Source organism: Struthio camelus, chromosome 2, assembly GCF_040807025.1.
Source record: "Struthio camelus isolate bStrCam1 chromosome 2, bStrCam1.hap1, whole genome shotgun sequence".
Classification (NCBI taxonomy): domain Eukaryota; kingdom Metazoa; phylum Chordata; class Aves; order Struthioniformes; family Struthionidae; genus Struthio; species Struthio camelus.
This window is the reverse complement of record NC_090943.1, coordinates 168,897,197-169,038,893: the sequence shown is the minus strand read 5'-3', so window position 1 is coordinate 169,038,893 and position 141,697 is coordinate 168,897,197. Positions and strand designations below refer to the sequence as shown.

Sequence of the window (141,697 nt, the reverse complement as noted above, 5' to 3'; positions counted from 1 at the left end):
CCCGTGGAGGATAATCGGTTTTTCCAAACGCCCTTTAACTGGTGTGGGTGCTCCTCTGCTATGGACTGGGACAGGGATCTCTTCCAAAATGCAGTCTGGTCTTTTAGATGGTATCCAGTACACAGTGTTAATGACTGAGTTGTGACTCCAAGAGAAGAGTTTTGTGGGGTTGAAATGTTCAAGTTGCCATGGATTTACTGAGGGAAATGCCCCAAGGCTATTTATCTCTGAAGACCAATTGCTTTGTATTCACTGCATATAAGATAATACCAGGAATGCTGTTCTATTACCATGGTCCTAGCCAGTTCAATGTCTTATTAAGCAAAAAAAATCCAAAAACAAACAGAAAGAAAAACTTGTAGAAAATAGAGTATTAAATGAAACCTTCATTTTAATAGTTTTCCTCTTCTCCAGGCTGAACAGCCCCAGCTCTCTCAGTGTCTCCTCGTATGTGTGATGTTCCCATCTGTTAATCCGCCTTGTGGCCCTTCGCTGGACTCGTTCCACTATGACTATATTTAGATAGTTTTGCTATCGCTGAATCCTGATCCCACTTGCCTTTAGACAAGTCTAAGAGCCACTCAGGGAGAAAGAGAGGATAAAAAAGAAAGACAAGTGCAGCTCCAGTCTTTAAGTCTTTCTCTTTCGTAGCCTCACCATTGGGAAATTGCAAGCACAACATACTGTCTTTGAAGATATTAAGAAACCAAACTGTATACCAAAAAAGGCAAGGCACCTTAGCTGGCTAACTCAGACTTATGCTACATAGAGATTGGAAAAAGAGGATTGGGGGCGGGGGGGGAGGAATCCTTGAAGAAGGATAAAATGTTTTGCTGGGACTGGAGGACGAGCTCTCATGCACTGTCTGGTATCCAGCCGAACCTGGTATAGGACAGACTCCAGCTGGTCCTTGTCCTACTTGAAATAGGAGGGGCTTTTTCAAAACTACTCAACAAAAGCCCGTGGATAGCCAAGAGACAGCAGAGATCCTGCTGAGACTGGACGTGAAGCATATTCCTTCCTGTCCACCCTGTCTATTGTGCAGCTGGGCAGAACTACCTCAGCTTCTTAGAGAGTAAAATCACCAGGAGTCACAGAGGCAGTTTCAACTTCTGCATCTTTCAAGAATCTTTCAGCTCAACCACACATCCTCTTGTCCATCTCAAGAAAAGTGACACTCCCTTTTACCGTTTCCTTTAATGTACATAGTCCAGTTACCGCTGGTAGCTTCTGTGACTGATAACCTTAGGTGTCTACAGGAAGCATCTACATATGAGTAAGTTTTGCAGGATCCTATTGATCAGGGGAGAGTTGGCCAATAGGGTCAGCGGACTCCTGGAAAAATTTTGTGGCATAGCAAGTTAAGGTTCAGGGAGATGGAGGTGAGTAGATGTGGAAAGCACAGGTAAAGCAACGCTGGTGGTCAGTATGACCGTAAAATAAACTGTAAAGAGGATGTAATGGGACTTAGGCATTAAGGATTTCTTTCATGAGTAAAGACAGTGACTGAGTTTGCTACTGTGGCTTTACAGGACGAAAGCTTGTTTCTCCTGAATGTCTGCTTTGGTCACAAAACCAGCCACGCTTATCACTCGACCTGGCAGTCTTTCCTTCAGAACTGGGAAAAAATAGTCCACAGTCAATGAAGATCTGGCATCCCCTCTGGAAAGCATGAAGATAAATTTACAGAATGACATGATGGAAGCTTATACTCTTGAAATATAAACCCCATCTCCTGGACTGTCAGATTAAATGCTGTGATAGCATTCAACTGGCTGAATGTTTCCTTCCCCCCCTCCCCCTTTTTTTAATAAATATCCACATTTCCCCTAAACTATCAGATTATCTTCACGTAGGTGCACATCATTGATCTGAATGTTTTTTCTCATTAGCAGCTCAACACCCAGATTGATGTCTGGGGCCTCTGCCAGGCTTCATTCTCTTCTGGTCGGGCAGAAAAGCTCTCTGTCATTTAGATATAGCGGGTTCATTTTTCTTTTTGGCATCTCTGTGACTTTTTTTCCACAAGTTGAACATTTCCAAAAGAATTTGAAATAATCTGAAGTATAATATATGAAATAAGGGGAACAAGGCATAAAGTCTCTTTCTGGGAATCTAAGCTGAAGTCATTGTGCTAGTGGGTTCTTGTGGTGAAAAGTCACATTTTTGATAACTGCGATTGCTGTGAATTTGGGAAAAGCCCCATGGCTTGATGTGCTCCCCCGGCTGCTTGAGCGCCCATTTGAGGTCTCTTTCTCGCTGACTTCCATGACAGGCTGGGAACAATATTCTGTTGCAATAGCCACATATGTGAGCCTGACTTCGAGCACGGGTTCACGGGAATGGGGATTGTAGCTGAAAACGGGCTCTTTGAGGTAGTTTGATTCTCCCAGCATCAGTTCCTAGGTTTTAACACCAAATTGCATTCTGTAACTTATTCTCTGTTAAATAACTTTGGAGTTATTACTGAGGAAGAATATCCAGAGTAAGCCTTTTTTTTTTTTTTTAATGTTTATCCATTGCCCTGAAGACAAGTGAAACGAAAGTTAGAAGAAGTTTTCGGTCATCTCTTTATTGGCCAGCATGTGATGGTTTTCATATACCATCTTCCCACTCGTACGCCGATTATCTGGTCTTTAATAATAAGACAAATTTTAAAGAGGCAAAGCATTCTGCATCATCCTTATGGTTTTAATTAACAGAGCAAAGATACACTGAGATCATTCATGCCTGTTCTTTGGCTGAACAAAAGCCTTGAGTAACAAAACAGTATTTGTCTTCTTTCAGATCCCTGCTTCAAAATGATAGTAAAATATATCAAAACACAATGTGAGAGTATGAGATATCCTTTACTGCAATTACACATGGCAGCCACGTTAATTAGTCATCTCAGCATAGATGGTGGAGAGGCGAGATTATAAATTAAAATTGCCTGGGTCACAACTGAAACAAAGCCAGAATATAAGCCAAAAAGACTTGTGGGAAAGAGATAATATTTTAACTATCTCTATTTTGGAAAAGTTCATCAATTGTGAAATGCCACAGGAGTTAAGAAAACATTTTATCTACTAAAACTGATTGACTGTTGTTTCTCTGTAGAGAGAGGAAATTCTTGCATGTTGCTATTTTTTGTTTCTTCAGAAAAATCTTGTCTCCAGAGACTCTACCAGGATTCAAGCCCTCTTGAACCACTGCTACCAGCCATAAGCTTGAATATTTTGTTCTGTTTTGTTTGTTAAGGAATAAACTTGTTATTTTGTCCCAGTTAGTTAAATTAACTTTGCTTTCTGCATTGATCCCACAAGCCCAGCAGAAAACAAAATACCAGCATTCATTTGTTAAAAAAAAAAAAAAAACAGCAGAACTGGCAGCTGGATTTTGCTGTTTTCTTAATGAGAGATTTTCTTGCCTTTGCAAATATAAAGGAAGCCAGCTTCTTACCTACGTCCTACCTCATGGCTGCTTTGCAGAAACATCAGTAAATGATGTTTACTCTTAGGATGGGCATTGGTGCAGCTATGCTAAGGACTGGCCTTTGGATACTAGGGCTGGGGAAAATTTGCACCCAAACCACATACATATCCCCATGTTCCCACGCACACTGCCTGTGAAACTGGGGCAGAAGCAGTTCTGCAAGGACACAGTAGGCTGCACTGGTCAAAAACCTGGATTCTCACTCAGAGGAAAAGAGTCCTCAAGGCCACGACATCTCTGGTACGGACAGAGTATGCCGTTGCCGCAACATGCTGGCTACCAGTGGTGGCAAAATGCTCATGGCTCCATTGCCTCTTTTGCTGCGGAAAACACACTAGCTGCTACCTGTCAGAGAGGGATGGGATGTGCAGAACGGTGGCAGTCCCCCAAAACTCAGTCCTTGCCTAGATCCAGGTCTTCCACTGCTGCGGTGGGGCAGCAGGTCCAGCTCTCCAGAGCTCTTCATCTCAAATCTCCATCCCGTTGTGCCGAGCTCTTCTTGCTCCTCTTCCCACAGCAGCGGCAGCCCAGCTCCAGCCCCGATCCGTTCTGCATACTGCTGAGAAGCCTTGAGTCACCTTTGATGCCCGAAATGGTTCTAAAACACTGTTGAAACTAATAAAGGTTGACATTCCCATGCCCACTCCTCTTGGAAGATTATAGAGGGGGTGTAATTATCAGCTCTGCCGACTGTCTGCAAACACGGGAGAGGAAGAGGTCTGGCTGGCAAGGTGCCGGGTAGGGTTCAGTAAATCAAATCTATGCAAGCTGGAGGGCCTTCATGAGCCTGGGGCGGGACTGCTGTCCTCAGTGGCAGACGAGCCTGCCAAAGGGACATGGTGCAACATCGCCTCAACACATGGAAAGTCCACTCTCAGCAGCTAGTCCCTCCACGCTCGCCTCCATCTGTCTGCTGCATTTCTCAGCTCGCTGCCCATACTGCGGTGTAAACCTGACATTTCTGCAACATCACAGAGAAAAAAAAGTTTCCAAAAAAATGGTTCTGAGAATTTGGCCTTTGCAGCTTGCTCTTTTTGCTGTTTTCCGGGGGTGGCAGGCGGATTGTCTGGTAGTGATGTTATTCTTTTAGTCAAGATAGATAAAAAATGACCCCAATAGGAACGTAGAAAAAGATTATAAAGTAACTACTGTTTTTTCCCAGGCACATGCCAACCTCTGTCACCCTCCCTGCGGTACACTGGGACACTGTTTCCCTCTAAGAGAAAGCAGCACAGAGATGAAATTACTGCAGGAAGAACAGCTCTAGCGAATGCCACCAAGGACAGTCACTGTGTTTCTCCTGCTCTCTATCCCTAAACATTTCACTTCCTCATCTAATGGCTTTTTGGAGCAACAGGGCTGATTTATCTCTGTCACTGAGTGAACTGGGCTTTTTCAAAGATTTATTCTATTTTCATGTTTCAGGTGGTTCAGAGATCGAGTCCTTGTGTCATATGCATCAAAGCCAGACTCGCTGGGAGGTGTACAGCAGCAGGCCATTGGGGAAAAGCTAGTGATGTCCTCTTTAAACACAGCAGCTTGTGATTAGCTGTTTTTGCTAGGAAAAGGAAAGCATATTTCCTAGAGCAAAGGAACCAAAATCCTGCAGCTACCAAGGATTCTTCAAGAAGTTGCACGGTAAGCTGACAAACTGGTATGGAAAATACCTTTACTTCCAAAGGGCTGTGTTTTAGGTAGTCCTAAATACCAGTTTATACTATTTTGAGTGCACACTTTCTATGGTTGTAACAAATTGCACACAAGTTATTCTGGACATTTTTATCGTCGGGTTAGAAAAAACCAAATCAACCAACCAAAAAAAAAATCTATTGCACACAGGTCCTTCTTTGTTTGCTGTAATAACAAGTTTTCCTTTGCTATTCCATAAAAGAAAGCAGAGGCATAGACTTCTCTAGTTCTACCTGAGAGCTGTCCCAAGGCAATGGTCCCCCAGAAATCATCTGCTAAGACAACATCTAACCACTCCAGGAGGAAGTTCACATGAATAATATGCCTCAATGATTAGCGTCTTTTCTAATTGCTTTTAGTGGAGAGGTTTAGAGGGATTTAGTAACAGTTCCATGCCTTAAAACACATTTATTTACAGCTAACATCACAACAGATTTCACATGGTGTTGCAGAAGTCCAGATGTTGGGGGGGGGAGGTTAAAATGATCCTAAAGAAACATTCTTGAAATTCTCTATAAAAAGACAAACTTTCACTGGATGGATGATCACCTTACCCTAGAACAGTCCAAATTTAATTGTTTCTTTTGGCTGATTTTATTCATAATCATACCTAATCTAAATTTTTCCCTTTCTATAAATTGAAAGCGATACAATTTCCCCTCATTCTCTCTTAGTTCCTCTTGTCAGTCTAGTTAAGGGCTATTTTACAAAACTCTCTCTGCTTGTGTATTTACACAGAGCTTAGCATAATGAGCCGCTAATCTTGTTTGAGGCCTCCAAGCAGTATTGGAATATAGATTGCTATTAATAACGATAGCACTAATGTATTATTGCTGCTGCAATGGCACCCCTCCCCTTCCCACTTGCAAATACTGCAGAAGAGTATGTTACCTGAATATCAAATGAGTATATCAGGAAAACAATATTAACCTCCAAATGATACCTAGCTTTGCTAACTGCTTCTTCTTCGAATGAATTCCGGTGCTGCAGATTCCCACATCAGAGACAGACATTACAGGCTGGAAACTTCAGACGGTGGTTGCCACTGAATCAAGCTGAAGTGAGACCGAGTCTGATCAATCAGGTGTCTTATCATCCTAGCTGGGCTAACTGAGGGAAAGACGGTTTGTGAAGACACGTGCACCCTTGATCCTAGGAGCCAGGATGCACTTCACAGGCCGTAGAGCTGGTAACGCTGCCTGGCTTCATTCCCAAAGCTGTCCGTGCTCTGCCGGTCACAAACATGCCACCAGTCAGGTGTGCCATCATTAGAGCACGTTGGAACATTCGTCACACAATAATTTTCCGCCAGAAAGCGACGTTTCATTGAAATAGAGACATTCTGCTGAAACACACTCATTTCAGTGAAATTTCTGATGGGAAAACTCATGAAATGGGGACTGTTTTGACTTTCTCATCTCACTTTGCTGTTGAAATGTTTCATTTCAAAAAGGGAGAGAGGTTTCATTTTGACTTTCTCACTCTGTTTTATTTCACTTCAATTTTATATTGCAATCCTTTTAATACTATATTTATATATTTGCCTATTACAGTAACTGCTCCTCGGGCCAGACAAACATATTCTGAGATGAAAGTTTATATCTTCTGTGAATAATATTGATTATTTCAAGTTATAATGTTTTACAGTCACTAAAGATTTTGATGGGTTTTTTTCCATTTTGTTTTAGTTTCATTTCAGAGCAAAAGCAATTTTCAAAATGGTAGCTTTTCCCACCAAAGGGAACATTTATTTACCACCAAAACTAATGGGCTATATTAACAGTGTCTAGTAACATTCAGCTGCTAGAACAATTAACTTGCCCACTGCTATTCATGGCTTTTTTCTGCTGAGCTACAGAGTCTCATTGTGCAACCTTCCCTTTGCAATGAAATAAGTTATCTGGCCACCTCGCCTGGGAAAATTTGGAAAACTGGGAAATATTATTTCTCTGCAGCATCCCGTAGAAGCCAGTTTTTGACTCCTAGTTCAATGTGATGGAAAAACATGAGAAGAACCAGGTAAATATTGATGTGAAGCCTTGGAAAGATGTGCAGGCCATCTAGAAATGTCTCGAGAGCATTGAGCATCTTTCTTCTGAACAGCCTCTTCATGGGTTTAATGGATGGCTGCAGTATACCTCCAGAAGAAGTGTTACCCCTTGAATGCTTATCTCATGTTACCTTTCGGCCCACAGAAATCTCAGAAATCAGAGCTAGAGAAGATAGGTAGAGTCAGTGTGGTGGGAGCTGGCCCAGTGATGGATCTTCGGGTCTTTGCTGAAGGTTTGCCTCTGAGATGTTTCCTGCAAGTCAGGAAAGGCAGTCTAAGCCTCCGCCAGGAAATCTAACAATTAGTACCGTATCCCAAAGGTAGGTCTGTGCACAGTACTGTGTCCCATGCTACTTCCTGCAAGAGCGAAGCCCTGGGAATCCCCCTGTTCACTTCTTCCACTGTCGTAGTGCACCGAAATTCCCCTCGTTCTTCATAGCACAGCTGGTGTTTTCCTGCTCTGAGGTGTGACTTCAGGATGCTCTGGTATCCACCCATTTATCACCATTTCTCCCCAATTAACTCTTAATATCCCTCACGCACACCATACATCAAAACTGTGGTTTTATTCAGGAGCGGTTGTCACTGGCCATACCGCTGCCTGATAAAACGCCATCAGCATAACGATGCTGTTCTATAGCTTCAGCTTTAGTGCTTTGACATGGTTTGTATTACTCCAGATTTTGACTAACACATTCATATTTCTAGATGCTTTCCTTGTTCTCCCTTTTATTTCCACCTCTGTACTGTTGTTATCTATTATTACTAGGTTGCCACAGTAACTGCATTCTTCAACACTCCTTATTTGTTCCACATCAATTGTTATATGGACTCTGTTCCCACTGTTGCCAGGATCTTGGTCTTTTTTTTTTTTGAAAATTTGAGCCTGATCTTCTCCCCTTTTTCAGTGATTTGGAAGCTTTTGCCTGTATGTCACAGGGGGAGAAAGAGGAGGGCCACCTGCTTCTCCAAGGCCCAGTATTCACATTTCTCATTGACAATATTGTTGTTTCTGGTGGGGGGGGTTGACTCTTACACATCATTCTCCGTGGATCATCAAGGTTTCTGCATCTCTGACTATCCTTTAAGGAGCACAGAGACTCCCTCTTTAGCCCAGCATAGATCACCTGTCTCCCTGGACTTGCTCTGAGTGTGAGTTTTAGCAAATTGCCCACCCCAGTGGCTTCGGCCAGACTGCAGATAATATCCCCATGGCCAGCACTGGACATACCCCCAACTCCCACGCCATATGGACAGACCTGCTCTGAAACTGTTAAAAGCGCTCTTTAAAGCTCTCCAAAGGATCTCCTTCTTGCTCTCTCTCTATGTTTTGCTGCCCTCTCCTGCTCAGCCAGGAAACCTCTCAAACCTTTCAAATCAAGGACTGTCCATCTGCAGAGACCCCTTAGAAATTATTGACTTCTTCACATTTAGGATTGGTCTTGCCAGAGCAGGGTCTCCCTGCAGGGAGCAAATGGCAGATGCAGCAGGGAGGGTACAGGGTTTTAGTGGAGACCGAGATTAACGCTTCCCCGCTGTGTGATCTAGAATAATCCTGTGGAGCTAATGATCCGCAGAAGCAGCAGCAAAGGCGATGCTCCTACAGCTACACTGGAGCCGAAGCACCAACAGGGGCATATTTCTGTGCCCAAGTGTCCCCCAGAGCAGCGAGGAATTTTTTCCTCCCATTTTCTCCCATCTTGCTCTTTTCCTTTAACTCTCTGGAGCTCAACATGTGGTCGTGGGGAGCAGCACAGCGATGTAGCTGCTGGCATTACCACCATTACCGCAGGGGAGCCCCTGCGGTCACTCCTCAGAGCTCCCCACGGACTCCCTGAAGCACTCGGCTCTCTAAAGCAATGACAGCAGGGAGATCAGCGATCACATCCATCTGCAATGGCAATAACATTGCGGCCCCTTCACACAAGCCCCGCTCCTGAAAAGCACCCAGCCACCTACGTGCTTGTCTCAGAAGTGCTGCCTCCTACCAAGGTGAGGTTTGGTCTCCGTTTCAGAATAGACTGGAGTGATTTCACAATGCTTTTAGTGCACTGTTGATTAATGACCTTGCTGTGCCGCAGAACAGAAACTTTCTTAGGGCTGAAGTAGAAACCCAGCACCGAGGGCATGAGTTGCTACACCTCTGCCAAAGCATCAGGAGTGGAACCATTTCCTCCCATTAAAACCACAAAATCCTCAGAGGAAAGAGGAGATCGAGGCTGGGTATAAGCAGATTCACTCATTTTGTCCCTAATGGGAAGGCAAATGCTTCCTTTAACTCACTCCTTGTGATCTGGCACTAGGACATCACACGGCAATGCAGGCAAGTAGCTCTTTTTCTCCTCTTCTTCGAATGTTCTTGATTGACACTGTTGTTCTGCACGTTAGGAAACACATGGTTGGCTTTAGGCATCAAACTGCTTTCCCCCCCTGAAGACAAATTGGCAAAATGTTATACGCTGTAACATGTGACATTGTGGACATAATTTCTTTGTATGATTCATAACTGTTTTCTCTATGGAGTCATTGTAAAAAGGCCAAATAAGATACTGCAGAGGATGAAACAGGGACATAAATTCTTATATTAAATGGAAACCTCCTTCAGCTCTATATCATATTAGATTAAAGTTTGGGATAGGCTAATTTGACTAAACACTCAATGAAAAGCTGTACATTTTGTCACTCTGGGAAAGGACCGACTAAACTAATAACTATTGGGACTGAAGAAGTACATCCAACTTCCATTAAGAAAATCGAACAAAGAGAGGTTGTGTCCTACACGGAATATATTTGCTATTTGACTAACACAGCCATCAGGCGATGCAGAGAATAGATGCTTGTCACTTGTCCCAAACACTATAGAAAGGAGAGATCAAGAATGGGCTATACCTTAGATGCTACACAAATATGGATATAAGGCATAAACAAAGCCATGGAAAACAAGGCTGAAAGAAAATGATTTGACAGGTCATCTAATTCAGATAGGATATGAGTCTCAGCAAGAGAGGATACCAGCAAATACAGGATGAAAATAAACTCATGATAAGAGATGGCTGAAAGCTCTCACTGAAGCACAAGTAGAGGAACATACGGGGGGAGAGGGACACCTCCGAGATAGAGAGGATGGGCAAGCTGCCCACGTCCTCAGTGCACAGCAATGTGCTGCGGGTTAGCTGGAGCAGACAGTATCCTGGATAAGATATTATGCAGCCTGCCATCAGTTTACAACCTGAGAAACACTGGCTTAGCTGAACATCCAAATTAATCCAAATCTTTCCCAAGAACGCTGTCTTTTATGAAAGTGTTAATACTTGAAGCTTCTTGCATTAAAGATTTCCTTGGAAAACATACAAGTCAGCCGTTTGCTCCCAAGGATGAAAAGACGACTGTGGCAGCGATACGAATAGTTGCCGCCAGCTCTATAGCAACTACATCCACACTCAGTATAAACTATTATTTAAGTTCTACTGTCCTGCAGTAAGGCAGGGATCCAAGGAAAACTGATTACTTAGACTTCCCTAAGAATGAAATTCTATTGGAAGAAAATTCCTTGATAAACTCATCAAAATTATTATCAGAATGAGTAATTTCTCCCAGCACAGGTAAAACATGAAAATAAAATCAATCAAATCAGTGAGAGCAGAAATGTGTATAGTCAAAGCAGTATTACTTGCAAGAAGGCCTATTATAGCAAAAGTGCAGAAAACGGCACTTTCTCTATCCAGGAAAGCCTTAATTTGGCAAAGAACTTAAGTATGTGCCTTGGTTTTAAAGTGTATTACTTATTGTGGAAACAAAGCACTGAGGTTATTGTTCCCCAAAATGGTGCAACTTAATTTTCTCCATGTGGCAATTAACAGAGCACGGAAGAAAGAAAAAAAGCTTAGAAATAGGAGGTTGAATATATCTTAGAAAACAGTAATTTGAGTTAGATTGGTATAAGACTTTTGGCCTTACAAAGCTTGTACAACTACATCCACTAGGGATTCACCTGCAATAGAGCATGGTACAGATCTGCCAATATACAAGAATGCCTCAGGCCTTTATGAAAAGCCATTCTCCATGAGAAACCAGAAAATCCAGAGTTATGTTATTTTTTATTTAAAATAGAGTCTCTAGAGTTTTTTCAAGGCTGAGAAAAGTTCGTGCTTCAGGGCACATGGTAACCTCCAACTAATAGAAGTTGGGAGAAATATCTCCTCACTGGCAGATTATCCTATAATTGCAGGACTACCTGTAGCATCTCAAGGGATGTGCCATTGGCTACTGCCAAAGATAATTAGTTGATCCCATCTGGAAATTCCTCTGTCCCTAATCACTTGGGGCATCTTCCCAAGGATCTCAAAGGATATTGGTGATGGGACATAGGATCCATGGGACAGCCTTTGCTTCTTCCCCCAGCCAACTGGACTCTGTCCACAGCAGCTTAATGCTTGACTGCCTCTGCGCTGTGGATGGTAGCTTTGAGGTGAAACCTGTAGAGTGACTAGCAATGTGTCTGTACACTGGGAAGTGCAACTAGAACTGGAAGTCTGAGGAGGACACCACAACAGAGAGGATAGTCAATGAAGAAGTGAAAAAAGGAGATTTGATTTGGATTCAGTATCACCTTCATCCTTTCAAGTCAGTCCCAGAGCAGTCTTATGAACGTGAAGAGTGTTATCCAGAGACCTTTGGACTCAGGTCTCACTAGGTATGTCTATACCATCATATAACTTAGCTTTCTTGTCACGCCCAGGGTCTAGTCCCTGATCACCAACAGCTGCACAAACGTCAATTCACTCCCATGCTATTTTGGAATAAACCAGCCGGTTCCCTCCAAAAAAGTCCCAGTTTGGCATGGGTAGGTTTTACTCCAAAACCCTTGCTTAAAGGACAACATAGATGAGATGATTGCACAAGGTTTGGCTGCCTCTGCCCTGCAGTGTATTCAAACTAGATCCCAGCTGGCTTTGCATCCTCACCATATAAGTCCCAGAGGAGACCCATGGCAGAGCCCAAAGCAGTGTGAACACAGTTAGTCTAGAGGGGGGAAAATTCCTGATAACCGTAGAGGAGCAGTGGGCATAATCATGGAGGCGAATGGGAAAGGGGAGGAAAGGATGGCAGCAAATGGTTAAGAAAAACCCAGGGGACAGTGTGATGAAATTTCCAGTATAAGATCTCTACCTTGAGTTTATTCTTCCCACTCCACAGAGTCCTGCTACAGAGCACTGTCCCCAGCTACAGCACTGTGCTCTTTTCCTCATCGCTCTATGTTCTATCTTACCTGCAGCAGTGATTGAAGAATATGGCAAAACTGAATGCTTCAGGGTCAGAATTTCTTCTGGGCTAGTTACAGCTATGCCTTAAGCCCAAGTCTGTCCCAGTCGAGCTGTGTGAAAGATTTGACAGAGGAAATCTGGGCCCAGTCCTGCAGAGTTCATGAACCTTTCAGTAAAACTGGCTCCTGTTCTGAAAAATCCTGGGCTGACATCCAAGTAAAACTCCAGCTTCAAGAATATCCTGCCTTGCCATAGCTCTTCTGCATCCATCCACCCAGCTCACACTGGAGAACTCTAGATGCTCTTTTCCTCTTTAACGGCAAACACAAAAGTGGTAAGGGATCTTGCTATCAGGGAAACAAACACACACACACAGGCCAGGTGTCTCCTAAAGCTGGCTGGAAGGAACCTCTCTCCCCTCTAGTAGTTGGTATAACAAGTGGGTATTAATTCACACTAAATTACAGATGCTTTCCTTTGGAATTATACACTATATCCACATCTGTTCTTGTACTGAATACCAAGGAAGAGGGAAGGAGAGGCTGTTACGCTTTTCCTCCCATTCTGCGAGCAGAAGAGCATTTGGCTTGTTGTATTTATTAACCTACTCTGGGAAAGTGACTTTGAAACACATGGCGTGAACCCAAGGAGCTGCAAATAGAAAAAAGGATTTGATCTTGTATGTCCTTGCAGACAATGGCTGTTTGCACAGGCATTGTTAGAATGGGGATAGTCAACCTATGACTCCCAGGCTTCATTTGTTGCCCATGCAGTTTAGAAAAGGCTCTCGTGTTATGGCCCTGGCCCTGCAGCAGTGCAGAACCACTAGCACCTCCTAGCATATTTGACCTCTCAGTCAGAAGAGGAAATAAGCAGAAAGGATGGGTAAGGCCAACATCTCCAGGTGTCTGCTGGGACTTTGTCAGGTACCCCAACGAACCCCATCATGATATCACATTGTTGTGTCCTGTCCTGCCCATGGAATCCCTCTGGAGCTACTCTCTCCCTCCAGATATGTGTGAAATATCTGTATTTTTCAACTCACAGCCATGTAGAGTGTCTGGTATGCTGACGGTAAAAGCAGGAAGGTTTCTACCCTTGAATGACAGGGTACACTTGAGTCTGGAGTCTCCTTCCAGTCGTTACTCTTTGAGGAAGAGGAGACACATTCTCGGGGGACTTAGGCACCCACTGTGCAACAGCAAAGGGCAGAGTACTCTTGTGCCAGGATGTGAGCTTCTTTCAACCACATGGCACAGCAAACAGCTGAAGGGTTTACAGAGCACCGGCAGATTAAATAAGCACCTCTTCGAATTCTTTTAAGTACAGTCAGACAGGGCTGGAGAAGAATGCCGCTCTCTTTTGCACTGCATTCCTGACTATTGCATGCTCAATGATCTAGCAAACTTTGCCTCTGATATATGGGAGGCAGGAGGTACTATGTGGATGGGACAGCACTGGAATGGCTTTGCACATCCCTATATAGCATCTCTATATTGCAGACACCAAACCAAGATTGTCCTTTCAATCAAAGAGAAACAAAGGAAGTCTCTGCTTCAAACACTGCCACCTCCAGGAATTTCCAGTTGTCCATGAGGACAATCAATCAACCTCATGAAGCTTGTTACCATTTCTTTGAGAATAAGAAGGGAAGCAAACACCCTTCTACTGACTTGACATGCAATGCCAGCCTTCTGAGAACTGTGTTAATGTCTTCATGCAACCACCAATTTCCCCTGCGAAACTCTGAAAAAGTTATTTAATCTCTCTGTGTCCTTCAGATCTGCCTCTATAAAACAAGGTTAATGCTGCCAACCTAGACGGGTGGTGCAAGAAGAAAGCTCTTTACTTCTCTCTGGTACCACAAAGAATGAACCAAGTAAGAGTTTAAAGAGAGAAAGGGATTATTTTCAGCTCTGCTTCTTAATTGAATAAGCTGCTATTTGCAGGTAATCAGGGGAAACCGCTCAAGTGACTGTGAGTGGGGTGAAAGAGCAGAATTCCTCTCATGTACATACCACAGTTGCTAATTGAGATAAATGTGCTTTTCTCTTTCTTATCAAATTACTGTGAATGGTGGCCAAACTATGCAACGCCAGTCTGTCCTGGGTTTGGATAGATGGTATACGTCTTCAGCTCTGGCAGGACAAATGATTAATGAGATTTTCCTTAATGGTGATGCCTTTTTTGCTACAGTTATCACCTAATGTTTAAACTAACGTGCACCTAAAGCCAGGGAGTGAATTTTATTTAAAAAAAAAAGCTTTCTCCCTTCAGCCTCCCATCCAGTCCCGCTTACAAATTCCAGCTCTTTTGCAGACTCAGCCAAATGACGGAACTGAGAGGTTTAAGCCTGTTTATAGCCCTGATACAAGAGTCCACAGGAGCCTACATATACTGCAAGATGCAGAGCAGGTCTCACTATGAACATGACAGGCCAACTCAATGCCAGAGGTAGTTTGATTGTAGCCCAGTCTCAGAGCAGCCACATCATGACTGCAGAAAGCTAAGCTCCCATACCTTGTCACGGACCAGACATTGTCCATGCTTAATCTGCCTGCAGTGCATCAACAGGGTTTTGGACCTCACATACTCCTCATCCACGTCAGACCATTTTTATCTTTCCACGTACCTAAGCATTTTAAACAGTAGTTGAGGTTGGACTAGAGAAAGGACCCACACAGGTGCTGAACTAGCCATGGGAGCAAACCCTTGATGATTTCAGCTGGTTTGGCATCAGGCTCTATCAAAACCAGCCTGAAATTAAAGAAAAGCTGGAACCTTCCTCGTAACTTGACATTGCAGCTAACTAGCATCAGATTTAGGAGACCCAAATGTAGGTGTTGCCTTCTATCTGTGTGCTCGTGTCTGAGCTTCCATTATAGTCAACGGAGATCAGGGTACTGTTGACAGCTGCTTAGACAAAAACACCTAGTGCCGTATTACACAACCTAGGGAATCCCACCTGCCTCCAGTTACACCTTTAGACAGGCACCACTCCCTTGTATGTCTTCTGTTCTCTCTACCAGCCCCATGTCAATAACTCAGGTATCTCGGGGTATCTCATATGGCCCCAGGAACCTGTGACAGTCAAATCCAACCATGGGTGAATACTGCCAGCTGAGCCTGGAAAATGATTCAGTCTGCTCTAAAGCAGACACCTTTGTGCTTTCGATCCAGAAAGGGGTGGGTAACACATAAGTCCTGCACCACAGAGATTTTTGGATGCCATCAGGCATCTCAGATGGCACTGGGCCATCTGTTAGGTAACTGAACCCTAACTTTGTGTTGCCATTTGCACCAGTGAAAAGTGAACATAAAATGCTTCCAAAAAGGAGTCTTACCCAATGTTGATGTTAAATGACTTCATGAGATAATGCAGTGGGTAAACAGACCCATTCTTTTGGGCCAGTTATTGTTTCTTTTCTCTGAGCAAAATACCTATCTGACATTTTAAGCTTGCAAGTCTGCATTAAATAATAACACCCCACTTAATTCATTTCATATTTATATTGTCTCTTGCATGTGTTTGCTGCAAAAGATGCTAACTGTGTTGCTTGCCAATAAGCCATCCAGAGAAGCAGAACAACATCAATGATCAGAAGAAACAAAAGCCCATCAATAATAACCTCAGTGGTAATTTCAGGATAAGAAATTCACTCGCACCCTTACTTGCGCCTGGGAGCACTCGTTGTTCTTATTATAAATCCTCAGGCTTGAAAAGTGGATGTGATTTCTAGTTTAAATAAAATTTGTATCACCCTCCAAAAATGAATATTCCTGAAATGATTAAATATGGTTCCAACATTGCATTTTGAAGAGAGCTACATGTTCCGAATAATGTTACGGGTGAATAATTGAATGGTGGAGACAAGTGTGGCTTGCCCTCCATGGGACAGAAATGGGACACCTTAACCATGCTTCATAGACTTAATGTAGCTATATGCTAACACAAAGTCTCCAATAGCTCAGTGGATAGAGGATCTGTGCTCCTGGACAGCAGCACAGACAGTCTTCCCTGGAGTATCCCAGGAGGTCACCATGGCAGCAAGCTGATGACCTGCGAAGGTGTTGAAGGGAGGCCAATGATTACTGAAGTTTGTCGGGGGGATGTGCAGTATTGCAGATCATGCCAGGTCCTGAATGTTTGCACAGCTGGAAAAGAGATTGACACTCATACGCCTAGAGACTTTTGCCACATGCCAGCAGCATTGATGGCTAGGCATGAGCCTCGCTACTTTGCTGAATATCAGCATTTGCTTGGCTGTTCCAGGTTATCAGAAGACACCTCTTCCTCTCAGAGCCCCGTGGCATTACATATCAAATCCAGATTCACGGAGCTTACATTGACACACATCTTTCTACCCTTTAGATACCACAGAGCAACATGGTATCTCTCCCACTTACCAGAGAATCAGTAAGGCACCAATAGCCCTGTTCAAAGCCCTCCCACACCCTTAGCTATGGCATGAGATATCAATTAGCTTGATTATTTAACAAGATTAGAGTAGGAGAGAATATATTTTATATGAAGACAGACTAGTATCACTGGACTAGAGTTAAAGGAAATCATGATGTTAGAAAATTTTATTAAGGCTGAGCTGAACAAATATCTTGCCTAGCTGTAGCAGCATCTCAGATAGCTTCTGTTTCTCCTACTCTCTTTGTTTAAGTGGATTCTGCATCCACTAACTAAAGATGAATTATCAATTTCTTATATTGTCTAAAGCAAACTGAATGTAAAATATAAGTTTCTAAAGTGGCTTCTACATCCTTGCTACCCGCTGCCCTTTGACGAGAAGGAGGCAGGCATGCTATGAAAGCTTCTATGTCATTTCAAGTTAACATTCCCCAGCCTTGTTTATCTCCTCCTCATGAAAATTTCCTTCCTATTCCTTGTCATCAATGCTGCATTCCTACCTGAAAGAGCACATGCCTGGCCTCAGGCTGCTTGTCGCTGCTACAGCTGCCTGAAAACATTCATAAAATTCCTGAATGTTATAAGAACTATTAAACATAATTTCTTACTAGTCATAATTATCTTCTCTCTGTGACTATAACACAAAGACTAAATGTGGTACCATCACACAGTAGACTTCAGGAACAGGATAATTAAATTGTGTAACATCACATCTCATACACAAGGGCTGGGAACTCTTTCTAGGATTCTTGTGTTATTAAAGCTCCCTCGTGTATAAAACAGTGACGCTGTGTTGTTGTCCATGCCTGTTTCCCCTTGCCAGGTACTCTAGGGCAACTCTGCATCATCCATTGATTTTTCTGCCGCACTTTAATATGAAGGCAGAATTCAGTCAGTAAAACCCACTCCAATGAGCTCCTGTGGAGATTGGCATGATCTTCCCAAAGAGGAGGTCACTCCCAAACTTGCCAGTTAACCGATGCTCAACACGAGATGCCCCCGGCTCTCTCCCACTGCACACAGCACTGCAGCCACGTCTGGGTAGCACACATCTTTGGGACATCACACCTCTCTCCCCCTGCATAACCGCCATGCACATCAGCAGGTCCTTGCTTGCACCAGTTAGATACAACTGTGTGTCACAAAGTGGGGACCATGTCAAGATAGGTAGAGGTAGGTAGTGGTGCATGCCCTGTGCAATGCAGGGTTATTCCAACTCTTCCTCTTCCTCTCTCTCCTCTCTGTGATTCATTGTTTTCTACAAAGCAAAATCACTTCAACAGGAGGACCTGAGCCAGAATTTGCCCCAGAATAACATGCAGTCTCCTGCATTGGGCATATCCCTGGGAGAGGTTAATGCAAGTTCTTCTGTGCAGCAGAGGGACTTGACTCACTGACATGGACTCCTGCTTGCATTTCCTCTTACAGCTCCAACCCGCCAAGAAATATTTTAAGCAATTTCAGCCATTTTGCTCAGTCAATTCATCCACTTAGTTTCAAGATGGTGAAACGCACATTCCTGGTACTTTCCATTTTTGCCAAAATAACTTTGCTTAGTTCAGCAGGGAGAATAAGGACACAGGGATCCAGGCCATCTCTATAGCTGAAGAGCAGCATTCTGGAAAGCACAGTTTCTACAAAGGATTTAGACATCAGAGCGATCTCCTACAGCTAATGAAATCCTTAGGTGCACGAAGATCGAAGCAGGGCTAAGTTGGGGTTGAAACTTTGTGTACTGCCATCCCTTGTACAATTTTGGTTCAAGTAGACTGAAAAATATTTAAAAGCATACATTAAAGACCTACTAATAGGGTTCAAGAACTATGGAAGGGGACTTCAGCGAAGGTTTTGAGGAACTGATCACAAAGAAGACGGGGCCAATTTGATTCTTGGAGAGAAATTCTTAATTTTAAGGTGTTATATCATATAGCAGACAAAGAAAGAGCAATAAGCTGAGTTGTGCGTTCGCGGCATGTCTCCCTATACTATCATCTTCTGCTTCACTCCTGCCTCTAGGATTTAGGCAAAATTATTACCCAAAGGACCAGTCTACCTTCATTTACAAATTAAAACAAACCCTCTACTATATTTTCACAAGGAAAAATGTGCATATAACACTACTGTTCTAATCTTATGGCAGCGTTCAGAGGTCTGTACCTCTGCAAAAATAACCACAGAGCAAGACAGTGATGGAGAGTCAGGTTGCTCGTGATGAAGGGTTTGCAGACTGCCCTCAGGTTTCAGAACGGTAGGCTAGTCTCCAGCATACGGAGATAATCACTCTGACTTCCTGCTTCACAAAATAGATCACAGGGGTATCGTGTGCAGACCCACAGTGCAGCAGGGGAGAAATCAGAGTATAAAAGCTATGTTCCTTTTTTATCTCAGATTGTAAGAACATGTGGTCAGCAGATTCAAGCATCAAATGGCTATCAGTGACCTAAAAACAGGATCTTTTCCAGACCTAATTGCGTATCACATTGGTGGTTAGGTGAAGTTGATAGATTGCTGGCTGATGGGCATGAAAAACTGCTTGAAAGCAAAGGCCCAGTATTGTTTAATTTCTCTGTCCCAGGTCCCAGCTATGACAACTCATTTCGTACATTTGCCACTTCAGGGAGCCACACTCATCTATCCCATATGCAAGCCTGTTCCGAGTGATTTCAAGCTGCCAGTGTTCACGTCTCCCAAAAGTAGAGATAAAAGAAGGAGAACTGGATTGTTCGTGTCCAGCCTAACACCCTCCACAAAGGCTGGCCCTTCCCAAAAGCCTTGGCCTTCCTCTTTCACTAAAGCTGCAGAGTTATTTGTGACTTGGAGACATGACATGTTGAGTAAAGAGAGGGGGCTCCTATCAGCAGATGTAAGAAGATCCCAAAATGGGGATAGTCAGACACAGCTGACAATGAGCAGACCTTTGTCAGTGGAAAGCTGCTCTTCTTCCTGGCCTAGGTTAAGGTTTTGTTCAATTGCTTTGCAGAGCTGCTTGGGATGTATACACGTGGCAAGTAGCCTGAAGTTTTCAGCTACGCTTGGTGGCTGGAAAGGAAAATAAAGTCATGATACTTTCATCAAATCAGAATATTTGAGTGGCTTGGAAGAACAGTGTTTACTTAGTACCCAAATGCAAAGTTAACTTGCAACAATATTATAACCATGGGAAGACGACTGTAAATGCTGTTGTAAATTTGATGCAACCTTTAGCTTTTGAAGTAGTGGACACCCTCAGAGTATTCTCATATCACGTTGTTAAGGAAGTCTCTGGAAATGAAAATGTGAAGTAGATGAAGCCAGGCAAAACGGCACGTCACAACATGGTACTCTGGAGCTTTGCTTGTGCCAGTGTCATGCTACCATACACCCTTTCACCAAAACGTACAAAGGAGAAAGACTGAAGCTTTGGCAGAAAACAATCACTTTGCTCCTGGTAATGGAAGACTTTTAATTCTTCCTCCCAAACCCCACGGCCTGCAGTGGTAATTCCAGCAGGACAGCCAGAGGCAAAGCTTGGGAAGGAACACCTAAATTGGGAGCACTGTTCAGTGTTTCATTATCCCACACACCCCACAGCCCCAGGGATGCACCCTTGGGAAGGGAAGCAAGAACATAAGATCCCTAAGGGGTAGCTTGGGGACCAAAATTTGTGTGTGACCTGCATCTTCAAGATCAGTTCTCTGCCATCACAGTCAACTGCATCCTCCAGTCCTGTCCTAAAGCAGTGAGGCTCCATCTCACAGACAGATACTTCTTGCCCCAAGAATAGCCTTGGAGACCAACCTTTATAAGGCAGTTCCTGGAAACAAGAAATCTCTCTGCCAAGCTAGCATGTGAATTAAACCTTTTCTGTGAAAATCACTTTGTCTTATTACAGAGGCAAAAAAATGATCAATTACACGGTTGAGGCTATGCCGTAATCCACATTAATAACAGACAGAAAGTGATGAGAAAAAAATCATCATCTCCATCACGCATAGAGCAAAATTGAAGCCAGGAAAGGGACTGATGGGAGCATATGAAGGGGCAGGAACTGGAGCTCCAGGGATTTGCGGCTGGCAATTTTTCTTAGTCCCTGCCCATCCTTGGGGTCCGGGAGTCTCTGGCATATACTAAATTTCCAAGCAACGAGAACAAAAACTTTTAAGAATCTTTCATTAAAATGGCTCCAATGGGGCACAGAGCCCAAGGATATGAGCTTTCAAAATTGCAAAAAAGTATCTCTTCAGCAAATCTAAATTCCCCTTTCCTCTTTCTTCCCTCTTTGCTCCCCACCTCCTCAGCTAACGACTTACCAGGTCCCCATAAAGTCAAATGAAAATTCTGTGTTTAAGCAGATTAACATGGTTCAGTGCCAGGGATGTGGAGGTCACCTCTGAAGATTGTGCTTTTATAAACAGCAATTCATTGTTTCAGTGGTTGAGCACTTTTACCAATATGCAAAGGCCTGAGAGCAAAGTCTGTTAATTAAAGCCGACCTACCACAGTACGTGCAATATGACTCCTTGTGTCTTTAGAGCTGTGAGCACACATTGGGGCGTGAGGAGAGGTAGGACATGTGGACTAGAGCCGCTTCTGCCCAACTGCAACCACAGTCACGGTAGTTTGATACTAAAGCCTTCCTCCCCATCACTCCAAGTCATCCTTTCCGCCCTGGGGGTCTCACAAGTCACAACCATAGACTACGCTACAGGACACCTAGAAAATCATACCGGGAAAACCTGTGATTAAATACACAAGTAGATCATAAAGTTGCTCACGAGTCAGAACTGGGAAGAGTTAGTACGGCAGCAGCAAAACCTCTGAGTACAAGCTAGGCAATACCTCTTTGATACGCTCCTCACGTGGGAGCATATCAGCACATCTCTCCCCAGATAGTAGGACTCTTCACAGTGAACACAAATAGCACAGGGTCAGGCAGCTACAGACAGGATCTGAGTAGGACCACAGTTACCAGCTCTTCCCTGACACCTCTTCATCCCTGATGGGTACACTGGAGTTATGAAACTCTGCAGCATATTTTGATCCCTGGATGAACACAAAACTCTTATTTCAAAGAGGCAATATGGACCTACTCCACATTAAGACTGCATTTTTTCGTCCCCAGACCTGATCTTGCTGGAACAAAAACTTTTTTTTTTTGCTCCAGCTGGTGATTGTGTGTTGTCCCTCACCACCAGGATGTTCTCAGCATGGACCTGGGGACAAAGGTGCAAGTGCCCCTTACGCTCCAGGGTGGCACAGCAGGGAGAGCACCCCATCTTACACAGGAAGAAAGATTTCAATTCCCTAGCCTAGCCCTTCAGGTTTCTTCTCTACCCACTGAACGCCAGAGAGTCACAACCACATGATCTGCCACACTGTGAATCAGTCAATTATCCAAAAGACATGAAGCGATGCAGAAGAGAAAGGGAATAAATCTTACGGACATATTTTCTTACATTCGCTCCTAAACATCTGTTTCTGGCCAATGTTAGGGCCAGGACACTGGGGTTAGATGGGCTTTGGATTGAACCTGTATTGCAGCTCTTGGGTTCTCATTTGCCAGCTCTCTCTGTTTCTGCCGTGCTGTAAAGATGTCATGTAAATGCCATTCGCACAAACATAAGAGTGGGCTTGGGGAAGACAGAGATGAACCTTGGATTTCTGCATCCAGTTCTCTAGTTCTGTCCTTCTCTGGTAAAATATTCCTTTCTTACTACACAACAGTGACCTAGGTGGCTATTTCCAGTCCCCTCGGCTCCATCACTGCTGGGAAACGTCTTATTTTGTTTGCTGCTATTTTAACCTCTTTCATAACATTTTGAAGCAGCAGTTTTGCTAGCACATCTGAGAAACATGTGCCACGCTACCTACCAGGGACTCCCCTCTTACTCCTGATCTTCCCCCAGCTGCTGTTGGACTGGACAAGGTCTCTGAACAGTGCTATCCTGCAGGACCTTGGCCCTCCCCTGTCCCTTTATAGCACAGCTCAGCTTACTTTTTTTTTTATGTGATCACACAGCTTCAGCCCCTCAAAAGGTAACTCTGTTATTCTGTTTTAAAGAAAACTTTGAGGCAAGCCCCAGGATCGAGACAACATACATATAGTACAGCACAGGAATGCCAAAAAACAGATAGTTTGCTAGGGTGCACAAGAGCAGGTTGGTTAATGCAACTTATTACCATACAGTCCATCTTCTGTAACATCAATATAACATGCACAGTCTCTGTGGAAATCTGGTACCATGTCAGAAACCACAAAGTTCACAAAATGCAACTATAACCAATGTCTTGCCTACCATCTCCTATGAGTAGCTCAGTAGCCCATTTAAAAGAAACACTACAGGCTGAGGACATAGCCGGCAAGATAAAAACAAAGGTGCAATCACCCTCAACCACTTCAGTCCCTGCTCCAAAAAGAGAAATGTCCTGGCAGTCCCCTGGGGCCATAGCTGATTGGTATCAATCAGTGGGGTGGCTGTTACTTGTCAGTCCCCTGAGGGCTGACTCCCCACTGCTCTGCACTGGGAAGACAGCATGTATCTGTAAGCTCTGAGGCCCAGCTCTCACAGTTGGATGTCTCTGTCCTTCCAGCCCAATGCTGAGAAGCACCCAAGTTCCACTGACTGCAATGGCAGCAAAAAAATCTGGGGGGAGATGGAGGCACCTACATCATACAGTCAGATCAACCCCTCACTTAGCACCCAGTCGTGAATCCAGAGGCCTGACACAAAGTCTTACTTCACCACTCTTCACCTCTGTTATCATTAGACATGTCCAGGGTTGGGAGCAAGCAAGTCAGGGTGCTCTGTCTCCATCGAGGTACCTAACCTACAGGGTCCCTCAGGGATGTGGACAGTCAGGTATCTCCTAGGGTTCCCAAGATTAAGGTGTTGCTCCTGCCAAGATGCAAAGAGCTTCACAAAGCCAATGTCAACAGTTTCAAAGGCAAAGGGCTGTGAGGCACCACAGCTTATGGCACTCCAAAGTATCAGACCTAGCAAAAGACATAGGGGCTCCAGAAGAAGGCCTGGATGTTGCCCCCTCTGCATCTCCACAACAACATGTTGAACTTCTCCATAGTCAGCTGCTGCAAGAAACAGCTGCTTTTTATTGACCAACACCTGAAGTGCTTCCGCTTCCTTTCATACGTAGCAAAAAAGAACAGCATTGGATGCCTTCTTCATACTCTGTTACACTTTTCCTGAACAGACATGACTAGTATGTTAGGCAAATGTGTAAAGGAAAAACTCCTCCACAAGCTATTTAAAGAAAATCATGCGCCTTTCCCTTTCATGGCGATTAAAGGTTTGTATACTTTTTATTGGATCATAGATCAACTACTAGGGGAAAAAATCTATATCAGAGATAGTTTATGTTTTCATTGCAAAGGTTTATTTGGTAGATTAAGCTAATTTGGATAATTAAAGGAAGACAAGGCAAGCACGCTCTCTTTTATCGGGCAATAAACCGAGGATAGTGAGCTAATAAAACAGAAAAATAGCTACCACGGTGGAAAGAGATTCTTCTTTTCAGCTTCCCACTGGCAGCGCTCCACACTGAGGTGTATCCAGAACTTGCACTGATGTAATTGGGGATGGTAGATGTCTGCACACTTCTCCCATACCTCTCCTCTTGAATATGTCCTATGTCCAAAGATGCTAGCAACCACAGGGCACCCTCAGCGTTTCACAGCTTCCCCTGTTCGTGTCAAGCTAGTCGCTGAACCCACCCTGCAGTTGCTGCGCCTTTTCCATCCCCGAAGCTCTCTGAGGCATAACAAACAGTCCTCCATAAAAGACAAAAAGAAAGGAGCTTGTCGCTTGTGGGTTAGCAGAAAAACCTACAGGTTAAGAAAACAGGCTCTGGGAAATGGATGAAAACAGGAAACAACCCAGCAGGCATTCATGCACAGCCTTTGGAAACGGGAGGGGGAGAGATCTTCACAGGGATGGCAGGAGCTGTGCAGGACCAGGCATGAGAACACCGACACACCAGAGAGATACACATTGAGGGGTGCCCAAGTTCAGGTAGCCCAGTTTTCTGCAGGGCCAAGTGAACATACATCCAAAAATGGCACATCTTTCTGCAAGAGCAGGGCTCCCAAAAGAAGACGCAAATCCCATGCACCAAGCAGACAAAATTCTGCCCTTCACTTTGAGCTTGGCCTCAAATGACAGTAAGTACAAGAGTGGGCAGAACTGAGATAAAGTTTCACACGACCTCCCTTCCTGAACCAAAACTGCTGACGTCCACCCAGCCCCGTTTCCGGGCACAAATCCAGGGCTTGCTTGTGAAAATTTGGCCTCCTTCCAAAACATCCCAACTGGAACTGTTGAATCCCTGAACCTGCTCCAGTGCTGAGCTCTGTTCTCCTGGAGCCAAGCCAGAATCACCCTGGACTACAGTTTACCTACATACAAACAAAGCCGTGGTCCGCCCGCTGCACAGCTCTTCAGCCAGAGCCTCAAAATATCCTTTTCTAGGCCTATGAATCAAGGGCATGGAGACAGCTTGCAGACTCACTGGGTCAATCCATAAATGACCCGAAAATTAAACAGTGGCATCCTCAGTTTGTAGACAACCCCATGTCTATCCTGCACCCACCACTCTGGTACCTCCATCCTTATACCTGTACCTCCCAAGAGCAGAAAAGAGCAGATCTCTACTCTGCAGGTTACAATAGGAAGACTGGAGAAGGGAGATGAGTTTCTGTTTTTGTTTTATGTTTTTTGTTTTTATGTTGGGCTCACCTTCCATCTAAAATAAATAAAGAGATGATACCTTTGAGAGGTGTCCTTATCTCTGAAAAGATAACCTGGATTTCCATATCAAGGAACTGGCTCTTATTTCTTAGTGTTAATAAAAAAATGCTCCAGGGAATTCTGATTTACATTCAGTAGCTGGCGAAAAAACTATTGATAAAAGTTAGGAAATATTGGGGGAAGAGTCGGACAGACTGTGTCTGATGATTATCTCTAATCCAAATAGGTATGAAAAATAAATAAAAGCAATAGAGGCCATTCCACCTAAACAAAGACATAGACAGGTTGCTTTTTCAATAAGAAAAGCATTTATTGTAGTTCTTATTCTCCAGAAAGGAGAACAAAGGAAACTAGTAAGTCAACGTGATTAAAATAATCTATAAACACGAAGCAGTCAAAATAGGAATGTAATTAGGAGAGTGAAGGAGAAAAAAACAAATACTAAATTGCAGAATAACATTGCAGAATAAGATTTCAAATAGCAATTTAGCCTTTCTCTTGTTAAAGGCTGGAAAGAAACGAGCTTAAAGAAACCTGATAAGCAGGTAACTATAATATACCAATCCATTCCTCCCTCCAACAGCACAGCCTCCTTAATGGGATGCTTGTGTATTGGAGTGGGGTGAAGAACTGACTATCATCTGGTCCAATAAAAGTTCTTTTCAAATCCCGTTCTCAATTAGGAGTTTAATCCCAGATCTGTTCAAAGGACTGCAGGCCAAGGAAGGAGCCACCATAGCTACCAAGTCATGTTGTGTCCCATCTTCACAAGCACACAGGTGCCACTGCTGACTCCCCATGATCTGGTAATGGAAGAAAACCCTGTGTGCTACCAACTGGCATGCAACCAAGCATCTGTTCACTGCAAGAAACGATACCTGTCCTGTCCCCTCCATGGGTAGATTCATATGACCTAAATCATGCTTAGAGCCATCCCCTGGAGGAAGTTGCTCTTTCCCCTGACTAGAGAGAGCCCAGGGACAACACATCCTATGTTAGATGTCTAAATTAGCGACCTAAAATTCAGTGGTGTGAAGCTGCCCTACCAAATTAAATCCCTGACTAGGCAGTGAGCTCTGATAAACAAGGCAGCACTGCAGGGATCCTGCAAAGCTGCTTTAGGTGAGGTATGAGGAAAAGACCTACTGATTTATGTTACGGTATACTCCTTGGGTTTCTGAGCATCTCTCGGCAGAAATTTACACAATCACTGTTCACACCCTGGCTGTCTAGGAGGAAAGAGGTTGGATGGGTGACTGTTAGAGTTGACGGTTGGCTGGTGATCTCTCTTTCCCAGCTCGGCCTGTTCCCAGGGCAGCTCTCCCCTGTTGTGGCTGTGTGATGGAACCGCAGGAAGAGCAGGGTTCCCAGCTATACCCTGGCCGCTAGTGTTAGCTGTGGACTCTCGTCTACACTAGACTGGACTGAGGTAGGTACAATTGTAAACCATTTCAGAAAAATGTAGTCAGGCCATTATCAGAGCCACAACACCATGCTTCAGGGCAGAGCTAGCCAGCCATGGCATCACAAACACTTTTCTTGGCTCCATGAGGCCATGCTACTATCCATGGCAGACACAGCTACCAGGGCAAAACTGAGAGTCAGAGCAAAGTTCATGCAGAATGGAAGACAGATGGACCGATGTTTGGTCTCCTCAAAGTCACCCCTGTACTTACTGTTAACACATTGAAAATCCATCCAGATAGGGACCCAGGGGATAACAGGCAGAAAACGTTCCTGCCCACATCTGTCAGCAATTCTTGCCTAGGTCTTGCTGAAAGCTGGAAGCATGGCTCTTTTGCAAGAGGTCTGCTCAGAACGGTTGTCACACCTCAGTGGCTTCTCCTGTCTTCTCATACCTCACCTCTTTGCTTTTTCAGCTGCACCTTGCAGGAATCTCTACAATGGCATGCAACCAACAGCAGTCCCATTACAGAGCTTAGGAAACCAGCAAATAGCAAGAAGCCCAAATCACCCCAAAACAGTGTGCTCCAAGGCACTGTATGAGCTAAAGCAAAATGTCACATTGCTTATTCCAGGTGGGGAGATCGCTCTCCACTTCTGAAACTTACCAAGGGCGTTTACGACATACTGCTCACCTCCAGCACCCGGGTACCATGTCGCTGCAATGCAGAGTGGGAGTTGGAGAGGGGAAGATCATGCACTTGGCTCTTCTCTCATTCCAGACTGAATGCCGAAGGAGCTTGAAGGACAATGTTAAATCTGTGAACGCAGAGAAACTAAAATTCAGATCCTTGCAGGCACTTTCTTGCTCTGAGAGAACCTGCTCTGAGAGTCTGAAGAGCAGCCCCTTGTGTCCTTGTCTGTGCTGCAGCAGTAGCTCTCTGGTGACTGTAACATGCACCAAGCTCTGCACTCTCTGGTCTCCTGAGGGAAACTGTGTAGCTCTGCTTGAGAACTACTTAGGAACAAGTCCTGCCAATTCAGCAGAGATCTTAGTCACAAAATGTGCTGAGGACGACTGGCAGGCTCATTAACAAAGTAAAGAGAAACTCTTTAATTCCTCTGCATCACTGACTACCAGCTCTTCTCCTCCTTTGTGGAGTTTCCTACGAGAGATTTTCTGGGAGAAATGCAGTTTCTTGGACTACAGTTTTGCCCCTGGAAAGAGCAGTCCTCTCTGAGGGGGCTCCCCAGTGTAAGTAGACAGATATGAACACCATCACAGTGCAGACCTGAACACTTATGTCCTATGCAAACCCTCAAATGGTTACAGTTCTCACTGAAATGCATACTTGTCCACTCAAACAGTGACATCTTGCATACTTACAGCCTCTGTTCACCCAGAAAACAGGAACACATGAGGCAAAAAGGTGATTTTTTTCCCCATGCCATCATTGTGCCTCAGCCCAGGGAAGAGATTTGGACAACAGAGCCTTCCCAGGCATTCATCTATCGCAGAGCATCAGGGGAACAGCTCTTTCCAATCTTCCTAGTCAGGCTCACATAGTCTGAACTCACCTTGCTCAGCAGATGGATGGTGAATAACCCCCACGGGTCCATGGTCCTAACAGGACAAGGTGCAAAGGGAAGGCATCAGGGACGTGACTGTGGGATAGATGGTGCATGAACATGGCAGCAGTCATGACATGAGACAACGAGTGCTGGGACAAGAGCTTCAGCTGAATGATAACAATGGATGAAAATAGCAAAGATATCTTACAACCATTCTGCAGCAAGTCTTGGATCCATGAGAGGAACTGGAGTGAGAGTTGTCCATAAAGGACCTTGGGCGCTCCAGAGAGGTAAGGCAGTGGTGTTGACTGATGGCTGATAAAGGAGGTAGATGGGAGACCTTGCATCACAGCCATGAGTTTTGACCTCTTCCCAGACAAGCCCTGGAAAGGCAGACACCAAAGCACCTGGCACGGACCAGGAAAATAACTCCAGCTCCAGCTGGAAACAGGCATAGAGGTAAAAGGAGTAAAGGAGGTAAGAATATAGTTGGAGAGATGAGAGGCTCAGGGGGTACGTTTTCAAGGCACGAGAAGCACCATCTCTTGAGAAACCAAGATGTGCCTGCTTTTGAGGCCTGAAGGCATCTTCGTTTCCTTCCACCAGGGTCTAATCACCCCGAGAACTTCTGCCCTCCCTGGGCCAGGACAGTGTCATTCACCCACCTGGGGCCTTTGTAGCTCATTGCCTCCAGGCTTGAGAAGAGAGAAGAAAGACGGCAACTTTCTCCCCCATGCATGTCCCCACACAGTGAACAAGGGCAGCCTCACCGGAGCAGTTCAGCTATGGCTCATCCCACAACCCAGGGAGCAGCCTGCTGAGACTTCCACCTTGGAGGCAACATTCAGCCAGGATCAGGACAGCTGGAAAATCACTCCTCTCAGATGTGAATCTCAACACACGCTTCACTGTGAGTGCTAAGAGGACAGCTCCAGCCCCCATCAGAAATCCCACTTGTCCTCCACAAAGTCAAACCAGAGGACTCAGGACAGAGATCATGAGTTTGGGATCTGCCCTCAAGACGTTCTGTTCTGAGGAATTTTCTTAGCACATGAGAAAGAGATGGGCCATTTGCAAACAAAAAAATAATGGTTCCTTGCTTGTCCTTTATTTTTCTATTGGAGGCAAATGATGCTTAATTCAAGGGTTTCAGCACATACTTATGCACTAGAGTAATGAAGATCTCAAAAAGGAGAGGGCAGATTGACAGATATCTGTGCTGAATCCTAAGTACATTTGCCTGAGAGGGTGTTGTATCTATAATTGCAGAAAAATGCCTTAGCCTGTTAATTAATTAATAAACTAATTTTGTACAAAATCTGATACATTTCTGCAAGTTAGTAGCAGCCTTATTTAAGTATTTGGTATTTAAGTCAATGGAAATTCTGCAACTGACTGTACAAACACTAGGCTTTAGATATTTTATTAATGATCAACAATCTCGTATTTATCTGCCTGTGGGCCAGAGTGAGAAAGGAACCGATGGAAACTGGCACCTGCACTAGACATAGTGCAGGCTGTGCTGACTGCTCCCACAATTGTGACTGGCGCTCATAGGCAGTCCAGCCAACTTCAGACACTGAAAAAGCCTGAGTCAGGTCATAAAACTCAAATGCCTGGCCTCAAAACCCACGAGAGAATTTGACATTTATGAATAACAGCAATATAGCAGCAGCAGCCTTGGCATTTTATCTTTGGCTTTCTGCTGTATTTCCAGCTTGCATTTCTCAGTTAGGAGTACTAAATACTTACTTTTTGACCACGAAACCCAATAATAATACATGTTAGAGGGTCCCAGGAGCTGGATATATCAGGAAAACCTCAAATACTGCAAAACTAACAATAAAATTACGTGATTTGACAACAGTGTTGTGCCTGACATCTTTACGAAGCAGGCTTTTTTTTCTTTCACTTGCCTAGATAAACCTACCGAAGATCTATCCTCTCTAGTAATTAGGGAACTCAGCAAGACAGTAGAAGTGCAAGGAACAAAACCAGAGTAGGAGCAATAAGTGACTGGCTTGAAAACAAGCTTGCCACGCAAAATAACGGAGCTGCTTGAAAAATGTCAGCAAGGAAGTGAACAGTTTCATAGCTGATTTCAGCCTGCAGGATTGGAAGGAAAGGGGTTTGCTTCCCAATGATCTTCTGCCCATGAAGCATTTTTAGCCCTCTTCTTTTTGTGCATTTGGGCATTTTCAGTTGTATCCTTTCCTCAGTTTCCTCAGTTTTGCCCTGAAAAGGTGGAATGAGAGAGAGGAAAGAAGCAGAAATGGGAAAGCCAAAAATATCCTTTATTTTCATCTTCCAAAAACGGCCAGTTTGGAGGAGAAAAAAATATTTTGTTTTGAGGGTTTCTCTTTCAGGCAAATGCCCCATTTTGAAAAGAAAATGCTGTTTCCAGTCCAAACAAGCTTTCCAGCACTAGGAAATACATGATTTGATCCTGCCCATCATATGTGTTTCCGTGCACTTAGGGCACAGAGAGAGACAGTGGGCACATTCAGGACTGGATCCAACATGCTAGACTCTGTCCCCTCCTCTATCCCTTCTGGAACAGCCTTAAATCTGATGCCTCAGTTTCTCAGTATGTAAAGCATACTAAAAATAACATTTCTCCTCCCAGAGGAAGCTGTGAGGACTAATTAACTAATGATGTTTGCAAAGTGCCAGCAAGCACTAATTACTATTATTATACAGGAGAGGAACAGCCAGGGTTTGCTCTGGTCCTAATGGACCTTGGTTTCCTGGGCTCCCTAAACGCATCAATGAGCCACTGATGGGGCTGTAAGCAGCTCCCCAAGGTGCTACAACAGCTTCTGAAAAACATAAACACCAAGATACTAATCTAGCTCTCCAACAGCCTCCAGGAAAGTGAATGCTCCAGCCTACACAGCATGGCACCCTGGGAAAAAGCGAAACAGCCACAGCTCCTGCTGTTCCCATCATTGTGTGCTGATAAAGCAACGAGGTTGAGCTGTCCATCTCCCTCCACTCTTCAATTTGCTTGAGCTTTCCTGCACATCTAACCTGGCCACATCATGGGGAGCAAGGCCATCATGGCTCTCTCCCACCTGAAACCGTCTTCCACCAGTGACCTCGGCACTGGAAGAGCCGTGGACCCAGGCTCACTAGCCCTGAAGGGAGGAAACTGGGAAAGGCCTCAAGTTGTTTCGCGTTGAGCTGGAGTGGCAGCATGGTGGCAGGAACCGCGTTGCCTGTCTAGCCACCACAGGTCCCCGAGGCCACTGGGCTCCAAGGCTACACCTGCAGCCTCAGGAAACAGGGAGCTGGAGACAGGTTTGTCAGCAGCCCAGGTTCCTGCAGGTAGGGTGGGAGAAACCACTTGGTTTTGGTGGGAGGGAAGGAGGAAGGTAGGGTTTAGCATTAGGCACATGAGCTGAGATGTGCCATTTGCCTGCCGGCCAAAAACCAGGCCCTGGCTGAAAACCAGGAATCAATTTGGGGAAGGATCCGAGATAAGGATGTAACCAAATCCTTCCATGGATAAGGGAGTTCTGTTGGCAGATAGGTCTTTCGCTGAGCAGAGAGGGGCATTACAAAATTGAGGATCCAAGTTAAAACCCAAGTATACATTTATCTACCTGGGAAAATAGCAGGTCTTTTGTCATCTTCAGTTTTTACCTCAGGAGAAGCTGCCAGGTCAATAGATCTGTATGAGTTCAACCAGAAGTCACACCCAGGTCCCGGAATGTGCTTTGGTCTGAGATTTGCAGAGGTTCATGATCCATAGGGCAGGGTAGAGACCAAACACACAGGCATGCTTCCCTACCTCTACCTGGCCCAGAAAGCCTGAAAGAGGAACAGAAATGAACATAAGCAGCTCCTACAACAGCAGTTAGGAGAGGAAAAGCTCAGAAGGCCCTCAACGTATTTACACATGAACGTTGCACATGCACACCTTTAGTTTAACCAAGTTGCAAATCCTGCCAAAGTAACCCCAGATCCTCTGTGGCATTTAGGGCTCTTTGCCTCTGATGATGCCTAAGCACCACAAATGTGTGTCCATGATGTGGGGCTAAGCTGCCTGGTCATGTCACGCTGTTCTGCTCCTGAGGATATGCCAGAGGCGAGCCAGGCAATGAGAGGCAGCGTGCCTCAGCAGCCTGACACCACCAGAGCCTGCAGATTGAAAAGGACTTTCCTCAGATTTGAAAGAGAAATAGTCAAGTTCATGCAAAGTGCAGGCCAGGAACCATGGCTCTAACTTAATTGCATTACCCAGCTAGACAACTGGAGAGAAATAGTCTTGCTGCTTAGTGTCCATTTGTGAAGACCTAACGAAGCAGGGAGTTGAGAATAGTCCTTGACCTGGACACCTTCCAAGCCAGGAGCTGCAGAGATGAGGAACCATTCCAGAAGTCCTGGGAAGAGGCAGTATACAGGAGTCCTTCTCTTTCACAGCTATTTCCTGTCTTGCTAGAGTTCTTGAAATTATATATGTGCACACATACGCACACCCTTTCGCAAAGCAGGGCAAAAAGTCAAATATTAATGCTATGTTTGAAAACTGGATCTCATCAGTCAAAACTTTTTAAGTCTTAAAATTTCCATTTCAATACTTTTAAACCAATTTCCTTTAAAATAAAAATTAACTGAGCTCTCTCAGTGAGAAATTATTTATAGATTGAAAAACAAAATTTTAAGTAAAGCCTCTAAAAGGCCTTCCTCCCCTCAAAAGAATGTTCTGGAGATGAGAGAGTTTTCAAACCCACCCTCTCTGAGGAACAATTTGGGGGGATATTCTGTCTTCTGCCAGAGAAAAAGAAAGAAAACAGTGATTTCACCAGGCTGTTCCCATACAGCCCTGATGAACTAATTACCGCTATGGACGTGGAGCATGGGGCTGGCTGCAGCAGGGATGTGGGAAAGGTGTGAAGGAAGAGGCAGCTTGATCTCGCAGACCTCAGGCATAAGTTGGGAGCAAACACCACCAAAGGAGGTTCCCTCTTTCACCTTGTCCCCAAGCCAGGGCCATTTGGGGCTGGGTTCCCCTGAACGGCAGCGATGAAGAGAAGAACAACGGTGTGCAGAGCAGGGCGACAGGGTCTCAGCTCTACCGTCCCACAGTGGCGTGAGGTGGGAATTAAAATGCTGTCATCTGTCTCCTGCCACCTGCATCTTTTGCAAGCAAAACAACCTCTTTTAATGTGGGAAGAAGGTGCCCCTTTAGAGTCAAGCGGTCGTGATCCTCTTGCTCACACCATATGTCATTAGAATGGATTAAACTTGGAATACTCAGCCTGTGTTACCCCAAAATGACATTAGATGTCACCCAAGCACTGCATTTACTGCCTGTCCCCCTGTCCTGGTCCCCAAATGGGAAAGCCATGTGCAGCGCATTCCCACCTCAGGACCAGAGGGTAATTGAGGTTGGAAGAGATCTCAGAAGGTCACCTAGTCCAAGCTCCTGGAGAGATGCTCCTGGAGAAGTGCTGACAGCCCACGATCTGATACATCGATGTGGAAGAGGCAGGATGAGAGATGAGAATCATACAGCCACCGTGGCCACAAAGTCTTGCGGGGGGCAGGAGGATATATTTGGACATAATTGGCCAGGACATAGGCTCAAGAGATGGTCCACAACTGCCAAGCTGTTTAAATCTCAGCACAGTCCATGACCTGTGCCACCTGTTCATGCCTGCACATGGTTTGGGGGACTGAAGGGTTTGGACACTGGTCCCCCTGGGATACACCCCCTAATTCAGCAAGAAGACTGTATAGTTGTATGGGTGCTGGACGTGCTGTGCCACATGCTCAGGACCAGGGAACAGGTCCTCAATCTCTGCTCCTAGAGACATAGCTCAGAGGCTCACCACAGCCAGAGACGATGCAGCAGGGCCTGGATTACCCCGATTTTGTAAGGCAAAGGGGTTGCTCTGCATTCCCCCACCCCTGCCCTTAGCCAGATGTCTCCTATTCCCCAACCCCTGCCCTTGGCCAGATGTCTCCTTCACATAGCCTCTCCTCCAAGGGCTTCTTCTATCCCCCCTGCTTCCTCTCCCTACTCGCCCTCCCTGCTCCCCCACAGCGTAGGAAATGCCACCCCAGGAAACAAAGCTCTTGCAGATCAGCATCTGGGCTGCAAAGCCAGGACAGAGCTGGCTTAGCAGTCCCACACATGGGAACAATCCCTCCAGCTGCGGCAGCAACCTCATTTCTGCTGCCCATGGGCCTGTCTCAGTGCTGTTTTCCCAGAGGTATGACAAGCAGGAGGGGGATCTCTCCCAGGCAGGGCCGGCGGGAGGCACGTGGGAGGAATCCTGGCATCCCCCAGTCCCACAGAGGGCAAAGGAGGCCCATCTCATTAAAGTAAATGGAAATCCCCTTCCACATTCCTGGCTGCGGTGTTTCCTCTCTTGGAAGAGCATGTAGTCGTGACAGGCAGCGGGAGGCACTTTAGGGAGCGTGTTTACAGAGATCCTGCCAAACCACAGGAAGCCCCAGCTCATGGGGATGAAGAGTGGGGGGAGGAGGAGGCAGCCAAATCTCTGTCAACTATGCTCCACCAACACTGGCAAATGAAAGCCAGAGCACTGAGCTGCTGTTATTCTGGGCCACGTGAGACGCAGGCCATCCAGATGGGACAAGATTTTTCCTGGCTCTTTTATCTTAGAGTAGCTCAGTGGGTGAATTCCATCAGCAAAGGGAGAAAAGCACCTAGAAATTATATTGCTCTTCCTATTGCATCTGGTTTTAAAGCTCAGCCATGATGACAGCCAGAGATGGCAGATTTGCTGGGTGGCTTCTGAGAACAGACACTTGCGAATCTGATGTGACAGATCACCGTCCAGGAAATCAGTATTTATTTGTCTTAAAATCTATTTGTGCTGATTTGTAAATTTCTTTATTTGCTTGCATTCCTATTTACTCCTCTGAGGGTTGTCTCTCTGCATTGTTCTCCTCGATCTTTAAGGGCTGGCAGCAGAGCAGCCCAAGCATCTGTGGAATCTGCTGCTATCGCTGCCACTCCCAGCCCCAAGATGCCGCTCGCCAGGTGAGGCTATCGAGGGCTTGGTGAATGTGCTCGAACACGCTCCTCTGCGATCAGAGCGTGTTTGACGCCTGTGCAACTTATCCTAGAAGGGCAAAGACCTCTTTGGGCCAGGCACCACGGGGCTGTTCTGCGTTCACATCTCCTGAGTAGGATCTGGTCAGCAGGTCCATGCCACAGTGAGTGTTTCATATTCCTCTTCATGTCACCAGGTATGGCAGTCTTACAACAGCCAAACATATTCCTTTAGCTCAGACTGCAGGACCTCATGCTTGTAGCCCTGGGCGTCCTTGGTTGCATCCTTGGCTAAGACCATGCACTCCTAAGTATCTAAAGAGAAAAGCTATTTGTCATTCACCAGGGAAGTGCTCATTGCGGTTGTTCGCTGTCCTTGCCTTTTCGTGCATTCAACGAGGACAGACACCCCATGTCCTGATTTATCTATCCAACAAATTCAACCTCTGTAGGGGCAGAGACAGCTAGCAAAAAAGCCCAGATACTGAAACATCCCCTCATACTGCTCGAGCCATTAGGAACTGCAAATAAATTTGTAGCAGGCTGAATTTAAGAGTGAAAGAAAAATATAACTAACTTCATTTACTGGATACCCTATTTCACAATGGATAATATAGCTCTGGTCTAATAGCCATTAAACAGTCAGAATCAACAAAAGAAAAGAGCAAAGTTCCCAAGAGATTTCAACTGACAATGAATATCATACTGAATATAGGCAGGAATAAGAGTTACACTGACATCTTCACTGCCTTATACTCCGTATAATTAGTACTTTTCCCAACCTCTGTTTGGCAACTGCTTTATCAAATCTTAGACGTTCACAACAAGCTTAGAGCTGCTGGAACACCTTGCAGCCAGAAACTTTGCATAAGCTCTCATATCCTGCTGTGTTCATTATCATTAATTATCTGTATATGATTCTGGTTCCCAGAAGTATAGCCTCTCCTATCAACTGAGCTGTATTTAATCTTGGTAGAATTCAGCAGCCTTTTACATGACAAAGGCCATTGTGATGACCAAGTGAGCTCAGGCTTCTCCTCTTTAGGATAAAAACTCTAGTTCTTTAAACCTTTCCTCCTGGGTTAGATTTCCCAGGTCTTTCCACTCTTTTACAGCCTTAGAGCACAGAGCCCCAAATACATCGTCCCAAAGGAGGAATTACCACTTCCAAGTACTAAACTTTGACTTATAGGCTAGATTACAGGCCTGTTTATGCCTCTCAGTACACTATTTGCTCTTTCCAAAACGGGGTGGCCTTCTTGACTCACATTCACCTGGTAATCCATTGACCGAGCCAAGTGTTCCCCATTTTGTACTTGTGCAGTTGATTATTCCTTCCCTATTCCACATCACGCTTTTCTAGGTCATTCCTCCACAGAACTGAGACCGTTCTCCATCCCAGTTTCATCCTCCAGTGCCTTTCTCAGTCTTTCCTGACTTGGCATCGTCTGCAGATTGATCGATCATCCTCTCTACTCCTTCATCTGCTGATGGAAGCACCGAACAGAACGGGACCCGGACAGAACCATGCAGAATCATGTTCACCATCACCTTCCCATCTGGAAGGTTATTAACGGCCACATTAATAATCACCTCAGTCACCTACCTTAGCTGGGTGAGAAGAAGATCAGCGATGAAAACCTTGCTAGAGCCAAGAAATGTGGCAGCTACTACACCTTTTCTTCCCAGGAGGATTGCCACAGAAAGAATTTGATTGATTTGAAAGCTTCTTCTTGAACAATCCCTAACGTCTGTTACACATCTCCTTGGTACCTATCCTGTTTGTAAAGGGGTCATTTGATTGCCCATCACAGTCCTTGTTCTTTGTAGGACTGGATGTTTACTGCCCTATTTCCCTTGTTGGCTTGCTTAATTCCATTTCACTGTGGCTGTACACCTTATCTTAAGAGGACTCTGCTGCATGAACCTGGATCCTCTGCTTGAAACTGCCATGTTACAGGTTACCTGGCAAAAAAAGCCTCTTTGAAGTCCTGTATGTATCTATCTCCGCTAAATACTCCCACTGCCTTCAGTGAGCCTTGGATCAGGCTTTGGGTTCTCATTTCTAATCCTAGCCTATCAGACCCTAAAATAGCATTTAACTTTAAGCACTCAAGTAATAAATCACCAACTTCACTATAGGCCTGCGTAGCTTTGGTTCTGGCCCACAACATTGTTGAGGCTAAGGGTCTTCACCTGTGGGCTATAAATAGCCAGTGGTGCTTATCCACTCCAGTGAGCACCTGCAAAATGGATTCATACATAACAAAAGTTTTCAGAGTCTTGAAGAGAAGACACACGAGTCGAATCCTGCTCTCATTTTCAGGACTCTTGGTCAGCCCACAGTGACTACAGGTACCACTGCCTGGGCAGACTTAAGGCTCTCAGCTGTGATATGCTGTTACTGCTATCAGCAAAGCACCCCTTTGTTTTTTTCTCCACTAAGTTAAAATATTCCCTTGGAAAAAACCCTTCGCAACACACTGACAATTAAAATAAGCCATGGAACAAAGGCCCACGGCTGAACGTAAGCTAATTACGATGCATGCTTTCTACCTCTCCCAGGACCACCCAGTCCCAGTGGTTAGGATCAGATGAACCCGGAGGTATGACAAAGACAAACCAGCTCTCACAGGGGTTAATGAAAGTTGGAGGAGGGCTGCCAGAAGTCTTCTTTTTAACCCCATGGAATTTCCACTGGTCCTTTCGTCTTCAGTACTCAGGAGGGAAAAAGCCATGGAACGTGCTCTAACCGTATTTGAAACAACTAGTGTTCATCTAGCTGGAGAAAAGGGAGCACAGACTTTCTTTAGCGCTTCCAGGCCAAGCCCGCTCCTCTAGCATCCCATGAGGGAAGCCACTCCCCATGAAGGCTGGGCTGAGGGTGAGGGAAGACATGCAATCACAACAGCCTGATGAAGGAGCTGGTTGCCACCATCCTCCTCCATCAGCAACTGGCAAGGTTTATGTGTGTTAGTTGCTTTGTACCTGGTGATGTGACTGAGACCTGTGCTAAGCGGACCTCAGCCAGATTCCAGACACACTTAACCAAAATACCTACGTTAAGAGCTGGCTCCCTAGGGTCCTTATACAGGCAAAGAGGAAGAGTATCATTCCTTGAGCTTCCTTAGGGATCTGTAAGATAGGAAGCATGAATCCCAGACCCCTAGTTTTCTTCCTTCACCGCTTTGGGGCGAGTTGCTCACAATTACAACAGGGAGGAATCAGAGCTTGCCTATCTCCCGCTGTTCAGCTGAGACCTGCTTCAGGCTGTTCAGCTCTTTTCATGTGAGATAAAACTCATCCTCAAGCCAGTTTCTCAGTGCCATAAAAGGGAAGGGGTCCAATAAAAATGACAGGACAAATAAGCCAGCTAGTGCCAGCCCTCTATCAATCACCCTTCCCTCTGAAATGAAAAGCATAGCAACTCCCAGAGGTCTCTCCCGCCCTGAGCATGGCTTTGCAATTATAAATTATCCCAAGATTATCTCTGTCCCCAGCGCTGTCGTGTTCACCTCCTCTGTGTTTGCCGGGGGATTAATTGCTGCTGCATTGGCTGCATTGCAGAATAAAAGCTGGGGATGCTGCAAACTCCTAATTACCACCATCATTCAGTGGCAGCAAGGGGTAATAAATTTAAAGCCAAATTCGGGAGGAAACGCTTTTTATTTTAACACAGTCTGCAATTAACCAGTGCAGACTGCTGTTGGGAAGGGAATAAAGACAAATGCGACCATGCATCTGTAGGACCCGAGCAAGAACAGAAATTAAGAGTTGCACAGGGTGGGATTGTAACGTTCAAAGCTGATCCATCATGGCATCAGCAGGCACCATTCAAGGACCAGGAGGTGCTTCTTGCTCTTATCACTTCCTAGTGCAATGATTTACAGTGCCCAGCTTCATACTGCATCCTATCCCTTGACATCCTCCACTCCCACGCAGTCAGGACACCTCAATTGTGATGCAGAGCTGACGTGCCATCGCAAAGGCCACAGAGGCTACAGGGTTGACAACTCCTAGGACTCTGCCCTCAAAGGAGCTGCTCCAGGACACTCCCCACATCCAACCTCTTTCCCCGAGGGACCGCACATGTCTTACATGACTAAATGAAGAGCTGTCTTGCAGTTCAGGACAGAAGATACTTAAAAGTCTGGTGCTACTGCCCATTCTAGTGCACAGCACAGGACTTTGAGCTAGCTTTTCTTCCACTGTGCTGATGGCTGCTCAAATTCCCACAATATCTCCTGAATACTCTGCCTGAGATTGAAGGCAGTGCTAGCAGAAAGGAGGAGCTCCTTCTCTCTTCACAGTCACTAGAAACATCTCTGGACTGCAGAAGTCACCTACAGCTCCATCATCCTTGTCCATGGTGGGGACAAGCAGCAAATCCACTGCTCTTCATTGTCTCTGGGCTGGAGAAGAGTAAAGCTGAGCTCCACAGAACTGCAAGAAGCACCTGGACACCAGTATCACTGTAGTTCTGGTGCTGCAGGACTTCCATGTACAAGGAAACATGATGACAGCTCTGGACTCAGAGACTCAAATGAAACACCAGAAGCTCCACGGCCCTGAGTGGAACCGAGCTGGAAGTCTGTCAAGCTTTCTCGTGAGATTTCCTCTCTTCATCCTGGTTCTGTCTGGGCTGGAAACACCATGAGAATAACTTTCCTCCTAGCATTTCAGTAGTTCTACTTCCGGGCCTGGGCTAAACAAGGAAGTGCAGAGGCGTGGGAACTGAGGGGAGACACAAACACACGAGAGCATGATCTGAACTGCTCCAAATCTCTACGTGCGATTCACTGCCTCCATCAGGGCGATTCTCATGTAAGCTAAACCCCTCTGCCTGGATTTACACTTTCAGGTGGAAACGCTTTACTCTGCCTTCCCTGTGAGCCAAATCCTGCTCTCTTTTAGACACCAAAGCAACCTCACTGACAGGCACAGTGTTCCAGGAGTTGTACTGGTGTGAGACAAGAAAATTTGGATTAGGATTTGGATGGCCTTTAAAGACATGTAACAGCACACAGCCAGTAGACTACTGAGCACTTGGACACTGAGCCCAGACCTCCAGAGAGCCTCAGTTCTTCTGCTGCCTATCCTGAGCCATATTAAAAGGGCTGGACTCCTCAGTGCACTCAGCATCTCAGCGCCCTCAGAATACAGTGCATTTCAGGTGACTGGGGCTAAAGTGCCAGTGTGGGAGTACCGGAAACCACAGGCACTTCAAGCAACATTCACCCATTCCTCAAGGATCCAAACTCAATTACTGCTATTTGCCTTCAGCACTTACTGACCAAACAAGGTGTGTCCACATGAGTAGGTATGGCATGTAGAGATGAACAATCCTTTCATCCCATATATTTTCAGGACAACATTCAGCCATCACCACAGACTAATGCACAACCTAATATATGTTTAAACCAAACTTGCAGTATCTCAAAGCAATAAAGAATGTGGAAATGGATAGGAGGTGTTCCCACCCCAACTGGTTTGCAATTTAAAGCACTGCTCTTTCCCATAGTTCTCCACTAGACTGGAATGGAAATCTTTTTAGGATTATGTAGATCTGTTTACTAGTTTACAGGTCAGTTTCAGCCACATGAGGGTTACAAGCAGAAAGGAGAGGATACCTTCTAGTAGTACGGTCACGGAGCTACTGAGTCCATTCCTCCGGGGCATTCATCATTCTTTAATTATTGCTGTCCTAATAGCTAACATAATTTAAAGTATTCAAGGTTTCTTAGGCTTTCTGAAAAAAGCAAGTCTTTTGCATTTTTTAAGGCTCTCCAAAAAGGCAATGGATGTACTAACCTCCTAGTCCAGCAGGCTCTATCTCTCAGCACTAAGGAGCTAAGGCAAATAACTACGCTTATTTGGCTGCATGACTTGTAGGCAGAAGCTGGCCTAGACCACGGACCAAGGAGTTCAGGTGCCTCTCAGGCACCGGCTTATTTTCATTCATTCATTTATTTTCATTTTCAAACATTCTCAGAAGATGCTGGCACTAGGCAGGATAGGACTCAGTAACCGAAGAGGTCACTTCCAATCCCACAGAATCGCAGAATGGTTGAGGTTGGAAGGGACCTCTGGAGATCATCTAGTCCAACTCCCCTGCTCAAGCAGGGTCATCTAGAGCACACTGCCCAGGACCGCGTCCAGGCGGGTTTTGAATATCTGCAAGGAAGAAGACTCCGCAACCTCTCTGGGCAACCTGTTCCAGGGCTCAGTTATCCTCACATCTGAAGGGGCCCCATCTGAAGGGATCCTACTGGAGGCTTCTCACTAAGTAGATAACATCTTAATTTGAGCCCCTCAGTCCGGACTACTAGTACTGATAGCTGGTTTAAAACCCATCTTCTCTTCCTGGACAGTATTGCCTACTACAATCATCATCTAGGCAGGTGCTGTTTTCTCTCCTCTACAGCAAGCACCATTGTTAGCCTGCTCTGTACATTGGCGTTAGCTGCACCACCCTAACTCCATCCCCAGGGGCATGCTCACAGCTTCTCCAGTTTCTTATCTCAGAGGCAGAAGCAAAGTCCTGAGCCATGGGTTCCTGTCCTTTTCTATTAGAAGGGGCAAGAGAGGCAGAGAAGCACCCATGAGACATCCCACGACCCTGGTCTCTACCAGCTCCCTCCAACCTGCCCCTCTCCAAGGCACTTTTCCCTGTCTGGCACATCTATTTTAGATCTCAAATTCAGAGGGCTTCCACATATTACTGGGAACAAGAAATAGATTCTCAGTGGGAAAGCAGGGTCCTAGACCAGTGTGGTGTCAACAACATGCCTCTGAAGTTCAAAGGAGGAGGACCCAACCACTTGTTAATTCTGCTTTCCATTTGGTGATTTCTAGGGATAACCTAGCAGGGATTTTTAGAGCTAACTTTTAAAAAGCTTCTAGTAACGCACTGTGAGAATAAAATCCCTAGTCTTGCAGTCACAGGGAAACAATGCTGCTCATTGCATAATAACCCATGTGAATGATTGGACACAGATCCAACACATTAGGAAAAAAACAAGCGAGTCTCTGTGCCTTCCTAGCAAAATCACCCCTGTCTTTCATTGACTCATGCTAGAAACCTGACTATAATCTCCTGTGCTGGGATACATTATGTCTCCAAGCCCATCTTTTAGCCATGTTCTCTATGATTCAAGGATTTCTTCATGCTACCTTTTGCTAGGTGCTTTCCGTCTTTGTAAAGATTCATGTTCACTGTTTCATTCCCACTGCATTCCACTCCTTGCCCTTCTCCCATGCCATCTTTCCCAGCTTCCACAGCCCACATGAGTCCTTAAACCGGTCTTGATCTCACAGCATCATAGGCTTGAGCTCTTCAGCCTTAGCTTACTACTTTGCCCATTAGCACTTCTATTAGTTCAAAGATGCCTTGTCTCAGAGAACAGGAAGGACACCAGGATGGAAGCACAAGGTGAGGCTGGCTGTCTGGCCAGCCACATGACTGCTCCTCCAGAAGACAGGCACGTGCTGCGTAGCAAGCTGGACGCTACCTCGCATAGTCCCGCCACTAAGGGGCTGAAGAGGGAACCAAGAGGACACTGATGCGCCTTTATGCAGGCAGGAAAAAGAGGCAGAGATGAAGGTAACTCATAAAATCAAAGCTGCATAACTCAGCATGGTCAGCCGGTTATTGCATTGCGTGATTGGCCACCTGAATCACAGGAGTGGCATTCATCTCACTTAAATTTAGACATCAAAATGTAGACTTTCATGCCTGGCCATGCAGCTTCCGCTTCCTTTATAGTCTGTGATTCATTTGACCTCTCTTAGACACTACTGTAGCTTGAATCACACTCTGGTTCTTCCTATTTCTCTGTATTGATGAAAAAGGGAGCTGATGGTGACTATTTCATCTACACTCAGACAGTTAACTTTTAGATGCCAGACTAAAAGCAAAGGAATCCCATTCTGGGTATTGTCATTTCTCCTGAACTGCAGGGCTTAAAACTATCAAAGAAGGAGGACAATGACAACTGAATCTGTGGTGGGGTTTTTCATGCCAGCACTCAGAGACCATTTCCCCCCTGGCAGCTTGCTCAGCTTAATTCATGGGAATGTCTAGAGATGGGAACGCCTGGAGCACAGCAAAAAGGAGTCTGGCTCTGGCATTTGTGTGAGCAAGCAGTTCTTTATTATTTAATTAATACTAACACTGTGCAGCAACCACATATGCCAAGGGGTCTGCAGAGGTTTCTTTGTCACAAAGACCAACATACAAACCTCCACGTAGAAGGTGGGTCTAGTATCTTTGTAGCGTCTCAGATGCAAGAGCATAATGCTGAACTACAACTAGTTTAGGGGCATGTGAGGAGTTTACAAGGTATAAGGAATCTGCTCTCAAACATCGTTTCGGCTGGGAATGGGGGGACAGCCAGGAAAAGTGAGGGCGCTCCTTGGTTGGGAATCATATCACAGGCATGCTGCAAATCCTCCTGTGCTCTGGAGAGGACAGGAACATGCTGGCAGCAGGAGTGATGGGAAGAATGTGATTTCTTTTTCCCCCCAGAAAGGACACAGTTATCCCAAGAGAAGGCTACAGGTCCAGGCTGCAGAGAGGATCTCTGGGCCATGACGATGGAGGCAAAATGACTCATCAGTCCCTGGAGACTGGATCCCAGTAGGGTAGATGAGCTTTACCCCTTCACTTGGTGATGGATCTAATATGATGGAACTAGAAACCAGGTTTTCAGTATCCCAGCTCCTCACCTCCAAAAGTCCTGCCTGCTTTGAGGTACAGCAGAGTGAGGAGGGAAGGAAGAGGCTTGTGCTGAGCCCATAGGCTGCATTCAGACCCCATGGGGCTATGGCAGGGCAAGGAGGAAAGCACTGGGGAAGGAAGTCTTATGGCAAGGTCGGACAGCAGCTGTCTCCAGGAATGAATCCAGGAGCAGCATCCTCCTGGGATGGGCCAGGAGGATCCTGTGTTGACTGACTGCCCTTCCTGCGTTTGGGAGGAAATTAATCTCCCACCGTGGGCTTCAGTTTATTTTTACACCGCAAGTTAGCCCGAAGGGAAAAAAAAAATCATAAAAAAATTCTATTCCCTAAAAGGAATCGCAAATTTCACAGTGAACTAAGGAGATTAGTCAAATCCCTGTGACCGTCAGCAGTTTCACTTAGGTCAAAGCCTGGCATAACTCAATCTCTGTGAGAAGAGAGGAGAGGAGCTGCTTGGACTGCCAAGCTCCGCAGGCGGGGGCCAGTGTCTCCGACAGGGCCTTCTGCAGTATGTGGAGGGAACTATCCCCAGCAGTGAGGCAGTCCTTTTTGTAGCCCCACAGTAGAGAGGCAAACAGTCAGACTGGTCTGGACCGCAGGCAGTAAAAGGCAACGTTATCTCTCAAAGATACCACAGTGAGACCTTCCAAGCTGGGAAGCAAGAGGGGGACCAATTTCCCAGGCTAGCAGACATCAAAGACTGTGTGAAACCTTCCTAAAATGCTCACCCTGAATTTCTCATGCATGGGTGGGCATATGGGATAACTCACCATAGGGCAAGGGACCTGGAGAAAGACAGCAGTCAAGTTCTGATTAGCCTTTTGCTCTAGAGAAGAAAAAGAAGAGAACTTAGTTCAGAAGCTAAAAATAAATATACCACCCATAGGTTTAATTTTGCACAAAAATCAGCCTGAGTGAGGTAATCTAGAGTCTTTTTGGCTGAAATCATTTCCATCCCTTGGCAAACATTTTTGTTAATGGGCTCCTAGAGACATCAGCCACACAACCTTTCAAGCTGCGCATCCAATTTCATCCTGAGGATCAGTAACATGAAAAAGCTGTCATTCCATTGCCACTACGCCCACATCAAATAGAGGGGTGTTTGCAAAGGAAACCAAGGACAATCTTTGGAGTACTTTTAGGAGGAATAGGTGAACTCCAGTGCATACTCAGGAGTTTAAAACAGTCAGTACCAGGAAGGAGCCTCTTGACTCAAACAGCTTGACAGAAGCCCACAGGAAAGTCTCCTATCCTGTTGTGTGAAGTATTGCTTTAAATTGCATCATGGAGCCAAATAGGATGGGAAAGTCCATGGCATCTGCCTTCCACTGAAGAGAGCCAGGAGGCTTTTGCAATTGTTTCTCTTTTCCTGATACAGTTGCTGGTGCAGTTTTAGAAGAAAATCAACATTTTCTGCAAGTCTTTGCTCCCCTTACAGTGCAGTTTGTTCTCTCTCTGTGGCTTCTCTTCTGCATGAACTCTCCGAGTACCAACCCTGAAGCTCTAAAAAATATGAGTCAGGGCCTGGGAAATCCTTACATTTATTTAGAAACTAAAAGACTAAAAACAGCAAGAGAACCCCTAAATGTGAGGACTTTTGAGTTGCCTCGGGTATTCGATCCCTTGGGGTTCAGCGTGGGACAGTCCCATTACGGCATTTCTGGGTACTGTCACACCTGCTTTTCCATCTCTTGTTTCTTTTCTCAGGTCACGAGCTCTTTGAGACAGGCAAATCTTTATGTCCTGTGAACGCGCAGCATTCAGCACAAAGTGGTCCTGGGCCAGGATGCAGCCTCCTAGGCACCATGAGAATGAATGCAAATTATTATGGTCATGTTAGATATGAAATATATCATCTGAGCAAAAACATTTGAGGGGAACGTTAGGTAGCACACGGGGTAAAAGAAGACAGAGAGCACCCTTGGCCACGAGAGACGCCAGCATGTTCAAAATCTTTGCTGCATGCACCTGACCTAGCGAGAGCTCTCCTGCAGGGAAAAAAAGAGTGATAAAGATGATTCTAGTGGTGTTGGTGTCAAAGTGCAGCCCGCATGCAGAAAAAGACACGCAAGCTCCATTTTTAGTGAGGGACATTGTGAGAGTCCCTGAAGGCCCTCTCTGATCAGGTTCCCTCTGATCAGGTTACTGTACCAGCAAGCAGTAAATTATTCCTACTCCCAGAAAGTTTGCAGATTAAACACCTCTGAGACAGGGCACAAGAGGGAAAAGTGCCTCTTTGTCTCGACAGGTGGGAAAAACAGATCCAGAGGAGCAGAGTGACCTGAGGTCCCACTTGCCCTAGACTCTTGAAAGGTCAGAAACCGAACTGGTTCTTCCCAGGCTGTGGCTGACTCAGGGACAGGCAAGCTCTGCATGCATTGGGAGCAGCTTTTATTCCCAGGGCCAGGCTAGTGCATAGTAGAGCATAGCCTGACCAATAATGTCAGTTCGACCCGTTCCAGCCAGCCCATAGGCATTTCCAGTGTTGGCCCTCTTGTGAGGTTAGACTGCTCTAAGTTGAAGTTTCCAGCCCTGGTCCTCACCTTGCACTTACAAACACACATTACAATGAGATCACTAGCTCTGATTCGCTGGACCAAATGATCACTAGACATTTCCAGGAACCCTGTAAAACTGCCTTGCAAACTGGACGAATTTGCCACTTACTTCTGCTGCAATGATCTCTTCCAGCCCTAAATGTCCATGATCCTATGATTAGAGCTTACTTTAATCTTCCTTTAAGGAGTGGGAGCTCGGAGTAATGAGCGACGGAAGCCTGATCGCTCCTGCCTGCTGCAATGACCTGACATTGGAGACAGAAAAGCAAGAGCTACTTAGGACAGCAAAATCTTCAAAATCTCTGATCCAGGTGGAGAAGCAGGATCAAAGTCAGTGTAATGCCCGCTTCTCAGATCTAATTACGCCAAGGCTGAATTTGGCCCTGGATCTGTAGAAATAGTTAAAAAAATAGTCACACCCCTCCAACTTCACTGCAAGGTAATGGTCTCTGCTATTCCTCTGAAATGACCAAGAGTTGGGCTTGGCACTCAAGGGGGGTTCAGCTTGGGCAGATGTAATGTGCACCTTAGCTCGTGATTCTCTTTCCAATCTGACAACTGTTTCCATGCATTTCCCCACTCTCCATCTCCCGAGAAAAACCCTCACTGGAAATGCACATTTCAAAGTTACATTTCCAAGACTGCTTCGTAATAGGTAAAGTGGGATGAAATTTTTCAGGATAGCTTTGCTCGAAGTTCACTGGTCTTACCTCGCCCTTCGGTGTCAGTATCCGGACGTCCGTCTGCTCACGAATTCCTTCAGCAGTCTTCAGTTCCTCTTGACTTTGCCTTTTTGTGGTGTTTGTTTCTCTGCCCTTCTTAAATAAACCATTGGCAGTTACTATGGTAACACGCCTCATTCTTTCTCTCTCCCCCCTAAAAGACTTTTTCTATTTAGCAGGCTTTTAAAAAGACTCTATTTATACTTTCTTTTGTTATCCTGCCCTGCTTCCTTGCAGTCAGACAAGGGCAGGCACAGACTACTGCATGAACTAGCCTACGTTAGTAATAATGGCCATCCATAAACACACGAGTAAGCCATGGGGATCAAACCTGTGACCTTCACCAGGTGATGCTGCATTTCTTACATGAACAAAAAGGAAACCTCAGACACTGGCACACCACATGCGCCGACGAGAACCACTGCTAGCAGAGCCCAGTCCCACCTTCACATTCACCAGCAGCATGTTCAGGTGCTGCAAATCCCCAGAAACAGCAGTCATGTAAAAAAAACAGCACTGCTGTCACTGCAGAAAGCTTTGACCTTTTGTCCTTTCTCGGTTTCAGACATTTGCCTACTTTACTGGTAACTGGATAAAGAGAAAAATATAAGCTGTGCTCCTTTTTCCTTCTTATTCTGTAAAAAGAAGGGCTCCCTGCTTCTCTGCGCTTTCTCATTTTTAAATCTCATGGCCATTAGCAAATGGCAAGGTATATTTCCTTAAGGCTCATTATAGCATTTAAATTTGCAGTTTACAATTTATCTTAACCCTTAGTGGAAGCAGCAGGTGTCTGAATTTTTACCATGGCAGCTTTTCTCCTACTGTTTTTCAGGCATTTCTGTTAATTAAAAACATTGGCTCTGAAACAGTCCGAGTACAATTTGGTTCCCTTCTCTGTTGAGAAGCTTCACTTGCATGGTCAGACTTGTGCCGGAAACCACACGTTTTTTGGTCATCTTTAAGGTGTTCCAGGAAACATATTGTCAACAGACCTCAATTTTTGAGGAGGGAAAGCAAGCAGGAGAAAGAATCCTGAGCCTTCCCCTTCCTCCCTCCACATAAAGGCAGTTTTCAGGACTTCTTGATTGATAAAGATTGACCGCAAATGTCATAAATCCATTTTCTCCTCTCTTGTCATCTCTACAGCTTGGACAACACAAGAAACTGTGATGCTCTCAGTGTGACACTCCAGAAAGGGTTAAGATGTATAAAACTACTGCCTCAGTAAGCTTCTAGCAAAAGTGTCCTGTCCCCAGGGTAGGATCAGTTTATGAGAATTTGCTCAGATCATGTAATGTTTGTAACTTGATTTCCTGCCGGAAAGCTTCAGTGGGTGGAGTTTCTGCTGAACCAGACAGAACTAGAATTATTTCCTTCTCCAGATTGCTTGTGCATGTCCAGTCAAGCTCAACTGAATTAATAGCAACCGGCTTGTTTCCCCACCACCCCACCCCTTCCCATTCACCTCTTGCAGTGAAGAAAGGGGAGGTATGTGATAATCCTGCTGCTGGGGCAAGTGCCTGAGGAGTTGGGATGATCCCCTGACCTCAGGCATGTCCCGCTCTTTCTCTGCACCTCTCATCCATCTCTCTCGCTATACATTGTGGAGAAAGGATATCCCTAATGACCAGCCTGCTGCTCTACCGATTTCCTACATGACCTTAGGGAAGTCACTCAACCTCTGCTTGCCTCTGCTCTCTGTAAAACAGAGAACAAAACTAGGGGGAGGCTTGCTCTCCCTGCTGCTACAGTCAACATCAAACCAGGGCCCTCCAGGACTGAAAGCAAGAACCACTCCAGGCGAAGCTTAAAAATCAGTCGCTTGCAATTTTCTCTTGTAACAATGCAGATCTGCCGTGGATTGCCACAGAGGAGTTTATGACTTTTATCTGCAAGAAAGAACTGCTCTGTTGTCTCTCATACTCCCAACTGAAAACTAGGTTCATTCAATCCCCTGCCACCGCCACCCCCGGAACTGTGAGGTTTCCTTCACGTTCATCATGAGCAAAACTGAACGACCCCAGAAAGGCAAAATCGTGCTCCAGGTGCTTGGTTTTTTTTTTTTAAACAAAGTTCCAGGTTTCACCTAACCTATTGCCTAAGTGGCCTGAGCTCAACCAGAACAGGATGCTTCTGTCTATAGTAAGAGCATCCACACAAGGATGAATTGATGCCCAGGCAAGCCAAGGTCCTATGGGCATCGTACAAGAACTAATTAGCAGCCCAGTCCCGCTGTTTACCCCATGTACAGCTCCAGGACTCTGCTGGTTTTGAAATGTGCCAGTTCAAGTTACCTGGGGTTCAGCTGGTAATCTGGACACCTCATTACCAAAGTCAACACGAGACTGGCTGGGCTCCCTTCTCTCAGCCAACTTTCGGCAACACCCCCATCCTTTCGAAAGTCCTCCCCAGAGACAACAGCAAAGAAAATCATCCTGACAGAAAGAAATGAAGCACTTTTTTTTCCTCATGGGACCAAGGAGGAAACTCCTCTGAGCCACAGGGACATTTCTGAGCTTCGTGCTTCTCACCCTTTTTGCAACTGCTGTTTCCACACCAGCCTGTCAGTAGCAGAGCTTGTCTCTGCCTGAGTGTGGGTGCCCGATGCCTGGAGAACACCCTCTCCCCCTCGCACTGGTGGTATCATGCCCTTAGGATGCGTCTATGCTCTTGGTCAGTATTGCTGGTTATACAGAATGGTCCTTGCCTTTGGGCTGGCTAATTCTGGAGGCCTGGATGTGAGGCAGAAAGTGGGCCCTGCTGCATATCATAAAGGGAAGATTATGTGACTATATCCTTTAACGAGGAAAAAACAAAAAGTACTTTGAATAGGCAGATGAGGTTGGTCATAGATAATTTCTGATCGTGAACAGGACTCTTACAGCATGCACCCAGGTTTCCAGTGCCCAACAGAAAGGGGTATGGATGGAGCAACCAGCTGTGCCCCCACCAACTTTCTTAAACTGAAAGACTACTTCACCTTTTGGAAAAAATAGGATAAACTTTAGGACCACAGCCGGCAGCATCACTGAGATCCAGACTTCAAATCGTCATCTATTACTGTTACTCTCCCCCTCCCCTCGCCACCTCTTGCACATGTGGGAATGTGCATGTACGGTTCTGTTTTCTTAACTGCAACCATTTTGCAGACCACCTTCAGACATGGTAGGGACCACCAGTGGTGCAGGGACCGCATGCGAAGAAGCTCTGCCCTCGGAGACCCACCCTGCCTTCCCTGATGTGGTTAAAATGGCATTCCACGTCACGGTGCCTGCAAAGACTTAACCATGTTCTCAGCGCAGGCAAAAGCCCTAGTCTATGCCCTCTGCCTGAGAAAGAAGGACTGAGCTTCAGCTGGATTGGAGGGCAGCTGTAATAAGCCAGGCTATATGCAGCTCTTGGTAGTGACACCTCTGTAGACTCCCCCATCTCTCTTTCATGCAAATGCAACCTCTTAGTTTCTGTGTCTAGTTCTTGCTGATCTGAAATCTTTGTTGGTTATTAATACCCGGGGAATCTGTGAAGTGCACACACAAAGTTTTGATGAGTGTGGGAAAAAGAAAGGCATTACCACGTATGGATGAACTTCAGTTTCGCTCATGTGCTGAATACAGGTCAATTAGTCAGTGCCTTCAAGTGAATTCCAAGTGCCAGTCCAGCTACTGAATGACTCGTCCTGAATAGGTAATGCTGCCTTTTCAGCCTCTCCTGGAGGAAAAGCTAACTTAAAAAGAAAAATCTGAATGAGAACTTTTGCCTAGCTTTTGTCCCTCCTCAGCTCTCCCAGAAAGAAAAAGCATCCACTAGGCACCGCACAGCAGCTTCCAAGACCTCTGCAAGCTGGAGAAAACCATGTTGCTTGTAGGGTAGGTGAACATGACATCTGTGTTAGGACGGGTGACTGGATGTTGTAATCCCAGAGGAACACAGTGTGCTAAGAGCTCCACCAGTCCGCTTGCTCTGTAATCTCCCTTCTGTAAACTACACTGTCAAGCTTTGCATCTGTTCAGCTGTAGGCTCTCATGGCCCGTGGAGAAATGAAGAAGAAGGATATTGCAAAAAATCTATCGCTACAGGAATAACGTTGCTCACCTGCAGCGTAAGCCTCAAAGTTGTTAGTTATACAGAGAGACTTTGGAGAGTTGGCTAACCATGAGCAGCATTAAAGCATTTCGTGGTCTGTTCTGCTTCAGTTGCTGGAGGAGTTCTTACCCCCAGGTGCAAAAGCCCCAAGTGAAGCTCTATTGAAACAACTTTTTTTTTTTTTACGCTCTCAAGGATAAAGTGACATGAAGTGGTTGTGTTTATCTGGTTGCAGCCTGAAATCAGAACTAGTAACATGCTACCTACCATGAGGCATGGCAACAATATTTACTTTCAGGACTATTTGAAGCTCAACCAACTTCTCTAAAATTTAATAAACAAAGCAGACCTAACTTTTAAGCTATTTCTGAGTCCAAAAAATTGCATATGGTTTTGAAGACTGAAGAAAAATACTTGGTGTAGAGAGTCAAGATAGAGACTCCAGTGGCTGAGAAATTTAGTGGAGCACTTGCTCACTTTAAACAGTTAGTGGACGGGAAGAAGACATTGGTGTTTAGACATTAATATTGACATGCCAGGAATCTCTGTTTTATTTCCTATCCTGGAGGGGCAGTTACTCCTGTAACCTTTTCAAAACAGAATTATCAATTTTCTGCTGCTTCCTCCTCTAACACAGCAGCCGTGAGAAAGTATCGCCTGCAGATGGCAAAAACCAGCTTTTCTCCCATCAGTTCAGCGTTATGGTGCTCTGGCTCGAACAAAGCTGTATTTTGCTGAAATGGAAAGGACAGAAGGGGTAGTGAAGGGCCATGGAAAAAAAGATTAAAGAAACTCAGACGAAGCAGGTGCATGGATGCCACTTCAAACCTTCTTGCAAACATGGAGGCTACATAGACTTGACCCAAGAAGGTGTCCCAGCTGCAATACAAGCACTTTGACAATACACACATTTTAAAACATGGTCAGGCCTTCCACTAACTCTAAGGGAGATAATAGCCCTCTGGGATTAGTATCCGCACAGAGGTTAGTCCTTCCTCGTTGCTTTTCAGTGCATTACATTGAAAAGTATGCTCCAGGATGCTAACATGCATAGGCGATTGTCAATATTCATGCTGAAAATCCATTCAAATTCAGGAAATTACAGCTAACATGAAGTCCACTTGATCCTCTTAAGGCAGCGACCTGATTGTAGAACCATTTCTCTCTGCTACTGCCTTTTTTCCTAAAATACAGAGAAGCGAGGCAGGGCTCAGCTGCCTGCAGAAGATAGATTCAGGCTTGACAAGAGACCTGAAGGTGTTACTCAGGTTTTACATCAATTTTTAATGCATTCATTTTCCCTCCAGCTTAGAGTAGACAAATGTTCACCTACTGAAGAACAGCAGCATAACTGGTATGAATTTACACCCCCGGCCATGAAGCTAAGCTTTCAGACACAGCAAGCCTTGGGCCTCACCCATGCAAGAAAGATCAAGCTGGGTTTGACAGCACTTCTGAGGCGATGTGGTGGAGGCTCACGCTGTTGCCCCTTTTTCTTCTGCCAGAGCTGTCAAGCTGCGATTCTGCTTGAGCGCTAGCATTTGCCATGTGACGTTTTCAATGGTAAGAAAATAACAGCTTGCCAAACAGCACTCTCAGGTTTTCCCCTAAATAAAAACAGATTCCTGGCATTTGCTGCATCTGAAAGAGAGGCGGGTATATCATATTAACAAACAGTAAGGGATACAGAAAAACAAACATACTCATTCAGAGCCAAATGCAGTTCCCCATCATGCCTGGGAATCCCCACGGAAGGAAAAGGGATCCTGCTGTTTTAACAAGAAGGGATTTGACCAAAAATACCAAACTAACTAGAGCAGCTGCAAAGTTGTTTTTCTGTGTGCTGGGGCTTTTTTGTTTGTTTGCTTCAGTCTTCAGTTTTTTGCTTTTAAAGAAAACACTTGACAGGGTCGCAGACTGGTTTCTCAGACGGTCCTACGGAGGACTGCTTTCCTCCAGAGCTTTCACGAAGTTTTGTCAGACTGATTTCAAGCATCACCAAAAGCCACGTTCTGAATATTTCATCAAAGCATTAGCGTGACTAACATAATTTTCTCACTTAGAAATAAGTGGCTGGGAATCAAAGAGCAAAACCTAAATGTCAGTAGCGAGGGAAATAACAATTTGGTTTCCGTTTTCGGTGCAGTACTGCAAGGTGTGGATTCGCTGATGGCTAATAAAGGCTGAGCTTGTGCTATGGTCTTCTCCTCAAGAGGGGAGGGAGAAGGAGACAGGTAGGAGCGCTGCTGGGTATCCTTGCAAATTACCTTCAAACTAGCCGCCTATTTTAAGATAATTTTCTATTGCAGAAATTCAGGCCTTCTGATATCCTCTGAAATCCATCAACAGATTCAAAAGTTTTAGCAAAGGACCATATATTTTTATATGCATTTATACACAGCCGCTGGAGTTGCACAAGACTCATTTCTTTAAGGAACTGCTTTAAAACTGACCTCTGCCCTTTGCTGATTTTGCACGATGCCTTACAAAATTCGGAAGCTTTTCTTTCCTTTTTTTTCCCTTGGAAACGCTCAGTACGTCAAATCTGCCTTTCTCACGTCTTGCTGGAGGATTCGTGGTAGGTCTCAACAGGTGGGTCCTTAACTGAGGAGCTGGCCTCCTGACCCTTTTGACAAAGGCGTGCTTTTAGAAACGTAAAGCACTCTCAGACCGTTCTGGTTGAGAAGACACGGTTTAGAAGACGCTGTCAGGGAAGAGGGGGAAAAAAACCCCAAACCCTTCAAATTAAAGCGTATCTTAGCATCGCCCAATATCCAGCTCCTTTTCCTTGTGCGACCTCCTGATAAATCACCTCGTCCCTGCGTACCTCAGTTTGTCACCTCTAAAACGCCTATCGTAACACTCCTTTAATGCCAGTGGAGCACTTGGCTGCCGCAGCGACGAGCTCAGCCAAAAGACCCCCCCCCCCCCCATAAATCAAAAATAAGTGAAAGAGAGGCAACTAGCGCTGGGGCGCCCTGTTCTCGTTCGTTTGACTTTACCACAGTTATTTATATCACGCCGTGGACACATCACAGGGATTTATAGCCATAAAGCGCCACATCAACAACCTAAGGCAAGGCCCTGACCCGAAAAGTGGGGGACCTGCAGCGCCCGAACCACCCGCGTCTCCAGGGCGGTGACCCCCGACGCGGCACCGTTACCTTTTGCGTCCATCCCCTGCTGCTCACGGCAGCCGCGACGTATTAAATTTAACGTTTATATGGAAATTTACCGTTTGCAGCGCTCCAGGCCCTCCCGCCGGCCACCCGACCCCGCTCCTGGCCCCGCCCCTCATCTGGCCCCACCCCCTCTCACTCAAGGCCACGCCCACTAGCCTCCTTGAGCCCCGCCCCCTTCCCTAATCCCCGTGCCTAACCCCCTTCTCTAGCCCCGCCCCTTTCCTCTAGCCCCTCCCCATTTTCTGGCCCCCCTTCCGTGGCCCCAAATCCATAGCCACGCCCATTATCTGGCCCCTCCCCTTTTCGTGGTCCCGCCCCTTTCCATACCCCTCGTTCTCCAGCTCTATTCTCTAGCCCCGCCTTTCTCCCGCCCCTCCCTCTCCTAGCCCCGCCCCTGCTCCAGCTCCTCCCGCCACCGGGCTCCCAGCGCTCTTCCTATTGGCTCTCCTGCGCCCCACGTGACGCCGCGGCGGGCGGTGCCGGCCCGGCGGCCGAAGGGGGCCGCGGCGAGGTGAGGCTCGGCGGGGGGCGGGGCCCGGCTGGCGGGGGCGGGGCCGGGGCGGGGCCGCGAGCGCGCGCGCGCGCCCGCGCGGGGGCCGGCGGCGGCGGCGGCGGCTGCATGTGCGGCGGGCGCGGCGGCGCGCGGAGCGGGTCTGCGCGGGCAGCGCGGCCGGGTCGGCGAGCAGGTCGGTGGGCGGCGGCGGGCGTCCGCGGGGCGGCGCGATGGGGGGTGTGGGGCCAGGCACGGCGGGGGGCCCGGGCATGGCGAGGGGGCCTGCACGCGGCGCCGCATGGCGGGGGTGGGGGGACCGACACGGCGCGCCGCACGTTGCAGTCACGGCGTGGTGGGGGGACGTGCACGGCAGTGCGCGGCGCACCCGCGGTGGGGGTGTCTGTGCGCGGCGGTGCACGCTGCAGTCACGGTGGCGGCGGAACCGTGCGCGGTGTTGCACGCTGCAGTAACCCCAGTTGGGAGTCGGGAGAGGGGGGTGCACGGCGCTGCACTGTACAGTAACCCCGGGGGGGGGGGGGCTGTACACGGCCGTGCACGCTGCAATAATGGAGGTGGCAGGAGTTGGGGGGGGGCCATGCATGGAGTTGTACACTGCAATAACCCCCCCCCCCGCTTTGACGAGAGCCTTGCACGAAGCTGCAATGAGTCTCGTGAGTGTTAGCACGGCACTGCACACTGCAATAATGCTGTTGGTGGCAGCAGGGGTCATGTACGGTGTTGGGATAATCCTGGTGGTGGTGGTGGCAGTGGAGGTCATGCACACTGTTGTAATAATCCTAGTGGTAGTGGTGGCATCGGGGGTCATGCACGCCGTTGCGATAATCCTGGTGGTGGTGGTGGCAGCAGCAGGGGTTGTACATGCCGTTGCGATAATCCTGGTGATAGTGGTGGCAGCAGCAGGGGTCGTGCACACCGTTGCGATAATCCTGGTGGTGGTGGTAGCAGGGGGTTGCGCACGATGCTGTGCACTGCAATCATGCTGGCGGCTCTTCGACAGGTTCCCGCCACGCTGCGCTAATCGGTGTCAAAAGCATGGGCCAGCAACAGGGCTGCAGATCAGGAATAGCAGTAGCGCTAGCCTCTCCTGCGGAGCTTTATATGGCCCGTTTCCGTTAGGCTAACAATCCTTTTCCTGGCCTGGTCATTTCGCTGGGGCTTTGAGAGGTCGAGGGGCCGCAGTGTGCAGCTAGGCAGATCGTTTAGGAGAAGGGCTGTCTTTGCAATGCGTCGTTCCACGGTAGGTAAAGTGGATTTTGTGCACCGCTAGAGTTGCTAATCCCAGCAATTAGCTGAAATCTGGCAAGTTTGTGCTTCTGCCAATTTCCACTTAATTCAGTTACAGTTTCACCTTTCCACTCAAAGGAGCCGAAACGTAAGCGAGGCGAATGAGCGTCAGGAGTTTGGGAGTCGGTTGTACATGCAAGCGTGGCATCCTTCTTGCTGAAGGGGGATCAGTGAGAAAACAGAGCCTGAAATGAAGTCTTCATAGCTATTGATAGCAATGGAAAAAGAGTAGCTCTGGGCAAGTGGAGCCAGTACCTTTTTTATATAGTGAATACCAAAGATCTCCCTATCCTGTTGTGAACTCGGTTTAAATTCCACAGCTTTATTGATTACTAAGTTTCTGGTCTTATCGCTGCTAGTGCTGGACATTGGAAATACCACAGGAGGATTTAAAGTTGGGACTGGTAGACCCGCAGCACCAATATCCAGCACCAGTCGCTATATGCATCCAGTAACTAACTCATCTGTTGTCAGTAGGCTTCAGAGTTCACTGCTCAGTGACTTCTTACGAGTGCACCAAAGCACGTTTAGGTTCTGCTGGATGTCTTGAGGGCAGGTTGCCCAAGCGTTTGCCTCTCAGAGAGCCGGAAAAGCAGGAAAGCCTGGTGGGCTCCTGCCCTCGTGCACAGGGACACTCAGAGATGCCTCACCACTTGCTCAGGCAGCTGCAGAGGAAAGTGAGCTTCAGATTAGCTGCTGCTGACAGGGGCTGGTGGGGCGAAAGGGTGAATCTTAACAGCCGTGGGGGGATGGGTTTGGAAGCGCCCGTGAGCACACGTGGCATCTTTGAACAGGTCCTAACGAAGTCCCACATCCTCTGCACCCTCTGGCCCCAGGGGTCGGATGTCTGCAGGGTGTGTAAGATGTGTTGACCGAGGTAGGAAATTCCTCCAATTTAAAGACTGCCTCTTAAGGTGGTGTGTTAAAGTGATTTATCGGCCATTTAGGGAGCTGGCGCGGGTGCTGCCCGCAGGGAATTACCCAGCAGCAGGATTTCCCTTCTGGTTTTTCACTATGAGGCCCGTAACTGCAAGAGAGCCGGCAGCATTTTTAGTATTTCCCGAGAGCGATGCGGAAAAGCTGCCTCCGGTGAAGGCTGCCCGGAGCTGACCTCTGCGGCAGGTCGTGTCGGCACGATCCTTTCTCCAGGCGCTGGCTCCGCGCTGGTGGCAGGGGGATCATCTCGTAACCGTCGGTCGATGCACCAAACTAAACCTTGTTCCTTTGTGGAAAGCGATACTTCTGTTAACGTTCGCCGGGCTGGAAATAGTCGCGTCATCTGAGCCTCGCGCACCCTTACCTAGTTGGATGCTTTTATTGAAGCGTTTCTGAGGGAACCACGCAAAAAGCTGCCGTTGTTATTTATTTTGGGTTGATTTTTATGCATGGCTCGATACCTCACCAGCTTCCAGCCAAGGCGGTCCCTCATCGACGTCCGGGAGGATCCACCTCCTAAATGCGCTTCTCGCCTTCAAACACAGAAACTGCAGGTAGAAACCTCTAAAAACTGCCTATAAGCAAATTTCTGACTTCATCCCCCGCTGCAAGCGATAGAAGGCAACAGCAGTGCTTTGTTTTCAACGAGCAAACTGTGAACTTTGGTTCACCTCTAGAGCTTTAATGGTGTTTTGGGCACTGTGGGACGAGCGCCTTGCTGGAGACCCAGCAACGCCTCTCCCGAGGCCCCTGCCTGCTTTCTCTCCGATCTTGGAAGAGGAAAGCGAGTTGCAAGCCAGTCAGGTTTGCGACCGTAAGTGATGTCCAGACACAGGAAACATTTTCTGTGCCACCGCTAGCCAAATTGAAACCAAAAGAGACGCCCACAGAAGCTTTTTTTTTATCGTCAGAAAATGTAAGTGCTTGTGCGGGGGAAGATGTGAAGTCCAGCGTTTGCTACGCTGTAAACCGGGGAAAATAAAGATAACTACCGCAGCACGTGGCAGGGTGGTGGGGGGGAGGTACGTGGTTTCTCTGCGACTTTTGCTTCTTTTTTCTTTTTTTTTTTTTCTTCAAATTTTGGAGGGTGCCGTGCGCTGCGAGCAGCGCAAACCAGCTCCTCCGCGGGGGCGCGTGCCGACGCCGCGGTTGGACGACGCCGACTTGGAGAAATAAACGGGAATAAAGCCGGCCCTGCCCGGCTGCTGCCGAGCCCCGGAGGTACCTCAGCTCTCTGGGCTGCTCCTTGATGCAGCCGCCGCGGCTCGAGGCAGCTTGACGGCTGCTTTTTGGGCAGGCCCGGGTTTGCCCGAGGACAGGCGGACCTGGGGTTTCGGGAACAGCGCCTTGGTCCTGGGACGCTGGGAGTCTAAACCTGCCTCGGTTTCCCCTGGCGCCTGCCTGAGCGGGGCTCCTGTGGTGGCTCCTGCCTGAGGGTGTCGCCCGCCTGAGGGGACGCCTGTGGCGTCGCCCACCTGTGGCGTCGCCCACCTGAGGGGGCACCTGAGGTGTCACTTACCTGTGGTGTGGGGCGGCTGAGGCGTCGCCCGCCTGAGGGGGCGCCCATCTGTGGTGTCGCCCACCTGAGGCATCGCCTGCCTGAGCGGGTGCCTGAGGTGTCGCCCACCTGTGGCGTGGGGCGGCTGAGGTGTTGGCCACCTGAGGGGGCGCCCGCCTGCGGCATCGCCCACCTGAGGGGGCACCTCAGGCGTCACTTACCTGTGGTGTGGAGCGGGCTGAGGCGTCACCTGCCTGAGGGGGCGCCCGCCTGTGGCGGTGCCCGCCCGAGGGGGTGCCCGAGGCGTCGCCCGCCCGAGGCGTCACCCACCCGAGGGGGTGCCTGAGGTGTCGCCCACCTGTGGCGTGGGGCGGCTGAGGTGTTGGCTGCCTGTGGCGTCCCCCACGTAAGGGGGTGCTTGAGGGGGTGCCCATCTGTGGCGTTGCCCGCCTGAGGGGGCGCTTGAGGCATTGTCCATCTGTGGCATCGTCCACCTGAGCTGTCGCCCGCCTGAGGGGGCACCCACCTGTGGCGTGGGGCGCCTGAGGCGTCGCCCGCCTCAGGGGGTGCCCATCTGTGGTGTCACCTGCCTGAGGGGGCGCCTGAGGCACCACCCATCTGTGGCGTAGCCCACCTGAGGGGGTGCCTGAGGTGTCGCCCACCTGTGGTGTGGGGCGCCTGAGGCGTTGCCCACCTGAGGGGGTGCCCATCTATGGCATCACCCGCCTGAGGTGGCTCCTGAGGCACCACGCATCCGTGGCGTCGCCTGCCTGAGGCGCCACCCATGTGTGGCGTCGCCCACCTGAGGGGGCGCCTGAGGCATCACCCATCTGTGGCATCGTCCACCTGAGGTGTCGCCCGCCTGAGGGGGCGCCTGAGGTGTCGCCCACCTGTGGTGTGGGGCGCCTGAGGCGACGCCCGCCTCAGGGGGTGCCCATCTGTGGCGTCACCCGCCTGAGGGGGCGCCTGAGGCGGCACCCATCTGCGGTGTCGCCCACCTGAGGCGGCGCCATAGGAGGGAGCGTGGCGGTGCCCGACGCTTACAGATGCTCCCTTGTGATGGGGAATTTAGCCTCTTCCTCCCATGGGAGGTCCCATGTCCTGCAGGCCTCTCAACCATGAGGAAACACGCTGTCGCAGCCGGTGCGAGCCGCGCCGCGTTCCTCGCGGCCGGGTTGGGACGCCAGCGGCTCCTTGACCGTGTCAAAGCCCAAGGCGCTGCCAGCAGGCGGTTCGTGCCGGGTGTGCTCGCCTTGGAGGAAAACGAAGCCGAGCAGGCAGGGAGACCTTGACGCGGCACAGCGCCGCGTGTGCCGTTCGCCCGCGTGCTGATTCGGGGCTGCGCGGGAGCTGCAGACAGGCTCCTCACGTGACTGTCTGAATTTCCGAGCGCTGCTGGACCACTTTGCCAGCAGCCGCTTGCAGCTCCTCAGCTGCGAGATCGCTGCTTTTTTTCGTCGTCGTTTCCCTCCCACCCACTCCGCTTTCTTCCCCACCCTGCCTGTTTCCCAGTCTAAGCAGGAGGTATGAATGCGATAGAGGGTGTCCGCAGCTGTGCGGGGTCTGTATCCAAATGTTTTCCTGGAAGGCAAGTTTTTAATTTTTAAAAAATATTTTTACTGCGAGTCTCTTGTATCTTAACTGTTTGGATGTCAGGTTGAGCTTCCCGTGGACACCGGGCGGTGAGAAAGGCAGGAGTCAGGCAGGAGAAGGAGGGGCAGAGTCCATTTTACATGCAAACCTCCCCACTGCGGTATCGTGTCCGATCAATGGTAAATTTGTTCTGTCTCACCTCTGCGTTACTTCTCGATGGTTTCCTCTTTACGTCACTGCAGTTAATAAGATGTTTAACTTGGGAGCCGGGAGCAGTTTTGCGTGTGATCCTGTTGCGAGCGGGGAGGGGGGGAACGGGGGGAAAAAGCTGTTCCCGCCCAGGCTCGTGCTGTGCGTTACGGCAGATTGTATCAACCCTTTCATGCTGAACTCGCTTCTTCGGGTGAGAGTATGGGATTTGGATTCAAACCGTTGGATTTTACCGCTAATAAACCTGACCCAGCTACATCTATTTCCTTTCCCCGTCCCGTCCCCCCCCCCCACCACCACCTTTTGATATTGAGAGAAGCAGCTTGATCTTCTTTATCCGCTGCGTTGCTGGAGTGAAGGACTCAAGTATGCTTTTTTAAGCAGATCATACCTGACTGTCTTTGCTTTGACTCTCTTTTTTTCCCTGAAGCTTTGGAGATGGGCTCTTGGTCAAAGGCTGGATAATTAGACAGAGGACCGTAAACCAGTCCAGAATCTCTGGAAGGGCTGGTGGCATGCGCTCAGGTGCAGCGAAATGTGCTGGTGCCCTCGCCCGAGCCTTTGTGCTCCCCCTGGGTGCCTTAGCGGGGTTGGAGGGTGTCCTCGAGCCTGTCCGCAATGAGCTTTCCCTGGCCAGGCGCTGAGGAGGAGGAGGGAAAAAAAAGCCGTGAGGACAGGCTGAGAAATCTCCACAAGGGCCTTGTAAAGTGGTTGCTTTTGCAAAAGCAGAGGGTGTCCTCCTTTCACATGCCACATCTGGGGTTGCCGTTTGACCTCTGAGAGCTATGGAAGGAGGATAGTCTTTTTTTTTAATATTATTTTTATTTCTATTTTAGCCTGACCAGTTACCTGAAGTTACCATTTATCCTTTTAAAAAAAAAAAAAAAAGTCGCCTCCCACGCCTTCATAATAGGGCAAGGCTGCAAAGTATTTCCTTTTCTTTTTCTTAATTCAGAAATTAAGACAGCTGGGGAAATAAAGGTACTGGTATCACAGTGGAAGGCCTGATAAGCTGAGGGGCCAGCACCGAGCTGGATCCAAAGCGTTGTCCTGGCCATACGGCGGAGCAGCAAACTACTTCCTCGTCACATCCCAAGGAGCTACCTGCTGGGTTCCTGGTGGCAGCAAGGAGCAGCCTGCTCCCATGTCTCCCCCGGGGGCCCTCAGGAAGAAGGCTGAGCCCCAAGGGTCTTGCCTACCTGGAGGCATCTTGTTGCCCCCCGTTGTAAAGGCAGCACATGACATGGCAATGAGAAACCAAGCCAGGGACGTGAGCCTAATTCGGTCTGCCTGACCCTGTGTGCCTCTCTTAACATCAGGAAAGCAGGGGGACACCGCCGGGCCTCTCCACAGGCCTCTGTCTTGCCGAATACCCTCTGCATCCGGGTCTGCAGGTCTGCATCTGGCCAAAGCCACGCAGCCCGTCCCTAGGCAGAGCTGGGGTCGCCATGGGGTACCACCAACTCCTTCCACCAGTGCTTAAGTGAGAGGGGGACAAAGGGGCTACAGTTGCATGAGACAGAGATCCTGAGGTTGGAAGGGACCTGCCTTGCTTTCCTGCTCGGCATGCCGGTGCTGACAGGTACTGCTCAAGGGTGGACAAGTCAATCTAATGACTTGTGCAGGGATAACATGATGCATTGCTTGTAGAGCCTGACCCATCTCTGGTGGTGGGAGGGCTGTTGAGTATGTGTGCTTGAATCTCTTGTGTATTGCTGGTTAATTATTATCAAGTATCTGTGTATGTGAGTTTTGACAGAAATATTGTCCCTCCTGGCCGTGGTATACAAGGCCAGCTTGTTGAGAACATAGGAGCTGGTCAGCAAATGCTTGAAGAGTCACCCTTGGGAGTTTTGCACTGAAGTGGAAAGGCCTATGTCCCTCAGACCTTTTCTTATTGCCAAGTCTTTCTCCACCTCCCTCAACCTGCTAGTCGACCCTCCTTATTTCTGCTGTGTTTTTCCACAACTGTCTTTTTTAGAGCAACAACAACAATAAAAAGCAGACTCAGGGCACCAAGAGATTCCAGCGCTCGGAGGTTTGATATGTATCAGCCAACCGTTGCCCTGTGGGTTTCTAGGCCCGTTTGTTTCGGGTGATTTGGCAGCTGCTATCCGGAGATGCAGCCCGACGCAGGTGGATTTGCAGCTGCGTGGCGGCAGCAGCCGAAGCTCATGGCTTTTCCCTTCCATCCTGCCGGCACGAGTGCCGTGCTGGGGAGCGTGATTCTCTTTCTCCTGTTTCAGACTGGGGGAACCGCAATGCCCCCGTGTAGGCAAGGAGCAGAGCAGTGCCCCGGCAACCCTCTCTGTGCAGTGAGGTGAGCAAGTTTACTGACTTTCCAGGAGGAACAGCCAAGTCTGCGGTCACTTGAGGGCTGGTCTCACACACATCCTGATCCGGGTGCACCACTTTGGTCTTCTGCCTCATGATGGCATCTCCCAATTCATCCATTCTTCAAGCAGGACTTACCATAGCTTTGTGCACATCTGTCTACGCTTAGAGTCAGGCCTGCCACCAGTGACTTCATTCAATAACCCCTTTTTTTAGCACAGTGTGCCTCTTATCAAGTAGCAGGAGCGGAAGCAGTTTGGCAAGACAGCACAGCTTGTCTTGCCATGGCTTGGTGCCATGGTCTGGTGGGATATAATGTGTACAGTCCTCTGAGCCTGCTGTCTTGGTGATGGGCTAGCAAAGCATGTTCTGCACTGGTTCCTCCTACTTATGGCATCGAGGTGGTCTGTACAGCAGGGCGAGCCTTTTTCTGCGGTGTAAGCTTACTTTCCAAACGTTGGCAACCCGCTACTGGTTTTTGGACAGGCAAGTGTGGGTTACAAAGCAGGTGTGGAGAGTGGGAACAGCCTGCTGTTGAGACCAACAGGTTGGGTTGCTTTACGGAGACAGCTCTGCCCCTGCTCCAGGGAAGCAATAAGGTTGTGTTCAATTTTCAGCCCTCCTGGGTTTCTGCTACCTTGAAAAAAAAATACAACTGCATCCAAACTAAGCAAGCTGGTGTCCTCATTAGTGGACGTGGGGGTTAATTTTCTTTAAGTCCTACTGCTTCTAAGCAGACCGTGCAAACAGTCATTCCCGTTCAACTCTTATGAATGAAACCCGCTGGCAGTTGGCAAGGTTCCCGACCGTGAGCTGTGACTTGGAGGGGAGGACACTTGGTCGGCAGTGAATGTTGTCCACCCTGCTGCTTTGAGGGTCACGTTTCTGCTCAGCCAAAGGTTTCTTTCCATTCACTATCCAGAAAATCAGCATCCTTTCTGGCAAAAGCCCTGAGCAAGCTGGTCTGACCCTGCTTTGAGCAGGACGTTGGGCTGGAAGCCTCCTGAGGTCCCTTCCCACCTGAATTGTCCTACGGGCTCCCCATCCAACTTGTGAAGGGAAGAGGAACTGCGGGGAGCAAATGTTTTCCATCCAAAATGAACTGTAGAGAGACCACTGCACTTGGTAGGTAGAAACGTGGCTGGGGTGTTTTGGGACATGCAGGCCAGGTCCCAAAAGGTCCGAAGTTACAGGGAGCTGGTGTAGAAACCAAGTTCCCCCCCCTGCACTGCAGAGCTTGCCACCTGCCTGCATCTCAGTGCAGAACAGGGAGCTCACTGGGAAAGTCCCCGCTGCTGCTGTCCGGAGTGGTTATTAGTGCCCAGGGCTGTTCTCAGGCAAGGTACTAAATGCTCTTACACAGCAGCTGGTACGTGCATGTAGAACTAGCTTTGTGCAATAAAACATGAAACGCTGACATAATCATCCTTGCTTTACCATGCCCCTGCCTGGCTTGCCTCAGCAAAGAGCAGTCCTTCCCCGCCAGCAGTGAGAAAGATGGTCAGGCGAGGGTAGCAGCGGTCTCATGGCCAAGGGGACAGGGGAAAGCGGGGCTGCTGGCAAGCGGGATAGCTCCACCGCTTGCTGCAGCCGGCCTCGCGGAGATCTCTGCTCTGCACGTGTTCCCAAGCCGGGCAGACGCGCTGGACCCTGCTCATGTGAACGGGGTCAGCAGCTGGGAAATTGCAGAGCAAAGTACCTCCGCGCTAATTCCCAGCTGCCATTAAAGCGGCTTTAAAATAAATTCCCTCAAAGAGCAATTCCAAGTATTTAAGGGTTTGAACTTCCCAGAGAGGGGTTTGGGAGTTGTCGTCTACCATGCTGCACCATGGCACTGCGGAGAAAGGAGCCAAGGGAATTGGCCTTATTATCCCAGACTCGAGGAAACACTTTTTTTTTTTTTTTTAAGCTGGGCTGATGAGCTATGTGCGCGATACGGCTGTCTGAAACAGAGCTTTGTTGGAAGCAGAGCTTCCATTAAACTCGGAAGATGATTTGTTCAGATGCAGTGCTATTTTGGGCTCTGGGCATCTGGCAGGCAGCGTGCACCCATGTATGTCGGGCAAGAAGGAGAGCTCAGCAAGCCTTTCCTTGCCGGGCTACCTGCCTCGTGCCGCTTCCCCAGTGTCACGGTCTGGCCGAGCACGGGGAAGATCAGCTCTCCTCGCCGCGCATTCCTCGTCCTGCTCTGCTTGGTAACGTGGGCATAACAGAAAACAAACTTTGCAGCAAGCTTTGCTCTCCCAGAGCTCCTGAAGCTTATTTAAAAAAAAAAAAAAAAAACAATCTTTGGATCAATGTGGTCTTTTTTTTTTCTCATGCTCGTGAAAATTCTCATACCAAACCAGTAACCTCCGCTGCCCCTATTTCATTATTTTTTTAAGGTACGGCGAGGCTTAAGGGCAGGCTCCTCTGGTCTGGGTGCCCAGTCCTCTGCATCCCTCTCCCCCTCGCCCTCTCGGTGCTAAATTTCAGCTTGCCTTGTTTGGAAACCAGAAAAGCTGGGGCTTTTGGTGAGCAAACAGGAAACTTTGCCTCTTCCCCTCTCCTCCACCCCAAAAGGCTCGTGGGCTCAGCCTGAAAAGGAGAAATGTTTTGCGCAGGAGGCACCTGTTGCCAGAAAGCAGCGCTACCGCTGAGCACATTGGGGACGGTCCTGTTCAGTGATGCACTCCAACCTGCTGGCTGCGGGCCCCCAGGCTCTGCAGTGCCTCTCATCCCCTGCGCCTACAAAGAAATCCAGCTGCTAACCGTGGTGGTCCATGGGCAGCCCCCGGGTGAGGAGCTCCCTCCAATGATATTCCTGCCACGATGGTCCCAAAGGTCTAGGAAGATGCATCTTGGAAGGGTTTCTTGGCACTTCCCCTCTCCTGAAGCAGCTGTCCTAGCTGCTCCAGGAAAGGGTTGGCAAGGTTTTTACCTGGATGTTTCTGGGGGACGCAGGCTGCCGCCAGCTCCGTGCCTCAGGGTGGTGGCATTGCCATTGCTTTGGGCTCTGCTGGGCACCCGCCGGTCACAGGGACGTCCTGGCACTGCCAGGAACGAGGCCAATTACCCAGAGGGAGGGAAAGCCAAACCTCCGCCTCCTCTTCCCCTGCAGGGAAGGTGCTGGGTCCCTGCCAAAGTGCCCTCTCCAGGGCCCTGCTGTGAGTGCAAACGCGGACGAGCAGCACTGAAGGCCAACTCTTTAAATCTGGTATCAGTGTCACGTCCTGCCCAAAAGAGATGGTGCCAGCAGGGCCGTATCCAGGTGGAGAGCTAGCAGCCAGACTCGCCTGTGCCTCTGCCTTCCACCCCATCCCCGAGCGAGATTGCTGTGGCTTTCCCTCTCCCTTGCAGAGCCTGTTGAAGTGCCCTGGGTCTGAACTGAACCACTTTGGGGTAAAACTGCACTAGAAACCCACTTGCAGTAGCTGTCGAGTTGCGGCAGGGGGCTGTTTCCAGGGTGCGTCCACGGGCACATCGGCTGTCTCGCGCATGACGTCTCGCTGCTGTTTATAGTTTCTTTTTTCTGTCCTGTTGCTTCAGGATGAACGTAATTACTGACCATCTTGCTTCTGCTTGTGGGGTCCTGAATAGCAGCAGCGAAGCAGCCAGGTCAAGCTAATTCAGTATCAGCGCTGCTCCGCAGCAGAGGTGGCACAGCTGCCTGACTGCAGGCTCTGGAGGGCGAATGCTGTCAGCGAGCGCGCCCAGACTGCTGCTCAAACACAGACGGACGTCCCCGACCGTGCTCGTTGTTGCGTCGCCGCTCTTTCAGAGCCGCAGCCCTTGCACGGCAAGAAAAGGATGCTAAAGCGAGTGTGAGAAATATATAAGGAAAGCGTCTGGGGTAGTGCCAGCGGGGAAATACTGTTCCAGCTCTGAGGTTTTGTGTGCTCCGGCATTCAAAATGCAGCAGAGATGAGAGGGGCCTCTATGCAGCAGCCGCGAGAAGAGGGGAGCCAGGGGGTGATACGGGAGGCGGGCTGCGATAGCTAGAGCTGAGGGGCATCCGTTCCTGCTGGGGGAAGGTGGGGAGAGTGAGGCCGAGCGTAGCGGCCGTCAGAGAGGCAGGGAGGGATGAGGCCAGCAGGGCTGTTGCGACCCCACCCTGCCGGCAAATGACAGCGTGTCCTTCCACGATGTCTCCGGCTGAAAGTTTTCGGGTGTTGTGGTTGCCAGCGTGTCCGAGGAGCGGGGGAACGCACCAGGCACCGCTTCCCTCCCATGCTTGCTTACCAGGAGTGAACCACTCCCAGCTCCAACTGAGTTTGCTGGACTATTTGTGGACTCCTCTTCCTCTGTCGCAGCCATGCGCCAAGCTGTCCTTTGCTCTGGCAGCTTTTTAAATTAACTTTCTGTAATATATTTAACTTTTTTTTTTCCTTCCCCAGCAGAGAGATGGCAGAGTTGTCTCCCGGGGTGGGAGAAACCTGTCTCTATTTGTAAGCACGGGGCAGGGAAGCGGGGAAAACCTGCAAACTGCAGAAGGAAATCAGCCATGTGTGAAGCAAAAGTGGGTTCTGTCCCTGTTCTGTCCTCGGTTCAGACTCCCAGTCCGAAGTTGCATCCCCTGGACCACACACTTAGCTCCTTTTTCCTCCCAAACTAATCCCTCCAGCCCCTTAGGCTTTTTTGTTGTTGTTGTTCCTCTCTGAATTCCTTCTAATTTGCAGGCTTAGTGCCAGCATACAACACACTATAAAAAGGGGACTTGTTCTTCAAGCTTCCTTCCAGTGCGGAACATTTACACAAATAGCACCGCACTTTACAAGTAGGTTTGATTCCCCCTGCTATTACTGAGATGTTTGTTGGGTGCTTGGGGAGTAGGACTGCTGTCTTCAGAGAAGCCAAGTCGAATCTCACGGAGGGCCCGAAGCCCAAATCCCAGCCGGCACTGAAGCTTCCCCTCCCTCCCCGCCGTTCTCTTGTCAGCTGGAAAAACAGAGCTGTGCCGTTTTTTTTGCTCTAAATCCCCGTACAGTTTTCCCCTCCCTGAGAGGAAGCGCAATTACAGCAGATGTGATTTGCATCCGTTAATATCCTGGTATCGCAGGTACGGCCTCGATGCACGAGGCTGCAGCAGAAGACCCCGATCCCGAGCAGCTGAAGCAAGCCTCAGGGCTGCCATGGACTTTGTCTGGTTTCAAGTCCGGTCCCCTGCTGTTGCAGGCAACCACGCCATAAAACCCCTGCCAATTTCCTTCTTAAAACTAATGAGGCATTTGACCCTAGCGAGTCCTCCGGGAAAGCCGTTCGAGAGCCTCGCTGCTCTAATGGTTAGAAACTGCTCTCGTTTCCAGCCTAAATTTATTTGTGGATGGCTTGTACCCATTTGGTCTTGGTCTTCTTGTACTACCCGTGTTGGCTTTTCGCTGCGATAGTTCCTTTCCCTTCTCTGGTATTTACCCTCTCGTGGCCTACGCAGAGTGCTGCAATTCTGCCAACCTAAATAATCCCAGCTCTCCTAGTCTCAGCTTGAAACATGGGTGCTCAGTTCCCTCAGTCATGCTCTTCTCTGCATGTTTTCCCATTTCTTTCCGCAGCGTGGTTAAGTAGCATTGGGGGAGGTGTAAAAGCATCAGTGCTCCCCATCCGGAAGATTTCCCGGTGGAAATAGCACAGCCACGTCACATTTGCCGCTCGGCTGCCCTGAGATCCTCTGACGCGCTCTGGTGGCTTCCTTCTGGTGCCATTTCCAACGAAGGAAACCCACCGTGCCAGCTAGCATGGGTGTCCTTGGTGGTGACCATGCAAGAGCTTTTACTTTAAGCTGTTGTGGTTCACTTGGCCTGGAGCGCTCCCTTTCCTGCGCTCCCAGGTGCCTTGCCGATTTGAGGATCTCCTGCTAATCTCTGCCCTGGACACCTGGGCATTTGGAAACTCAGGGCTTCTTCCCGGTGAGCCTTTCTGAGATACTGGTTTGCCCATCCTGGGCAAATTTGGATTTTTGCCTTTTCTGTGGCCAGCAGAGCTCGGTGAGCGTTTGTACCTTTGACAGAAAGAAATCCCCAGCCTCCCACCAGGTCCCCGCATTCTCCAGCCCCCTTGACGTCACTGGCTGCTTCTATTACTTTCTCAAAGCTTTCCTTTAGTTATGGGCCTATTTTTGTTTTTCCTTCTGCTTAATTTAAACTGCATCAGTTTGAGGCGGGATTTTATATTCCCCCTGCAGTGTCCTTCCGTAATGCCTTGGCCTTATTAAACCGAGCATAAATTGGAATCGTTTAGGAAGATCTGGGCTGTGCAGTTATTAGCAGGATTCATTCTCCACTCTGTGGTTGCCAGTGAAGCTGGTCTCCTGTAACAACACAATTCCCCCTAATACTCGTCTCCGATGTCAGAAGGAGCTGTTCTAATCCGAAGCTGAGGATCTCTAGCAAATTCCTGGTGGCAAACCGGCAGAACCTGTTGCATCTTACCGCGTAAGTGATTTTCAACCCAGAGATCCTCTTATCCATGCCATATTTGTTTAGTATGTCACATCACGCAGTAAATCTGTAACCCTATGACACATCCAGTGTGGGTCTCCAGCAGCGCTTCGTGTCCTGCACTCATCTGTTTTGTTCCCCGGGTTCCTGCTTCTGTTTTTTTACGATGGCTGCTCGTTTTCTCGCTGCCTAAGCGGCATCAGCAGCTTCCAGCATTCGCGACGGGTGTAATTGGGCACTTTCTCCTTGAAGTCGGTCTTCCTAGTTGGCTGATCCGTAACTCTGTCCCCGCTGGCTCGATTTCTCTCTGTATTTCAAGCCAGGGGTGGTAAGTAAGTGTTTTGCAACCCTCTGTTGCTGTTATTCATTTCTTAGAAATGAAGGGGAAGGAACCACAAGCAACGAAGAGCTGAAGTTTTGAGGCCTGGCTGTTTATTTGTCAAAGCTAGTAATGCAGCAGCTGAAGGGAATAGGGGGAAATAATCAGTGAAAATATACCTCAGCTAACTGCATTCTTGCATGCATCAAAACTGGTGGGGGAGCGTCGCCTTAGCATTTGGAGGGGGGGAGATTTACTCCCGCTACAGTTTTAGACAGAGGTGTTACCACTGCATTTACTGGGAATAACATCTTAGTTTTCAGTTTGTGCCTTATTTCTGCGCCAGCCAGGCTGGCTCTGCTGGGCTGGTGCCGCTCGCCGGGCCGCTCTGTGCCAGCCCTGGAGTGAGCGTGGAAGACGGCGTAATGCTGTGAGCCTGCCAAAGCAGAGGGTGGCCCGAAGAAAAAAGGAGAGAAATAATACGAAGGGAACTGACGGATCTGGAGTTGTACACGGAGAGCAAATGGGCCTCAATGGCGAAAGCAGGAGGGTTTTATACTGAGAGGGTGAGGACAAGCCCAGGCAGTGAAACAAATGGGTCCCTGCAGTGCACTGGCACGGGAAAAAGTAGTGATGCAAACCTTTCCCGCTCGGTCCGCCTCGTCCCCAGCGTGCTGGCACCGGTAGGGGCAGAAGGGCAGAAAAAGCCAGTTTGGAAGAAGAAGAAACAGAAGATGTCTCAAAATAGGTGTCTAGATCCTTAAGGAGGGTTAAGAACTACTTCAGATCTTCTGCCTTGGAAGTAGCAATTATCAGATAAAAGGAAATCGCTTCAAACAGGCAACCAGACATTTTCGAGCATCTGTTTTTAATTTTGCATCTGTGTTTGGGCAAACAGGGAAGGCCTGCTCGTGTTGTGTTTATAGCTAGGCAAGACAAAGCTTCTGAGGGTGTCCTTCAGGGAATATGGCTAGTGTTTACAAAGTGCATTTGACACTAGGAGTGATTTCCACATCTCACCTCTGTCTCCTTGTAAAATTGCATTGTCAATACTTTTTCCTTTTTAAAGTGCTAACAGAAAACACAAGCGGGATCTCTTCCATTAAATCAGGCTGAGTGTAGTGGTTTGCATATGCAAAATAAGGTGCTGCGAAACGACTTCTCTTTACAAATGTTTGCACCGGTCTATCTAATTTCACCCCCTCCCCCCAGTCAATTGCAAGTTTAAAGGGTTTGAGACAAAAGCTGCACCGACCCAGATATCTCGCCATGTGCCTGGGTTGGGTAATTAGCTTGCAGGAGGAAATGAAAATGCACTTTTGAGCCTGGCAGAAACAAGGGGGGAGGCTGCAGTGAAAAAGGCCTGTCGCTGGGAGCCTGCGTGCATCTCCCCGCACCAGCCACGTGCCAGGGCAGAGAGGTCTCGTGGCCGCACCGTTTCCCTTCCCTCACTGCCTGTTTCGGCAGCTGCAAATGCCAGGCTGCAAGGGGGCAGGTGTTAACGGCCATCCCTCCTCCTCTTCGGGAGGATACTTTTTTTTTCCCCCCACCAGAAGCAGGCGAGGAAGACAGTGCTATTGGTGCAGGGTTGATAAAGACCCGTCAAGGGACAGTGAGGCCTCACCAAGAGCTTCCCTTTCTGATGCTGAGCAAGCGAGGGGTGGTCTCTGTGCAAAGAACCGGGCGGGAACATGTAGAGGCGGTTTTCTTTTTCCTTTTCCCCCCTCCCTGCTATAGCGGAGGCATTGGCATGTAATTACCGTCAGCCTTAATCCGGCCAGACCAACTGTCTTTCTGGCAAACACAAATACAATAGAAGCCAAAGGTTACTGCATGCCCCAAATAAAACGTTTAAGGCCCTGGGGCCTCAATCACTGAAGCAGATTCCTCAGAGTCCGCAAAGCATCCAGGACCAGCTCAGTTCCTTTTTTTCTGAGCCCAGAAGACCTCGTTTGACTGCATCAGCCCATAACTTTATTTTTTTCTCAGTTTCCTCCTGCAAAACCACCTGCCTGCTGGTGCTGGCCACCGCGCGGGTTCCTCTCCATTAGCCAAAGTGGTGCTGCCCGTGCATGCATTCGGCAGCACGGCGGCCAAAACACCTGCTACTGCCAGGATCAGCACATCTGGCGGGCATTAGCAGGCCTGCCGCAGGATGCGCCCTGTTCACGATTTGGATTTTCTCACTAAAATTATTCATGGCTTTAATTGAAACCAGAGGTGGGCAAAGGAACGTAACGTCCGCATGCCGCCTGCAAACCCGCACAGCTGAGCGCACCCCGGGCCTTTGAGCCGTGTGCTGGCGAGCTCCCGCCGGCTGGGACTCGGTCTCAGCACAGCGGCCGCATGCCGGCGGGATGGCAGTGCTGTCGCAGGGACGCCACGCACCACGCAGGGTCCTGCTTTACCCTTGAAGAGCAATGCTCACGCCAAAGTGTCCCAGTTTGTTCAACTCCACCCCTTTTGCTCTGAATTGGGATTTACTTTGCAACCCAAAGGATTTACTTTCTATCCTTGAGCAAATACAGCCGCAAGTGAAGAAAATGCATGGCCTGACCCAAATCCCAAGAAGAGGTAATAATATTGCATCACGCTGAGCGTGCCGTATCCTTCACCCCTGTCTGAGAAGCTCTATCTAAATCCACCCTGCTCAAGAGATAAGTCTGACTGGGCTTTTTCCTTGTCCCTGACCACTCTTTGAAATCCTGTACTCCCCTCGATGGAGAAGATGCCTCCATACCAGGGGGTGGGCTCCGCTGCATTGACAGTTCACTCGAATTTAAGCAATCATTGCTCAACCAGGGAGGCGTCCAGCCCAGACCCTGTGAGCTGCAATTATTCCTCGTCTAGGCTGTGTTGGTGTGGATCAGTCTTTCTTGACTCTCTGCTGCTGAGCTGTATTGGTGGCTTGGACACAGCCTGCTTCCAGGCTGGAGGTCTCAGGAAGGTGAGGAGGGCTATGAAGGGAAATGCTTTCTCCGTGTCACCCCATTCTGTTGTCCGTGTCTCACTGTTTGCTGCAGGATGGCCATGGGTCATGCTCTGGCACGTAGGGCAAGGCTGCTCTGTAAGGCAGGCCAGCTGCTGGCCGCTCTAGCTGCTAACATCCCCACAGAACTGCCAGCGGGGAGGAACAGGGTTTCACAACCGGTCTTTCTAGGCTCCCACAAGATTACTGGAGGGAGAGGAATGTGCCGGAGAAAATATCCCAACTGCTGTTAAAAGGCACAGCTTTCTCTGCCCCTTTCCAGGAAGGGTAATTCCTCCAAGAGCGTGCGTCGCAGATGGACTGGACGCGTTACCCAGCTGGCAGCGCTTGCCAGGGCCAGCCCTGCGTCACCTCCCGGTGTCATCCGCAGGCTCCTTTGTGCTCCTGGCCTCCTCTTCATGTATTAATAATTGCAATAGTGATAAGTGTGAGCTCATTGGCTCTTTCATCCTTTTGTGAGGAAACTCTTTGCTTTTCCCTTGCAGTGCTCTTGGGACAGAGTTCAGTCACTTTCTATCTGAAAAATGAATCTCCAGGCTCCTAAAGGCACACCCTTCATGCAAGGCAGTAGTGCCTCTTAAATAATGGGCCTAGCAGATGCTTATTGCGTCTGGATGAAGAGCACATCAGCCAGTTGTAGCATCTGTAAATCATTTTCCAGGAGAGCCCAGACAGCACGGGAATCTTGGTCGAGTCCCTTTTGTCAAACTCTTTTGAGTCGCCACTAATGTTTCTGGGCTGCCAGGAGCAGAAACAGATGTGCGCTCACCAAGAAGAGTTGTTGCTGCCTCTTCCCCACATTCCTGTGGTGAAAGATTCATCCTTCACTTCTTGGGAAAATGTTGGATTTTGGGGAGGAAGGTCAAGAAATCTCCCTCCCCCAGTCCTTCTGCTTCTAAAAGGCATAAATCCTTGCAAGCCCGAGGTTAAGATAGGCCATTTGCTTGGCCCCGCTCTTACTATCCACATCCTTGCGAGCATGTCCCAGCACAACATCAGCTACTTGTCTGCCGTCAGCACTCCCGTTCCTGGTCTTTGGGTGTGGAGGAGTCCTGGGTCAAGGAGACCAAAACCCACCTCAGCAACAGCAAAGATTATCTCCAGCGGTACCATTTGCCACCTCTGTTTCAATACTGAGAGTCTGACAGTTCTCAAGTTCTCTGCAGAGGATCTCAATGCACCTAATGCATTGGAAATGATAGGTCAGGGCACAGGCTGTTGCACTCACTATGGTTTCTCTTCCAGCTGTCTAATTACAAGGTTTTTGGACTCTCTCATGCAGCTTTGGCAGGTACTTTGCTTTTTCTAGCTGCAGTGCTGGGGATCCCTGGCCACAGCCATATAAAGTTCCTTCCTGGCTATTAGAAAAGTGTTACGCGCCTTGCACGTCTTCCCTTGCTGGAAGCTGGGAAGTGAAAGGGGCCTACACAAATAAACTTCTTAAGGACAGGGCATCAAAATATCCTTGAGCTTGCTCGGTGGGAAAAGGTTAACCAGCCTTAAATCTTTGAATGAGAATTGCTGCTGACCAGACCTTGTTGACAAAATACAATGTTACTAATTGGAATAGTAGGCAAACTGCCCTAGGATATTTAGAAGGAGCTTGCCCATCCCTGGCATTGAAATCTGTCTGGGAAGCACACGGCGTTGCAGTTATAGCCTCTAGGTAAGTGTAGTCCCAAATGCTGTGCGAGCAGATCTGGCTGTGCTCTTCAGAGACCTCTTTGAAGTCCAAGTACGAACTGAAGTTCTCCCTTTCCCAGGCATGCAAGCAAATGGCTCTCCCCTCCTCCTGCTTTTTCTCATGCAACATCAGGATCCCGACTTCTGGTTCCAATTGTAACATGAACCGCAGCCCAAATTTCAGCAGTTCTTGTACCTGTGATCCGGGCAGGCTAAACTGCATAGGAAACAGACGTTTCCTAGTGGAGTATCTTCAGGATGTGTTGGCTTGCCAGCGTCCACTGAAATCCAAGGCAGCAGATTTGACTGACTGGTGAAGGCTGCCATGTAGTGCTCTTTACATCTCAAACAGAGGGAATGCAGCAGAAACCCAAGCTGCTTCATGCTCTCTTGCTTATCCTATACCAATTTGCACACTCATCTCTCAAGGACGTGCTATATTTAGAAATATACCTAGAGACTTCACCGTTGCTGTGCATTGGGATTTTATTGCTGAGAACAGGCTATCTAAGGTGGGATCCCCACACCTTAGGTTAAGTGTGCTCGGAGTCTCAAACTCCCACAGTGGCCCAGGGAACTGAGGGATTCATTCAGCTGGCCAAGCAGTAGATGACTCCTTCAGGGTGAGCTGAACCGTTCTCTGTTGACTATAATGAGAGTTTTGGGTCCCTAAACTCAGGTTTCTGCACTCAAGCTGAATCTTATCCGCAGCAACAGTGTCTGGGCAAGAGCAACACATTCATCCTGAAGGTGAAGTTCAGAAGTGTGACCTGTGCTGCTCCTAGCACATTCCTAAATCTCAGCAACGGATAGAGCTCTGCACTGGCTTTCAAGGTGTTTGCCATCATGCCACCATTCCCCTAGCCTGACGGTTTGTTTTGGATCATAGCTCGGCGGCTGTCAGTACTTAACTCTGGGTGCTGTTGCAATGTTTTATCCTGAGAGAAGCTGCGGTAGTGGCAGCCTAACCCAGAAAGTTCAGGAGCTGGCTGTTCCTATCATAGATGACAAGTTCATTCACAGAAACTCATGGCAGCAAGACACAAACAGCCAGCCCATCTGCTTGCTTCCGTAGGCCTGAAAGTAAGCAGAAACCAACATTGGCTCCAGCCCAAAACAGAAGCTATGGGAATCATCCTCGACAGCATGACAGTAATTGCTTATCTTGCATGAGAACAATTCTGGGACGCTGTAGACCTATGAACCCCATCCGAAGCTCATCCCATTTCAGTAAGACCTTGCCTTGGGCTGCAAGATTTCCTGTACCTGCGTGACTAAGCATTCTGGAAAATACCTTTAGTGCGTGCCAGGGTGGAGGAAATTCAGATGACAGCAAGCAAACATGCTAACACCTATCCCTCCATGCTTTCCGTAGATGGGTAACACCTAATGAAGTCACGCCAAGGGGCTGTCCCCTCTCCTCAGTTGCCCTAAAAGGCTGACAAATATCTCCAAGATAATGTCAAACACATTTAGGTTATTCCTTGTGTGCATTAAATGTGTTCCTCAAGGGTTGTCCAGCTCCCAGCAGTCCCAAAACTAAGGCTCACTTGCCTAGGATGCTCAGCTTTAGTAAATTAGTCTTAATTCAGTTATGCTATACGAAGATTACCTAGACAAATGAATGGAGCAAGATCTACACTTCTGTTCTTCTCGCACAGCCTCTGGACACAGTCTTGTCCATTATGAAACTGCAGTGGGAGGTGGAGAAGTTCATGGGGCGGAACTTCAGACCATGCTGACAGTTCTCTGCAGACAAACTATTGCAAGCAGTCCATATTTCACAAGTGGGATTTTCCCATCAGACCCTCCAGCTGTTATAAATAACAGGAAACGTTTCATAGTCTCTGCTCCAGAGAAGGTCAGGATCTGGATCCTGTGGTCTTTGGAGCTTTAATGAGGCTGGAGATTTATGCTGTATACCCAGAAGTCCATGGAGGCAGACACTGCTGCTCCAGCCTGCCTGAGGTGGTTTTGTTACTTGGATGGAGAGGTCTTGAGTGCCAGCCTTTGGCAAAGATACCTTCGCCATCCTTTTGAGATGTCAGGTCCTGTTAAGTCCTTTACCTTGCTCCACGTGGCATTCATCTCCAAGACAGATGTTAGCTCTCAGATCCCTGCAGAACGTGCTCATGAGAGGTTGAAAACATCCTCTATCTGCAGTGGGGTCTACTTGGATCTCAGGACAGGCACAGGAAGGCCAGCCACGGGCCTCTTGAACTTGCTAGGAGTTCATCTTGCAACTTCCCTTATTCTCCAGTGCTTGGTATTCCACTTGTGGTGGACAAATGCTTAAAATTGAACCTTTTACCTCCTCCATTAAAGAAGCTGATGCTTCCTGACATCTCTCCTGGGGCTGCTGGGCCTGCAGTTTGACTCTTGTTGGTTGATCCTACCTCAGAGAGGGAAAGGTGGCATGGGGAAACCTGCATGTTCTGATGGCAGGGCCCTTGCATTTACCGGCAGTGTTACTATCGCAAGGAGACTAGGAGACCCCAAAAAATGACAGAAGACTTGAAGCAGCACCCAGCCCCTCAGGGGAAACCTTATCTCTAGCTTTTACTCAAATTAGAGTATTCACCTTCCAGTATCACTCCAAGCCAGCAGTCAGGTCTCAAGTGAAGCTGCCCATGTGAGTTCACCTTCAGGCTCTCTCTCCTTTCCCTCCATCTCCTCCTCAACTGTAGCTCTGGTTCTTCAAGGCCTCAACTTACCATCCTCCGTCCTCATGGCCAAGCCTTGGTTAATGCCATGGTGATCAGGGGTGGTTGGAAAGGTCCTCAGGTGTAAGGATGGTCTCAACAGGCACAGACCAAAATAACCTGTTTCCAGTGCAGTTGGTATGTGTATCACAAGGCCTGGATTCATCCTGCCCAACCGAATCTCTTAAATTAGGGATGCGAGTGTCCCAGCCTCCCTTTGTAGTTGGTATGAGGGATGGGGAAATACTTCCAGAAGTTGGTTTGCTCCATAGAAGTCACAACTGCCCTTCTCGCTCCATTAATTGGAGAGGGAACAGAGTGCAAAGGTGTGAGGAAGCCCAAGATGGTCTTTTTCAGGGTCTGGCTGATGGGGGAGAAGGCCACGCACTGCTTTTCTTGAAGACCTTGCTGATGGCAGCGATGGTTCTCTACCGGGGTTGTATTATTTTCCAGAGGCAATGCCCGCTTTGCTCCTTCCGTAATGGTTTACCTTAATAGTGCTTGCATGAGAGCCCGACAAATCTAGTTGTTTTTTTGTGAGCAGTTGAGCTGCTTCGGAGATTACGGGGAAGGTTGGGGTCTGCGAGTTTGCTTTCTGGGAAGCAGCAACTGCAACCCACACGCTGCCTGTCACCCAAGTAGCCGGGTGGGAAAGAGGCCGAGAACGGTGTCTGACACTTATCCCTTTTCTGCAGCAGATCCAGGAATGCTTTGATGTCCGCTCCCCTGGCCTCAAATGCCTGGCACCAAGATTAACTGCCAGTCAAACCGTTCTGCAACGTCCAAATCTCTTAAACTCTGAAAGCCCCATTAGGAGGGATCCCAGGACCTGGCATTCTCCTTCCTTGCAGAATAGGGGTTAAAGATAGTTTCTTCCCTTGCATCTGCCCCTCCAAAGCCAGGACCGTGTTTTATTTTTGCAGCCCAGTTTTCCTAGTAACTGACGGTTATCTCCTCTACGGGGACGTAAAGGACTTGGACAAATCGAAAAGTTACCCATCTCAGTGGTGGGAAGAGGACAGGCTGTATGTGAAGCACTCACACTAAGCATGGGTTGGAAGGAGCATTTTTCACCCTAACCTCTCCTTGCTGTAACAGCATACTTCAAAACTGAAGCACAAATGCACCATCAGTGGATGTTCCTCAAGAAAAATACATGACTCTGGTCTTCATTGCCTTTTTCCAGCCATCCATTCAGGGAAAGGAGAGTTTAAAATTTTAAAATCAGATTGCATGTTTGTAAGAGAGAGAGTTGTTTCTGTCTTCAAGGGTTTTTTTGTTCTAAGCGAGCGATCCACTGACCAGATCCCTCAAGCGGAGAAGGAAGCATGGCTCAACTCAGATTAAATGGTTTCAATGAGGCGGAATTATTTTTTTTAAAAGCTTGTGTGTTTACATTTCATAAGCTTATTTTAAAACACATGTGTATACAAGAACAGGCTTATTTATAAGGCCAAACAGCCTTCTGTGTCCTTACCTGACTTAAGTGTCAAGGAAGCAGCTTTTTTTATTTTTTACAAGCTTGGTTTAAAATAAAATACTGGTTTGCTGCACCCAAGTGAATCTGCCCGAGAGGAGGTCAGGGCAAGGTCTTGTTTTCCAACTGCAGAACAGCTATTTTGGTTGTTTATTGAGCTTCCACTTGCCAGCCTTCATTTTAGGATAATCTGTTAATAAGAGTTATAGGTAAAAAACTATTTTCTACCTCAAGAGTCCTGGCAAGTCTGTATTGCCAAAATCCCAAACTAGCCAGGCTTCCCAGCAAAAAATGTTTGGGAATTTTCCGTCTGTAAAACGGGATTTGCTGGGTAACCCGTTCAGCAAAGAACTTGGCAACGTTTCTGGATTAAAATCTCCAAAGTAAATACATTAGAAAACCTTTTAGAGGCATTTGGCATTTTCTGCCTTTTTCTCCCACTGGCAAGAAATGCGGTAAGTGCCTGAGCGTCATAAGAAGTCCATTTTCTGCTTCTGGGCATCTTCTCCAACTGGAACGAGGTATTTCCAAGTGCAGAAGAGATGAGGACAGGAGGGACTTCCTCGCACACTGCGCTCAGGTGGAGGAGAGGAGGGTGCTATATATTCTTTATTCTCAGTTTTAACTTTTTTAACAAAAGGTGACACCAATGCACCTGCTTGCTGGCAAGGAACATGAGATGTAGGGCATGTGAATGAGGGACCGCAAGGAATGAAATCCGTCACTAATTTTACACAAGAACAAAGTGAAGCTTTCGCTGGTACATCTGTAGCACTTAAAATCCTTCTTGCACGAGGGAGGAAAAGCCTACAGGTACTTTCCGTGCCTGTGTTCAAAGATATTTTTCCACTTTTAGGAAACTTCCATAAAACACATGGGCTTGGTGGGTACTAAGATGTAGACTTAGGAGGTAGGAAGGTAAGCAGAGATCATTTATTCCCAGGAAACAGCTGAAGGAGACATGGTGTGAAAGAAGGCTTTTCTTCCAGCTGAGCTGTAAAACCAAAGCCCTGACCACTGGTGGTTATTTAAAGACTCCCACGGCACTTCCTGCAATGGGAAGGTGGTTGGCCTATGTTCAGACTGGGCGACTGCTCTTTGCAAAGCAAAATAAATATAATCCACTTGAACTTTCCACCTTGCGGGATCGGCTGGATGCCTTGTTCCTCGCTCTGAGCGTGGCTGCAGTTGGGCGGGCATGCCTCTGAAATGCTTCAGAGGTCATTCTGCCCAGCAAACTCCGGGCAGCAACCCCTTTGGGGGGGTTGCGAGGTTCTTTCTAGTTCACGTGAAGGACCAAAAAGGAAGGCCATGTGGCATTTGGCACTCCTGTCCGGCTCTTCGGAGCTGCAAGGCAGCAGCAAGACAGGAAGCTCAGTGTCTCCAGGATATGTTGGGATGCTTTACACCTGGGTTCATGTCCTTGAATGACTTTGGGTTGGGCAAAGAGAGAGCAAATTATATCATCTGTTATTGGACATGTAGTTTGGACACACCATTTCCTAAGAGGACCACAGCTTAGGCACCTCCAAATCGTGAACCAGAGAACTCTCTCTTCACTGACTGTAGATGGTGTCTTGGCAGTGTGCCTGGCTGAGGAAAGGTCACGAAGACCACTAGGACCCATCTGTGCCATGCAGCCTTGCCTGGCGTTGCCTGTTTCATAGGAGCGTCGCGGAGGTTTGCATTTCAGCCCTCCCTTACCCTTCATGATCTGCATGAGGAATGCACGTGGGTCCTTCCCAAGGTGTTACCTCTGCGCACAGGTCCCTAGGATCCAAAATCTCGTCTGTCCAGCAAAGCAGGCTAGGTGTGAATGTGGTGACCATCTCTGAAAAATGTCTCCTCTGATCATCCATGAAGGTGCTAAGGCGTTATTCCCTAGATGCCCGTGATGATGCGTCGTAGATGGTATGAAACACATAGAGATGTCAGGGGAACAAACTGTATTTCGTGCTTCCTCAGCGTCTCAGAAATACCTGTGTTCGTCCTTTCCCATCCATTCACAGCGACATTCTGAATTTGTGCATCTCCTTGAAGCTGGCCTTTCCCTGTGAAGAAGAGGGAAAGCTTCTCCTCTCAAAATCTTCCTTTGCTACAACAAAAACGTCCTCAGCTGCCTGTGCTGGCAGCAGCTTCCTCTGTTGCTGTGCATCACCTTCTCGCCAGGCTATTGCAGAGGTCTTTGGGTTGTCATGGTAAAACGCAAGGTTGCTCTTGGGTGGAGGCTGCGAAACACAACAAGTAATTGGTTTACTGGACTTGTTTCCAAAGCTGCTGTGTTGAATCATGTTACCTTGGCTGAATTCCCCTGGGTATGGCCATTTCCCAGCCTGCGTTTGAGTGGCAGGCCTGATCCTGCCGCTAAGGAGCTGCAAGATCCCATATGAGAGACCCGTGGACTTTGTGCATCCACTGAAGGCAAAAAAAGGAGGGATCACAGTGAGTTTAAAGTGTGCATTTTGCTCCGGCCCGGTGTCAGCTGCAGGTCATTTGGCTACGGAGGTAGACCTTGGTAGATGCTTTGACCCTTCCCTGGTGACCCGAAATGTTTCTGGGACTTGCATAAACACTGCGATTGATGCGACTTCCTCTGTGCACACTGGCAAGCCCGCGAGGGAAGACTGCCTCTTGGTGAGATTTGCGGAGGAACAGCCTCGCTGCAAGCAGCAGCTAGTGTCCTGGGAACTTTTTCAAGACTTGGCAGCTGAGCCTTTACAGGAGTATTTCACATAGGACCCAAAAATATTGCTGTCAGTGCAGTGTTGGTCTGTTTGGATGCAGGGTCAGATCCCTAAAAAATCAGACTATTGACGAGCAAACTTAGGGTCTTAAAATGTTGCATTAGATTTTCTTGGAATTGCTGGCTTGCAAAGTTTCAAAGGGAGCCAAAAAGCTCACTTCTCTTTTTATTTACTTTGCAGGCCAAAAATACAGCTGGGTACAGTGAAATGAGGAAGCTGGAGTTCTTATATTGAAGTAGTAGAGAGGGCAACTGGGAAAGCTCAGAAGTGTGCTCTAGAGCCGATAAAATAAGTCAAAGATGCTGGGCCCCAGCTCTGCCACCCTTTCTCTCCCCTCTGCCTCTGTTCAGCGTCAAGGCTGATAATTTACTCAGGAGCCTGTGATATCTAGCCGTAGGACTGAAATCCTTGCTGGAAACCCCTCTGAATTTCTAGCAAAGCATTGAATTTTGGGTGCATTTCTGTTAATAAAGGTCAATGAGTTGGGTACACGCAACCCAACTGTTGCGTGTATCTGTGCATTTCTGAGCACAGATACATGCCTTGTTTTTACGCTGCTGGCTTTGAGTCTGGACAAGAGCACAAAAGAAGTCCGATGTAACCAGAGCATCGTTTTAAACTACAAATGAAGTCCAAAATGCGAGCAAATTTGAAACAAGCCCACGTTTTCAAGCCACGCTGGCTGTGAATCAGCTTTGGAGAATGAAGGATGAGGTTTTCTGACTTTAGTTGAAGTCACAAACGTACAAACTCCAAATTATCTGACTGAATGGACGTAAGCCAAAGCCGAGCATTTTTTGAGGCGATTGTATGGAAGAGCTTCCTGAAAGTGAACTCATTCAAAAAGGCATAATTTCGAGACTAAAAGTTAGGCTCAAATTCTGACATTTTAAAAACAACATTAATCCTACGCGAAGGTATCTCACTGTGGATTCCTAAGCTGTTCTTGAACGTTTTGGACGCTCCTGCGTCCCATTGCTCTTTGCTAAAACTTAGGTGCAGGATAAATCACTTCAAAAAATGGAAGTTGAAAGAGTTACCTCATTTAAGCCCGTCTAAATTTACTGAAATGTGCAAAAGCGTGCAAAGGAGAGCTGCATAAACTTAATCCATCCTTTTTCCTGCGAAAAGAAAAAAAAAAAGAAACAGCTAGAAGTGAAGAGTACGTGAGGGAGGGCTGACAGAGGGGCTGCCCACGGCCCTGCATTGCTTTTTCGTGGCCCAGCTTCAGGGTGGCGTTCAAATCGGGCTTTCCCACAGGTGGCTGCAGTTCTTGTCTGCAAATCTTACTGCTCGGTTTTGGGGCACACTCTTCAGGAAAAGGGATTTTTTTTCCCTGTTTTCAAGGATTCTTTAAAATACTGATTTCTTTTCTCTATTACTTTAGAAATTGCTGTATATTCCCCAAAACTGTCTTCAGGCGTACGTTCAAATTTTTTTAATGGCTCCTGACTTTGGGTCAATTCCATTTTTCCTCTAATTTAAGCTGAAAAATAGTGTGTCTTTCGCTCTCTGTATATATCTTTAAAATGCTAATGCGAAGGTGTTAGAAAGAGGGATTTGACAAATAGGAGCATGGAGGAGAATTGGCTTTTGCAGGCTCTGAAGCTGAAGCGAAGCGTGTCTTTGACACGGATGGGATCGCCAGGATGGATTTTGAAATTAGTGCGAAGAGGCGCTTCTCAGTGGGCTCCTCCTGTGCTTTTCCGGGTGCCGTAGCTACACTGTCGATAACTCAGAAGAAGCCATCGTGCATCCAGCTGGGGAAAAGGCCTCCTGCCTAAAATTGGCATCTGATAAAGTTAGTGGAAAAGCTACAAGGGCGGAGAGAGAACACCTTAGCCTGAAAAGCGCTGCGATAATTTTGTTAAGTTCTGCTTGTTTCATTAAAGTGGAGCAGAGTTTTGTCGGCATCCTCACATCAGAGGGACGTGCCTGCGCTACCAGCTGCTGGAAATCTTCTCTGTCCTTGCATTTGTGGCCACCAGCCGGCGGGGATTGCTGGTAGCACAGGGACATCCCCTGGGTAGGGAGCACCTGTTCGGGGAGGGGGCTATGGCAGCTGAGAAAACCGGGGTTTACCTAGCCCCTGGCTCCAGTAGAAAATCATTTCTCCTGGAGAGCCATGAAACCCAACATCTTTGGCTTCACCTTTCGTTGGTGTTGCAAAACAGTCGCCTGGGGACGGCAAAGTCGGTGGCTCGGTACTGCAGGTGGCAGCCCTGATGTCCGTCACTGTGCTGCCTTCGCTGCAGTGGCGAGGGATGCTTCGCAGCAGGAGGAACTTCTCAAATAGTGTTTGGGGCTGTGTAACATCCAGATATGCCCCTTAACCTGCCTCTGGGTTAACCAAAACCTCCTGTTTCTGCCCCAGTGCATTCCAGGCTTGTACGCTGTGTAGATCTGGAAGCAGGTTTTAGGAAGCTGCCCCTCTGCCTTTGAACTAGGTAAAGTTAGTAGGGATGCACATGGTCAAATGCAGTGCACTTTGGTTATTTTAAACTTGCAGAGGCTCAGACTTTGCGCTGAAGCAGCCAAAGGGTCTGGAGGCTGTGGCTGCAGCTTGGCAGGCGAGGGAGGCAACTGCAGATACGCAGAGCAGCAGCATGACTGTGGCAGGTCAAACTAGCATGCCCGTTTCTGCAGGGAAACCTCCTGGCTAGGTCTGCAAAGTCTTTTCCTTGCCACTCTCAGATGGAGCAAATGCAGCACATAGGTGAAGCTTCAGGGGAGCTCCTGCTGCTGCATTTCTAGTAAGTGCCTGACCAGGAGGTGCTAATGACTGCAGAGAGGATGTAGTAGATCTGTTTGATGGATGACACTTACAGTAGATCTGGAAGGGGCGGGGGGAGGTTCTCTTTTACCAGCTAATAAAAAAAATGCTAGGGAATTTCCTGTCTGGGAAGATATAGCAGAGTTTCATACCATGTCCATGCATTCAATTATAGCACTAATTTAGCAGCCTTTGGCTGCCCATTCCTGCCCCCGTGCTGCCCATAGGGCTGTGCCAGTACAGCTGCTTGTTTGCAGGGAGATGTGCTGGGAATGGATCCAGCTGGAAATAATTTTTTTCTATTTTTCCCCCCAAGGCAGGATTAGAGGGATCAGTTCCCTGGTGCCGCTCACCAAGTCAGCTGCACGTAGAGCTGGCAGGGTGCAGTCGGCCGGGAGGGAGCTGGCAGTGTTAGGGGCTGGAGAAGAGCATGAGTAAATGCTACCTGGGGGACCTTAGAGCCAGAGGAAGGCTCCAGTGCTGGAGGAAAAAGCAGATCTGGACCCTTGTTTGAATTCTAGCGTAGACAGGGCAAGTTTTCATATTCCTAAACATTGGCCAGATGTGATGTCACCAGTTCCTCGTCTTTTTTTCCTCCCCTCCTGGTTGCCATCCAGCAAGCTATAATCAGATTACATGAATTTACCAGTAGAGAGGAGGAAACCTCACTAGGAAGAGACTTTGCAGCCTGAGCTGCCCGCTAAGGAGGTAAAACGGCCGTTCTGTTCTCAGAGTAACCGGCCTGTGGCGCAGCTTGCTCCGGTGCAGGAGTACGGATGTAAAACTGCACCCTGTAATGAGAGAATTGTCTTCTCCCATTCACAGCAATGAGGTGCGGGGACGGCCTGAGAAGACCGAGCCAAGCGTAGAAGTCATTGAACGGAGGTGAAATTGCTGGCATGAGCCACTGCATCCATCTGGGACGCTTACCTGGCCATCTGTGTTAAATTAGGTATGATCCTTACGCTTTTCCTTGCATAAAAAAAAGACATGTTCACCTAAAAAGCAGGACCTGAAGGCATCCGTAACGAATCTCCCGGCCTCGTTCGCTGCTTGTTGACTTCTTGGAGCGCTCTCGTGCCGAGGTGGCCGAGCCGAGCTGGAGGGGAGCCGTGAGCGCTCGCTGCCCCGGTCCCTGCCGACACAGCCCGTTTCGGGAGGCCAATGGCCGTGTCCTGGAGCAGATGAGCCCTGCGTGCCGTGTGCCGCAGGCTCAGCCGCCCCCATTTCTCCGCTCCCTCGGCTAGTCCTCCTGCGGGCAGCCCGTCCCCGCATCCATTTTACTGTCGGTTCTCGTGTGCAGTAGCAGCGGAGGTGCAAAATTTGCAGGGCAGCTTTGAATCATCTGCGAAACAACGAAATGGCCTTTGTGGTGGTAACTTCACGGAGCGGTAGGACCTTGCTGTTCCTGGTTGTAATGGGGGGATTGGGACCGCGTTAGCAACAGCGCTATGGGTAAAGGCAGTGCTGGACATTTCTGTGCCTCTGCATCTTCTCCGTAGCCTCAGTGTTGCATTTTCTGCTCATTTCAGCCTGGGTCTTTAGGAATCAACAGGAAAAAGTGATAGAGAATCTCCCTGGGGTGCAAACGCTACAGGAGAATTGGGAATGGCTCTGTGCCCCCAGGCTGAAATATCTCAAGTGCCTCTGGGAGCTGAGAGGCAGAGACCACCCCGGACTCCTGCAACCGAATTTGAAAGCAAATATTTAACCCCATCGGCAGAGCTGCTCCGACAAGGAAGGGAAGGAGAGGAGGGGAGAGCTGAGGCTTGAGAGCAGGGGCATTCTCAGAAAAAGATAGGAATGTCGAAACGAGTCCCCGATGAGGACTTAAATCTTAAATGCTTCCACATGACCTCTGTTTCTGGCAGATTGAGAACACCCAGGGTAGTTCCCTTTCCGCCAAGTGACGTTCGAAAGCCCTCTGTTTTCCCTGTGCTTCCCTTCCCTCCCGCCCCAGCCCTCCTCGGCCAAGGTCAGCGAGCGGCCTCTTGGATCCGACGGGGTTTCAGATAGAGATGGAGATAGGAAACGCTGTGGTTTAGGGCTCCTTTCCAGAGCCCTTCAGAGGCTGGGCTGTGGTCTGAGAAAAGCTTGCGCTGGTTCGCAAGCCCCACTCTGCGTGTGTGTGAAAAACTAGTTATCTTAAGTCTGTTTGGAAGAAATTGCTGAGGTGCGTAGATCTAAACTGCGGTCTTTGCTTTCTTGCTTTGCTCACTGCATCCTGGTGTACCGTGAAGATGAAATGCCTGTTGCAAACGGAGAGGGTAGTGTCACCTTTCGAGGTCATATGTGGACTATTTTGCAGCCTAATTTCCACACAGTCTTATCCTGTGGCCTTCGTTTCAGAGGCACTGTGCAGGGGCCGGCAGCTTTAGCCCAAAACGAGGGGGCAGCTCTGTGCATTTGTGCAGTGCCGCTGCAGGGTTTCTTTTGAGATGCTCTCTCTGACCGGACTCCTGCAAATGTTGTAACCGCTCTCCTTTCTGACCGCTGGGGTCTGCTTTTCAGGGGAAACATGCAAAAAAACACCTTTAGAAAGAAAGGGAAAACCCTGGGCTACCCAAAGGCTCCTGGTGCCTTCCCTTGGTGGTGAGCCCCTGCCACCCCTCAAACGTGTGCCTTGGTCTCCAGGGCTGGTGGGTGAGCCCCATGCAGCAGCAGGGGCGTGCGGAGCACCTCTCCAAGCCAGGTGCTGGTCTGGATGCACGCAAGCCGGCGGCCTCTGTAGCATCGCCCGCTGCCGCAAGCTCAGCCGACCTCCACGAAGGTTAAGCAGCGCGACAAGGTGTTTGAGAAGGACTTTGCTGCAAGGCGGCGTAGGGGTAGAGTGAACCTATGCAGGCAGATAGGGGCTGCGCCGTTCCCACGGCCCCCACAGCCAGGGCAAAGCTCTGTTCCCTGTAGGGGTCTGTCACACAGGCGTCCTTCCCGGCAGCTCCCGTACACCTCCTATAAATGCAGGAGCACCCAGCACCGCCGTTGTGCCCCCGTGAGTGAAGACCCCAGGGCTGGATTGGTGGGTGTCTAGGTGAGTGGCAAAGGGGCCGGGGAGGAGCTGAGGAAGATCCTGGGGGCAAGCGGTGCTAGGGAGCAGGAGGAGGTGAATCACAGTCAAAGGCGTGCTGGAAAACTATCAGCCGTGCAAGTTTTAAGTTGGTGAGTTGGCTTCTCTGCAAGTTACGGCTTTTCCTGGGGCAAAACGGAGAGGCCTGGCAACAACATCATCCGGTGCGGTGCTGGGCTGAGGGCTTGGGGTGCCGCAAGCTCCTCCCGTTGCCTGTGCTCCCACTTACACTCCCGGGATGGAGGGCGTTTGATCTCCTGTCAGAGTCTCCTGCTGAGCTGCATTGCTAAAATTAATTGCAGTGAATGCTGCCTGCCGTGCCTCAGTTTCCCTGGCAGCAGTCCAGGGAGGATACGTCCCTGATCTCTTGTGAGGGACCCATTTTTAGATGCCTGGATCTTTCGTGCACTGTGGAAAGGCAGTAAATGCAGGCTGCTGGCTCAGCATTTGGAGGAAGGACGTTTTAGGAATGGCAGATCGGCTGCCTTCCAGGCAGGGGAAGCAGACAGCAGCCCCTCAGTAGAAAGCACAGCAGTACCAGGTGGCTATTTAATTATGTACTTCTTGCTGCAGGAAGTGTTCGCTCGTTCAGAGCTTCCAGGCAAACAGCTCCTTGCAGGAGCTGGCCTTCCTTTCTTGGCAGCGATTAAGGCGGAGAGAAGCAGTTTTGCTAGACGAGCGCTTGGCCCGGATGTTAGACGTGCAGGCGCGTCAATGCGGGGTGAAGTTCTGGCGAGCGCCGAGAGCCTCGCGAGCGCTCGGGTCCACGTGGAGGGCGATGCAGCGGGGACGCTGCCCTCCTGTCTCGCCGCCAGTGTGGCTGCACCAGAGCTGCCCCGCGACGAGGCAGCACGAGCCATGATGGCTTTCCAGAGCCGGGGCGGCTGCTCCTTCTCCGAGCGACTCCAGGGACGTCTAGCAGGATGTCTGAAGCATCGCTTGGTTGGGACGAGGCTCCCTGCCTCACGTGGGTTTGCCTGGCCCTGGGGAGCGGAAGCTGCCCTCAGCGATGTGATACGGCCCGTGAACTCAGAGCTACGCTGCGGTAAGGGTTTTTTGGGGCATGCAATTTTCAGCAGAGCCAGGAGCGAAAGCCAGAGCTTTCAAAACTGCCAACGAGGCACTGGGGAGCCGGCCCGCGTCTCGTCCAAAGGGCCTTTCCGTTGCACGTCAGCTTTTGCTTCCACAGCAGTATTGAGGTTGGTATTTTTTATTCACCGCCTTGGCCTGTTCCCTTGGGACGGAGGTGGAGGCAGGTATAAAAGCACCCCGTCACCGGGCCTTGATCCGAGGGCCAGCACGGGCCGGCTCGGCACGTTGCCCATCTGCTCCGTTCTCACCCCAGCTGTGGGTGTTGCAAGTGTCTGCTCTTGCCCCACGGTAACATGAATGTGAGGGAGCTCAAAGGTTTTCACACAAAGCGTTGCTTTCCCTTTATCCATTTAGCAACGGCTGTCAGCAAAGGTTGTTACTCCAGCGAGGTTACTCTGGCAAGAGTTACCCAATGCCTGTGCCCTCCCCAAGCCGAAAACACCTGCACTGTGCTCATAGATGATGAATTTGGAGCTGCCACAGGTGCTGGAGCATCAAAAAGTCACTTTGGAGGTGTCCCAGGGAGCCTGCGAGCACAGGAGCCCCCCGAACCATCCACAGGCTGGCAGCAGAGCAGAGCAGGAGTGGATTGCATGTCTCCAAGCGATTGAAACATCCCCCGGGGCTGCTAAGGATATGCAGCGCACGGATGAAAAGCCCCATCCGGTCTGTCCTGTCCCTGTTGTGTATGGCCAGAGGAGCTCAGGAAGTTTTCCTGCTGAGTAGGGTGGGGAGATTTTGGATCTCAGCCTTGATTTAATTTTCAGGTGATAAGTTAAAAGGTTTGCATCCCTACCCAGAGCAATCGGCACATTAAAACGCTTCCCTTTCTGCAGGGAATTTGCATTTCCCGAAAGACAGAGCTGTCTTTATGCAAATATCCTGATGTGAGAAAATCAAAGCCAAACCATGCTCATGAGCAAGCCTTCCGAGGTACTTCACGAGAAATCAGATGCTCTTTCAAGCCTTCTCCATTGCAGAGTGACTTGCGACACTAGACAGGCTACTAGATTTGCTCTTCCTGGATGCGCCGCTCCCATGGGATGCGAAATCCCATTTGTCACACTGTTCCCACATGCTGCGTTCGACCCTGCAGCGTCTCTGGTGTCTCCTATCTGCTCATGCTTGGGGTTACCGCCAGCTGGGCAGGACTCCTGGCGAGGTGCTTGCTCAGAGCAGGCATTTCCCTCATGCAAATTGTTGCAATTTTTCTTTCTTACATACCATGGGATTGTTGGTTTTTATAAAGCCGCTGCTGACGTTGAGTTGTGCCCCAGAGGCTTTCTGCACCAGCAGACCTTCTGAACTATGGCGGATCCCAAAAACCCGGCTGAGCTGAGCCATGCTAGCTCTGGCTGCTTAACACCCTCCGCCTGCCTATATGTTGGCTCATTAGTCCGGCACATGAGAAAGAAAAAGAGGGTGAAGTCAGGGGGTCTGGCCTGGGCATCTCTGCTTGATTTCCCTTGCAAGCTTTTCTTGCTGAAACCCCCTAAATGTTCTGGGAGACCGTCTTGGGGTAGCCAGTGTGGGCTCTTAGGAGGAGTTTCCTCGCTGTGCTGGTAAAAAGGAGGGGAGATTTTCAAGTCCCACTTGTCCCGGGCTGTCAGAGTGCAGCACCTCGTGTCCCATCGGACCCGCAGCCCTCTCCATCGCACCCCTTTGGCTGACCTTCCTGACCAAATCCCACGGGGGACAAATGTTCACGGGGCAGCAAATTCAGCCCTGACTCATCTCTCAGCTTTTCCCTTGTCCCTTTAAATCCTGCTCCCGGCGCACGGCCGGGAAATGCCCAGAAATCTCTTTAACCAGGGAGAGGTGGCTCACGCGCAGCAGCAGCCCTGGCTCCGGGACAGCCCCAAGCCCCAGCCAGCAGCCCCACACTCTGTGCCTGCCTTCCTGGCACCTTCAGTCCGCTTGCGTTTGGTGATTGCTACATGAAGATCAGCTGCTTTCCCTAAAAATCGTCTCCTGTCTTTCTGGAGCGCCAGGTTTCTTGCCTGTGTTGCATAGGCACGGCTGTTTCTGCAGCCGGTTGACAGCTTCTCCAAAAAGGGTTGTTTTGGCTGCAGCCCAGAGGACTCAGCAGGGCGTGCTAAGAGAGACAGAAAGCAATATCCTTGCAGTAATCAAAGCTCTCAGGATAATACCCATGCTGCAGAAATAAATAAAAATAAAGCACTTGCTGTTATCTCTAAAGGCAATAAGTAATCGAGGAGAGATGTTGCCTCCCTGGAAGATGCATATTCAGAAATGCATCTCATAAAGTTGCATTTGCAAAAAGAGGATGGGTTTTGTGCGCCAGACTGATTCAGTGAGGAGCACTACTGAATTTCAGTGTCTTGCCTCAGGTCCTGCTGGGCTCAGAGCCGGCTCAGCCTGAGTTCAGCGCGAGTTCAGGCTGTGCTGCACTTTGATGCGGCCCTCAGGCAGATCAGAGACCAGCACTGGGCAGGACGTGCTGGGAATGAGCCATCCCACGGCGGTCCTGGAAATCAGTATTACACTGGTACGGTGGCATTTAGCGTCAGCTTCCAGTCTTCTCCTTAGGAGTTAAAAACGAGTCACTGAATCCTCACCGTCTCCAGGAAAAGCCAGGGCAAGGCTGAACGCATGCGGACCTCCTCGCAGATGTAGGATCGGCACAGCTGGTATGTTGGGAGAGGTCTGCATTTTGTCAGAGAGTTAGGTTTTGCCTGCTCCTGGGACCGGCCACTTTCCAGTCTCTTACTATCTATCCCTCCTTCCTTCTCGATGCTGAGAGGGCGAAGGCGTGCAAGAGCCCAGCAAAAAGCGCACTGAATGTTTGCTCAGTACTATTTTCCCACCAGACCGGAGCAAGGTCGTCACCAGGACATTGCCTGGCGCTGCGAAGCGCTCCCAGGAAAATATCTCCCTGCTAATTCCTGGGATTGCTGCGGAGAACAGATGCCCACACAAATCAGCCCGTGCGTCCTCTCCCATGGGCGGGTTGCAGGAGTTTAAGCGAAGCGCGTGCGATTGCCGCACGCACCCAGCGCTCTGTGTCGCTGGCAAGGGATGTCTTTTCTGTTCGGGGCAAGTGGGGAGATAGCCAGGAGGGATCCCAGGCTCCCTCTGCAACACCACCTTTTGCACGGGGTTCGTCTCCTCATTGCAGATTTGCTGTCAGACCTCTATTACTAGTGAGTTAACACAGGGGCTGTTTGAAATCATTTTAATGAATGACAGAAGTATTGATTAGATGACTCTATTATTTGTCTTATTTATCAAACAGTTTGTTCATTTAAAGGACCAGGAGCACTGAGATCTCTGAAGTTTGACATCACTTATTTTTCCAGCTGCTTTTGCCTCAAACAACAGCCGGGGAGCAGCCTTGCCCCTCCAGAGCATTGCCATGTTGCAGGAAAGCAAAAGGCAGTTCCACCGTGAAGGATGTTGACAATAGAAACACCCTGAAAATACGTATACCCATGGTATCGCTGCTGCACCCAGAACCGCGTGACAACCTGCTGCGGTGGACGAGGTTCGCCCTGACACGCAACAGGATGCAACAGTTCGGCTTTGCCGGGGCACAGGCAGAGGCAAAGGGGCTGTTCGGTCCCTCCGCCTTCCCCTTTCCCGCTGTGTGGAGGTGCTGTGTGCATTTATGTCCTCCGCTTGAGAGCTCCTTCTCTAAAGACCAAAGCTTTGCAGGAGAAGGAAATGATTCCCCAGTCATGGTAAAAACCAGCCTTTCTGTGTCAGTTGGAGCGCCGGGTCTGGGGAGTCTCATCATGCTGACACTTGGATGTGTTTTCATCTCTGCTCGTCTGGAGCGCCGGCTGCTGCTGAGACAGTAACCTACTTTCCAATTCTGGTTCCCAGCCCGGGGAGACCAGAGAAGCCGCCCCGATACGCCGTGGCAGTGGTGTAGGGAGGAGCTGAGGCCATCCCCGTTTCGTTGTGTGATTCACTACGAGGGGACGATTGGCTGGCGAGGAGGTGTGAGCGGCCCTGCGGATGGTACTGGCTCTGCATGCCTACAAGGTCAGGAAGAAAAAGCAGTTCCCTCCTAAATGGCTCCATTTCTTCAGCTGTTGACTTGATTATAACAGGGGAAACACATTTCTCTCGCTCAAGACCGCGTCCTGAATTGCTGCGTCTAGGGCTGCGGTCCATACGGAAATCCCTGCGCAGGCTTTGCAGTTGGCTGGGATCTCTGCTAGCCTGTTTCTGCGGAGGGTGCGTTCCTCAGTGTTTTGAGTTAGTTCCCTGCTTACAGGTGACTTGTTAGCACGAGGACGAGTCCTTCCACTGGCTCCAAGTGCAAGCACCCAGCTGGTACCCAGCAGCTTTTGTATTCCTGATCTGGCCCCCTGACTTTAGGCCAAAAACCAAGACTTTGCCTTCTGTGCTTCCCCTGCACCCTTCCCCTGCTTGCAGACCCCAGGCAAAGTGAAATCCGCACTGGCTCTCATGCTCCCTCCTCCAAAAAAATATTTGTGGGCCCTTGATCATTTCTGCTCCATCCAGTTTCGTCCCCCTGCTCCCTGGTTTCGGGAGTGTAGAGCTGGCTGAGGAAGAGGGGCAATGCTTTATGCGACTGGCCTCTGAAACACGTCATGTAAGCCAGGGAGCATTGCCCTAACCTGCTCTGCGGAGCACCGGGCTGGGACCTGAGAGACCGTGGACCTGTCAGAGAGAGGGGTTGTGACTTTTGGCAGGCCACTTCATTGCTAGGCATTTAATCCCCTTTGATGTTTTATTTAAACACCTTTATTTACATTGCAAGCTCTCGCAGGTAGAGGACACATCTTGGCACGAGTTAGTACGGCATCTCTTGAAGGTCTTGCTTTTGCGTAAGAGCTGTAGTAGGTCAGACCAAAGGCCTTTTGGATTTTCTTCCTGTTGCTGATGGTAGCCAGGAGCAAAGAGCTAGGAAAAAGTGTGGGAACAGGTCGTGCTGATAGCAATATTTCAGAAACCTGTAGCTCGGAGGAGCTGGAGGCATGACATTGTGTTCAGAGCCCATCATGGGCTTTTTTCCAAGCATGTTGCATAATAGTTGCTTTTGGAGACCAGTGATCCTAACTGAGGTGCTCCTGTCATGGGTTTTTGTTGGAGCTAAGGAGGAGGGTCCCTGATGATGAGAGAAGAGGGTTACCGAATTATCCTCACTCCTTCTTTGCAGAATCACTGGTCTCCTTTCCCCCAAGATCACTTGGTCTTGGGCCCACAGAAGAGAAACGCTCAAACCCCGTGAAGAAGCTGAGGAGGCCTCCAAAGTTTAACCAAGTGTTAACCAAGTTCAACACTTGTTCAATCAAGTGTTCGACCAAGCCCAGGAGAGAAGGTTTAAAGGAAGCAAGAGGGAACTTTTGCACACAAGACAATTAAATTGTGGGACAAACAGCCACAGGGCCAAAAAGGTAGAAAGGAGGACAAAAGTGACTGAACAAATTCAAGGAAGATAGGTCCATATGTGGCTCTTTTACCATGATGGTCTAAAGTGGCATTCCAGCTTGGGACATCACTGAGATGCTGAGTGCCTGAGGAAGAAGCAGGGAAAGATGAGTGAGGAGGGGAGGAGCTGCTGGCCACTGCAGACGGTTGGCCAACCCCAGCAGAGCCATGATTACAGTTTCTAGAAGGGATATTCAGTGAAAAACAACTTTTCCGCTGTCAATGGGGACAGGACCCAGTGGGGTTGAGGTGGGAACTGGAGGGAGGATCTGGTTGTTGCTTTGGCCCTTCCGTGCCTCCTGCCCATGGCAGTCCCCACCGGGGATGCTAGCAGGGCTGGAAGTGTCAGTCCTTTTTATTCGTGTTGCCAGATTCCCATTTTTAAGGACCAGCCATCCCACAGACCCTGTGGGTCACAAACAGTGCCTGCCTGGATGTTGCAGTCAAGTTTCCTGCTGCTTCATGGACCAAAACAGTGATGTGCAAGGGGGAGCAGAGCATCACAGCCTGCCACTCTGGTTTGTACCCGCCACCTGGGGAAAATACCCCAGAGAGGAAGTTCAGAGGATCCCATAGTGTCCTGATAGGATCTGGAGCTGTCTGAGCGACAGCCGACACGTCGGCAGAATCCGCTCCCGGCTCCGTGCAGGGCGCGAGCAAAGGAGCGCTGACTAAGTGGTGCTTTTCCGAGCCAACTCCGCTCGGCAATGCGCTGCTCATTTGCATTTTTGGATCCTCTCAAGACTGAACAGATCCTGTAATGGGCTGGTTACAAAATTCTGCCAGTCCAGAGTACACGGCGTACGTTGCGTTTTTAAAAAGCACTTACTTCACGGGCGGAGGACTGTCGCAAGCGTGAGCGAAGCTTCGCCGTGCCCACCAGCTCCCCGGCTGCCGGTCCAAAGGCTTTTCGCTGTCACAGGCCAGACCGCAGAGCCCAGGGGTCATTTCTGGATGTAAGCGTGACGAGAACGTGGCCACCGGGGAAGGGCTGCTGGGGCGCTTCGGGGTGAGTCACGGCCGATAGGTGCCTGCCGCTTGCTCAGGACATGTTTGCCGACCCTGCGGGCCAGCAATTTTATCGGTTTTCTCTCCCGAGGGAAAAGCCTCTAGGTCGAGGCACAACCATCACAGGACAGGCGTGGGCTAAATCTCCCAGGGTGTGGACAGGGCCACGTGTGGGTGCTTGGAGTCACCTGGCAGGGCAAGGGGCACACCGAGCTTGCGGGAGAAGGGATCTGAGTCAGGACAAGCTGCCATTTCGCGGCGAACCTGGCCAGGGGCGTTGCTGCCTGCCCGACTCGTCGGCGTGCTGCCGGGTGCCAAGGGCTGATTTGGAAAGGGCTAGTTGACAGCTTTTGATTTTCCCGGCTGATGGTAATCGGAAAGTAATTCCCCCCGCACCTCTCAATTATTAGGAATCTAGGGGAGTAATTTGTGATCAGCGTGTTTTGGGATTTTTGTCTCATCACGCTGGGGAATGGCTGTTGATGAGGGGTGGTTTCCATGGGGAGGTGGCTGCCGGTCCGGGCCAGCAAGGAGGAAGACCACCTCGCAGTCCGTCTCCCTCTGTCTGGGCAGCCACCTTCAGCTGCTCCAGAGGAAAAAGCTGGAATCAAGCTGAGATTTTCAATGCAGTGTTGACCTCAGGGACTAGTGGCCGTCCTGCAAAGTGGTTTCCTACCAAGAGGAAGAGGGCCAGTGGCACTGCAAAGCCCCCCAGGCCTGTAGCCCGTGCTCGACCATGCAGGAATATTCCCACAAGTATAGGATGAAATCTTGAGACCCAACAGTGGCCAACAGCCTGGATCGCAAGGGTGCAGAGGACCAAGAGGGAAACTAGGTGAGAGCACAGTGTGTGGATGGTGGAGGTAGTTTGAGGTGGGGGAAAGACCCCTGAACGTCCTCTCAACATTGAGCCATTAACTTGGAACAACTCCTTTTCTTCAGAGCTGGACTTCTCTGGGTGATGCTGTCTATAATTTTATGCCACTGGAGAAGACCTTTCTGTGGGGCTTATAGCAGAAACTACTCAGAGCATGTTTTCTCCTCTCCTCTTCTACATGGCCATCCTCAACACATCGAGGATTATGGCCTCCCTTCAACACAACCCTTCAAACCCAGCCTGTTGGGAAGGTGGAGCTCCTGGAGCCATCCGAGGACCTCAGCCCAGTCCTTCATCCACAAATGCCCATTGAAACCACTGTGGCCAGTCAGCGTTGTGCAAGAGGCACCGATGATGCAAAGCAGACCTTGAAGGGACTTCCTGTGCCCTTTGGTCAGGCCCACAACACGGCGTGTGGCAGGGCCGCATAGAGCGGGGCAAGGCACGTGTCCCTTGCTCGCTGCTGCCTCTCACAGCAGATCCCATCACCAGGAGAAGCGCAAGTCGGAGCGCAACATTCAGGCACGGAAGAAACCGGGGAGGTTGAAAGCCAGCAAGACCGGGACCAAAAGCCGGTTGGCGGCAGGTGGAGGAAGAGCTAAACGCAGGCTGTGCAGCTTCTGAAAATAATGCCACCAGCTCAGTCTCGAGCCGCGCTTTGACAGGAAGGTCATCACAGCCCCCTCTGCCCTTTGCATCCCCTGCATGCGGCATCCCATCGTGGCAGGGACGAGGGCGGAGGCTGGCGTCGACCACACGCTCGGCACTCGTCTCGGTGGAGGCTATAAAAGCCTGCACTGCCCTCCGCGGTTCGCCATCCAGCACCTGTCACGAGTATTAAATTCACTGAAAACGCTACAAGAAACCACAAGAAAAGGGCGAGCAGATGTTCTGGACAGACGGAGACGCGCCGAATATTTTAGGCGCGACGCAGAAGAGGCAAGCGAGTGGTGAGCAGTGGTGAGGATCAGAGCGGGGGGGGGCTCCAAGAGCCCCGGCTGAGACCTGGCTGCGCTTGTGACAGGGACCACCAGGGCAAGGGCGACCAGGGCAAACCACGGCTGCCTTCAGCGGGCGGCTGGCACCTCCGCACGCATTTAGGGCAGGAAGACTGGGACTAGCAAGCTGCTATTATTATTATTTCTTCTTATTATTAATTTCTTTCTCAGGATGCGCTTAGGGAAACGCGAGAAGCTCAGAAATGCCCGGTTGGAGGCAGAGCTGCTGGGAGGCGCGTCGCCATGCTGCGGGGACCTACCTTTTCTAAATCCCAGCTGCGCTTGCTGGCTTCCCCCCCCCAGCCCTCGGGGCCTCTTGGCAGGGCGCGCGGAGCCGGGGCAGGACTGGAGCGCTGTGATTTGGGAGGCAGCCAGCTTAAACGAGCGTATTACGATTCCCGGCGGAGTTGGCCTCTCTCGCTCACCCGCTCTCCCCCCCTCCGCCGCTTCCCTGAGCTGGCATTTGAGCTTGCTAATCGAACGCAGCCGGAGCAGCGCGGAGCGTGGCCGGCCGGCCTCCTCGCTGCCCCCTAAACCCCACACCGGCTCTGCCTCGGCTGCGGACTGAAGGTGGGTCATGAATTGAGCCAGGGTCTGCAGAGGACCCTCAGCGCTGCCAGTGACTCCAGCTGGCCCTTTTTCTCCCTCCCCACCCCAAGATTTATTGGTTTGGCTCCGAATCCAAGTCAGGAAAACCGCTGACGTTGGTGCAGCGCTTGTGAGCTCCTCGCCGCCGGCAGGGGAAGGGGGCGGAGGGGATATCCCGGATCATAAAACCGGGATCTCGCTTTGAACGAGGCCAGGGGTCCCTCCATCCGCCCCGTCGGCTGCAGCGGGACGCCTGGGCTGGGCTGCGCGTGAGCCAGCGGCTGCCGGGTCTCTCCGTCCTGTGCCTGGATTGGGGTGAGGGAAGGGCAAGGGGCTGTGCTTAGGGGGTGGGGGGGAGTCCTCTTTTTCCCCCCAAACGCTGTGATTCTGAAAGTTTTGTGCCTTGTTGCGCGGTTTCTGAGGCTCTTCTAGGTCGCGGTGGCGTCTAGGTGACAAGCGGCAGATTCATGCAAGCGGTAGTTCGACTTAGCAATAAATCGGGAGCTTTTGCAAAAGTCAGGATCTGCAGAAACGCAGCGACCGGCTCCCGTTTCTCCGCTGGTGGAGGTCTGCTGGCAGCATTTATTCTTTCCTTGACTGGCTTGGCTCGCCTCGCGAGCTGTTGGCTTTACCTCGCGAGGCATTTCAAGAGACATTCTCACTTCTGGTGTCCGCCTGCTCCTTGCTTTCCTGACCCGAGTGGGTTTTCCCACGCCGGCGCGGAAGCGGGCAGTGGGGTGCTATAAACCGCGTGCCTATCTCTGCAACAAGTTTCACGTTTCAACCTCTCCGATCACGTCGGTGCCAGCGAGCAGCTGCGCCGTTTCCACCGGACTATATTTGTCGGGGTCGCGAGAGCTGGCGCCACACCGCTTTGGGGCCGGCATGGGAGCCGGAGTTTTTCTTTATGGAGATGTGCTGCGGGCAGCGGCGGCAAGGGGCCGTTTCGGCAGTAAGGAAGCCACGCGCAGGCGAGCAGAGTGGCGTTTCCCTGCCCCCCTCGCCGTGGAGAGGCAAATCAAAGATAAAAAGGAGATGATCAAGTCACCAGGTCCTCAGGTGCGTTCCCTGGTTGCACAACGCCATCAAGACTGGGCTGCTCCTTTTATCTGTCTATCTATCTGTCTGTCTGTCTATCTAATTTTCCTCATTCCTATCTCTTTCTTCCCCGTCTCCCAAGTGCCTCCTACTTGCAGATATCCACACTGACATCAAACTCAGATGTCGGTACCTTCTCGGCCTCTTTCCCACTGCCGAAATCGCACCACACTCTTTAACTATACCCGCCTGCTTCTTCCGGCCCTGCACCTGGAGCAGGACTTCCCTGCCGCCACTTATAGCTCTACCCACAGATGTTGGCTCATGCTAGGGTTTTTTTTGGTTTGTTTTCTTCTTTCTCCTCCCGGATCTTTCATGTTTGGTTCCTGTTTCCTTCCACACACGCTACCGGAGGAAATCGTGGTGCATTTGCTTTCCTCCGACCGGGGCCTCACTGCAGTCACAGGCTGGATCCGGTGCCTTTCCATGTCCTCCTCTCCGTGGTTCGTGCGACCAAGCCCCATGGACCTAGTCGTCCAGGTCCGAGATGCAAGTCACCTTGCTTTTGCATCTCCCTCGCCGTGCTTGGTGAAAACGCACGGTTACACTTTGAAAAACAAAATTTGGGGGTTACATTGGCTTCAGTGCTTTGCTTTCCTGCTCCGGCAGCAGGGCAAGTGGCGTTGGGGCTCTCGGACCCCGTCTTGCATCGGGATGAGCTTCGTGCAAGTATCACCCCATGCCTCGGCGTCCCTCTTTCATCTGCTCTTTTCTTTTTGGCTAGTATCAACCATAGTCTTCTCAGACTACGGCATGAGTGCAGCCATGGAGAAACTGCCAAACTCGTGTGGACACTTGTCTGGGGATGCTCAGAAGAGTTCACTGCATTTTCAAGGTATCAGGGTGTAAATGCTCTTGGCAGAGTTGGGGTTAGGAGGAGAGAGAGAAGTATTTAATTACTAGTAAAAGGGCAAAGGGCCGGTCAGTGTCTCACTATGTGGGTTGAAAGTGGGACAGAAGTCAAGCAAATATAATGCAAATTGATGCTTTGTTAGATTTTTCTGAAAGTCAACTTTGAAAATTAGATGTGCTCACTCCTGAGATACCTATACTTATACATGAGTAAGTACATATTGCTTGTGTAAATAAGACCTTTTGTTACAAGTGCCACTGCTGAAAAACATGTGGAACGAAAATTTGGCTCTGCAAAGCTTCCTTTTCCTTTGCTTAGGGAGTTACTGTGTTTAGGAAAACATGACCTGCCTTTATCAGCTCTCCGTGTCTCGCTACTCCAAGCGACGCTGAACCTCAGCCGTTCCAGCAAAGTAGCTGACAAGTTTGGCATTTGCTAATTGGACCTGTCAAGCCTTTGAACTAATGCTGCAGTGAGGCACCTTCGGGGAGGTTTGCTGGGAGGCAGGAGGGAGAGAAGCCTACTCTATCCGGGTTTCGTCCATGCAGGTGGAAAGGGTCACAGCACTTGGTTCTTCACAGGGAGCATTTTGCTAGAAACTTGCTGGCAAACGTAAGATTTCGTTCCCGATTTCGCCCATACGATCCCTGGTCCTGCACTGCTTTTGGCTGCTGTGAGTCAGCTGAGGTGGGCTGCCGCTGCTCTGAACAGCTCTGATAGTGGTCAGGTGCTCTTTGGACGAGAGCACCCGCCTCTCAACTTGTCCCGTTCTGGTGGCCTGTTGGGGTCCAGAAGGAAAAGCTAGCCTCTTTATTTTGCGCAGAGGTGCCAGAAGAAACAGCAGGCCCTTCTGCTAGGGAGGCAACTCGGGCAACCAAGGAGAGCCTCCTGATTTAAGCAAGCAGGGCCATTAAGATGAAAATGAGATACTTAAGTTTGTCCATGGCAGAAGCTGAAGGGCGAGTGAGCTGTGTAGCACGGGTGAGAACGCCCTTTGGAAAGAGGTGAAGGTGGGCTCAGGCTGCGATGATGGAAAAGTCCCAGGATGGCTGCGTCTCCTCGAGGCCGGGTATTGAAGTCACTCGGCCTTTTTGGCAAAGAGGTCTCCTGGCTCTGCTCAGAGGAGGTGGCTTGGGGTGGCTGTCGGTGGGAAGCCATTGTCTCTGTCCTCTGAGGCTGTGCAGGTTATTTTCTGGCCATTGCATTTCTAGCTTCCAGCTTCGCTTGAGGACTTGTTCCAGAACGCTATGGTGAATACAAGGCTTTCCCCGAGTCACAGGATGCAGCTGGCCTCAGCGCTGCCGTGCAGAGGCCTCAGGAAGCTCATGCCACGCAGCACCTCCATGCTCCCACACCAAGCGGCGGCAAGAGACCCTGTGCCGTTACCCACCCAGAGCCCCATGCGTGGGTCTGGCGTGTCCAAGCTGCCCTTCTCGGCGTTTCTTCGCTCATGCAAAGAATAGGGTCCCCTCTTGTGGGGTGTAGGTGCTGCGTGGCTCTTCCCTAGTAAGTAGAAACTTATTTTGGAACAAGACTGCTTTGTCCCTCTAAGTGCACTGAAGTACACATGCGGGTCCAAAGAGCAAATTTTAGGCCTCAGTTTAGTTTAGAAGAAAGCTACAAGCAAGCTCTTGAACCCTTTACCATATGATGTCCGCAGCAGCCCATTAGCTCAGCTTCCTCGGCACAAATCACTGCAGGAGAGTTGTACGCGGAGAGGAACTGGAGAAACCATGATCCCTTTGAAGGGATCACAAATGTAAAAGCAAGAGTTAGAGACAAGCTGCGTGCCTGCCACAGCAGACCTCTAGCCAGAACTGAAAGTCTGCTTTATGGCGGCAAAACTGAGCAGAACAAGTGCTTGTTCTTGCGGCCACGTAGGCAGGAAGAGAGCTGAGGAACGCGGTGCTGACCTGAAAGAGAGGAGCAAAAGGGGAACAGGGCAGGCTCAGAAATGCCATTGATGGTGCCTGCATATCTCTTGCTGCAAGTACTGCCAGTGGAGGCTCCTGCAGAGCAGGCTAGCGGACAAATTTAATTGCAATTCACCTGGTGTGCATTTCTTCCGGGGACTTTGAAAGAAACAAGCCCATGGTGCACCACCGCTTCAAACTGCTCCGACCTGAAAATTAATGCCCGTGCCTGTGTAAATTAAAAGGGAAAAGTTTCTGCTGAAGCCAGCTCATAGCAGGCAGAAGCCATCGCTCTGTGCCGTGTGTTAGCTGGGAGCAATGAGGCGGGCGGGGGTTTCGGTGCCGGCCTGCCTCGCTCGACGCAGCGAAACCGCCCGCGTTTCTGGGCGGCGCGGGAGCAGCCGAGGTGAGTCGCCAGCTCATTACCCCCGAAGCTTGTTCAGACCTCGGCGAGCTTTTCCTGCCCCGCTACCGCTCGCACGCGCGGCTCGAAGGGCACGCGCTTGCCGGTGGCGGTCAGACATGCTCCGCCGCTCCTATTTCCGCACGGTTCCCCCACGCCGCGGATGTCGGCGTGCGAAGGAAAGCTAGCTAGCAGGGTTGCCTCGCGGCCGAGAAGAACGTTGCTTGTCATCTCTCTTATTCACTTGGCAGGTTATTAATATTAGCTCAAATATCCTTTTCCACATTGTTCTGCCATACTTAATATGGTAATCGGCATCGCAGGCTGGGTAGCTGGGGATGATTTGTGATTGAGAAGCCATTAAGAGTTTACGGGCTTGGGGCTGAATTGCCAGGATGTGCATTTGCCAAAATACTTGAAATGCTTCCACTGAAAATTGGACCTTGTGGGAAATGACTGCTCGCTTTTCTCATACACAATCGGTTCCCATTGAATCTCGATTACTGGCAGCAAGCGCATCCAAGCCAATAAAAGACTATATCATATACAGAGCGCATATGGCGTCTGAACCGCAGGTTGGAGGAAGCTCCCGAAGCGCAGTGCAGACTTAGTGCTCGCAGCAGCCGCTAGTCCCACCGTCGGGCAGGATCTGCGTCGTGCATCGTTTTGCCATATTTCTCAGCAGGTTGCCCTGATCTGTGCACGGGCCACGTGGGCATTTCCAGCAAATACTGGCAGATTTCGCAGTAATGCCACGCGGCGGCCGGCTAAAACGCGGTTGCAGATATCGTCGGGTTGTTTGGGGGAGAAGTTCTTCTTCGCTGCTTTTCCTTCAGCACCACAAACACCTCCTGCTTCTCGCACCAACGCGCCGGTCCTAAGGCTCCGTCCCGCGGCTCATGATGACAGCGGCACTTAAAAAGCAAGATGGGAATTTGTAATGTAGCCACTGCCGCCCAGCTGGAGGCACCTGGAAAGGACCTGGACTTCTGTTCAGCGAGTGCTGAGCGTACTGGCCCCGAAAATCAGTTCTTGAAATGCACCTAGCTGGAGATTGAGGAAACACCCTCCCCGGCACCGAAAGTAGCTGCTCGTGGTTAGACTTCTGCATGACTCAGGGCTGGGACACGAGGGCAAAGCAAGCAGGGAGGCAGGAGGACCACGCACAGCTCTTCACAGCCGATGCTCCGCGCCGTCTGTCCCAGGAGCACATCAAAGCTGGCAGCATAATTGAAATAACGCTCGATGGATGTTTCTTTTCAGGGTGGCGGGCAGACGCGGCGATGTACCTCTGACCTTTAGGCTTGCATGAGGAGCTGCCCCCGGAGGTCTCGGTGCTGGAGGAAGCCGCCTCCTGCGTGTGAAAGCCGTGCAGCATGTTTTGAAACGCTGCTTTTAATTAAAAGCGACGGGTTTTTTTCCGACTTCCTGCTGGCAGCAGCTGCTACGGCTGGAGCTTCGCTGGCGGCGCTATCAATCTTTGCAGCCCCGGCTGGGTGGCTCGCGAGGCGTTGCGCAGGCAGCATTTAAAGATCGGCCCATGTCAGCGTTGACGATGCACAGTGGTCGGCGAGGTGCGGGCTGGCGTCGGAGCCGCGGCGGGGCAGCCGCCGCAACGTCACCCGCTACGTGCGGACGTTCGCCCTGACCTGGAGGATCATTAATATCCCAGCGGCGCTGCAGAGGACATGACATCTCCCCCTCCGGCCTTCTCTTCCGGATCTTTTCAGCTCCCTCACCACTTATTTATTTTTTCTGCTTTCTTTTGCAAGCCGGTACTCGGCGAAGCGGTTCGGGCGGCTCTCCACGAGATGCTGGGTGCCCTGTAGCAATGCGCAGCTGCAAAAGGCCAAGCGTCGGGCGTAGAGAGACGGACGTGCCGGGGTATGTCGGGGTGTCTGGGGGGTGGTTTGGACTGCCGCGGCGTTGTTGCTTCTTGCCCAAATTGCAGCTGCCGTGTGAGCCCCAGACCAAGCGCTGACGGAGGCTGAGTTAATAAGCCACGGGGCTTGACTTGAAAAATGTCAGGCTGTTCCTGCTAGTCTGTATTCAGGCCCCGTGAACTAATCTGACCCGTCTAGGTCAAGCTGGAGTATCAACCCCTCCAGCAAACCTCTGCTCAGGGCTGCTTAACTGAGTAGACTCAAAATCTGCAAGCAAATCCCCAAAAGCCTCGATGCTGCCCCGGGAGCAGGGTGCAGCAGCGGGTGTGTTGCTACCGGGCAACATGCATATTGCCAAGAAAAGCTCGTGCACAGAGACCTGCCGTCGGAGCAAGCGTTTTGGGTTCAAAGGAGACTATCTGTCTCCCAAATCCCAGTGGAGGACGCAGCCACCCCGGCGCACCCTGCAGCAGACATGCTCTTCCCGGCACTTCACTTGCCCTTTTCTGTTCTTCTCTCTCCCATTGCAGCCGTCTCTACTGCACGCTTAATTAAAAGCATGCCTTGGGGAGGACTCGGCCTCCCATTTCTGTTTGCTTTTCTAAATTTCCCTTAGTCAACCTAAAGGCCCACTGAAAACCGAGGCGGGGAGGGGGAAGCTTTATTAAGCTGGGAGGTTTCCACGAGCCCAGTTGCAGGGAGACCCTCTCGTGCACCCTGATCCTTGGGGTGCAGGATCGCACAGCATGAAGCCGGTGATGGGCGGAAATCTTCCTCCACCAGCTCCTTGCAAAACCAGGCTACGACAGCAGGAAGACGGGGGTTTTAACCTGAGCCGTCCTCCGGGGACGCTGAGATTTGGGGCCGAGCGCGTGGTGGAAGGCGGCTCCTCCGTTGGGGTGGAGATAGGGTACATGGGCTGTAGAGGAGGATCAAAGAAGCACCTAAATCTCATAAAAGCACTAATGAATAAGTGTCGTTGCCAGCGCAGAAGGTAATTATATGTCATACTAGGACACTGCCTTGAATGCCCGCCTCGGGGGAGGCGGCGGCAGGTAGGCAGGCGGCGGAGCGAGACGGGAAGAGGTTGGTTGGCAGCAGAGGAGGCTCCCGAATGGATCTGAGCCGGAGACAGGTCCCAGCCCAGAGATGCTGCAACTGGAGCAAGCAAGATGGAGCAAGTGCAGCTGCTTGAGGCCACGGGGAGGAGAAGGCAAGATCTGCCGGGGAGGTGCCGCGAGGCTCGGGCGGGCAGTGAGGGTTTGTCCCCAAAACTCACCCTTTTCAAACGTGCAAGTTCAGCAAAGAGGACTTTTGAAAAGGAGAACAGAGTGAAAAGATGCTGAGAGTCCGGGTTGAGAAGGCTGGAAATTTCAGTGCAAAGTCTGTGCATACATGTTGATAGTCAAAAGAGAGCTGGGCGGGCTGGAGCAAAGGAGAAATCCTGAATCACACAGGGCTGGGATGTAGCAGAAATCCCCCAGACCTTTAAAGACATCTCTGTGCTCGAGTGGTGGGAAACGCAACCCTACAAGTCCAAAGGGGCAGAAGGCGGAGTGCAGTAAAACGCGGCATAAGCTGAAAGAGCAAATAGCCAAAGGCATTAAAAGGAAAAGCAAAAAATCCTCAGATCTTTTGAAAGTGGTTCAGAGGAGAAGCCTCAGAGATGATACTTGGGCCCACCAGGGAAGCCTAAAGGGGGCAATTAGAGCCCCTAACACTGTTGTAGGAGCTGAAATTAGATGCTCCTTTGCATCCTTCATCACGAGGCAGTCGTGAAGCGATGAGCTGCTATTTTCAGGCAAAAAAAAAAAGTGTCGATGTTGCACAGAAGTGTCAGGGTGGGGTGGGGGGAAGATGGGTTGTGTCTGCGTGGCAATGGTTTCGGGCGATTTCTGCTTTATGGCAGCTCCTCTCTTGGCCCAGGCACCTGCATCTGCGGGGCTGCTGGCCAGGACCCTCACTTCCTCCCATCTCTTTGAAGCACTTCAGTTTTAACCTCTCTTTTTTCTTAAAAGGAAAGAGTGAAAAACAGAAAACAGAGAAGAAGCCCGCGAGCTTCTCTGGGGACACATTTGCTCTTCAAGTTTCGGGCTCTCTTCTTCGCGCTCACCGACAGCTTGACGTAGGCCAACCGCGAGCCCTATAGGAGCCTTCTTGCAGAATTCAACCCCAAATAACCCCACCCCTCGCCGAAAAAACCCTGTAACACGTGGCCGTGGGGAGCAGGGATACGGGGAGATGTGGCAGAAAACCCTGTGGCCCCGACACACCGCCGGCCATCCTCTGCCCAGGGCAGGCTGCTGAGCTGGGCCTTGCAGAACGATTTATTGGAAGACTTCTGCAGTTTCAGGCCTTGGGGGTGCCTCCGTAATAGCGGCGGAAAGGGCAAAGTTTGGCGAAAAGGCTGACAGCAAATCTCAAATGTCAGAGGAACGCATTTTCCATTACCTGAGACGGTTATTGCGCAAATCGAAACCTCTGTTTTTTCCAAACAGTTCTCCCTCTGCCTTGCCCCAGACCTGGTTCGAGGATTCGCCCCTCGCTTTGGTTAGGGTGTGAGTTTTACAGCGTGGAAAGGGTTGGGAAGTGACGGTGGCGACAGTAAGAAACGTATAGCAGGGGAGCAAAAAAAGGGCTAGCCTAATGCTGGTGGATAAAAGCCTCCTCTTAACCCTCCCGTCTCCCCTCCGACTCTTAACGCAGCAGCGCATCATGAGCACCACGGTGTTTTCTAGCTGCCTTGCAGGGCAGATTACTCTGCTTCTTAATCTTGTTTTTTTTTTAAAAAAAAAAAAGAGAGGGAACGAATGCACCCTAACCAAAGGACGTTCATCCAAAGCGCTACGTAACAAACCTCAGAGCTGGCTTCGTCCCATCTCCTCGTGGCTGTAGGGTAGGGTTATCCTTTCGTACAGGCAGCAAACTGAGTCAGAAGCAAAGTGATTCAATTGACCCGGTTGGCAAAAGGCATCTGTTAAAAAAAACGAGAGAGAGAGAAAAGTTCAGGATCGCTTTCTTCTGAGATATTTGTGCTTGAGGCATCTTAGTTTGGTGGCCTGCCGGTCCCAGATTTCCCGGTGCCTTTATGCATCCCCACGGGAAGAAACGCCTTGGCTGCATTTTTGGCTATCACAATGCAAGGATGCAGAAGGTGCCAGGGCACTTCAACCGCCTCCGTCTTCTCCATCGCTCCTGCCGGATCGAGTCTGGGGACCCAGCGTGGTTTCCCCTATATAAATCACTGCCCCGTTCTCCAAGGCAGGGGAGATTACCCCGGTTCTTGATGCACCTCCATGGCCCTCGGCACGCCTGAAATCTATATTGGCTCAGATAAGACTGCGATCACGGCATGATCCTCCTGCAAATCCTCCCCTAAGGCTTGCTGCTGCCGCGCCACAGGTATCAATAAGAGCCAGGCGGGTTGTCGGCTGAGATAGCGGCTCACGTGCTCTCCCGCGCGCTCATCCTTGCGTCCGACTGGCCCTCCTGCACCTCCTTCACCCCTTGCCGTGTGTGACCGGGGGGGACCAGGGTCTGCAGAGGAGCTTGGCGGAGCTCGATGACAAAACCGCCGTGAATTTTGGTGAAATTCCAGCTCCTAGCTCCTTCTAAACTCCCTTCCGAAATCCCGGCTATCAACTCCACGGTGCAGGGGGCCGGCTCGTGGCTGCGCGTAAGGGCGGCACTGAGCGCCACGGGGCTGGGGCAGAGTCAGGGCTTTGCCGTGATGCAAATAATAAATAATTCATGTGCTAGCAGGAGGAGGGCTCGTGATTTGAACAGCCAAAGTGGGCCTGTTGCGGTAGGAAAGCAGCCTCGCTTCTCGTGCCACGTTGCCTGCTCCTTAGCTTTTATTTCATTGTATTTCTTTTTTTTTTTTAATTCCCCGAGGCGATGGCACAAAAAGGGCCCCATATGTTTTCCCTTTTCCGGGAGAGGAAAGGCGCGGTGCAAACGACCAGCTTTGTCTCACTGCGGTGTGAACCTTTTCCTCTAAGCCGCTTCGCTTTCACAGCTCGCCTTTCAACCCGGCCCCGAGCCGTTCAACAGATGCGAGGTTTTAAATATAGAAAGCAGGTGCCTGCCGCGAGGGAGAAGCGGCCCCGCGTTTATCTGCGCCGCAGAGGGGCTCCCGCCGGATGCCGCTTTCAAAACAAGCTCGCGGCGCCGCGGCGAAGCCGGGCGCTTGGAGCGGGTTATAAATAGTCCCTGGAAAGAGGCTGCGGAGCCACCTCGCATCCCCGAGGGACCCCGGCACATGCTCCTGGTCAGGTTGCTTCCTGCAGGAAGGCTTGGAAGAGGAAAAGAGCAAGCAGGCGCGCCGCCTCGGCTGTCGGGTACGTAAGGAAGGGACGCGCTGCTGTTCCTCCACCTTCGCTGGAGACGCTGCGCTGACCGTAAGGAGCATCGCGGCGCGCTAACCTGGCCCAGAAGTGCTCAGAGGAGGAGGTGGTCTCAAAGTCACAGCTCACCATCTGCAAGCGGGGACTAGATGGCATCTGTTAAAAAACAAGTAAAGGAGGGGCTCTGCTTTTCTGGCCAGGAACGTTGAGGTTTCCCATCCTTGGGCACGTCAGCGAGACCGCAGCGCAAAGGACAGCTAACACTGTTGCGGTCCTGCGGTGATGGGGAAGACTGTCCTGGTGCTGGCCACCCCTTCCGTGGCTCGACCGCTCATGGATGATGGCCAGCTCTGAAGAGGGAAGGCGTTTTCTTCATCCTTTTGAACCTTCTCCCCCCAAAAAAGAGTTGTCCCTGCGGTGGGCACAGGGGGTTGAAGTCCAAAGGCGTGAGCAGTTTTTGCTGTATAGGCAAGAAATGCAGACGGATGGTTTGGTGGGAAGGCCTCGGTCCACGTCTTGCACGCCCTTCCCCAGCCTCTGAAAGGCGTCCGGGTGAGGTGGTGGGTGCTCAACACGCGCCTCAGCCCAGGTGTCACCGTCCTCCTGGCCCCGTTTCCCTGCAAACAGCCACTGCCCTGCGTGTCAGCTCTCTCCGTACGCTCATCTTGTCTCTTTGCATCAGAAGACCTCAAGGTCTTCCCAAAACACATGGCCGAGCCCTGCCTCGCTGCCGGCACCCGCGCATGGGACACGGATGCTCCCGGGGTGCCGTGCGCACGCCGCCGCCCTGCTGCATTTCGGACATCGACTCCAAGCGGGAAGAAAACGCAGCAGAGCATTTGCTCGCCCGTGTCGGTTTACTTATGTGCTTATGTTCTATTTTGAGGATCTGGCCGCACGGCGCTAAGCAGCCTGTGACCCGGGGAAGGTACAAGTTTCAAAACAAGAGTCCGCCGCATAATGCCCGGCTGCTTCGCAGGAGCGGAGAGGGACGCCGGGTCCTCTGGGCGCGCGGCGGCCTCGCAGCCCGGCCCCCTTCCCGCGGCGGGTCCTTCGTCTCTTTGCCAGCGTAACCCTGGTAGGAATCGATGTTCCCTTTTTTTTTCTTTTTCCACCCCCCCTTTTTTCGCTCTCGTGAGCACAGTTTTCGTGGCTGGGTCTGGAGGGCAGAGCAGACCCTGCAGACCGTGCCCGGGCCCTCCTGCGTCTTTTGGGCGGCTGCTGCGGAGGTTAAAATAGCCCGTGAGGAAGCAGCTGGATCCGGGGCAAACCTGCCGCCTTTCTTCTTGGCGCCGCCGTCCTCGGAGGCGAAGGGATGCCCCTTGCGCTCTGCCTTGCCCGAGCCCGAGGTGCTTCAAAGGGAGCGGATGCGCCGGGGCGTTCGGAGCAGCCCGTGGGTGCAGCCTGGCAGTGCAGGGAGGGGACGCGCAAGCGTTGCAGACCCCCGGGCACTCGCGACCCCTTCCTCCGCTCCCCCCCACCCCACCCCACAACCCCCGGCAAAAAGCTCCTTTGCAAACAGCTTAGTTGACCTAAGAGCATTAGCGGTGCATTTGTTTGCCGTTAGCCGCCTGAGCGGTGTCAGCGGCCCGCGGCTGATCAGGGCCGGCGCGGCTCGCGGCGGGCAGAGCTTGGTTTTGGGGGGCGGAAAGCCGGCCTGCGGCGCGTGGTATCCGGGTTTGTTTCGGTGGCTGAAAGTGCGTCGCGTCCGTCTGCTCGCGGCGACCGCTTTTCCTCGGAGCTGGGGCTCGGGGACGTCGGTCTTTCAGCCCGCCGGGGAGCAAGGAAACGGTTTTAGCCGGTACGGCACGACCCGGGTTTGGGATGTTTTAGTTGCTCTTGCTGCCGGGGAGGCTGAGCGAGCAGCCGGTTTTCGGAGGGTTGCATTTGAGTCGCTTGCCATCCCGCTTGCCTTTCAGCGCCGGCGAGACTTTCCGCTGAGAGCTTCTTCACGTAACCCGTCGTTTCCTAATCCGCCGGCGGCCTCCTGCGAAGGCGAGCGCCGTCGGAGCCGTCTGCCGGCCGGCCGCCTTTGCCTGAAGCACCTGCGGAGGAAGGCAGAGCCGCGTGGCGACGCGAGGGAGCGCTTCCTCCCCTCGACGAGGCCGGCGCGGAGCGGGGACGCAAACGTGACGGTGTCCGTCCCCCGCCGCTACCCACCTGCGGGGGACAGGCGGGAGCTGGGGAAGCGAAGGGACGACCCCGAAACCCGGGGTCGGTGGCGGGGGGGAACCCGACTCCTCGGCTGCGCTTTCGTGGTGGTGGGAAGTCGCGGGGCCCGGGGAAGGGCGCCGTGTTGCAACACGCCGAGGGCGGCTGCGGGCTGCTCTCCTCGGCCCCTGCCGGCGCTCTTACGAAAACGCGGCCGAGTTGCGTAAAAACGCAGATGGCTCCGCGGGGATTAGGGGGAAGCACGCGCCAGGCGGCGCAGCTGGCACCCTCGGCCCAGGTAAGCCGCAGCCGGCCGCCCCCGGAGCAGCCGGATGGCAGCGTTGCGAGATTCGGGCTTGGCTGACCGAAACGTGCCGCGCTCTCCCCCGGACCCGGCGGAGGGATGAAGCGAGAGAGTCCGGGGTCGCCGGCACGTCCACCCCCCCCCACCACCACCACCCCTTCACCCCCACCGTCTCGGCTGACTCTTATCGTGAAGCTTGGCCTGGATTCGGAGCGGCGCAAGGTGGCGACGGTACCGGCCGGGGCGGTTTCGTCCCCTCGCCTCGCATCGCCCCGCCACGGCCTCCCGGGGTTATTTTGAGCCCGGCGCCCGGGCTGAGCTCACGGTTGTGTCTGTTTTGTTCCCCTCGCAGCCGCTCTCGGCGCCGCTGACGGGCCCCGGGATTGATGGAGGTGCTAGGGAGCGCCTTTGAGTACTGCGACGCCCAACATCGCGCCCCGTGAAGGAGCGCCCGGCCGCCTCGCCTCCCTTCTTCCCACCTCTCGGATTTCACCATTCAAGGCTCCCGTGCATGGATTGCCCGACCCAGGGACTTCTGCCGGCTGCCGCCGCCGTCCCATAGGCTCCGGGGGGCTCCCGTTGCCGCTCCCAAGTACTCCACATATCCCGATGGGGTAACGTGACGGAGGGGACCGTCGCGCCGGCAGCATCCCGATGCAGAGGCCTTTCTAGAGAGCGCGCGGCACCGGGCGGCTCGCGAGGACACTGCGGCGCTCCATTGCACGCGCCGAGGAAGCCGACACTACAGCAAAGGGATTTTTTTTTATTATTATTATTTTTATTATTATTATTATCATTATTATTATTGTTGTTGTTGTTGTTTGGCTTTTACCACAGGGTCTGTCGGGGTTGGGGGGGGAGTTGCGGTGTGGTGACGAACCCCACGCGCTCCCGAGAGCTGGGAATATTTGCACAACGTTTGGATATTGAGTTTCCGACTTATTTTTTTTTTTAAAGCGCTGAGCTTTTTTTCCCTCCGCGCGCTTTTTTTTTTTGTTTTTTTTTTGTTGCTTTCCCTCACCACCACCACCACCACCACCACTTCTGTATCACCCTCCTCGGATCCCGCCATGGCCCGGATGAACCGTCCCGCGCCGGTGGAGGTGTGCTACAAAAACATGCGGTTCCTCATCACCCACAACCCCACCAACGCCACGCTGAGCACCTTCTTGGAGGTAAGGAGGGGAGGTCGGTGTGGGGGGGGGAGGAGGTTGCATCCTCCGGCAGGGCCGTGGCTCCAGGTCTTTTTGGGGGCAGGACGTTTTGGGACCCCGAATGCAGACGAGGAGCAGGGCTTCGCCATCCGTGTCGCATCTCCTGCTAGATTGCACCGGGGCTTCGGCAGCGAGAAGCGCGAGTGCGCACCACCTCCCTGCAAACTGCCTCTTGGTGAGGACTTTGCATCCCAAGAGCCCTGGAGCCCTTTTCTTACCGCTCTCTGGAGATGGCCAGCCCTTTCCTTGCAACCCAACCTGGCAAACGGTGCGCCGGCTGCAGCCGCCTGTTTGCGTTCGGCGATGCAGCGGAGCGTCCCGCCTAAGGAGCCGGAGGAGTTAATGCCAGTAACGTTATCTCCGTGAAGAGGTGTTTTCCACGAGAGCCTGCAGAGCTGGCCGTGCCGCACCGTCCGCCTGAAAAGCTGCCCGGAGAGGTGGGAGCTCTGGCTGTGAAGCAGCTGATCGCGTGGCGAGGGACTTCGGGGGCTGATTAATGATGTGTGTTCACGGGTCAGGGCGTAAGGCTCAGACCTGCTCCCTTTATTGATGCCTGGGGGAAACTCCGCTTCCTGCAGATTCATTAGAGCCGGTGCAAAGGGCCTGTGCGTTGCATTAAGCGTAGGAAGAGGTCAGAAGTGTTTCAGCTATTGCTCCATTTGCAGGGAACCTGGTGCCTGCCCGCCAACCGAGCAGACCTTTATTTGCCTTAGACCTAAATCACTTCAACATGGAAAAACCTGCCAACACCAGAGACCTCCTTTGAGCGCAAGGAAACCCCTCCGTGCAGGTGTGAACGCTGCGGGCTCCGCAAGCAAGCGGAGACGGGGGCACACCTGCTCCGTGCCCGCATGCACCGGGCAGGAGGTGCTTGGGAACGTGTCGGCTCCGGCGAGGACAAAACCCGCCTCTCCTCCAGCCTACCTCGTCCTAATTTTTCACGACGCTCCGGAGTGCAAAGATATTTGCCGTGGTTTGGCAAGCGCGCGAGGGGAAGGGATCAGGCAGCCCATCAACGTCGCAGGCCCTCTGCGAGAAGCCGCGGAGATGATCTCATGCATCGCGCCGCGTGGCCGATGCGCCGGCACGTAATCCAAGGCCAATCCACGCTCCAGGTGATAAGCCGCGCTGGAAAAGGACCAAGTCCCTGCCTGCCTGCAGCGTTCAAGTAATTACTTGTGGGATATGGCAGCAAAACACCTTAGCTGGTGAAGAAGAAGCCCTGAGTGATTTGTAAGATGCTGACTGCGTTCGACTCGGCTACGCTGAGTGGCAGCCCTGGAAATCCAAAGCAATCGTCCTGCGTTTCGGCAGCAGTTTAAACAGCTCTATGCGTGAGCGTCGGTCCTTTTTTTCATGCCTGTGTCGAGGAGAAGAACTCTAGCTCCTTTATTTTGGGGGTTGCAAAGCCACCTGAGAGCGGAGCTGCAGCCTTCCCATGGAGCAGCGCAGGGCATTGGGGCGTCTTGCTGCAACGGCCGCGTGTCCATCCATCGCCTTGCCGACATCGTGTGCATGGCCTGCGCCCGCTGCTCAGGGAGACGGGGGCCGGTCGGGGAATGCATGCTGAAAAAGAAAGAAATTGGAAAATGAGAGTCTTCCAGCTCTGGAAAAGATTATACAGCCACTCCTGGTCTGGCTAAGTTATAGTTTCTGTAATAACCTGCATGCTGGTAGGCTTCAAAATATGCTCTCCAAGGCTCCGACATCAGCAGCTGTGTGTCTAAAGCCCCTTTTCTGAGAGAGAAAGAGAGAGCGCTCGCGTCCTGCGCATGTTGCTAAAAGGGACGCGGCCAGGATTACATCCAGCCAGGGTCACAATGCATTGAAAAGCCCCTGCTCTGTCACCACCGCCGGATTGCCACGGGTTCCCCGGTGGTTTTTCTCTCCTGTCACCTGCTGACAGAGCTATTGCAGCAGCCCGGGAGACAGAGCCCCTACATGGGAACCGGCAGACCGGCTTTTTTTCCTCTTCCTGGAACGACTCAGTTGCTTTTCACTCCCCTTGACTTGCAGGGATCGTGAGGCTTGATTTTACCGGCGTCAGGAAATCATTGCAAGCTGGCAGTCATGTGAGAAATATATTGCACTTAAGCACTTAGCAATAGCCCGGTCTCAGCATCTAGCTTACGTGGTCCCTGCTGCGACAAAGGGCAGGAATAGCATCTGAGCAAAGCGAAGCGCCGCCTGCACCTGATGCCACGTAGAGGGAGAAGGAAAACCCCGCCACCCTGGCTGCATGAGAGATGCTCGCCCGAGCTGGGCGCGGAGCTGAAAGTTTATTCCCCGCTCTTCAAGTTTTGCACTTAGCACCAGGTGCCCGGGCGCTGCTTTTAGGCAGTCTTTTCCCTGGAAACAGGATGGGTTTTTGAATGCCTTTGCAAATTCAAAATAACCCCCTCCTCTCCTGCCTCCCCAGGATCTGAAGAAGTACGGGGCCACCACGGTCGTGCGGGTGTGCGAGGTGACCTACGACAAGACGCCCCTGGAGAAGGACGGCATCACCGTCATGGTAGGTGGGCGGCGGGGCGGGTGCCCCAGGGATGCTGTCGGGAGGAGGAGAGCGGGAGGCTGAGACCTGCTCAGGGCTCAACTCTCTGCATGTCAGCCGACCCAGCTGGCACAACGGCACCGATGGCAGCACGTCCATGCAGAGTTCGGTTGGGGTGCAAACTCTCTCGGCTTTTTCTGTGTCCTGGGGCAAACGATTTGGCGTCAGCAGGGTCATTCTCCCCCCGGATCGTGAAGCCAGGTGCCTTGCCATTCACGAGGGAGGTTTTGGCAGCAGTAATTTGCCCTCTGAGATGCATTTGAAGTTGAAAAGCGCTCTCCTCGCTGGTAGTTAGGCCAGGCGCCAGTCAAGCGTTGCCCACTCCACGCTCGGGGCTCATCTCAACGCCGCAGAGGGCAGCACGTGAAAAGCACGCTGCATAAACAGAGGCTTTTGGCTTCCGGTGAGCATCCTCTGTACCCCAAAACTGGGGTTTTTCCGGCCAAATAGGCTCAGAGAAGCGCAGGAAGGAAGGTATCCAGGCTGGCAGGTCGGAGTCACATGGAGAGTGTCGAATATATGGAAAAATAGCTAGCAAGCAACCCTGCCCTTTGATAACTTTATGCTTTCTGCTGTTGAGGTCGGCAGCCTGTCCTCCTCTAGCCGCGGAAGGAGCTCTTTCAAGAGCAGTTGCTTCGATTACAGCTCTAGGGCCTGAAATCCAAGATCAGCACAGTAAGATTTTGGTCCGCTGCTACTAGACAGAGAACAAGTTATGTCCGGGAGCTCTGCGCACACATGAGATTGCTTTTGTCCCTTCTGCCTGGACGTTGCTTGGAAATCAGTGCTCAAAGGGAAAGATTCGCTTGCCGTCTGCCTTGAAATGGGCAGGAAGGGAAGCTGATGGGGACACTTGGCGCGTTTTTGGTGTATTTTAAGGCTCGGCGAGGAATGGCGCAGGGAGGTGCTACGGGTACAGGTTGGAGTGACTCGGCCTCAACACATCTCAATGCGAGCAGCTCGGCATCTGTGCTTAATATCTGCTCAATATCCAAACGCTGGTGTATTTTGGTGAGGGGGGGCTGGAAGATGAGCAGGCTACCGTTGGAAAAGTTTGGAAACACCTGGACTTTGTCCGGGAAGGAGAAGGGGATGGCAGAGGGGATATAGATGTTTTGGGAGAAATTACTGGCTTTCTAAGGTACTGTGGAAACCTTTTGGAGGCTTTTGTGTTACGTTAGCTGCCTGTTGTGCAGCCGAGTCTTCCCACTGCAGCATTGCTGCTCTGATGGGATTTCTGCAACAAACCTTCCCAAGCAGCAGGGGAAAGGAAGTATTCTAACAAGTGGGAAATTCTTAAAGAAAAATTAAAAAAATCAAGGTCTCCCTTTGGTAGACAAAGGTTGAAAGCTATGAACAGAAAGGGAAATTAAACCTCATTCAAACTCGGGGTCACAGACGGAGGCAAGGCTTTGGGGTTTTTCTCAAGGGAAGGGTTTAAAGGCTGAAGCGACGTTACGTTTGGGTTTTCCCTCTAACGACGGAGATGGGAGTTTGAGGTCATCCTCCGCATCTCCAGTGCGTTCGCCAGCATGCAGACCACGGCTTCCGGGCAAGGTCCCACGCACTCGAAACTGTGACTCATGCAGCCAAATTGGCAGGTGCTGCCAGCTCTGACTATCACTCCGGCTTTAAAGCATCCAGGGTATTAGTGCCTGATCCCACGTGGAAGATGCGAGTCATTCCTGTTACCCTCAGCATTATCTTATCCAGGGGGTATAAAAACTCTGTTTTTTTTTTTTGTTTTTTTTTTTGCTCTTTCAGCAGTTGGCAGCTTGCAGCTTTGGGAAATGAAAGGGAGAGAGGAGCAAGCCAAAAAAAAAGAAAAAGAAAAAGAAAAGGACGCTTTTAAATGCCTGGGCTGTGTCTTTAATGATAAGTAATGGGAGATGATGTCAGGCGCGATTGCCACGCTCGGGAATCTGCTCAGCCCTCGTGCAGGCTGTGCCAGGTGAGCTGGGGCCCACTCCCCAGCCCCGTGTGGGAGACGATGAGTAATCGGATAAAATCGGGAAGCTTTCGTCAGGTTATGTCTGCCTGGAAGAGCAGAGAGAGTCCCGGAGCCTGAGCGCTGCAGATATGTGGGCCCCGGCGTCCTTTACTGAACTGAGATGTTTCTTCTGGTGGGCTCAGAGCTCGCTGTGCCTCTCCCCTGCTGAAAAGTGAGCTTCACCTCTTATTTAGGAGGTCTTTTGAGATCCAGGAGGTCTTCTGAGATCCTGGCGATGCAGAGATCTCTCAGGGAACTTACTGGTTTGGGGAAGCTGAAGCCGTAAAGCTTGTTCTGGTCGAACTGCATTTTCCAGCCAGCCCAGACGATCCTGCGCAATGATCTTCAAGCAGCACTGGAAATGGTTTTTCAGTGGGGAGAAGTCACAGCTCGCAGAGCCCTAAAGGCAGCCGGTGAAAATGCCCCATGTTTCCCAGAGCGAGGACACGGGATTGCCTGCGGGAACAGCCGAGTGGACGCAGCCAGGGCACCGGCGCTGCAGCTGGTGGGACGTTCGCGCCTGGCTCCCTTCGAGCAGCTCGCAGGCTGGTCTCGGCGCTGGCACCCACCGGTGCTAACAGCGTGGGGAGGTCCAGCCGGTGGAAGGTGTTGCAAAAATAAAGGCTCCTGAGCTGGTTTCCCCCATATCTGCATTTCTCCTCCTCCCTCCGCATCCCTTGGGCGATGAACCTGGACGCAGTGTTGGTACCTGGGCCACCGCACACGCAGCACATGTTTTGTGGCAGCGTCATTAAACCGCCGGTCAAACAGGGTGAGGGCTGCGAAGGCAGCGGATGGCAGCAGCCAGGAGCAGCGCAGTGGTGCTGCTGGAGAGGCCGCTTCCCCGCTTGACCGTAGCAATGACCCCAGAAAGGGCAGGGGACGTACAAGGAGGACGTGCTCAGGAAGCCCTCCTGGATTCGGGCCTCGGTGGCTTCTGGATGCCTCTCTTGGGCTGCTCCCAGACAGCTCAGGGCATCGTCTCTGCCTCCCGTGCTTGGCCAAGTGCCTGGTTCCCCTTCTTTTCTTTGTCCCAGCCTACAAATCCCCTTGAAGCACTTGGGAAGAGCACGGCCGTCACCCTCCTAAGCTTCCCTGGAGGCTCAGGACCCATTTTCCCGAAGGGTGAATAGCTTTCCCAGCAGTTACCCCACACCTCTGCTCAGATAGAGGTGAACCAGACGCACAGTACAGTCCCCTTGGTGTGCCGTGACACGCAGGCGTACATCTAGATACGGGTGTCTATGTGGATTTATGTCTAGATGCATTCGCAGCCCTTGCTTTCCAAGTAGACACATGCTAGCTCGGTGTGCTCAGACTGCCGTATCCGTGGGGACTCTTCCGTTCATCGCTTCCGCCAGGAACAGGGTGAAGGGCAGAGTTTGGTCTCTAAAAGGACAGAGACTATGATGTCCTACATAAAGGATCTATATATAGGATATATATATATCTATATGATATGTGCTACATAGATCTAGCCTAAACAGAGATATCTATATCCTGTGTCTCTGTAGATAGCTGTATCTATATAGACGCAGTTGTATCTCTCTATAAATCTGTATGGCTACATATGGGTGTACACAATATATCTATATATAGGCTATATATGCTGGCCCTTTCTTTCGGGAATAGGCAGAAGTCACAGGCTGGTGAGCAATGGGCCCACCGAGTCCTGGCTCTGGTCCTCCAGCCTCCTCCTGACGCTGCAACGGCTGCAGAGAGGCAGCGTGCAGACATCCACAGCCACGGTACCTAAATGTACTGCGATGCGGGCCTGGCACACTCCCTTGGCGTTTGGGATGTGTGGCGTTGGATGCGTCCTCTCCTTCTGGCACCTCCACGTGCCGTAGGAGTTTTGGAGCGATGCATCAAACTAACGCCGCTGGCTCAGGTGGGGTTTGCATCGGCCAGGCAGAGAGCTGTAAGACTCCCCTTTCAGGTCTGCAAAGACCGAGCCTTGCGTGTGGCCTTTGCAGCCGCCGATAATTGGCAAAGACAGTATAATTGCAGTAAATGCGAATGGGTGTGAGCTGTAAGTGCTTAATTGCAGCGTGCTTTGATGCCGGGTAGGATTGCAAGTAGTGATTAGTGAGTCTTGCCTGACGGAGGCATCCCGGCTGGGTCTAGTTCTGTGCCACACCGTGTGTATCTGCTCCTTGGTCTCTGCTCCTTTTTCCGGCCACATCTTCTCCTTCTGCAAAATATCTCTCTGAAGACGTCTCAGAGCTGCTCCTCTGCTTTGGAGGAGAGCGCTGGGAACCTCTCCAGAGCAAGCGAGGACGGCAACACCTTGCAGGGCTCTGCAGGGCAGCAGCTCCCTTGATGTTTGCGCAGGCACCTTCCCGTCACATTCCCACCGCTCCCGGGGTGAGCAGGGTGTGCTGCTTCAGCAGGTCTCCCATAACGTTGGGAGATCTGGACAGAAATCCTGCCTCAGAACTGACGCATTGCGGTTTTAGCTGGAGGAAGCTTTATGTTATGGGATGACTGTGTGTCATCCCCAGTGCAAGCTTGGTAAACTGGGTGCCTGGTGACCTGCGTCCTCAGTAGAACTTGTGCTTTCCCTGTGCAGGGGAAGGAGATGGTTTTGCAGTACAGGCACAGGCTACGTAGCGTGGGATGACTCAGGTATTAGCGTTCCCTAACGCTATTTTCCTATCAAAGCCCTAGGCAACTGAAATTGCCTTACCTGTTGAAAACCAGCAATAAAATAAAGCTTAGCGGCTTTCTGCAGAATCTTTTAGCAGTGATGACTTCGGCAGCACAGCTTAGTGACTCAGTCCTTAGGCACAAGGGTTATGGCCGTATGCTTTCCATGTGCTGCGCACCGCAGTGCTGGGTTTCGCCATGCTGCATCTCCATCAAGCGATGTCCCCCTGCCTGTCCAAACCGCTGGCCTCCATAAGCTACGTCCATTGGGAAGCTGGCCACCTGGAGACTAACTCTCCAGCTTGGGGCACAGTTGCAGCAGGCGACTGCAGTGCAAGGTGCTGCATAGCTGGTCATGCTCGGCGCAGCAGCCAAAGCCCCGACGTTTACTCCGCATAGCTCAAGGGCCCTTTTCTAATGGCCGAGGAGGTGGTATGGCAGAGAGGGAGAGCATAGTCCGCTGCTCATGCAGGCTTTGCAAGGAGGCGTCAGGGCAGCCCTGGCGAGGTCAACGCGGTGGCATGGGCTGAATCCCAGCTGAATCCCACTTTTCCTCCACGAGACCTTGCAGAGCACTTGTACCGAAGCTTGTTGTGGAGGAAAATCTGTTCTGAATTGTAAACTTTGTGGGCAAATCTTTCGTTGGATGCTTTGCCTGAGGGCTTAGCTGTCAGAGTGGTATAATTGCTGGAAAGCACACCATTTGGCTCGGCCCCCATCAAGCTCTTTGAAGATGGGATTTTTTATTTAAGGATGCATGTTTTTCTTTTAAAGCCAATCTGCTCCAAATCCCAGGCAAGCCACTTACTCAAATCTGGTGTATCTCCTTGAGAAAGGTCACCCCGTGTGCATCTAGTGGCCATGGCTTGATGACCCCGTGGATTTTCACTAAACCCGTTTGACTGGCTTGGGACTGTAATGCAGCCAGCCCTGCACTGAATTGGGCATTTTGCTGCTCGCTTGCCCACACAAGCGAGGAAGCTAAGCATGGTTAGGCTCATCTCAGCAGTGAAAGGGGTGTTCAGCAAGTGAGACTCTGCTGTGCGCAAAGCGCCTACCCACCAGGGTCTGACCGGCTGCGTGTTCCTCTCTCATTTCTCTCTCATCCGTAGGACTGGCCATTTGACGATGGAGCGCCTCCTCCGAGTAAGATCGTGGAGGACTGGCTCAACTTGCTGAAGACCAAGTTCTGTGAAGACCCTGGCTGCTGTGTGGCGGTTCACTGCGTGGCTGGCCTGGGCCGGTAAGTGAGAGCTGGGGCACCAAGAGCTGCAAGCCTGGGTGAACATGCTGCGAAGGGGCTGCATGCTGCTGGAGCCAGAGCCAGCTCCTCTCCATCCCCTCCTTTAGCAGAACTGTTGCATGCAACACAGCAGGAGGCAAAGACATGAGCGAGAAGAAGCCGTAAAAGCTATGGTGGTAGCCAGATGACCCAGGAAGTGGGGCTGTGAGATGGACACTGGACAAGCCCTTTTGCCCAGAACATCATCCTCAGAGTTATTGGGGGAATTTCAGGGGTTAGCAGCATGGTCATGGGGATGCAGGGGACCATTCCTGTGTCTTCTTGGCCAGCAGGGGCTGTGACAGGTAGATCCATCCCATGTTGGAGTTCAGATAACCCAGAGCATCTCCCAGCTGGGTGAGGTGATCTCAGGGTCTGTGGTGTGTGGGCAAGAAGGACATAGGCTTGGAAGCACCCCCTGGAAGCACCCATGCTGCAGCACGTGGAGGACTCCTGTCCTCGCGGAGATGTGAGTCCCACCATGCTTGCCCATGCCCACATTGCTGCCTGTACACCAGGCTGAGCTCCTCGAAGGCTCCTCACAAGCGAGGTTTCTCCTGCACGTTGCGTGCTCCCAAATCCTGGGCGCCACATGTGCATCCGCAGCAGGGCGCATGGTACTGTCCTGGCAGTGCCCAGCAGCAGTTTCATTTCTAGTGTGACCTTGTCATGGGAGGTCTTGTAAAACGTTGCCCACTAAAGCTGGAAGTTGCTGCTTTTAGCTGTTTCACTTCTAGCTGCTGCAGGCTGGGGAGGTTTGCAGGGAAGACCAGGGTTGTATTTTACATATGTGTTTGCATCCAACTTCACTACAGAGAGTTGCCAAAGGCTTCCCAAATCCATGTGCTCACGAGCAGAAGAGCAGCAAACAGCTGCTAGCTCTGTCCTGTGGGTTTTATCCCCTTCGGTGCCAGAACAAGCTGCTTCTTGGGGCAGCTCTTGCAGCCAAGCTACAAGAAATTGCAAATTAAAAGCTAATGTTTATGATAAACACTCCGTTGTAACACTGCGTGGGACGGTCCCCACTGCATCCTCCCGTAAGGCCAGAATAGCAGTGCCCTGGATCCGGGCTGTGGTGCAGGGAGCAAATTCAGCTTGGTGGGTGACTGCCGCTTTTGTTGACTTTCAGCGCTCCTGTCCTCGTAGCACTGGCCTTGATCGAGAGCGGCATGAAGTACGAAGACGCCATTCAGTTCATTCGACAGTAAGTAGTCCCACGGGGATCGGCGTTTAGGTGCAGAGCCCTGCACTGGGGGAGACACAACTCCGCTGCCTGCGCACCGCCACCTCGGGCACTGCTGCGAAGCCTCCCCAGGGCAGGAGAGCAGCTTGAAGCAAGCAGGGAGTGGGAATCAGAAAGCCTGGAGAGGACCAGCTGGTCCCCTCCACGCCGTGCCTGAGCAATGTCGTTCACTGCCTCATTAGTTATTTATTGCCTCCCAAAGCATCGCAGCCCTGAGATTTTTGCTGCAGCAGCTTGGGGCAAAAATCCTTGCAGCAGCTGCCCTGCAGCCAGCACATTTCTTTCCCAGTCGGCTTGCAGGGTTTCTGGTGCCACAGACTGCTGCTCCGGGCAACGTGTCCATGCAAAAGGAGGCAACCAAGATGCAGCTTTGCCGCATTGCGAGCATTTTGCACTGATCTGACTCAACGCCGCTGCTGGGGTCAGCTGTGTTCATGTGTTCCCGTTTCCTCCCTGGGCTGCCTTGAGTGCTCGCCTGCCCTCGTGGTGAACTGCATCAGGGAATCAGGCTTTTTGCAGCCAGCCTGTTTTTTTTTCCCCTCTCTTTCTTTCCTGGGTCGTTTTCAGCTGGGTTGGTGTGATGGAGCACTGGGACAGGCAGCAGGACTTTGGCCAGAGAAAGTGGGGCAGCCTTGATTGGGGCAGCATGAGCTTTGCTCAGTTTAGACCAGGGTGAAGCTCCACAGTAGCTCATGTGGCCTGACCAAGTGAGCTTTTCAGCTGGGGCAAGCTGTGCACATGCGTCCTAGTGTTGCTCCAGCCAGTGGTTCCCATGGATTTCTGCACTGAGTCAGGAAACAGGGATGGGTTTGGAGAGGTCTTCTCCTGTCCGAGAGCAGCGCAACAGCAGGACCTTTCTTCTCTGTCTCTGCAGGAAGCGCCGAGGAGCCATCAACAGCAAGCAGCTCACGTACTTGGAAAAATACCGACCAAAGCAGAGACTCCGATTTAAGGACCCTCATAACCACAAGAACAAATGCTGCATCATGTAACCTCAATGACCTCTTGCCAAAATTCGTGCACACAGACACACGGGCACTCGCACGCATCCCCACCCCGCACACCCCACCCACCACCCCGCTCGCAGGCCCCACTCGGGGGGCTTGGGCAGGACGGGGGTGGGTGGCCTCGATGGAGCATGACCGACAGGTCCTTGTAGCCGGAGCGCTCTTCTTGCCGAACCCCCAAGAAAGGCTGTCTCCACCCGCCATGGCCCCGAGGAGGGAAGGCAAAGCCTTGACTCTTGGCTTTAGCAGGCAATGAATTCACGTGTCGGTTCTTCATCGCCTTCCTCCCTCCTCCTCCTTCTCCCTCCCTTTCCCTCCCTAGGAGACAGGGACTGAGCCCTTTGCACCAAGAGCACGTCCCTGGTGTGGAGAGATGGGTCCCCACTGCTCTCCCTGGGCATAGCGGGGCTTGGTGTGGGGCGACGCACAGCCAGCCCCAGCCAGGAGCCCAGCAGGACTGCGGGCAGGGCTGTGCCGTCCAAGGAGGGACTGGGACAGGAGGGCTGGCCTAGCCCAGCGCCGGGTGGCTGAGCATCCTAAGGCAGCAAAACCCTCTCCCCACCTCTTTCCTGTAAATTAGGGCTGCGGGCCAGAGCTGTGGGATGGCGCAGTGCCGGAGGAGGACAGGAGGAAGATGGTGATGGCAGGGAGAGATGAAAGAGGTCTTGGCAGCCTGACAGGTGACGAGGCTGAGATCGAGTCCTCCCAGCATCATCCCCTTTCTCCTGTTCCTCCCCCTGCCACTTCACCGGCTGCCTGCACTGCCGCCATGCAGCCTGGGACAGCACATGTGGGTACTGGAGAGCTGTCCAGGGGAGCTCACTCCCCCATCTGCTCCTCCAGACCCTGCAGCAGTGAAGCCTGGGCTGCAGGGAAGCTCAGGGACGAGGATGGGACTTTGAGGCCCCCATCTGTACCGGGAGATACTGGGGTGTGGGGTTGACACTGTGACCCCGAAGTTTGGCGTGCTCTTATTTGTAGCTTCCAAATTCAATGTACAAGGTTGTTGCTTCTCTCGGGGAGGGCTGGGGGTGATTTGCTGCTTGTCCAGGGGAGCAGAGCCATCGCAGTCCCCGGCCAGTTGCGGGCTTCCACAACAACGTCTCTCACAGCTTGTCCAAAAGCCAGCATTAACACTGCAGGGCTTTTGCTCACTAGGGTCTGGGATGGATCTTGACTGCCTTGTAAAATAATCCCAGAGCCATACTGCTGCCAGCTCCCAACCCACGCCCTGGGGTGAAAGGAAAGCAGCTCAGCGCTGGGGCTAAGTGTGCAGGAGACGTGGGCATGCCTGTCCTCTCCTCCTCCACCAGCCCAGCTCTCAGAGCTGCCGCATGCGCCGCAGTGTTGCGTCTGGCTGGGTCTTTGCTGGAACTGAGCAACGCATATCATAGTTTCCCATCTTGTCTCCAGGGCGGCTGAGTAGGGCAGGAAGAATCTTAGAGCAAACACAGCTTCTGGCTGATAATGTCCTGAGGGTGCAAAGCGCATCTCTGGGCATGTCCATGTCCTCCACCATTGCATCAGTGTTTGCTGTCCATGGGGCTGGGGCTTTAGTTCTCCCAAAGGATTTGTTTTTTGGTGCTCCCAGCAAGAGCCCATCACTGAATTTGCACCTGCTTTTTCCCCATCCTATGGCATCTGTAATGCAGTGCGTTGCCCGATAAGCGCCTGGCACCCCGTAAGCCCCTCGGGCCGTGCTCTGGGGTGGATGCAGAGCAGCACCTGAGCCAGGACATTAAACATCTCTCAACCTTCTGCCTTTGAATGCTTTCTGCAGCTGGAGCGGTGGGCACTTAGCGGGTTTGGAAGTGGTTTTTCTTCTGATGAGAGTAAGAAGAAATTTGCTAATTAAAGGAAAAAAAAAAAACTATTTATCTTCCACATGTCCTCTGACCTTTCTTTCTCCCATCATTGAGCCATGTAGGTGATCAGACAGACAGTGCGGGTCTCCAGCAAGGGAAAGCAAAGGGGAGAGATGACCCACTAGACAGATTGCCAGGTCGAAGCAGACTTCCAGGTGTGACCAGGGCATGCTTGGGAGCCAAGGGATGATCTGGGTATTGGACTCATCTGTCATTCACCCCTCAGCTACACAGGATCGCAAGCGTTGGGGCAACGCAGAAGGCTAGGAGCTAATCCTCAAGCATCTTGTGGGTTTAGGCTGCCCATCTTGAGATGCCTTCAATGTCCTGTAGAGGGTATCTCCATAAGGCTTGTGTGCCTTCAGAAATGTAGACCATCTGGAAAAACTTGCTTCAGAGGGTTTACTTCTTGGGAACTGCCAGGAAGGCTGGCTAGATCCCATTGGTATCTGCAAAGGTTTTGGGGCCAGCTTTGTGCCACCAAATTTGATCTGAGGAGCTGAGCTGTTTCTAGTGCTGCTCCTTCTCTCCCTGCAGTCCCCTCTGGGAGCCAGTAGCACTGCACAGCAGGCCTGGCCACCAAGGAGGAGAAGGGTCCGTCATGTCACTGCGTGAGGCATTGAGATGCTCTATCACGCGAGGGCTTGCAGCATCCCCATGGCATTGTGAGGCTGCACATCTCCGACCACTCCAAGCGCTGTCTTGGTGGGACGGCCCTTAGCTCCCTTGAGTTTCTTCTGTCCCATTCAGGCCGCCTAGTTACTACAGCTCCTATGGGGAAGAATCAGCATTCTGAGGGTCCACATTGATTGAGAAGGGTGAGACACAGGGCTGATCCTGTACAGCACTTCTGGCTGGGCACGGTGATCCCACTGGGTGCGTCACCATTCCCTTCCTGCTGGTGAAAGAGGTGCTCCAAGTGCTGCTCCGTCCCCAGTGGTGGCTGGAGGTTGCTCAGCATCGCAAAAGGGATAGCCCCGATCCTCCTTAGGCGGGAAACCTCATGTGTCGCACGTGCTCCCTGGTCATAAGAGGCAGTGCCTTGACTTGCACAGCATTTGAGGCTGCTGCCAGTGGGAATCGTTGCTTTGTACGTGTAGAAATGTTTCTGACTGGCACCTGAAGGAGCAATGTCTCCTCACTCCCCTCTGCTGCACTCACCTAGGCAGCGAGCATCGTGTAGCAGGGTTGCCTGGGGCATGCACTCCCAGGGGGGTTTTGACCACAGTGTTTTTGAGTAGGGGCTGAGACAGGGACATGGGGGGCTTGAAGTCATCCTCCTTTGGCCATGGAAACCTTCTCCACCTTCGTGGTCAAAGTGCTCAACTCTGATCTCTGTTTTGAGAGCACACTGGCATCTCAGCATGGTGAGCTTGCTTTTGGGGAAGAGGGGACAGGCTTTGTGGTGGTCCTTTGCTTCATGTGATATCAACCCAACCACCTTAAGCATAGTGAGCCTCTAGTGTAAGAACAGTCCTCTTATTCTCTTGATCTGGAAAAATCCATGTGGCCAAATCCTTCTGAACACTTCTGGCTGGCAGAGCAGTATCTTGATGTCCTTCCATTCTGTGAATCACTGCAAAAACTTTGCACCATTTTGCTGCTTTAAATGTTGTTTTGGGGCTTTGGACTTTTCTGTGTTTTTGGTTTTTGTTTTTTTACAACTGTCTCTCTCCTATCCTGGGACTTGCAACACCCTCTTGTGTTCTGCCCCACGGACACGACACCTTCACCTTAGGAAGTGAAGAGACTCTGCTACCTCAGGATTGAGAACAGGCTACGCAGTGTCTGCCCACTGGGTTTTGGAGGCTGCACAGTCATTCCTCCAAGAGGAGAATTTGGTGGGGTGGGGTAGGGATGTGTATGGAAAAGGGGATGGGCAGCTAATGGTGCTGCAGGAGGCTGGGGCTGGGATAACATAGATGAGGCTAGCGTACCCCAAAAGTGCTGATACAGTTTTCATGCCTGATGTTCCTCCCTCATTGTGTCCACCAGCCAGGCAGAGACGTGGAACTGCTTTCCCTGTCTACTTCCCCCTGGTTCGGTTGCACAAGCGACCCTGTGATTTCTGTCCCATGAGGACATGCTGTGTTGCAGGGGTTCGCTGCAGCCCAAGGCCACTTTCCACCTGCAAAGAGCCAGCCCAGGAGCTGCCCTTCTTGCATATAGGGTTTGAACCCTCTCTGAGGATGGGGTGAGACGGCCATGGGTTGCACATCTCGATAGCTTTTGTCGTTCCTCCAGCAGGGCTTGTGAAGAGCCCACCCTCATGCACGGACACCCACACATGGGTCTCCCAAGTCCATCCTCCGACATGCCACTGAAAGTGTCCCTGAGCTGAAGAGCTTGTCCTCTTTTTCCAGATTGGGCTGTTGAGTACTTGGGTTTTTTTGATATGGACTTGGGCTCCTACCTCCGAGGTGCCAACTTTGGAACGTTTCAGCCCAGAAACGCTTACAGAAATACAAAAAGCTGAGGGCTTTGTTTGTTTGTTTGTTTGTTTGTTTGTTTGTTTGTTTGTTTCCAAGTAGGTCTTGAATTAGAAATCCTGATGAGCTCCATTTCTTCACAAAAGTCTCGGAACAGCTGGAGAAGTAGGAGTCTGACAGCACTGTAGACACATAGTGCCAGAGTGAGGCCTGAGAGATCAAGGGCTTCGTGTATGGGCTGGTTCTCAGATCTTTGTACTTGTATGTTAATCCCTATTTTGCCTCAGATGCCAAGACACGTTGAAAGGAGAGATCACCGCCTTAAAAATCTGACATATTTGCCGATTCAGTAATTACTCTAATTCTCTCCATTGAATTTTCCAGGAAAACCAGGGAACTGACACCCCAAGGCTTTGGCTACAAACAAACCACCCTTTCCTGCCCTTATGTGAAGAAGCAAAGGCACAAACTGGGTTGCATCACTCCTCACCCATTCCCACCTCCCTCACCCCCTCCATGAAAACCCCGTGTCTTTCATAGACTTGCAGTGATGGAGCTCCAAATTGTAGCAAGCCCTTTGGAGATTCAAAGGATGGCAAGGCAGAGGTGCACTAACCAGCCAACCGAGAGCTTTGTAGGGTTTGCCCAGGGAGGAAATCATGGCTGAACCTTGTGCAGGGGATGAATGTGACCAGGAATTCATAGGTGTGTCTCTCCACCTGTAGCATTTTGGTTACGATGCTTGTTTCCTTTCCATTCTCCATACTTTCCAGTTGGACAGAGCGCATAGTGGGAGCAGCATTTGGAAGGAGGACAGCACATCCGTTGCAAATGGCCAGCTCTTTATTTAACAAAGACCTGGTTACACATATTTAAAAACTTTGCATTTGTAAATTTATATTATGGGTCTTGCAATAAGGCTGAGACTGTGGTGCTTGGGCTGAGAGCTTTGGATGGGGCTTATGGATAACAGATTTTCTGAGGATGCAAAGAGTCTTGCTCTATCTATAACAGAACAAGTCGCTTTATTTTACATATATTTTTTCTTGGGTTTGTTTGTTTTTTATGAGTCCCAGTGGGGAAGCACATGGAAAGATTCGTGACTTACATGCAGTTTCCAAGTTCTTATATCTCATTTGCTTCCAACAGACTGGGTAGGTGCAGTTCAGCGGGTGGATTTTGGTGGGATACTGTCTGGTGGGAGAAAAATGTGCCTGGTTTCTTTGTGCAGCGTGGGGTCCTGGGACGGTTGCAGTCACACTCTCAGGCTCCAGCAGACATTCCAGGGGAGGGGGCGTTTTTGACACATTCTGCTTTCCTTCAGACAGCGCTCTCCCAAAAAACTCTTGACTTCCCTGCTGTTTCTTTCTGTGCAACAAAAAGAACTGCATATTTTCCTTTTTAACTCCATGGGCAATCATAGTAGTATGTAGATTAAGCCCAGATGACTTTTTTCTTTTTTTTTTTTGGTCTGAGCCATAGCTAAATTATTATATCCAATGCTTTTTGTATCAGACAGCATCACGTTGAATATGCAGATGAGGTATAGGATCTTGACACTTTATAATCTTTTTAAAAGAAAATTGTCTGTTTACTTATGTCTTGTGTAAAAAGGAAAAAATGTATGCCTTTTAGTAATCACTTTTTTTTTTTTTTGAGTTTTCTGGTGGTTTCACTCCAGCAGCAGCGAAATAAAAAAGCGTTCACTGTTTTGTACATCCCTGTGTGCTGCGAGCAGTCCTCCCTCATGGGATTTAGTGAGAAGGGGGGGTATGGGGGAGGCAGAGCCAGAGTGGTGCCCGGGTGATGGAGCATGACCACAAGAGCGCTGGAAAGGGCCATGGAGGGATCACAAGGGATAGCCAGGGTCCTACTGCCTTCCCCTGCCTGGAGACCTCAGGTCATCCTCTGTGTGTCCTAGCTACATCCCCAGCCCGTTCTCTGGGATGTAGTCCCCCTCTCCTCCCCTTCCCCTTACCCTGGGAGTGAAGCAGCTCCGAGGACAGATGACAGAAGTGGCTGGAAAGGGTTGGCCTTGTTGCAGTTAGATGATTCCAAACACACTGCAGCCAGATGCCAAGGCAGAAGCAAGCAGGGCACCCAGGGCTCCAGGTTTTCACATGATTTCCATCCCATCCTGCATGACCATCTGCATGGTCCGTCTCCAGCCCCAGCCTTGGCCATCTCCCAACCCACTCCTTGCACAGACCAAGCCTGCTGCCTCTGTGAGTCCAGCCCCACAGAGGGAGACGTTCTTCTTGGAGCAATCTCCTCCTTCTGAGGCCTAAGTGAAGCCCCAGGACAAGGAGCCACCAGAAGCCTGAGCAGCCCCGCTCCTTTTGCCTGCAGGGAGAGGGTATGGACACCGCAGGTGGGAAAAGACCGCAATCAAAGGATCCTGCACGAAGGCAGCAGTTTTTCAGTGAGTTTCTCCTGATGGCTGTCCCTGAGGAGGTCCTAATCCTCAGTGGAGAGTGCAGAATTCAAATGCAAGAAAGAATGTGAGCCAACAGAGGTGTTTTAACTCCAGGATATGAAACCCTCCTTAGCAAAATGTCCTGCATCTCCTCTATGGGGATTGCCAGGCCAGGCTGCCTTTACCTCCAGCATCCCCCTCCCCAACATAGTCACCTTGATCTTAGCATCCCAGTGCAACAGGGTTAGGAGCTAACATCTTGCCAATGAGTGTCCAACCACCACCACAGCATTTGCTCCCAGTCCAAATGAGGTCTTACGCAGAGGAGGAGGGTCTGGCAGTGATGAGAGCCCTGAGCTGCTCTGCAGCAGCAGAGTTGCCCTGTCTGGGTGAGCTAATTGCATTGCTTACTTACAAAAGTGTGTCATGTTTTTTTTTAGATATCCACCTCATGATCAAATAATTGGCATAAGCAGAGCGTCCTCGCCCTGCACCCACCGTTGTGTCCAGCATGCCTCACCTGATACAACTGCATAAATGCTGTTGCTGTAGATGTTGTAAGGCTCAGAGATGCCTTTTAACCCCCTTGGAAAGAGTTGGCCCTATGCTAAGGCTTTGGGATTCTGCTGGACGAGGTGTCCAACTGAGGGCCCCTGCTGCACTCCCAGTGGGCCATGGCTTATAAATAATAGCACGCAGGACTCTACCAGCTCTTGAGGTCACCTGTGCAGTGGGCAGCACCTGTACCAGAAGCACACCAAATATCTGGATTGGTCATGTCCAGCCTCTCTGGGCTCTGGCATGAAGCAGCAATGGAAGGAACGAGCCTCTAAACATGCACTGCCCATAAGAATGAAAGTACACAGAGGGATGCCCGGATCAGGAAAGCAGGCAGGGACTACAACCTGAGATCTGGCAGCTGCTTCTCCCTGCCTTGCTGCTTCTAGTCTCCTCTTATAGATCAGTTTAGCAGCTAGGTGTACCTGGTGGAGAACAGCTACTCTGTGAGTGAGGTCTTGGGCCACCTTCTCCCAGCTGAGCAATAGAGGACATGCTGACCTCAGTCTACCTAGGCAAGCAGACCGGGTAGACTAGTCAGTAAACCAGCAAGGAGGAGCCATGTCGGACAATAGGGCAGACTTTCTGCTAGCCAGAGGTGTACTTTTGGAGGGGGGGGTATGGTATTCAAGCCCTTGGACAACTTTTAAGAACAAGCCAGATGCTTTGTCTGATCCTAGGTCAGGATAGGAAGATGATCCCTTTAAGCCCTCAAGATCTCTCCCCATCTGTGATTTTTATCTCAAGCCTCACTGACACTTACTGGGGCGAGCACTCAGAAGTGGTCCAGCCTAGTGCCTCTCCAATTCAGTACCAAGACAGAATGTTAAAATTGTTGAGACAACTGAGCTGGGCAGGCCATTGGACACTCAGAGACATGGCAGATATCTCAGTATTTCTGCAGGAACAGGAATGTGTTTTCCACGAGGAAAATATCTCTCTTTGTCTGGGAGAGGGGGAAGGCTGAACTGAACTGGACTCATGATATTTTCTACTGAAAGAGCTTTTTTGGAAAAGAGTTCTGATTTGGAAGAGGTGAGCTGAGTTTTAGTTCCCCACTCTCACCATCCCATCCCAACTCCAGACCATTCCACCCTGCTCTGTAGCAACCTGCCAGCGACCAGCAGAGGAGCTCAGATTTCTGAAGTTCCTGGGCGCAGTAACGTATTGGCCAACTTGCCAAAGAGGTGGGTGCTTGGGAACTGGAATGGCTCAAGAGAGCCGGCACATCTGGGAAGGTTTTGACCCTCTCCAGTGAGAGCTGTCCACTGCAAAGGTCTTTCAGGAGGTCTTTTGTCTCAGCCCTGGGATAGGGTTGAGGGGCTCAGGCAAGCGGGTCTCTGCACGGGAGCCCTGCCCTCCTCTGGCTCTATGCCAAGCTCAGGGGCCCTCTCCACCAGTGCCTCCAGCAGTGTCATGCTGCAAGGTGGGTGCTGACATTGCCACTTCAAATACAGGAGTGTGCCCAGGTTTCCTCACGCTTCCACTGCTGGAGTGACAGTTTAATATTAGTCTCGAGTATCAGAATACTTGCAAGGGGCTTTGCAGAGCTGGATTTTCCATCTCTCTACCTCTCCATCCCAGGATTTTGAATCCAGTGACTGATTTCAACCTGCAGAGAACAAGAGCTCCCAACAACACCATGTTCCTACAAGGGCAGTGAAAATAGCAGATAAAGGAAAAAAATCTAAGTAGTATATCCAGTATGGCATGGCTCAGTGCTGGTTAGAGAGAATCCACCCAGAAGAGACATTACACATGCCTCACCTGTGGCAGACTTGCTCATTACTTCACCACTGGGAGAGTCCACCTACAAGGCACGAAACTGGGCTTTGCTCATGATGCTGACTGGGTTTTCAACTCTGCCACCCGTGACCAGGGCAGGAAGGCAGAGGCCAGAGGCCCCATGAAAGCCAAGGAGCAAGAGCTCACATGAACAGGCTGGTAAGTGAGCAGAGCTGAGGCTAATTGTGTGAGCTCCCAAGTAATTACAGAGGGCTGGGTGGAGGATTCAGGGAAAGGGGAAGGAAGCTCCCCTCACGCTACTGTAGGCTCAGGAAAGCTTTCGGGTGAGATGCTGGCTTGAAAGAGGGGGAGTTACAGGTAAGAGCCCACCGGGGCTGGGTGGCTGGATCTGTCTTTGAATTGCCCCTGTGCTCCCCAAGCGCTCTGCAACTCAGATCCTTATCTCCCTGCACTTTGAAGCACACAGCTGCAAGGGGCACTGCCTCCAGGTTTGTGCAATACTCAACTGGGCCTTCATTCAGCCTAATTGCTGCCTCGCCTCACAACCAGAAGGGCTAGGGGGACTTCTGAACATGAGTGTGTGTGCGCTTGAGAAACACCCGCCCACACTCCTGCCTGTACACGCTGTCTCCTACCTCCTGCATTCCTTCTCACCCTCTGCCGCAGAAAAATGTGCACCCCTTTGCAGACCAGACCCCTACTCTCCTCTGTGTTAGACCACTGCCACTCCATGCACAGGTTCCTCCCCTACCCAGGAGGAGCACTATGAAAGGTCAGCAAATTGGGGTTGTCTGCAAAGGTCTGAATCCCAGGCCACTCAGGAGACCTGGGATCTCTTCCCAACTCATACCGTGGTCTGCAGTGCTCCTTATCAGTGGAGGATGTGGGTGCTTCACATTGCTCTAGTACCTACAAGCCCCATCAGGCTCATATCTCATTGTCCTCAATCCTGAAAACACAGAACTCGGTGATACCCACCTAGCTCAGTGTGGGTGCCCACAGTGTGATTTCACCCCGACTCCCTTCACAGTCAGGAAAGATTGAGTCAACAGTCAGTGGAGATTATGGAAGGACTGATCTCATCCCGACATAGACTCTGCTTTCAGATCTCCACCACTACAGTGGGATCCCAGACACCCAGCTCACATGGAGACGCCAACGCTGTAGACATCCAAAGACCTGGGAGATGGCCCATGGCTCAAAGATGACTTTGTCAGTGTTACCAACCCACTTTAGAAAGTCAGCTCTCTGCAGAGCCAAGGAGGCAAAAGACATAGGTACTTCAACAAAGTCTAGACCTGCCACGTTCTAGGCTTACAAGAGTGGATGAAAAATGTTTTGTCAGGGCTGCCTTAGTCCCCCTATTTGCTGCATGATGAGCTGTGAAGAAATGTCTTGCTTTTTTTGGGCGCTGAGCTAAGCCAAGCCAGGAGCTGTAACAGGCAGCACTGGCTCTTCTTGGGCACAACACTTTAATTGCTGTTCCTGTCAAGCTGATTTGCAACATCTCCACCTGAGGATGTTGTGCTGTCCAAGATGGGCTTTTGAGCTTCTCCCTGAGCCTGGAATGAGATGCATCATCAGGCTGTGCAGCGATGGGAGGCTGCAGGCACAAAGATCTCATACCCCACCAGGAGCATCTCAGATCTGAACAGCTGTTTCTGAGGAGTGGCAAGTGAGACCGGTTGTCTGGGTCCAGGGAGTGCAGGAGGCAGAGGAGGGTGGGTGGTGCTGCCTCATTTGCACTTTGATATCTAGAGACTCTTTGATATCTGCAAAGGTATGAAAATGTAGGGCAGAGCTTGGATTGGGAAGAAAATTAAAGTGATCGCAACAAATCTAGCTGAATTGTCAAGTGGGCACTTAGGTACTGCTTGGCAACAGTGCAATAATGTGGCTAGTCCATACGCTTTGCCAGGGGTGGGTTTTGCCCTGGGAGCTTTCCATATAAACAGATGAAGAAGAGAAAGGAGAAATCCTTTGCCCAAACTTATATGACCAGCTCCATGGTTCAGAAGCAGGTTCTGCAAGTCACTGGTCCTTGATATGATCACAGTAAGGTGGTTTGCCCACCTGTATGAGCAGTTTTCTGGGCAGGACCTCAGGGCAGAATTAGTTTTAACTGTTGGAGAGGGAAAACATTTGAGTGGCAACAGTCGACGAGGCTTTCACAGCCCTTGGAAAGGGCTGACTCACTCCCTGACGGCGTGAGCGGCCAAGGAGAAAGTGTGGCTGCCAAACAGGCACCTGGATCTTTGTCAGAGCAGCCTTAAAAAAAAAAAAAAAAGATTAAAAAAAGAAAAGATTGAAAAAAAAAGGAAACAACTTAAACTGAAATATTTTCCCCAGCAGACACTGCACAGACTCTCCTGCACCACCAGTAGCACTGGGGAAAGAAGCTGCTGTCAGCCTCTCTGCAAAGCACCTGTGAGACCGGAAGCCTCATGTCACCGAGGTGCCCGCGTGCGAGTGCCAGGCTCCGTCACAGCCCTCTCCCCGAGCATGTCCTGTCGGAGAGTAACATGTTGCTTGCACAGCTGAGCAGTCCTCCGCAAAAGTGGTGGCTGTTAAAAACTCCCTTCCCCAGATGCAGGTGCTGATTTCTGTTGCAACATCTCCCTCGGGGCTGCCAGGACACAGCAGTCTGCACAACTCTCCCACAGGAATCAGGCAGCCTCCAGGGACGTGTCACGGCCAAGCCAGAGCTCAGTCCAAGGACTGGAGATGGAGGATGATTAGAGACCCGACAGCTCGGTGCTTTGAGAAGCCCAACGCAAGAACAGTCTCCGCCTCACAGAGACAACTGTGACGCTAAAAGTGCTGCTGACTTAAGCCTGGGACTGACTCACCGATGCCGGTGCCTCTTGTCTGGATATCAGATGGAGATGGGGAGAAGTGATGCATTTTAAATGAGCTTTGATCTTTCAGACCAGCGGAGCACTGGCTCATGCTGCAGGGCCGAGAACTGTGAGTAAAAGGGAAGGACTGCGAGTCAGTATTTGGTGGTCAGCTCAGGACACTGAGAGGGGACTCACTTTCCGTGGGTGGATGCTTAGCACTCAAAACCAGGGAGGCATGAAAACTCACCAGGTGCTGCCAAAGACAGTGGCTGTAGGTCCTGGGGCTGTTTCTGGGTTGCAAATCTGTCCCGTATGCTAGGTGGGTGGACCACAACACAGCTCCATAGTGCAAGGAGAGACAAGCATTGAAGGAAACCACAGCAGGGGATGTCGGCTGTAGATACTCCATCTGCAACTCAGCCCAGTGACCCAGCCTGGAAGGAAAGCATAGTCCCTTCAGGGCTGCAGCTACTTAGCCTGTTATATGTGTGGTCTTCAGCACTGGAGTTTTTCAAGAACCCACCAGATAAAGCCCTGAGCAAGCTGGTTTGACCCAGAGCTGACCCTGCTTTGAGCAGGAGGATGGGCTAGACCTCCTAAGATCCCATCCAACCCAAATTACCCTGTGATCCTGTAATGATCCCAGCAGAAGAAAGAATATCTGGCAGCTCAAAGGACAGAAAGCAACTGGTTCGCTCAAAGACAATCCAAAAAGATGCTCTTTTAGGGTCATGCACCTTCTCCTCACATTGCAACTGTCTCCTCCAAGTTCCTGAGTTAGTAAATCAAGGTGTCTGTAGTGTCTGTAGCTGGAGGGCAAATTACATCAAGACTGCAACTCCACTTCGTCAAGACTTTGCTCCACATAGAAAATTCACATTGCTAATTATGACGGCCCATCTAAAGTGACTTTCTGGATAACATGGTCCTAGAAACAACTTCTCTGAGCCCAGAAAGTTGTGTTTGGCTGCCAATAGGAAAGTAGTTTTCACATGAACATCCCAGGTCCATCACTGCAGTCCAAGGGATGAGTAGTCGTTCGGTGAGCTGTAGCAACCCAGTCGGACGTCTAAGCCTTAAGCCTCTTACTGTTATCTTCAGCATCCTCTTTAAAGTGTGGACACCACATCTGAATGTTGTGTGCCAGTATTACTCCATCTAAGGCAGTTAAATCACTTCCCCACACACACCCGTTACTAACCTGTCACCTGTTTTCTATTGAGAGAAATTTTGTCATAAGATGCAGATTTACCAGACCCAAAGTTCTGCAATGAGATGTCTCTGGCTCCATCAACTGTCGCCACATGATCTGTCATGCTGTTGAGGTTGCTGAAATGCAGCCTATCAGACTTCAGTCCCTCTGCCCATTGCTGCGGTCCGTGCCTCCAGGGGGTATGGCTCTGCCAGCTGGCTGAGCTGAACTCTGTTTGCATGGAAATAGCTTACCAAGAGGGGCGGAGCAGTCCCCACAAGTGCCTGTCCTTGTCCAACTCATTCCACCTATTTTTCTCCTCTCCCAAGCTTCATCAGGAGCAATTTCATATGTATTTCCAGATTGCTAGTTGAGAACGCTGAATGGCATCGGGCCTAAGATTTTCCTCTGAAGAAACAGATCCAGTCACTAATGATTCCCCATTGATTACCACTTTTTGAGGTCTTTCAGTTAGCCAATTCTTAGCTCATTTAACATATGTTCTATTGATGGTGTGTGTCGGTTTTTTTTCCCCTATCGGAATGCCACAGTGTCTAAATCAAATATTTTACAAGCATATTGCACATGCACATAAACTTATGTTTATGAACCAACCTTATGATCTAAAAGAATGAAAATCAAGTTGGTACAACAAGATCTATTTTCCATAAAACCACATTGACTGGTATTTATTATATTTCTGTTCTTTATGTTTTTATTAATCAGATACTAGATCAGATTGTTATTATTAACAATCAGACTGTTATTATTAGCCTGACATAACTTCTAGACATGTCTGGCCCTTAAAGTCAGTTGAGCTATTCAGCAGGCTCCTGAGGCTTAGCACCACGTTAGCACGGGTAATTGAGATCGAGAGAAGATGTTGGCCTGTGCATCAAAGCCTTTGTGTCTTCCAAGGAGCCCAACTTTAGCCTTACTTGGGTTTAGCCTGAAACAGCTGTTCTTCATCCAAGAACTGGTTTCCTTATTGCATTCTGAAATTTTTAGGAAAGTTCAGATAGCTGTAATGGCAGCATCTAAGCACATGGTTGCTCACAGCATTTGCACAGCTGCCAAGGGGAAAAAACCATGGTTGTATGGAGCCTGGCAGGATATCCCAGGTGATGGCCTGTAGAGAGGCAGAGAATTTAACTCACCCCACTGAGCTGTTAGAGATACACAGCTGGGGTGGTCCTGCAAAGCCATTTCAGTGTTAGCAGCATGTGGTGGTCTCTGACCCTGTGACGGCACGACACTAAGGATCATGTTAAACTCTCTGTACAGCTGGATGTGATATACAGCCGTAGGAAAGTCTCCCTGCCCTAAGAAGCTTAAGCAAAAGGAATGAAGCAACAGCACCCTTACTAAACCTTCAAACCCTTCCCACAATCAAGGGGTTAAGCAGTTGATTTGTTGAGACCACCAGACCAGACCATTGAACTTCACTTCATTGTTTCCATATGGACCCTCCTATTGCCTCATCTTGGGCTCTGCTTGGGGCTGTTTGGCAAGGGACTACCCTCATTTTATTCTGTTTGTGCAGCTTCTTCCACAGTATGGGTTTTAATTCATGATTCCCTGAGTCTCCTGGAAATCCCCAAAACCTCAATCCAAAAAAGAAGATGTCTCAGATTCTGGACCAGAGACCAACCCAGATTCTTGCATCCAGTTCCATTACCGTCTTGCCCTGAGCCTGCACCCACCCCAACCTTCTCCTCTCAAAGCTGGTGTGAGAGTGAAATCATTTGCATGCTAAAAATTTGCCAGAACAAAGAGCCAGCTGCCCACCCATGCTCTCAGCCTGCCACCAGGATAGAGAATCCATGTCCTTAAGGACATAGCCTTGAACAAAAGCCAGGGAATAAAACCAAAACAAGTTCCTCTGCAGTCTGACCTTTTATTGTCCGTAACAAGCTGCCAAACTAAACTGTGCTATGGGCTCTGGTCCTCCCCGCTCCTTGCATCACAAGTGGTTCAATTAGAGATTCCTCCCCGCCTGAGTCAAACAAGGGACGAACCCGCTGAGACTCATTCAGTCTCAGCCCCAGCTGTGTCATCTGTTCTTCCCGGGTGCAAGGAAGACAATGCCGGGATCCTCGGGGTGGCGAGGGCTGCCCAGAGACAATAGCTGGGGCGTATCACTTCCTCCACCTCCATCCGAGGAGCAGGTCCGTGGGGATGCTCAGTGGAGTGTGGGCTCTGCAGGTCCTGGCTACAGGATGGTAAGTGAAGGTGAAAGAGTAGCTGCAGTGTTCAGGGCTGACAGCGCTGGAAGGACCAGAGGGAGCATGGCAGATTTAAATAATCTTCCCTCCAGGACCCATTCAGGCCCCTTCAGAAGGAGAAAAAAAAAAAAAAAAAAATCCCACTGTGAATGTCTGGTGTCAGCTGCCAGAAGAAAAGCTTAGCTATGGGCTGTGGTTACCCCAGCATAGCCTGCCTTGCTCTTACTGCCCTTCCTATTTCTTCATTGCCTCCCTGCTCTGGTCATGAGCTCCTGAGAAGGACACAAACTGAACGCAAATGGTTGAGAGCCATTTCCCTGGATGTGGCAAGCTGTGACCTCCCTGCCTTCAAGCATGCAACCAGGACTTGTCCACATCAGAGAAAGCCAGGCTGCATTTTATTTAGCAGCAGATGCTAAGTCAAAGAGGGAGATGACAACCGAAAAGGATGAACCGAAGAGATTGTTCTCAGAGCATCCTTCCCTTTCGATTTTCTTCCTCCCATCTCACACAGTCGGGGTTGCCCAGTCATATCATCTATAGCAATAAAACCTCCTCACAGAATCAACTCAGTGGCTATGTGTGCAACTCTTGATGGACTAACCGAATGGGGCATTTGCTTTGTGTCCTCCTGTTGGGAAGCAGAGGCTGTCCTGGCCCCGCCATCCTGCTGGCGGTGGAAGGAGCTGCAATGACGTCTCCCCTTTGCTGATAGCTGCTAGACCATGGAGGGACACAGCCACGTTGTCCTGTGCAGAGCATGGACATGCAGTGCCAAGCTGACCTGACACCCTATGCTTGACTTTGCAGTTGACATTGGTGAGGGACCACCATCTGTGTCTTCTCCCTGCAAAACAGGCTGTTGCGCTTCCAGCCAGGATTTGCAGAAACCAGCATCCTCCTATGGCCAGTCAAGAGGATTGGTTCATTCCTTGCACTCCTCCACAAGACTTGGTCAAGGTCAGCACAGGAGACTCGGGAAGCTTTAAAAGTCAAGGTCATGTGGATGAGGCTGAGTGGAGACTCCAGCACAAGGAGCTGGCTGAGCTGTCACCAAGCCCTGGCACCGGTGCTACATGCCTGTAAAGGCGGCAACGTTGCTGGGGAAATATCCAGGCCTGCCAAGGGCTCAGGTATGCTGAGAGATGCACATATATCTAAGCAAGCTGGCAGCAGAGGAAAATGGCAATACAGGGTTGTATGGGAGTTTCTGCTAGCCCTCCCTCTGCTATAGCATTGCCTGTGCCTCCAGATTGATGTATCATCTGGGTGGCACCTCATCCCAAAGGCTGCAGCCCCACATTGCCACCTGCCCCCGCTGCCAACCAACCCTGTGCCCCACTACCACCACCCTCTGCTGAGTCAGCATGAACCAACATCCCCCACCCATGCTGTGTCCCCACCTGCCCCCACGCCTACCGGCTCTCCCGGGCGAGGAACGCCGCCGCCGCTGCACATTTCCAGAGTGGAGCCAGCAGCTGGGAAAGCTCCTGGCATGGGATCAAGGGGAGAGGAACAGCTTGGCCAAGCAGACAGGGTGGGGTGGCTTAATGCTGCCCGCGCAGTCCTTCCCCGGCTGCTTGCTGCCCAGGCAGCCCCACCCCAGTCCACGCAGATGTCTGGCCCAGGGCTCGTCTCCTTCCTGAAAGTGGTAGGAGCTCACCAGCTGCTTTGAGCTTCACATAGCACCTTTCATGTCTGGGGTGGCCAGGCAGAGCCTCGAGCTGGGGGGAGAGGGGCTCCTGTGGATGGAGAGGCAGGGCTCAATCTCTTCTTTCACCTGCAGTTGCAGCGAAGCTCTGCTCTGATCCTGCCAAGCGCAGGAAGACCTCCCCCTTCACTGCCATGCTCCTCAGGCCAGTTGGCTACTTTTCTCCCACAGATCTGTAGGGAACACAATATCCCCGAGGGCTCTTCAGTACTGCTTCATACGGGTTGAAACTGCCTAGGATGATGCACATAAATCTTGCTTTTTAAGGAAAACAGAGAAGAAGGCTGGGGTGTGTTGTAAAAGCAGCTTCCTATGCCAAAAGCATCCCTGCTGGGTTTGCTAAGTCTTCCCTAGTGATTTGCATCCCTGCTCTGTGATCTGCAGTTTTGGGAGACAGTAAACCATCACTGGGACTGCTATGATCCTGGGGACTGCCGTCCTCCGGAGTTACAGAGACCAGCAGAGAAGGGAACTTTTGCTCTGCAGGCCTCTGTGAACTGCTCTGAGCCCAGCCCTGCTGCTGGTTGGGATGGGCAAGCTGTGATTTCATCCCCTCCAAGGAAAAGGTGGACTCATGATTATTTTTCAGCTATGGCCTCTGTAAGCAAAGCGTGCACCTCTCCTGGGAGTCTGCTTTCATGGTCTTGCACAGTTGGCCAAGGAGTGCTTTTGTTTATGGTGCATTTCCCACTGCACTAGTCTTTCTCTTGGATGAAACAAACTGCTGGATTTGTAGAAGCAAATCAGCCAGAAAGGATGGAGAAAGATGTGACTGGTACCCTAAGGCCTAGGTTTATACCAGGGCAGGATGCATACTGGTGTGGGAAGGAAAGCATAAGCCACTGGGACATGGTTTCATGTTGATGCTCATTTCCATATGGGGACGTCTGGTTCAGGGCTGCAGGCTTCTGGAGGTAGTTTAGTACCTGCCAGAAACTTCGAAGATAGATAGAAATAATCTTTACTTGGGGGAGGAAGCAGAAGGTGAAGGTATGCAAGTAGAGCTGGTGAAGTCTGGAGGTCTGGGGTTTAGCTTTGACTCAGTCAGCAAATCGATTGTCCTTTTTTGGAGCAGTCAGATTCCCCTTTCAGGTAGAGGCAGCTGTTTGGCTGGTGAGGATGAAGGTACAGCCCTGATACAGGGCTGGGTAGGAAAACTGCATGTCCAGCCCCACGTTCCCAGCCATGTGTGGTGCGTGAATGCCCTCTTCAGGAGCTGTACAGGAAAGATCACACCCTGGAAGGAAGACTATAAACCATAAGGCCTCCCCACACAGGATTCTCAGGATAGGGACCTAAGGGACCCTTTTTTCTTCCACCCTTTTGGTAGTTCTCACGGTGCTGAATTCAAACAATTTGGGGCCAGGAGATGGTGGTTTTTCCAGCCAATTCCCTGCCCAAGAAAAAAACCATTCCATGTATTGCTGAACTTGGCTGGGTGAGCAGCATCTGTCAAACAGGTTTCACAGAGACTGCCATTTGGAAAAGGAAATTTTCCCTAGCTCCAGCCTCCAACTCTGACAGGCTATACGAATCTGGGGTAATCACCGTCCAGCCTTCAGCAATACTGCAAGACTTCAGGAAAAGAAAGGATTGGCGTTAAGCAGTGTAGGATTTAAAAAAGCAGCCAAGTGTGGCTTGCTTTGTCTTCCCATTTTTGGTTTGACCCTGAGAATTGCCTTTCTAGGTTCTTTGGCAATCAAGAGACATGGAGGTGAGCTGAGTTTCATCAGACCTGCCATTGGTCTGCCATTGGACCTGGCATTGGTACCTGCCAATGATTATGACACTTGGGATGTGAGGAACAAGTTGCCATCACTACCTGCTGCGGAGGTTGAAATGAGAGAGTCCCTATGTGCCAAGGCTCAGGCACTGAAGGTGCTTAGGCAGCCCTCTTGTGCTGAGATCAAAGGCATTCAGATACCTAAATCTTCTGGTGGATCTGGGCTTTGCATTCTGACTCACGCAGTAAAATAAGATCAGTTGAACTAACCTCTGCCTTTTATCACAGGCAGGACTCCTTCCCCTTCCCTAATCTTACATCCTTCCTTTCTCCTGGTTCCTGGTTACTGTTCTCCCACAGCCAGCTTGGGCGGAGGACCCTGGTGCGTCCTGCAGAGCCATCCTTTCCTTTACCTCCAAGCTTCCACTCAGAGGAGCTAAGCTGGTGTATGAAGTGGGTCTTGGTGAACCTGATGCGTTGACTGGCGTGGCGAGGGGAGCCATTGCGTGGGCAGTTCAGCTGGCAGAGCAGGGGGAAGGAAGGAGAATTAGTGGTAGCTCTTTAGCAAGCACAGCTGGAGCTCAAAGGAGCTAATTGTGTGGCCAGGTGATACCGCTGTCTCCAGGTCTCTGCTGTGAGGGGACCAAAGCTGAA

At 50.3% G+C, this 141,697-nt stretch overlaps 1 protein-coding gene and 1 long non-coding RNA gene across 12 annotated transcripts; one reads left to right on the top strand and one right to left on the bottom strand.

The window, feature by feature from the left end:
• Positions 1 to 39,299: 39,299 nt before the first annotated feature.
• Positions 39,300 to 55,035, bottom strand: LOC138066102 (uncharacterized). 7 transcript variants are annotated; one of them, XR_011139356.1, is made up of 6 exons: positions 54,982 to 55,035; positions 47,652 to 53,387; positions 47,051 to 47,186; positions 46,060 to 46,371; positions 45,154 to 45,209; positions 39,300 to 40,378 (listed from the first exon to the last, which is right to left on the bottom strand). It is a non-coding gene; the product is annotated as an uncharacterized lncRNA (long non-coding RNA). The 7 variants fall into 7 exon arrangements; XR_011139359.1 differs by having other exon boundaries at positions 46,060 to 47,186; positions 47,652 to 47,756; positions 51,235 to 53,387; XR_011139355.1 differs by having other exon boundaries at positions 46,060 to 47,186.
• Positions 55,036 to 55,525: 490 nt separating this feature from the next.
• On the top strand, positions 55,526 to 128,348 carry PTP4A3 (protein tyrosine phosphatase 4A3). 5 transcript variants are annotated; one of them, XM_068933450.1, is made up of 7 exons: positions 55,526 to 55,614; positions 85,223 to 85,349; positions 110,755 to 111,577; positions 114,036 to 114,128; positions 119,919 to 120,049; positions 121,218 to 121,292; positions 122,206 to 128,348. In XM_068933450.1, the coding sequence occupies exons 3-7, from the start codon at positions 111,473 to 111,475 to the stop codon at positions 122,321 to 122,323; spliced, it is 522 nt and encodes a 173-aa protein (XP_068789551.1). In that variant the 5' UTR covers positions 55,526 to 55,614; positions 85,223 to 85,349; positions 110,755 to 111,472; the 3' UTR covers positions 122,324 to 128,348. The 5 variants fall into 5 exon arrangements, with proteins under 5 accessions (XP_068789551.1, XP_068789554.1, XP_068789555.1 ...); XM_068933453.1 differs by lacking the exon at positions 85,223 to 85,349 and having other exon boundaries at positions 55,536 to 55,614; XM_068933454.1 differs by lacking the exons at positions 55,526 to 55,614; positions 85,223 to 85,349 and adding an exon at positions 96,806 to 96,825.
• Positions 128,349 to 141,697: the final 13,349 nt, after the last annotated feature.

Coding starts and splice junctions, on each gene's coding strand:
- PTP4A3 (XM_068933450.1), top strand. CDS start 111,473: ATGGCCCGGATGAACCGTCCCGCGCCGGTGGAGGTGTGCTACAAAAAC. Junction 111,578..114,035: donor CGCTGAGCACCTTCTTGGAG/GTAAGGAGGGGA, acceptor CTGCCTCCCCAG/GATCTGAAGAAGTACGGGGC. Junction 114,129..119,918: donor AGGACGGCATCACCGTCATG/GTAGGTGGGCGG, acceptor TCTCATCCGTAG/GACTGGCCATTTGACGATGG.